A 144179-nucleotide genomic window follows, 5' to 3' on the forward strand; every position below is an offset into this window, starting at 1 on the left:
TTCAAAGATAATTTTTTTTTCCATGTACAGAGCTGTGTGAAGGCTTTTTTTCTATGCAGTGAAATTGGTGAAAAAAGCATTTACGCCATATTCTTGTTGGCTTGGATTTTAGGCTAACGCTCTGTACCCCAAATGAGAAGTTGTTCTCTGGGTTGGTAGGATCATGGTGATGCCACATTTTTTTTCTGGTGCTAATAACTTTTTCATACTTCAGTGTATGGAGCTGTAGGTGATGTAATTTTTGTGACTTTTGATGACGTTTGCAATGCTAGCATTTTTAGGATTGTACACCCTTTTGATAACTTTTTATTGTATTTTTAATACTTTTCAAAATGGCAAAAAAGTGCCATTTTCAACTTTGGGCACTATTTTCCATTTCGGGGTGAAAGTTCCTGAAAAATCAATATTACACTTTGATAGATTGGGCATTTTCAAACACAGTGATACCTAATGTGTTTATGATTTTTACTGTTTTTTTAATATTTATATGACTTCTAGGAAAAGGGTGTGATTAGAATTTTTAGGGTTTTTTATATAATTTTTTTTAACTTTGTACATTTTTTTTTACTATTTTTTAGACCCCCTGGGGTACGTTAACTCTAGGTTGTCTGATTGATTCTACCATAAACTGCCATACTACAGATTGGCAGTATATGGGGATTTTCCTCCCCATTCATTATTGCACATTGTAATGAATGGGTTAAATACAGACCGCATCGGGTCTTTGGAAGATTGCCACCCCCCCATGACGCCATGCCCATGCGCCACCACATTTTTGAGGCCACCTGCCTCAGCACCGATAACGTGTGTTACTGTTAAGTGTTTACTGCAATATGCAGCAAAGATTTCTCCATTCACTCTCCATTCACCCGCAGCCAACAGGTTACATAGTACTCATTGCAGAACAGGAAGTTCCAGCACACAGTGAGAGGGGATGTTCTCCTGCACAGTGTAACAGCCTGTGACTCTGCAGCATATAGGGACTCTGTTAGCCGTCCCAGTAGCACTTCGATCTCATTAGTAGGAAAGAGGCCATGGATAACAAATATAAGAACATTACTGCAGTCCAGGGACATGATTCTATGAATAAGTGTCCCTGGCTTTTTATGAATGATTTTGATGGTAGATTTCCTTTAATAGAGGGTGACAAGAGGGGGACGATATACCAGTTTTTAGGACAATATGGAGCAATATTGGTTTATTTTGACTCAGATCTGGATTAACTCTAATGTGATCTTATTGCAGACAAATTGAACAGACACTGCTGTGTTGTTTTTCCCTATAGATAATAATTGAATTCTGCAGGTCCAAGTTTATTGTCTAAGATACTTTTTTTCACTAGAAAAGATAGTCTGGGAATAGAGATGATAAAATCATCAAAAATTCACTCCGTAGAAGTTTCACCAAGTTTTAATATATTTGGTCCGAAACAACGTATCTCCAATTGTCCTAAGAAATTGGTATCTAAAACACATTTTCCATGAAAATCTCCTATTTCAAGTGGGAATAGGACCTCCTCTATCTTTTCCATCCTGGGCAGCCGGCTTCTGTATGGGGCATTGAATCCATAGCTGAGGGCTCAGCTATGGGACTGTGGGCTAGCTGCTAGACTGTGGGCTAGCTTCTAAAAAAAAAACGGGTTAGCACAAGGCCCTAAAACACATTCTTATCCCTACACATATATCTGAAACCAAACAAAAGTCAGAAAAGCAAGTAAAAGAAAAGATAAGCACATGATAATTATGAGATATGGAATTTTTTTATAAGCCTTAAAAAATAACTTGGTTGAGCTGTTAGTGTGAATGAACAGTTCCAGTGGAAAGATTGGGTTTATAAAGATGAGATTCAGACCTCTTTGCCTCAGATCTGGCATTTGCCTTGTCACATTCAGGACAAATACTGCATACATGACATTACTGTTATATTTGTGTGTGTATGTATGGGAAAATAAAGATTGCATCTGACAGCATGATTCTTCTTCGTGACTAGGGGAATAGAATATAAGCTTTCTATAGATTAAAAGAATAGTGTCCTTGTATGCAGCTGTCTCCTTGTCTTTTTTTTCCGGCCCTGACATTCTACACTCTGTACCTTTCACAGAATGGAAATGGTGTTATCTTGTCTTTTTTTAGTGAGTTTCTTTTTTTTTCTTACACAGCTATTGTTACCATCTTATTGTTATTTCTTATAGTTTACAATGCATAATCTGTGTCTCCAACTTTTTCCTAAATACAGAGAACACATGGGGGAAGGGATTTATTAGGAGATTTATCAATGTGCTATGCAATTTTTTTCTCAGTTTGTTTTTTTTTCTGGTTTATATGCAACAAATTTGATTTCATCAAAGTGCGATCAAAATTTCTGGGACACAAATATAGCCATAAAAAATTGCTCATTGATGGGGGTTTTAGCAACTGATTTGACTCATTTTGCTGCTTAATATGCAGATTTGTCTGTCACTTTTTGTGGAGAAGTCTCAATTTGCACTTATGTGACTTATTAGGTTTAAAAAAATCTTAAAATCTCTCAGCAAAGCGCCCTGCGGCCGCATTTCAGTAATTTTTTCTGATTTTTCGGGGATAGCGCTGCTGAGACAGGCATTTAGAAGGGGACTGTGTCGCATGCGATCAGATTTTGCATATCGGTGCTGGCTTTCTTGCAACAGAAATTAGGGGGGTGGGCCATCGGACGATCCGACAGATTCGAACTGAGTGCGGGATTTAACATTTAAATTGTGTCACAAGACAATGCACTTACATGCACCAGGAAGAAGAAGGTGAACTCCGGCAGACCTGAGCGGGGAAGTGACAAATGAGGGATATCGGGTGCACAATCTTAGTAAATAGTGGCGGAGTCCCTGATTGTCAGACAATGCACAGCAGGACCAGGTAAGTAAATGTGCCCCGATAAGTTGGATACGTAATAAGCAAAAATAATGATAAACTCCCCCATTATGTTCGCATGGGAGCATGTAAAAAAGATACTGTAAACTTGCACAACCCTGGGCAGCTCCACCCTGCCAGCCATTGTGTTAATGAGCATTACTCCCTAATTTAAAGTGACAAGCAGCACAGGGCAAAGGCTGAAAATTAATCTCTGAAAATTGTCTCAACACATGGGAATCCCCATTCCTGCTTTGAAGAAGCTTGGTGTGGAGTCAGCTAAAATACTTTCTTGCCCATTATAGTCTCTTTGTCAGTTATGAGTTAAGTATGTCTCCTTAACAGTACAGTTGACTATTGGCAAGCTTTTTGGTGAGTGATTTTGATATAATTTGCTTATCTCCATGCTTGTGTTTTACAGCTTCACAGAGGTTTTGGGATTATTTGCACATCTAAAATCTTCATAAGTATTTTTTTAGAACTACTTGCGTTTGCTTGTTTTTTTCTCTTCATTTATTTGTGCGACAAGGCACTTGCTCCCGCCCCTTGTCTGAAGGCAATAGTATGCTTATACTTGCTTGGCTATTGGCTATTTCAAGATTCTTTATCCGGACATTGACTTCAGTATTTTTAATTCTCTCTCTTCCTGGTGTTTGTGGTTTTTCTCTTATTTACAACTCCTGAGTATCATTTCCATCATCCAATAGCATTAGCAACCATTGGCGGTGTAACTAACTTACTACATTTTCTGTGTCACAACATATAATTTGGCAGTTGCAAGGCCATAATCTTGGATTTAAAGAAAATCTAAATCCAAAATCAAGACTGATAATCCAGGGAAACTTACTCATAGATCCAGGCACCATGACTGTTATATTCTTCTTATATTTGTTATCCATGACTTTCTTCATTTTAAAATCAACTTTTAAAATTATACTAACGAGTCTGAGGGGCTGGAGATCTTGGACTGAGCATATGGAAATTTGCTTTTGGGTAAGGATATAGAGGCCTGGAACCCTGCAGAATTTTTGTAGCTGACTGCAGCATTTCTGCTGCTTGTTTTGTTGTAGATTTTATTCAGCAGGAAAGCTGAAAGTTTCTTGAAGATTTTTCTGTTTGCTTATCAAAGGATGAAATACGCAATGCAAATCTATAGCTTAAATTGACTTGCTGCAGATTTAGTATCATAGTAAAGAAAACTGGAAAAAGGCACCAGTCCATCAAGTCCAACCTTTAAGAATTAAATAAATGTTTTATCCCCATAACCCGTGATATTTTTGCTCTCCAGAAAGGCATCCAGGCCTCTCTTGAACATGTACATAGAGTCCGCCATAACAACCTCCTGTGGCAGAGAGTTCCATAGTCTCACTGCTCTTACAGTAAAGAAGCTTGGTCTATGGCGGTGGTAGATTTAAGTTCTGCACAATTTCTGTTGTGTTTGTGTATGTTTGAAAGAGGTTTAGTATTATACTAAGTAAATAGTATTTAGTATTAACCCCTTAATGCTCTGCGCCGTAGCTCTACGGCGCAGAGGTATAAGGGATGTATGAAGAGGGCTCACGGGCTGAGTCCTCTTCATACAGAGGTGGGGGTTTTTGCATTTTGCACAAAACCCCCACCGCTAATAACCGCGGTCGGTGCTTGCACCGATCGCGGCTATTAACCCTCTAAACGCCGCCCGCAAAGTCGCGGGCGGCGTTTAAAAGACGGCGGCGCGAGGGCGCCGCCATCTTTTTTTCGATCGCCACGCCCCCCAACGTCATCGGGGGGCGGCGATCGGTTACCATGGTAGCCTCGGGTCTTCTCTTGACACGAGGCTACATGGTTTATGCAGGTTCGTTACAATGAGCCAGTGGCTCATTGTAATGTATGACCTGCAAAAACGCCATATATTGCAATACTGTAATATTGCAGTATATGGTAGGAGCGATCTGATCATCTAGGGTTAATGTACCCTAGATGGTCTAAAAAATAGTGAAAAAAAAAAGAAAAAAAAAAGTTTAAAAAATAAAAAAAATTAATAAAATATTAAAAGTTCAAATCACCCCCCTTTCCCTAGAACGGATATAAAACATAACAAACAGTAAAAATCACAGACATATTAGGTATCGCCGCGTCCCAAAATGCCCGATCTATCAAAATATAAAAACGGTTACGGCCGGCGGTGACCTCCGAGGCGGGAAATGGCGCCCAAATGTCCGAAATGCGACTTTTACACCTTTTTACATAACATAAAAAATGAAATAAAAAATGATCAAAATGTCGCACAGACCTCAAAATGGTAGCAATGAAAACGTCGCCTCATTTCGCAAAAAATGACCCCTCACACTTTTCCGTTTGCCAAAGTATGAAAAAGTTATTAGCGTCAGAAGATGGCAAAAATTTTTTTTTCTTTTTTGTACACATTCGTTTAATTTTTGAAAATGTATTAAAACACAATAAAACCTATATAAATTTGGTATCACCGCGATCGCACCGAACCAAAGAATAAAGTAGGCATGTTATTTGGAGCGAAGAATGAAAGTCGTAAAAACTGAGCCCACAAGAACGTGACTCACGTGCGTTTTTTTTTCAATTTTTCCACATTTGGAATTATTTTTCAGCTTCGCAGTACACGGCATGTTAAAATAAATAACATTACGGGAAAGTAAAATTTGTTACGCACAAAATAATCCCTCACACAGGTCTGTACACGTAAAAATGAAAAAGTTATGGATTTTTGAAGTTGGAGAGCGAGAAATTAGCCGAAAAACCCTCCGTCCTTAAGGGGTTAAGCAAAAATGTGGGAAAAGTTGTTGTGGTATTGGCATATCCATAAAAACATTTTAAAACTATTGTGTTCACAGCCTTTTTAGTTCCTGGACTTATACTGTAAAAACTTTTCTTCTAAAAGTTTGTAGAAATAAGTCACAGATTTTTGTGCAATGCCATTGTTGCGACTTAAAAAAAAAATCCCCCTTCAGACATGTTAGCCAAACAAGCATACACCCTAATTATCATTAACTAAAAACACAAATAAGACTGCATAACTAGGCAAAATATACTGAAAAACTTTCTAGAACACTAGAAAGAGTTAAGATAAATCTCCCACTATATCTTTTACATGTTTTATGGTTGCCCAATCATATTATGCCTATACCTGTGTTTCCTAGTTTTATTTGCTAAATTATATTTACAACATTTTTTTAACTAAAACCCTATACATTAATTAGATAAAATGAGGGATATACTATAATATAGATATTTATTTGTGTTTATTTCACTTTTTATGCATAAAAACATAAAGATACTGTATGGTAAATAGCTCAGTCATTGCAACAAGGTGAGTAGCTATAATTTAGCATTTTATTATTCAGCAGTAGAAAAACAAGTTTAGGGCAATTGTTAATGCATTTACATGGTTTGATACACGGCGTCTAACAGAGTTAACATATGCCCGGAGTTTTAGTTCTGACTATTGATATAATCAAATAGATTGATGACTGTATTAAAAGAATGGACAGTTTGTACCGTGTTAGTTCCCCTGGAAGAAAGGCCTTAAATGTTCAAGTTTTGCTTCCTGCTGAACAAATGACAGCAATCAGCAGCTTAGGGTCACGAGACGCATCTACTGCATACAAAGGTTTAGGATACTCTTTCACTGTAATTAATTAACATAGTCCTAAGTTATCCCTCATTAGGTGAATGCTAAAATCTTTACAGTAAGACAGACGTACATGAAATTACTAATATATGATGAGGGATATTTTTCCCATATGTCAAAGCAGCTTCCCGTTTCCAGTGTAATGTTTGACTGCATGTAAAACAATAAGAAAGATGTCACCGGTCATTATTAAAAGCTAATGAAAGATTTTTGAACTCTGCTACAAATAATTTACTAATTTCTTCTATACAAATAGTTCAGACATAATTATCAGTATACATACGGAATATAGTTCAGGGTCAGAATACAACTATTTCAAGAAAATGAAAAAATGTAGTATCTACATGAATGCAATAATCACAGTAGAAGAAGCCAAGCTCATTAATTCCTCATCAAAATCTTCAGAGATTAACGACAAACAGAGAGAATATAAAACAAAAGAAAATTCAACTGAATTTTATGTGGAGAGAATATTGTAACTAGAATTGTATTAGATATGTAAGTACAGGATATTTAAATTAGTTTTTAGAATATTAAATCGTGCTATTGTGCTGATGTGTCAGTGTAGGGGAGCAGGATATTAGGTAATTAGGTAAAAGTTCTGCACTAGAGATGAGCGAACATGCTCGTCCGAGCTTGATGCTCGGTCGAGCATTAGGGTACTCGAAACTGCTCGTTACTCGGACGAATACTTCGCCCGCTCGAGAAAATGGCAGCTCCCGCCGTTTTGCTTTTTGGCGGCCAGAAACAGAGCCAATCACAAGCCAGGAGACTCTGCACTCCACCCAGCATGACGTGGTACCCTTACACGTCGATAGCAGTGGTTGGCTGGCCAGATCAGGTGACCCTGGGATAGACTAGCCGCTGGCCGCGCTGCTCGGATCATTCTGTCTCTGGATGCCGCTAGGGAGAGAGCTGCTGCTGCTCAGGGAAAGCGTTAGGGTGTTCTATTAGCTTACTGTTAGGCAGGAGTGATTCTCAAAGAACCCAACAGCCCTTCTTAGGGCTACAATAACGTTCTACTTTTTTTATTTTAATTTGCATATTTTACCATTTTGTGAGGAATTAGCAGGGGGACTTGCTACCGTTGTGTTTAGCTCTTAGTGGCACACATATCCATAGCAAAGACCGAAGTGGGAAAATTCAGTAGGGGTTGGATTTCTATTAGGCAATAACTCAGTGTCATCTCATCTGGCATAGTACTGTGCTTCCTTTGATACTTGGCTAGAAAATAGCCATAGGAGAATACAAACAGCTTCTTGAAGCCTACAGTAGCGTTCTATATATTTGATTTCTGGTTGATCTGCTGGTGGCTGTAGTTTCTGCAGTGCATGTACTTGCCAATTCTGAGCAATTTGTAGTGAGACTTGCGACCGCTGTGTTCTGCGCTTAGTGGCGCACATATCCATAGCAAAGGCTGAAGTGGCAAAATTCAGTAGGGGTTGGATTTCTATTAGGCAATAACTCAGTGTCATCTCATCTGGCATAGTACTGTGCTTCCTTTGATACTTGGCTAGAAAATAGCCATAGGAGAATACAAACAGCTTCTTGAAGCCTACAGTAGCGTTCTATATATTTGATTTCTGGTTGATCTGCTGGTGGCTGTAGTTTCTGCAGTGCATGTACTTGCCAATTCTGAGCAATTTGTAGTGGGACTTGCGACCGCTGTGTTCTGCGCTTAGTGGCGCACATATCCATAGCAAAGGCCGAAGTGGCAAAATTCAGTAGGGGTTGGATTTCTATTAGGCAATAACTCAGTGTCATCTCATCCGGCATAGTACTGTGCTTCCTTTGATACTTGGCTAGAAAATAGCCATAGGAGAATACAAACAGCTTCTTGATCTTGAAGCCTACAGTAGCGTTCTATATATTTGATTTCTGGTTGATCTGCTGGTGGCTGTAGTTTCTGCAGTGCATGTACTTGCCAATTCTGAGCAATTTGTAGTGGGACTTGCGACCGCTGTGTTCTGCGCTTAGTGGCGCACATATCCATAGCAAAGGCCGAAGTGGCAAAATTCAGTAGGGGTTGGATTTCTATTAGGCAATAACTCAGTGTCATCTCATCCGGCATAGTACTGTGCTTCCTTTGATACTTGGCTAGAAAATAGCCATAGGAGAATACAAACAGCTTCTTGATCTTGAAGCCTACAGTAGCGTTCTATATATTTGATTTCTGGTTGATCTGCTGGTGGCTGTAGTTTCTGCAGTGCATGTACTTGCCAATTCTGAGCAATTTGTAGTGGGACTTGCGACCGCTGTGTTCTGCGCTTAGTGGCGCACATATCCATAGCAAAGGCCGAAGTGGCAAAATTCAGTAGGGGTTGGATTTCTATTAGGCAATAACTCAGTGTCATCTCATCTGGCATAGTACTGTGCTTCCTTTGATACTTGGCTAGAAAATAGCCATAGCAATAGGATAGCATTGTTTGGTTTTAAAAACTCAAAAAAAAACAAAAAACACAAAAAAAAAAAAAAAAACACAAAAAAAAACAAAAAAAAGTAAAAAAAAAAATAAAGTTATAACTCTCATTTTAAAAATGTTTAACCCAAGGGCTAGGGGTAGAGGACGAGGGCGGGGACGTGGGCGTCCAACTACTGCAGGGGTCAGAGGCCGTGGTCCTGGGCGGGGTGAGACACCACCTGCTGATGAGGGAGCAGGGGAACGCCGCAGAGCTACACTCCCTAGGTTCATGTCTGAAGTTACTGGGACTCGTGGTAGAGCACTGTTGAGGCCAGAACAGTGCGAACAGGTGATGTCGTGGATTGCTGACAATGCTTCGAGCAATTTGTCCACCACCAGTCAGTCTTCCACGCAGTCCACCCATGTCACCGAAATCGCCACTCCTCCAGCTCCTGCACCTCAGCCTCCTCCCCCCCAGTCTGCCCCCTCCCAGGAAAATTTGGCATTTGAACCGGCATACTCTGAGGAACTGTTTTCTGGACCCTTCCCACAGTCACAAACCACTTGTCCGGTTGCTGCTGAGCAATTTTCCGATGCCCAGGTTTTCCACCAGTCACAGTCTGTGGGTGATGATGACCTTCTTGACGTAGTGGAAGTGTGTAAAGAGGTGTCCGACGATGAGGAGACACGGTTGTCAGACAGTGGGGAAGTTGTTGTCAGGGCAGGAAGTCCGAGGGGGGAGCAGACTGAGGGATCGGAGGATGATGAGGTGACAGACCCAAGCTGGGTTGAGAGGCCGGGTGAACACAGTGCTTCTGAGACGGAGGAGAGTCCTCGACCTGAACAGGTTGGAAGAGGCAGTGGTGGGGCCAGACGGAGAGGCAGGGCCAGAGCTGGTGCATCAGCGCCACTGTCAACTAGTGAAGCTCCCGTGGTGAGGGCTCTTGCGGCGAGGGCTAGATCTTCAGAAGTGTGGAGGTTCTTTAAGGAAACACCGGATGACCGACGGACTGTGGTGTGCAACATTTGCCAAACCAGGCTCAGCAGGGGTTCCACCACTACTAGCTTAACTACCACCAGTATGCGCAGGCATATGAATGCTAAGCACCCCACTCAGTGGCAACAAGCCCGTTCACCTCCGGCCGTGCACACCACTGCTCCTTCCCCTGTGTCAGCTGCTAGTCAGCCCCCTGCCCAGGACCCTGGCACAAAAACCCCATCGTCGCCTCCACGATCCTCCACAGCATCCACCAGCGTTCAGCTCTCCATACCCCAGACGCTGGAGCGGAAACGCAAATATAGTGCAACCCACCCGCACGCCCAAGCCCTTAATGTGCACATCTCCAGATTGCTTAGCCTGGAGATGCTGCCCTATAGGCTAGTAGAGACCGAGGCCTTTCGCAACCTCATGGCGGCGGCCGCCCCTCGGTATTCGGTCCCCAGCCGCCACTACTTTTCCCGATGTGCCGTCCCAGCCCTGCACCAGCACGTGTCAGACAACATCATCCGTGCCCTGACCAACGCCGTTTCTGACAAGGTCCACCTGACCACGGACACGTGGACGAGTGCTGCCGGGCAGGGCCACTATATATCGCTGACGGCACATTGGGTTAACTTGGTGGAGGCTGGGACCGAGTCTGACCCTGGGGCTGCTCATATACTGCCGACGCCGAGGATTGCGGGGCCTACCTCGGTCCAGGTGTTTCAGGCCTACTATGCCTCCTCCTCCTCCCACCCCTCCTCCACCTCCTCCTCCGAACTACCATCCGTGGGCACGGCGCCATCAGTCGGTAGCTCTAGGCACAGCAGCAGTGCCGTCGCTAAGCGACAGCAGGCGGTGCTCAAACTGCTGAGCCTAGGCGACAAAAGGCACACCGCCCAAGAGCTATTACAGGGCATCACGGCGCAGACTGATCTGTGGCTGGCACCGCTGAACCTCAAGCCGGGAATGGTTGTGTGTGACAACGGCCGTAACCTGGTGGCGGCTCTGCAACTCGGCAGACTGACACATGTGCCATGCCTGGCCCATGTGTTAAATCTGATAGTGCAGCGTTTCCTCAAGACATACCCCAATCTGTCTGATTTGCTCACGAAGGTGCGCCGCATCTGTGCGCATTTCAGGAAGTCCAGCCCAGATGCTGCCACTCTCAGGGCAGCGCAGCGCCGCCTCCAACTGCCCGCTCACCGACTGTTGTGCGACGTGCCCACGAGGTGGAATTCAACACTGACCATGTTATCCAGAGTTTACCAGCAGCGCAGAGCGATTGTAGACTGCCAGATGTCAACTTCCACCAGAACTGGTAGTCAGGTCAGTCAGCTTCCTCAAGTCTACAATGAGGAGTGGACGTGGATGTCTGATATCTGTCAGGTGCTGAGTAACTTTGAGGAGTCAACACAGATGGTCAGTGGCGATGCCGCCATCATCAGCCTCACCATCCCGCTGCTTGGCCTGTTGAAAAACTCTCTGGTCAGCATGAAGTCGGAAGCTTTGCGCTCGTCACAAGAGACGGGGGAAGAATATTCCCTTGTTGATAGCCAAAGCACCCTGAGGTCTGTTTCTCAGCGCATATCGGAGGAGGTGGAGGTGGAGGAGGATGAGGAGGAAGAGGAGGAGAATGTTGGCGAGACACAAGAGGGGACCATTGTTGAGTCCTTCACTGTTCAGCGTGTATGGGCAGAAGAAGAGGAGTTGGAGGAGTTGGAGGAGGAGGAAATGGACAGTCAGGCCAGTGAGGGGAGTGAATTCTTACGCGTTGGTACTCTGGCGCATATGGCAGATTTCATGCTAGGCTGCCTATCCCGTGACCCTCGCGTTCAAAGAATTTATTCCAGCACCGATTACTGGGTGTTCACTCTCCTGGACCCACGGTACAAGCAAAATCTTCCCACTCTCATCCCTGGAGAGGAAAGGAGTGTGAGAATGCATGAATACCAGCAGGCCCTGGTGCACAAGCTGAAACAGTATTTCCCTTCTGACAGCGCTAGCGGCAGAGTGCGTAGTTCTGCGGGACAAGTAGCGAGGGAGAGTAGGCGAGCAGGCAGCTTGTCCAGCACTGGCAAGGGTATGCTTTACAAGGCTTTTGCCAGCTTTATGTCACCCCAGCAAGACACTGTCACCTGTCCCCAGTCTCGGCAGAGTAGGGCTGATCTTTACAGAAAGATGGTGAGGGAGTACGTAGCTGACCATACCATCGTCCTAAATGATCACACAGCTCCCTACAACTACTGGGTTTCAAAGCTGGACATGTGGCACGAACTGGCGCTGTACGCCTTGGAGGTTCTTGCCTGCCCTGCCGCTAGCGTCTTGTCCGAGCGGGTTTTCAGTGCAGCTGGTGGCATCATCACCGATAAGCGTACACGCCTGTCGACTGACAGCGCTGACAGGCTGACGCTTATTAAAATGAATAAAGGCTGGATTTCTCAGAATTTCCAATCTCCACCAGGTGAAGGAAGCTCAACCTGAATAATTGATCCACTCCTCCTCCTCCTCCTCATTTTCCTCCTTCTCCTCCTCTTTGTACAGTAAAGCAGAGGAAAATGGCTATTTTTTGACAGGGCCCACTGGCTCTTGCTATAGTACTTCATGCATTTAATTTTTCTGGAGGGCCACCTACCCGGTCCTCTGTTTGAAACAATTTTTGTGAGTGCCACATACAGGCACTCAATCTATTCCATTTTTCTGGAGGGCCACCTACCCGGTCCTCTGTTTTAAAAAATTTTTGGGACTGCCACATACAGGCACTCAATCTATTCCATTTTACTGCAGGGCCACCTACCTGCTCCTCTGGTTTGAACAATTTTTGGGACTGCCACATACAGGCACTCAATCTATTCCATTTTACTGGAGGGCCACCTACCTGCTCCTCTGGTTTGAAACATTTTTGGGACTGCCACATACAGGCACTCAATCTATTCCATTTTACTGCAGGGCCACCTACCTGCTCCTCTGGTTTGAACAATTTTTGGGACTGCCACATACAGGCACTCAATCTATTCCATTTTACTGGAGGGCCACCTACCTGCTCCTCTGGTTTGAAACATTTTTGGGACTGCCACATACAGGCACTCAATCTATTCCATTTTACTGCAGGGCCACCTACCTGCTCCTCTGGTTTGAACAATTTTTGGGACTGCCACATACAGGCACTCAATCTATTCCATTTTACTGGAGGGCCACCTACCTGCTCCTCTGGTTTGAAACATTTTTGGGACTGCCACATACAGGCACTCAATCTATTCCATTTTACTGCAGGGCCACCTACCTGCTCCTCTGGTTTGAACAATTTTTGGGACTGCCACATACAGGCACTCAATCTATTCCATTTTACTGCAGGGCCACCTACCTGCTCCTCTGGTTTGAACAATTTTTGGGACTGCCACATACAGGCACTCAATCTATTCCATTTTACTGCAGGGCCACCTACCTGCTCCTCTGGTTTGAACAATTTTTGGGACTGCCACATACAGGCACTCAATCTATTCCATTTTACTGCAGGGCCACCTACCTGCTCCTCTGGTTTGAACAATTTTTGGGACTGCCACATACAGGCACTCAATCTATTCCATTTTACTGCAGGGCCACCTACCTGCTCCTCTGGTTTGAACAATTTTTGGGACTGCCACATACAGGCACTCAATCTATTCCATTTTACTGGAGGGCCACCTACCTGCTCCTCTGGTTTGAAACATTTTTGGGACTGCCACATACAGGCACTCAATCTATCCCATTTTACTGGAGGGCCACCTACCTGCTCCTCTGGTTTGAAAAATGTTTGGGACTGCCACATACAGGCACTATCCAAATTAAATTGTCTCCATAGCAGCCTCCACACGTTGTCTCCATTGCTACCTCCAAAAGTCGTCCATATAGCTGCCTCCATACATCGTCCCTTTATCAAACGAGGTGTGTCAGGCAGAAATTTGGGTTGTTTTCATGGATTCCACATCAAAGTTGTTAACTTTGTCACCACCCTGCTGTGTAATCCCCAAAATATACTGGCAAACTTTTACCATTTAGGGATATTATTTCAGCGCTTCTTGCGCATCTGTTTACATTCCCCTCACCCGGCATATCCTAAACTTATAAGAACGCTACTACACTTGATCTTATACAAAAGGTTCTTAGAAGTGCTGTTTGGGGAGTAGCCTAGAGACAGGGGCTTGGATTGACGAAAGCTCGCCTGGCAGCGGAACGCCAGCTCCATGCGCATCATGCGCTTCTTGCGCATCTGTTTACATTCCCCTCACCCGCCATATCCCAAACTTATAAGAACGCTACTACACTTAACTTGGTGCAGGCTGGGACCGAGTCTGACCCTGGGGCTGGTCATATACTGCCGACGCAGAGAATTGCGGGGCCTACCTCGGTCCAGGTCTCAAAGGCCTACTATACCTCCTCCCACCCCTCCTCCACCTCCTCCTCCTCCGAATTACCATCCGTGGGCATGGCGCCATCAGTCGGTAGCTCTAGGCACAGCAGCAGTGCCGTCGCTAAGCGACAGCAGGCGGTGCTGAAACTGCTGAGCCTAGGCGATAAAAGGCACACCGCCCAAGAGCTATTACAGGGCATTCCACATCAAAGTTGTTAACTTTGTCGCCACCCTGCTGTGTAATCCCCAAAATATACTTGCAAACTTTTACCATTTAGGGATATTATTTCAGCGCTTCTTGCGCATCTGTTTACATTCCCCTCACCCGGCATATCCTAAACTTATAAGAACGCTACTACACTTGATCTTATACAAAAGGTTCTTAGAAGTGCTGTTTGGGGAGTAGCCTAGAGACAGGGGCTTGGATTGGCGAAAGCTCGCCTGGCAGCGGAGCGCCAGCTCCATGCCAAGATCCAACTAACATAGTTTTAACTGCAGCACCTTTAATCTACTACTAGTTCACTGCCTCCATACATGGTCCCCTTATCAAACGAGCTGTGTCAGGCAGAATTTTGGGTTGTTTTCATGGCTTCCATGTTAACTTTGTCGCCACCCTGCTGTGTAATCCACAAAATATACTGGCAAACTTTTATCATGTACCGATATTATTTGAGCGCTTCTTGCTCACCTCCTTTGGTTCCTCTCTGCCACCCATTGGTTTGAAGCCTGAGTCCATTTAGGGTATGTCGCCATGCCACTCTCTAGCCTGCTGCCGCTGCCTCTGCATGCCGTCCCCTATAGTGTCAGGGTCAATTATTGGATGTTTTAGATGCTATCTAGCTTCATTCTGTCACTCTGTCATGGCCATGCTGTTGCCCATAATTTTGGCATAATGGTGCGATTATGCAGCCTCAGAGGCATCCATGCATGCTGCCCCTGCTGTTTCCTGTCCATTTCCGTGGTGTTTCCATCCTTTTCTGAGGTTCCCAGGTGTTTGGCCAAGCTTCCCTGTGCAGAGCCTTGGTCCCCTTGAAAAATGCTCGAGTCTCCCATTGACTTCAATGGGGTTCGTTATTCGAGACGAGCACTCGAGCATCGGGAAAAGTTCGTCTCGAATAACGAGTACCCGAGCATTTTAGTGTTCGCTCATCTCTATTCTGCACCAATTTCCTGATATGTAAAGTGAAGCCTCCTGTCTTTTACCTCATCACTCAGATATTCCTATCCATACAATGGCCACAGATGGAGAGTCATGTGATCTTTATAGATCTATGAACAATCTCACCTCCTACCTTTTGATAGTGTTCATGAATATAAGATCTAATTCCGGGCAGAGTAATTGATCATGAACAGTTAGAGATCACATGACCCTCCATCTGCAGCCATTTTTTGGACAGGAATGTCTGGCAGATATGGTAAAAGACAAGAGGCTTCACATTACATATCAGGAAAGCAATACAGAACTTTTAATAGATCTATCTTGGTACACACATTACAAAATACAAAAAAAGGAAAAGTGGCCAACACCTTTAATTTATATAACTTGAAACTTGAAGCCAGATTTAAAGGTGTCTAATGCTGAACAATAAAAAATGCTAAGTTTATGCTCAACCTGAGTCACATGTAAGAGGGGAGCTTTAGTAATTTATTGTATTGAACACTCTGGGAAAAGACAGGCAATACTGACAGTGATCTATTATGCTAAAACCACTTCCCAAAAGTCCCTTCCTACTGTTCGACCAACTCTATAGCTGGTGGTAGATAACAAGAAGATCCCTGTATGTGCCAAAGTTTAAAACAAAGAGACAAAAAGTAGACAAGCAAACACATAAGAATAGCAAAACAACAAAGAAGGCAAATGCAGTACAAAATCACAAAGCAGAAGGGTAGTATAAATACAGACCAAATATCAAAATATCAGACTACAGAAATTAGAAAATCACAGTTTCAAGATAGAGAGCTTGCTGTACAGAGAATATAGCAAGCAGTGAACAAACTCTGAGCAAATTAGTAAAACAAAATAATATAATCAGCACATCCACAGCCGTACCCCACACACAGAGGATGACACCAGCACATATGTTAAAGTTATACTATAAATCTCATTTCTTGACTATATACTAAATAGTAGTAAGAAAACAGGAAATTTATTAATATCACTTAGAGATTGTTCAATTATAAAAACTATCAAGATAATTGTTGAGAAGGAAAGGGTCTTTAATGGAGAAGTGATCAGGATTAGTGCCTTCGAAAGAAACACCTGTAAATACAGCCCTGACCGAATTTTTTGACAAACAGATTAATATTATGAAAATATCCATTATTTATGGATGTTGATTATAATGGCAGGAGAGGCAAAATGAGCAGTGACCAGCTGAGTAAATAAATCACCAGGGGAATAGCAGTGCTTTTAGAGTTCCATCAGTCTTATAAATTGTCATCATTCCAGAAAAAGCTATTATAAGTGGTTACTTGGTTGTTAGGAGTACAGTAAATAATCACATCAGTCATACTAGCAATATACAAATATATTATGTACAACTATGCAGCCAGTGATATGATACAGTCAATGCTGACTACATTGAAGTACTTCATTCCAATAAAAAAAACCTTGCTGTTGATATAAAAAGGAGTGAAACACAATATGGAACTGCTCATTGCTTAACCCCGTAGGATCCAGCCCATTTGCACCTAAAGAACCCAGCCTGATTTTCAAATATGGTATGTGTCACTATATGCAGTTATAACTTTAGAACGCTTTTACTTATCTAGGTGATTTTTAGATTTATTTTTCATGACACGTTGTACTTCACTTTAATGGTGAAGTACCAATTTTGACTAAAATTTAAAAAAATTAAAAAAATTGGAAAAATGAGTGATTTTTTATTTCTAAACATTATTCTTATCACATAGTTAGCATAGTTAGCTCATCACATAGTCCAGATTTTAAAGAAAATTTTTCATTAGTTTATTTTAGAGGCCTATTCATATTTATAGGGGTTTTAAAAGATCTATTACAGTATATACTCGAGTATAAGCCGACCGAGACCCCTAATTTTACCACCAAAAATTGGGAAAAACTATTGGCTCGAGTATAAACCAAGGGTTGGAAATGCATTGGTCACAGCCCCCCCCCCCAGAATATAGCCAGCAAGCCCCCAGTAGTATATAGTCAGCCAGCTCCCAGTAGTATATAGCCAGCCTGCCCCATATAGTATACAGCCAGCCCCTGTAGTATACAGACAGCAAGCCCCATGTAGTATACAGCCAGCCAGCCCCCAGTAGTATACAACCACCCCCTAGTAGTATGCAGCCAGCCCCATGTAGTATACAGCCAGCCAGCCCCATGTAGTATACAGCCAGCCAGCCCCCAGTAGTATACAGCCTGCCAGCCCCCATGTAGTATACAGCCAGCCCCCCCAGCACTTAAAAAAAAATAAACCCATATACTCAACCTCCAATGTTGGAGCGGCTCCCCGATGTCGGCGTGGCTCCCCGATGTCCCCGATGACGGCGCGTCCCATCTTCTTTCTTCCCCGTGGCTCCTCTTCTTTCTTCTATCATGGACGCAGCCATGTTTTCTTCCAGCAGGCGCATACTATGACACAGCCACTGCTGACGTCATAGTATGCCCCGGCCAGGAAGATGACATGGCGGCGTCCATGACAGAAGGCAGAAAAAAGAAGACAGAAGACAGAGGAAAGAAGAGGGGCCGCAGGGAAGAAATAAGACGGGTTGCACCGACATCGGGGACATCGGGGAGCCACTTGGAGCATCAGGCTGCCGGAGGGTGAGCATATAAGTTTGTTTTTTTTTAATAGACTTGCAGGGCAGGATTAAAGAAGGGGCTCCTGGGGCTTGAGCCCTGGGGCCCCCACTACTTTAACTTTTTAAGGGGCCCCCACCAGTTTCCGACAGTCAGCGACTCAGCTCAGCCAGTGGCTGACCGCATCGTACATAGGGGTCTAGGATGTCAGCTGTGTCAGTGAGGCACAGCTACCATCACTGGGGGAGATTGCCAATGCACTGTTTTGGCGGCAGCAGGTTGTGATGGGACGCCGATGGTGAGTGATGACGTCAAGCTGTTGGCGTCCGATCCCTACATGCTGCCGCCAAAACAGTGCATCGGTGATCTCTCCCAGCGATGGCAGCTGTGTCTTCAGTTGTGGGCGGCTGCCTCAAGAGCAAGGAAGAGCCTGCAGCATTGTGGAATCACTGGAAAGGAAGGTGAGGTAAGTATGAAGTTTATTATTTTGCTGCCATTTTCTACACGAGACTGGCCACTAAATTCTACAGGGGTCTGGTGGCTGTATACCCCCAGAGGCTGGTGGCTGCACACTACAGGGGTCTGGTGGATGTATTCTACAGGGGGCTCGCTGGCTATATTCTACAAGGGGCTGCAGGCTATATACTACAGGGTCTGGCAGGCTATATACTGCAGGGGGCTGGCAGGCTATATAAAACAGGGGGCTGGCAGGCTATATACTTCCAAAAACATTGTTGGAAGGGCCCCCACCAATTTGCACCCAGGGGCCCCCACCACCATTAATCCGGCCCCACATTATGTGCCTATAGCAGAGCACAGAAGCGAAGAAGCGCCATCACGATTTTGGAGGGCAAATTTTGCTGAAACAAATCTCAGGCACTATGTAGCATTTTCTGAACCTGGAGAAGCCGCTAAAAAGTGACCCCATTTGAAAACTAAACCCCTCAAGGGGTATACTAACACTATTTTTGGGGTCGCTATACCGTATTGATTATATTTTATTAACTTTTTTTTATGAGGATGCAAAAAAGACATATTTACTTTTATTTATTGTTTAATGCTCTATGGCATAAATATCATGTTAATCATGTTCTATCAGTCAGTATAATTATGGTGATATCCCATTTATATATTATATTTTTTATGTGTAAATAATTTTACTTTACGAATGAGCTGTATTGGGGCCTATTTTTTGTGGGATTAATTGTACTTGAGGTAAAAGTGACTTTGTTATCACTTTTTATTGTGTTGTTGTTTGGTTGGATGCGAAAAAATCCAAATTTTTCACACCCCCAAATCCGGTGTGGTGTTGGTGGGATTGTGGAGGGGCAAGTCAGTCCAGAAGCCCTATTGATGCTGTGGTTATGTTTTGACAGTTTTGTGCAGGGCAAAATGCTTGTTCAGGTGTGGGAACTACTTGCTGACTTGGACATGCATTTTTGTGTGGGGCCAGCAAGGGGTTAACTTTTATTTTATACACCCTATAGCATTGATATCATGTTATTAATGTTCTGTGGGTCTGTACAATAACAGTGATATCCCATGTATATGGCTTTATGTTTGAATAATTTTGCAGAATAAAAATGCATTTGGAGTGAAAAATCCCTTGTTTACTCATCGTCATCATCTAAGAGGCACAATATTTGGATTTTTTTGTTTTATTAGGGCTTATGTTTTGCCAGATGACTTGTACTTTTTATTGAGATAATTTTGGAATAAATGTGACTTTTTCTGTGTTTTAGTTTGGTGGGATTCATAAAAATGTTATTTGTTGCCATGTTTTTTTTAACAATTGGGTTTAGTACTGATTTTATTTGTGCGGATGTGTGATGATTTTCCCTTTTTTCATATTTAGTAGTTTTATAATAAATTGGGCATTTAGGGCAGAGCATTTTGCTTCTCCAATAGTTCTAAAATAACAGGCGCAATCACATCCATGTAAAACTTTGTGGGGATTATTTTGGTCTACAAAACTTAAATGCATTCAAAAAATACAGAACAAACAAATCAAAGAAATTTGGTTGAATTGCAAAAGAAAATTTGATAGTTTAAACATATTTTTGTAACATATAATACTTTGAGAGCTACAGTAAACCTGGGCTGTATAGACAAGGTTTTATGAGCAGAACTACCGGTGACATTTCTAATTAAACAAACACAACTGGAACTTGCCTGTGACTTTACCTTGTTAAAGCTACTTCCTATAAGTGTCAATCCCTAGTGTCTTATTACAGCAACTACGGTTGGGTACTGATCCTTTACCTATTCTACAATATAGACCCCATTGTTGTATGTTTTGTCATTACAGTATATTCACCTTCTACTTATCATAGCTTCAGCTACTAATCAGTTTTAAGTTGGTATTTTTAAAACATGTCTTAAAGAAATGTATCAAAAAAAAAGTAGTAAACTGGATTTCACAATGCAACAAAGTTTTCTTGACTACACCAGTCAAATATTCAGATAGTAGGACCCCTCAAAACGTGATTGTAAGGTTAGATAAAGATATCGTACTGCAAAGAAAATAATTGTGTGTTTTATTAGAGAAATTATTTCACTGGTTACAGGTGAACTTTCTAATTAGAACATCAGGATTGATTCTTGTATTTGGCTTCACCTTGTTATAGCTCCCTTCTGCAAGTGTCAGTCCCCAGTGTCTCATTACACAGAGCACAGAAGCAGAGAAACACCAGGCCAGAGTTCCAAGCCCAGCAGGTAGCTGCCACCACAAGATAATACAAATAAATATTGCAGGATAGCAATAATTTTTTTTTACAAAGTTGTAATAGAAAAGAAGGAATGATATGTTTGTAAAAGTTAGTGATGACATAAATACAAATAATAATTGGGTCTAAAATAATCATAAGGAAAGCCAATAGTTAATATAAAAAACTTGGGCTATTAAATATATAATTGTAATGACTAAATTTTTTTTTTTTACTTTATATCCATAGTTTTACACATATTGCCTCATATATTATACTATGGCCCACATTTATTATGCAGTCTGGTCAGGAATTCTGGCATTAACTGCACATAAAAACATGTGTAAACTGGTTGCACATGTGTTTTTGATTTGTTTGCCCTAGTATTGTGTCGCGGGTGCACTGTGCATGCCACAACACAGTACGGTCGATGCACATTCACACCGGTTGCCACATTTATGTTAGCTGTCCAACATAAATTTGTCGCTACCCTTAAACTTAGTGCACCAGAAAAAAAATGGATTGACTGTTAAAAAGAAATATGGACTCCAGGGCTTGTCAGCACAGGGAGCAGAAGCAGCCATTGCAGCACTGAGATAAAGACAAGATAACTTTGTAACTTACATCACCCAGTGTCCAACAGTGATATTACAAAATCGACAGATGATAATAAGTGATAATAAAAAGACATTTTTTTCGATAAGTATCATAGTATCATAGTTTATACGGTTGAAAAAAGACATTTGTCCATCAAGTTCCACCAAGGAAGGGAAGGATTGGATAAGGAAGGGATTTAGGGGAAACAATTCTATATAAAATAACCATCAATCTTATTTAGGTGTAAAAAGGCATCCAGACCCTTCTTGAAGCTCTCCGCTGTCCCTGCTGTGACCAGCGCCTGAGGCAGGCTATTCCACAGATTGACCGTTCTCACAGTAAAAAAGCCCTGTCGCCTCCGGTGATTAAACCTTGGTTTCTCCAAACGGAGACAGTGCCCCCTCGTCTTTTGATTTGATTTAATCTGAAACAACTTAATCCATATTTTTTGTATGGACCATTCATATATTTAAATAAATTAATCATGTCCCCTCGTAGTCATCTCTTTTCCAGACTAAATAAATCTAGATGTTTTAATCTTTCCTCATAACTAAGACCCTCCATATCCCTTATCATTTTTGTTGCTCTACGTTGAACCCTCTCCAGCTCCAGGGCATCCTTTTTATGGACCGGTGCCCAGAACTGATTCACCTGCTTTTTTTTTTTTTTAAACCCACTATTTGTTAAGGCTACTAAACTGTCAAAGATATATATATATATATATATATATATATATATATATATATATATATATATACCTGCTACTTTAATGCACCTGCGCTAGTTATTGACATTGTCGCTTTGGTTACTGTCATAATCTGAAATATTCTGCTGTGATTTAGATCTTTTTGCTCAAAATTGACTACTCTTCTACATGTCAGCATGTCTTCTTGCTTGTTCCTTGTTGCTGAGTTCTTGTCATTTTTGTTTTGCATACATTTTTTCTCTTTTGTTGTCATTAAAGATTTCAGCATTTAACAGTGTGTACATTGCAATCTTTTCATTTTCAAGTGCATAAGGGCCAAATCCGTATCTTTAAAGTAAAATTAAGCATGATAAACCAGGGACACTTACTGATAGCTCCAGGCACAGTGACTGTTGTAATCTTCTTATATTTGTTATTCATGACGTTCTTTCTTTAAAATCAACTTTTGAAATTATGCTAATGAGACAGATTTGCTATACTCTCTTTGTTGTAACTACATAGGCTATTACTGTGATGGGGGAATTCCCCTCTCACTGTGTTCTCACTGGTGCTATGATTACAGGAAGTGCAGGGGGAGGGGGAGACTGAGACATGCTGCTGCTCAATGTAACACTAGTTTGTGAAGCCAGAACACAGACTGGCTAAGGTAGCCCTTCTGGCTTATTAGAATAATAATAAAGGCTGAGTTCTGAAGCCCATGGATAACAAATACAAGAAGATTACCAGAGTCAGTGAGGTTACATACTTATCTGGGCAATCATGTTTTTTGGCAATAACAAGTTTACACACTAGCACAAGTTTTTTGATTATTGGTGGTACCCATGCCATAACAATGCCATGTGTCTCATTGTCCATCTTGTGGCTTTCTGTTTGTATTTCTGTTATGTGCACTAATTCAGGAAAGAGGGTGTGTCTCATGCAGTTTTCACAGGGTAGACAGTAAGGTAGGGATAGAGGTTGTGGGAAGTGCAGGGCTCATACTTCTTCCCTGTCTCGACATCTGCAGTTTAAAATAAAATTACTACAAATAGTTGGAACTTCTTATAAACATTTTTAATTCAATTTAATTGTGGGATATATAAATTAATACATTAAGTTAAAAGGCTTTAGTCAAATTATGCTAAAAGGTCTTGCATAATTGCATTCACTAATATAAATATAATTTTTATAGTAACATTAGTTCTAAGAATTAGAAGAACATAGATATTGCCTTCCAAAAAAGCTGTTCATACCCCTTACCCTTTGGTTGCACATGTTACCATGTTTTGGATGTACCCAACCAATAATAGTTTACAAAATAACGAAAACTATATTGAAGTATCGTGTTCTCTCATGTTCTCTTCTATAAACTATACCAAATGTAGTGTTTTGTTTGTTTCTCTAGACTCAAACAGGTGCCATCAATTATAATGTACTTGTGATATAGATTTTTTTAGCTGTGTTTTTGATAGTATTGGTTCTCATCTCAGAGTGTATTTTATCACGAAGTAAATACAGCAGTATCACACAACACAGATCATCAATCATTCAACTTGGTTTAAAAAAGGTAATCATGCTTCAGATGACCCCTTTGTCAGAGACGGAGCTTTGTCATTACATTGAAGGAACTGCAACTAAACATCATGGTGCTTCTTTCTTATTAAGGTAGAGAAGGAAATAGAAGCAAAAAAAAACTGACCATGAGATATTTTTTTATTTGTTTTGAACGAATATTACTTCTAGTGATCTCTTGAATATAATTGACATAACTAATTCTGTTTCCTATACCCATTCAAAAATTAAAACAGCTAAAAATTAACATTAACACATTTTAATAGTCTAATCTATAATCTATACACCATTATAATAAAAAATAATGTGACCTATTTTGTAAAAATATTAATGATTTGTTTCTCTGCATTAAGCTGATCTATTCTCAGAATTGGGAGCCCTAACTGATCTTGATGATTTGGGCACATTTTCCTTTAGAGAAGGCATATAAAAATTCCCATCTCTGCTAGTTTTGGGGCTTTTTACTCTAGGCGCGGAGGAGAGCTGGGTGGTAGTGGGGCTCGCAGGGGATGTGAACACCCCAGCCCACCATATTTACTATAGTCTCCGCCAGAAAACCAGTGGAGACTATAGCTGAAATCTCTGTCAGGTAAAACTTGGTCTAAACAGATCTGACATAGAGGAGATCCCTTCTGGATCTACTTAAAGGGTTGGAAAGCCCCTGGAATACTCTCCCCAATGTGGCTACAGTTATGGCTTTTGGCAATTACACAGAGCCAATTGTTCCTATTTTTGTGCCCACGTTTACTCGGGGCTTAACAGATTTGTACTGTAATGTTGAAAAAAAAATTCTACAAGTGATAGAAATGGATCTGTTCCCCAGAATTGTTCCACTATAGACAGATCAAACATATTTTAAAGTAAGTTATCAGATATTTTGTGGGAGATGAGAATCCTGCATGCAAAATCATTTCAAATGGACTCTGAGACCAAGGAATCTTATACAGCTTTGAATGTATTCTCAGTTTAGTACTTTATTACTCTTTTTTCACTTAATTATTCTCCACTTAATATCAATGATTTTACAGTAATTTTCAATAAAGTATCAATTAAACAAAATAATCTCTTTAAGTCATATGTAATCATGTTAATGATAAATAGTTGGATTTATAAATAGATTAAATCTATTAGATCTATCAAAGTTAAATTAATGAAATCTTGTTATACCTCCGTTTCACAATGTCTTCATTTAAGATTAAACAGAAAAAAATATGAAGAAATTATCTTTCCTCTCACTGCAATTTTTTTTTATTTAACCAAAGTAACTTAAAATCAAGCAGTAATTTGAAAATGTAATTTGTGATCATAGTGAAAGTAATTGAAAATGAAAAGCCATGATTGTAGAATCAAATTACAATTAACAGGCGATTCCATGCAAAATTACTGCTTAAAGTTTTTTAATATAAGCAGGAATTTCTTCAAACAAGTTTTATGTTTAAGAGAACAACTTGTACCCATGTATCTTGAGTTTAATAATATGTTGTAATTTGGTGCAGAAACATTTTTTCATTTATTGAAGTCTAATTTGTTTATGTCTGTTGCATATTTACTTTGAAGTTGCCTGCAATAAGTAATAGCACAACTCTTGTTCCTGGGACGTGTCTTGCTTAATTTCTTTCCAATACATTCAGCTATGTCAGATAGCAGCAATACCTGATGCACTCCACAGATATATATATATAAATTTATAGATACATGTAAAATATGTGAACATATCGAATGTATCGATGACCAAGTAAAATGGATTACTTTGCACTTATAAATATGCTTTTTACCTATGGACCTTTTTATATATTTACTTATCCCTCCATATATTGATAGCAACAATTTCAAAATGTTTTTATATGAACTTTGATCAACCTTGGTTTTATGTATTTCCCATGTTAAGGTAACTCCTAAGACACTCTTAGTTTTATGTATTTTCCATTTTCACACATTTTACATATAATATATATATACAGGCAGTCCCCGGGTTACGTACAAGATAGGGTCCGGAGGTTTGTTCTTAAGTTGAATTTGTATGTAAGTCGAAACTGTATATTTTATAATTGTAGATCCAGACTAAACTCAAATTGTCACTGGGGCCAAATTATTTCCCAGTCTCTAGAAAGGGACCCTAGAGCCCTGAAACAGCTTGCCTAACTAAATAAAATTAATTCCATATAAGGCAACTATAAGAGGTGTGCACCCTAATTTCCTACCACATTTTTATCCTATAAAAGCACTGATCAGAAGTGGCGAGGCTACTGTATTCCGATAGAAGAGGAAGATGGCTGCACCTTGACTATTGAAAAACACTTCACTTAGAGTTGTGGCTGTTCATGCACAACCTAAGAAGGTGATATACGACAAAGAAGAAAAGCTAGTATGCATAGGCATGAAATACATGTAAACTTTATTGAAAAATCATTAAACAAATATCATGCATCAAAGAAGCCTTAAAAACAATTAAAAAGTGTGAGAACACACATGAAACAACAACAGGTGGATCAAGACAGTATAAGTTGATCCACCTTCTGCCACAAATATTTGAAAAGTCTACAGTCAATTCCCACAGATCAAAAAGGAATAATAGCTCCTATATAGCTGCCCTGGATGAAACAGGGACTCCTGCAGTAGTCCCTATACAAGTCACCAGAAGTATCTCTAAGGTTGAGGCAATAATAAGGTAAGCCAATGCACATGAATCACAACCTGGATATATGCGTGGAAAACAAAAGGGGGTGACAAAAACCAGGGAAAGGGGAAGATGAGGTCACCATATTATATGTGGCTGGAGGCACCCCACACGTTCCGTCGCAGTCATGTTTTGTAATCTCAGAAAAGAGATATACACGAATATTTCAAGTAATATGACAATGTTAGATACTTCCGGTACAGGATCTGCTATTTAAGTGCATTCATCCTTAGAAATACATGTCTACACCAATTCTTAAAGAAAGCAGATGGTGTGGCCTCTTAACACCGTCTAATCATCATATGAAAAGTAATGCACCCAAAATTCTGCAAATGTGTCATTTTTATAGCATAAATTGTGATCAGTGCCAGCTGTTAACTCTTAAAATGACTACGGGGTGTGAACACTGCTATTTACTCTATAATGGTAGCACCCATGGAGAGCAACACTCCTCTGGAAAATGGCACTACACTCCTCCTCCTCTTATTATTCTCCCTGTATTATTTGTATTGTCTTAAAAATAAAGAATTCGGTGTTAAACATCCCAAAATGTAAACAAAAGACACATTGGGGAGATGAATCAAAAGTGTCTGAAAATAGAACTGTTGTAGTTGCTCATGGCAACCAATTAGAGTTCAGCTTTAACTTTCCCACAGCAGTTTATAAAATGAAAGTTGAGCTCTGATTGGCTGCCATGAGAACTGTTTTGTTCCCAGACACTCATTTTCCCTATCTTATTACAAATATTCTTATGTTTATTTGTACTATTTATTCACGGATTGTTAAAAATGATTGATCATAGTAATCTCTGGTATGTACAGTGATACAATGTAGGAAGGCAGGATTTATATGTATAGATAGGATTCGTTTATGCATAGTAGGATTAGTATTTTCATTTAGGGTTACTTGAGTTATTTGGGCATTGACGTAATGCTTCCTTAGCAATCTTTTTCTCAATACCACGAATAATGATACATAATCTGTTTATAGACACTAGTATGATGGTTCTTGCAGTTGCTCTTAAACATGAAATATAATATTAATGGGTTTTCTTGGCAATGATAAGTGAGGCTTCTTAGATACATCTTCCATTAATGGAATGTGGGATTTGTATTTGATAAATAGGGTCTTTTGCGTTAGCAATGAGCTTTTGTGGATTTTAGGCACACATGCAGTAACTGCAGAACGCACATTGAAAACATTTTTCCATTCATCACATAAAGAATTAAAACTGTATTTTAGGATGTAACCAAAGGAGTATGTTTCCACTAGGCAAAACATTTTAACATAGCATGTACTGTATACAAGCAGGTACATTGCCTGGCTTTCACAGCTTAGATAAGGTTCTCTGTGGACAGTCTATTGTCAGCCATAAATTCCACAAAATTTCCAAGCCTGCTTATGTTTGACAGGAAAAAAAAACAAATATTAATAGTCCTGACCTTTTTAACATCCTTGGAGATATTAACTATGTCTTAGGTGAATCCAAGGGGACCTTGTAACTATCCTTAATGATATCTCTAAAACATAATGATAACTCTAAAAAGCTGAACTCTCTGTTATAGGGATTTAATAATTTCATTATGCCAGCTGTTTCTGCTGGCTACATGAAAAAAAATGTGTATGGTCTACAAGTATTGCGGTATCTGTATTAACGTTCAGCCCGGAGACCAAGTTCATTTTATGGATATGCGGATCAGAGTCTTTCCTCTTTCAGAGTGCTAAATATAAAAAATTGCTCAAGACGGCACTTGGGTTTAGTGTTGTAACCTAAAAGAGGCATATTCAGAATTTGACCATGTGGCAATCGGTATGACGGTTGTAAAAATATATATACAGGTACTGGAAATGTAGTCAAAACTGGATCTCAAATTGTATTGCATGTGTACAAAGACTTATGATATGTGATGAAAACCTATAGACAGAAATACATATATTGCAAGATGCAATTAATATACCAAACAGTTAAAATACATTCCATGTAACATAATCCAGTATATCTTTATCCAAACAATATGCATATATTAAAATATAAAAACACTAATTACATTTTATGTATAATTTATACATTAGAATTTGTCCAAAAAGAACATCTCAGTTTCATATAAGACAACGACCAGTAGATGACAAACTGATATAATCTTAAGATGATATATTTTTTAAATTTCTGACTATAGGTTTACATCATATATCAAAGGTCTTTGTAGACATGCTATACGTTTTGAGATACACTTTTTAGAAGAGTTACAGTGCCAAAGTACTAAATATAAAAATGTGGACCATGCATGTTTGAGTGCATTAAAATAAAGTCAACTTTAAAGGAAATCTACCATCAGGAATCTCTACTTTCTGAAGTAGTTTCCGATGGAAACTATTATCTCAATTTTTTATTCAGCCATTAGAGAAATAATGTTTTTTATTCATGCAATTTACTTGCAGAGGCATCTGGGGTTTGGAGTAGCCTCAGAGAGCTCCAGGGGTGAAGGCTACTCCACACCCTCCAATCATCTCTGCATGTCCGCCTACAACTTCGATGCTCCTCATTACTGGGTGTCTCCCTGGTAGCAGATGAGCTTTGTGCAGTAGCACCTGTTTCGCTGTCGGAGATGCGCCTGCTGCTTGAAAGTTCCACTGAGCAGAGCTCCAGACGCTGACAGACGATTGCAGCTACTTTGCATGTGCAGAAGCTACTTGGTGGAAGGCACATCTCCAGCAGGTGCAGGTGCAAGGTGCATCTCCGCCTGCTAAACAGGTGCTGCGAATAAATCAGAAACTCTTTAAATTGCAATATGGATCTATTTCCATAAATACATGTTTATGATACTGATACAATAAAAGAATAAATTAAAAAGTCTTCCAGTTGTCCATTGTGCTGGACTGTAAAATGTACAATAATCAAACAGACAATATATATTGTATACGGGATACACAAATGGCTTCAGTTCTTTAGTGCTGAAATGGAGAGGTGAAAATTGAGAGCAGGGGTTAGGTAAGCAAAAATCATAGCCTAAGACTGATATAATCTGCACTGGCTACTGGTATCATAGGAGATGGAATGATTTTCTTATGGCCATAAAAAGCTTACATGACACTCAGATAAGCTTGTTCCCAGCGAGTAAATATCAGAGTCAGCTGAGCAATTCCTTTCTGCAAAGATAGACAACAAATATGTGTGTGCCAGGATTACTGTAAAGGTTAATGTAAAGACTACAAACATATTAAGGGTTATATAACAGTCTGCAGAAATAACCAATGATCACATTTCTAAAGTATCTCTCTACGCTAGAATAGTAAAGTAATTTGCACCTGAAATGCAGTGTGTCCCATTAATTGACGGGTGGAGAGCATTTTAGGCAGTATTCTGACTTGTTCAAGAAGAAGGAATGGTTTTGGTAAAAGGGGCATGACGGAACAAGAAAATTGCCAGTGCGCCAAAAAAATTCAGTCTGTGCTCCATAATATTCAAAAACTAGATCAACTAATAGCAGGTGCAAAATACAGTCTTATACTACACCAGATTAATTATCCAGTGTCAGACACATTGATTTATATGGTGCAGCAGAGAACTGTCTATTTCTATTCTGCACTGGTCTAGACTGACATAAAGGGGCAAATTTGCTTAGAAAGTCGGAAACTGCACTAAAAGTGCTATTTCCGTGTATAATGCTGGTTGTGGCAATTCACTAAGATTGTGGGCCAGAAATCGTGAGTCTGTCGCTTTCCTTCAGTGGCCCGACAGAGTTCACTATCTTTTTTGTGGTGGAACTTTAACATACGGTGTGCAACACAATTAGTAAGTTAAACATGGCATCGAATCCGTTGGACAGACCGACGGCACACCAGCTACTCCGTGTCGCAAGGAGGCCAGCGCAGCTGCACCACGAAAGGCTTGCGTGTGACACAATAGCAGCGCACACACTTCATAAATACCTGCGCAAGCCATTTTAGCCTAGAAGAACATGCACAGTCCAACAAAAATGCGGCGCAAAACCCTTAGTAAATGTGCCCCAATATATCTCGCCCATTCTGTTTACTCATATAAATCAATGGCAGAGCAGTTATCAGAATGAAATCAATTGGGGGGAATTCATTAATGTTTTGCATGGTCAGACAGTGCAGTCCTCGACAACACTCTTCATTGATTCAACCGATTCAGCATTGTGATGATGAATCCACCTCAGTTTAAAACTGTTGAGTTCTACTTTTAGACCTGCCTTAAGCTGCTCTAAACTTTGGCCATGATTTTAGGTGCATGGACTACTTTCTGCCAGGTCATGCCTCTTTTCTGGAGGCCATGCCCTTTTTGAACAGTCATGTCCCTCTGTCTGACAAGTCAGAAAATAGAAAAATTGACTAAAAGCCTTCATAAATTTGTTTCTGAAGATGGTTTTGGCACAAAATATTCCAGAAGTCACATATAAATCAAGAGCAGAACAGTTGATGGATTCAGGGGAGGTCATTAATGTGTTACAGACCTCGACAACACTGTCTTTGGTGTGACTGATTCAGCATTGTGATGATGAATTCATCTCAGTTTAAACCTGTTGAGTTCTACTTTTAAACCTGCCTTAAGCTGCTCCAAATGTGTTTCTGAAAACGGGTTTGGGAACAAATTACTCAAAAAATTACACTAGCCATAGTGGCTTCTTGAATATCTTGTGTAAGATTATGTGTTGAATAGTTGATCAGAGTCCCAGATTTACCAATTTACCAACTGAACTTTATATGAAATGTGATCATGCATATAGTTTCTTGTAATTAGCTTACTACGTTTTTATTTACTTCCTATGATTCTTTACGAAACTGTAGATGTTTTCTTCTACATGTGTTAATATCTGACAATAACTCTGAATTTGGTTGTAGTAAAGAAACCCAAAGTTACAGTATTTGTTGTTTATCCCAATAATGACCAAGACCATAACAGGGTATCAAGAGTTGTTCCTGTTTTTCAAATGCACAAGATTTCGTTAAATCTAACAATTTCCTTAAATCCTTTAAAATGCATAGCATCGTCTTCCCAGCTAAAAGCCAAGATGTCTATTAGGTCTTGAATCACATCAATCGTTTACAAATCTACTATTGACATTTCACTGCTCACATCATACTCCCTCAGGGGGAGGGTTGTCAGTAAATTGTAATTAGTGGTTCACATTTAAATATGATGTAAGCTCAGATAGTTAGCAGTGAAGTAAGGTTATTTGAGGTTATCTAATTAATTTAGACAATGATGGTGCTTGTCTGCTTTTATTTTTATAGCTAAGCACATAATTTGTTAAGCTATAATACCTTTAAAAACCCTGAATAACATGGATTTTAAAGCTTTAGCCCCTTTAGGACCAGACACTTCAACATTTTTTCCACACGTTGCTTTGAGGGTTCCATCATTTTTTTTTTCCTGAGATTAAAAATTATTTTTCAAATATATGTTTATTTTTATTTTTTTCTTCAGTTGAACCTTTAAAATATATTTTTTTACATTGTAGTTTTTTTAAAATTAATTTTAAATGAATTCAAAAGAAAATAGGTTATTATATTATTATTAGATTATTAAATTATATTTCATATAACATATAACAATTTCATTTTGAATGGATGGATTTTTAAAAATATTTTACTTGCCTTTTGTTTGGTAATACATCTTTATATGTATAATTTACAGTGCCTAGTGAAAGTATTCGCCCCCCTTGAATTTTTCTACCTTTTGCAACATTTCAGGCTTCAGGATTATAAAATTGTAATTTTTTTGTTGAAGAATAAAATCAAGTGGGACACAATTGTATAGTTCAATGAAATGTATTGGATATTTTAAACTTTTGTGAAAAATAATAAACTGTAAAGAGGGCTGTGCAATATTATTAGGCCCCTTTACTTTTAGTGCAGCAAACTCACTCCAGAAGTTCATTGAGATCTCTGAATGATCTAATGTTGTCCCAAATGACTGATCATGATAAATATAATCCACCTGTGTCTAATCTAGTCTCCATATACATAAACCTGCTCTGTGATAGTCACAGAGGCCCATGATCACTCTGGATAAACTTCAGAGATCTACAGCTGAGGTGGAAGAGTCTCTAGGACAACAATCAGTCGTACACTGCACAAATCTTGCCTTTATGGAAGAGGCAAGAAGGCAAGGACTGGGAAGATGGATAAAATTTATGGGAAGATGGATGGAACCAAATACAGGACAATTTCCCAGGGAAGAATGGGCAAGAATTTCATTCTCTCAATGTGCAGCTGTAATCCTAGCAAAAGGTGGCACTACAAAGTATTAACTTAAGGGGGCTGAATAATATTGCACTTCCCACTTTTCAGTTTTTTTTTTTTTTACAAAAGTTTAAAATATTCAATAAATTTTGTTCCACATCACAATTGTGTCTTATTTGTTGTGATTCTTCACCGAAAAATTATAACTTTATGTGGCACATCTACTTACCCGGCCACTGGAAGTCTGCCCGATTTCCTGAATGTGTTGCTTCCCCGATCAGGTCCGCCGGAGTTCACCTTCTTCTTCCTGGTGTATGTATGTGCATGTTTTGTGACACAATTTTAACCCCTTACGGACGCAGGGTTTTTTCGCTCATTTCTCGCTCCCCACCTTCAAAAATCCATAACTTTTTCATTTTTACGTGTACAGACCTGTGTGAGGGCTTATTTTGTGCGTAACAAATTTTACTTTCCGGTAATGTTATTTATTTTAACATGCCATGTACTGCGAAGCTGAAAAAAAATTCCAAATGTGGAATGTGGGCTCAGTTTTTATGACTTTGAGTGTGCACTCGAAATAACAGCTCAGCTTTATTCTTTGGTTTGGTGCGATCGCGGTGATACCAAATTTATATAGCTTTTATTGTGTTTTAATACATTTTCAAAAATTAAACAAATGTGTACAAAAAAGAAAAAAAAAATTGCCATCTTCTGAAGCTAATAACTTTTTAATATTTTATTAACTTTTCTTTTTCTTTTTTTTTCACTATTTTTTAGACCATCTAGGGTACATTAACCCTAGATGGTCAGATCGTTCCTACCATATACTGCAATACTTCTGTATCGCAGTGTATGGCATTTCTGCACACTATACATTACAATAATCATTGTAATGGATATGCAGAAGCCATGTTTCCTCGGGTCAAACGAAGACCCGAGGCTACCATGGCAACCGATCGCCGCCCCCCGATGACATTCAGGAGCGCGGCGATCGTAACAAAGTGGTAAAGTTAAATCCCTTGCTCTGTCTGCATCAGTCGGATATTCCGCCTCCCCCCCCCCCGCCCCCATTTCTGTCACATGAAAGTCGGCACGATTGTGCCAAAATCCGATTACGGGCACCAAAATCCCCTTCTAAATTTCTGTCCCAGTGGCGCAATCCCCAAAAACATCGGAATATCCGTGGAAAGTGTGGCCGTGGGACCCTTAGTAAATAACCCCTATATCTTTATACTTAAAGTCTGAAATGTGGCAAAAGGTAGAAAAGTTCAAAGGGGTTGAATACTGGGTTTGTATTTGGGAGTAGAGCTTTCCAGCTGTGCTTGAATTGTGTTTCTAACACAATTCAAGTGCAACTTGTAAATATGGACTGAGCAGCATGATTTTTAATAACAAAACACACTTACCTCTTGCCAGCCCCCACACCCCTCAGCTACAGCAACAGATAACAGTGGCTGCAGCTCCACTGGATGATTTAGGTAACATGTTGTTCATTGAGGGAAATGTATCTTTATTTCTGCTACTTTAATTGTCTCATTTTTGCAAGTTTTGTTGTTTTTGCGACTTTTCCTCGACTTTTGCTGCAGTTTTTCAAGTATTCAATGGTCTGGTCTTCACTTTCTGCAGTATGCCTCATTTATCTTTATTCTGCAGATCATCTGTGTGATTTTTTACTTATGTATCACTTTTTTTGCTTATTTTTGCAACTTTTTAGCTGCAAATCTGAACCTGCAGGATTTTTTTTCATGGAACCTGCTTTAATATGTAAAGTGTAATTATTTCACATGCTTTAAATGTTTAAGATTTTCCACATAAACCTGTTGAGTAATAAAAGTTTGGACAATTTTTTTATTTTATTTTTGCATTTACATTTTATTGAAATTTATCTATTACTTCTAAGGGTGAGGTCACACTTGACATTAACACATGATTTTTGAAATGCATCACAACCGTTGTGAAGAGCAGATTTGCCTAGATGATTACATTGATTTGAAGATTGCATTTACAAAATGCAGGCACTAATGCAATGTTAACACACACCGCATGTTAACACTACTTTACTATGCATGTTAACATCTTGTTAATATATGTATTTTGTAAATGCCATGTTGACAGCAATGTCATTAGGCAAATTTCCTCTTCTCAGGTTTTGTGATGTGTTTGAGAATGTATGTGCTAGTGTCACGTGTGCCCGCAGCCTCATATGTCGTCATCTCCCTGGGGTGTGACTAGAGTGCTTAAAAATGCAGGTCACAGCCTCCAATCCAAAATTTACAGTAGTGTCCACTTCTTTACCTAACCCCACTCACATGGCTTGTATCTATGTGGATTCGAGACATTTGCAACAAAAAGTCTCAAAAACAGCCAAAACTTGCACCTGCAAGGGCAGATGAAACTAAACACGGATCACAAGAAAGAAGACATGATCATACATTACGTGCAAAAAGGACCTTCCAAATGTCTCAGTTATACACCAAAGAAAAAAAAAATAAGAATTTTGATAGGATTAGATTAGTAGTTACATCTAAACAGATACATATAAACATACACAGAATATTAAGCAAAACCCTTAGGAAGTACAATTTGTTACATAAAAAACAAGCCCCCATATGACACTGTAATGGCTTTTGTAAGGCCAGACGTGGTTGACTAAAAAGCCTAGTTATAATTGAGAAATAAAAATTGCATTCTATCATTACCAGTATTTTCTTTTGAATTAAATGGAGACATTCGAAAATGTACCATAAAAAACTGATGGAAGAATTAAAAAAGAAATCAGAATTGGAAGTTAATGCCCAAGCAAATAATGTTCATTAGACAATAGCTTGAAAATGATTGAAAATTAAAATAGAATTGTGTCTATGCTTTGCTATGTTATGCTACCAACAAAATAAATTCTTTTTGGGAGAGGTAAAGATTCACTGTTACCTCTTTTTCTTCTAGAAAGTCTTCCAGGGATTGAATTCTGCAGGGTAGAATCTCTTCTAACAGGTCTCCGATAACTCTTAATTAGGGTTAGCAGTTCTCTCCACTATGTATGTACCCCAGTTGGAGGTTAATCTTCCACTAGCTGCAGTGAATTAAAGGTCCTATCTCAGAAAGAAAAATGATAGAAAGTATATGGCAATCTTAGATATGAAGAATGGAAATCAACAGGAGTCGACACTGACTCTGTTCTGAACGTTTTGAGTGGTGCTTCTTATTTCAATTATGTGGACTGCTGAAACATTTCTAGGCAGCTTGTATATCACATAGAACAGAATTTAATATTGACTGTTTTAGAATTTATTTTTTTTAATATTTGACTTCAATAAATTATACATTTTTGTTTATTGCACATTTGATTTGTTTTCCTTTCAGTTTTATAGTGCAATGTTTCCTGTTTCAGATAAATGTACATGAATATGTTACTTAGTATATAAAAATGTTCAGTTTAATGTTTTATGCATAAGTGTTTTAATTGTTGTAAGGCTTCATACAAATTGAAGCAGTTGATAGTTTTATTTGTGTTTTTTTTGGGGGGGGGATTTTTTATTGAACTGAAATTACAAACTGTTTTACAATACTTATGATGAGAATACATAAGGCTTTTAAGAAAGAGTATTATTTATAAATGTGAATGTTGCTGATTCATACCAAGCATGGTATCAACAGTATTCAGGGAAATCCTTTCCTGCAGGACCAAGCAGCACCAGATCCCTATAAACAGTTTTTTTTTTTTTTAATTTTTAATTACATACAGAATAGAAAAATAACACATTTTGTAATAATGAGGTAATTGAGAAAAATCAAGTGTTTCTCAGATATATTATAACCTGTCTCCATCAGTTCTCCTTATGTGAAATTTGGTTTCCCATGGATATGACCATAAACTCATCCTAACTAAGGTCCTGTCAGGTCACATTCCCTAATGTGCATCTTCTGCCTAGGATGTGCACACCTGCTGCCAGGGCCCAACTGTAATTCCCGCTCTCTTATTGTTTTTTTTACTCCTGGTTGTGGAAGAGTTAGGTGTGTGTATGAGCAACAACCATGCTCCCCTCTGCTCCCGCGCTCAGTTGTAGTTTTGGCGGTCCTGGTTGCTGATGAAAGACAATCAGTAGCAGGAAGGCTTTCTGCTTTTTCTATACATTTTGACAGTCCCAGTGCCATATTCAAGTGCACATACCTGGAAACAGTTGTTGCGAGTATCTGTCCGGAGAGAAGCTGCAACAGAGAGGAGCCGCTGGGTGAGCACTACACAAACGCGGCAGGGCAGTTGTACTGAGAATGTGACGTGGAGGTAAGCCTCTCCTCCCTTATCATGGCCCTGTTACAATTGCAGCCCTGCAGCACCCCAAGGAGATGTACCTCCTGGAAAATTGGGTGATTACAATGCAATCAATGTGGCTTGTTGCCTGGGCCAGATTATATTGGCGCTATTGGAGCACCAGAGCCGGAACCCACAATCTGGATTATTTCTGGAGGCTACCGGCCTGGAGCTCTAATAGCACCAGTGATTATAGGGTGTGTGTGCGAGACCTTACCATGCAGTGCCCTTGTTCCTATACGCTACAGATTAATCTGCGCTGCATGCAGACTGACTTGTCCTCCCCCATATCTGAATATCTATCACTAATTGGCTAAGGTGGCTGCCATCCAAAACTTACCCAATAAGTGTTAGGTATGTTACATCACTGGTCAGTCTGCCCACTCCATGGCCCGAGTGAGGAGCTGACATATGGTAATCTGAAGTCAGAAGGAAGTGCTATGTGTATTATCCCCCTGTGCTTTGACATCACTGTGTCATAACCCCCCCCCCCCGTGCTGTGACATCACTGTTTATTAACCCTCCTTTGCAGTGACATCCCTGTGTATTAACACCGCTCCCAGTGACATCACTGTGTATTAACCCACCTGTGCTTTGAAATCACATTCATCAGGGGACCAAGTGAGATTAAAACATGGAGGGTTGCAAGCTGCACTATTTTTATTTATTGTTCTATTTGTATTTACTATTATCAGAGTCTTCGTGGTTTATGTGCATCCCAAACGACGCTCACAAATTCCCAGATTGACTGCTGAATAGGCAATTGACTAAATTAATGCACCTAGCTTTAGGTAGGTAGTATCTATGGGCATTAATATGCAATATTAGTGGCAATATTGTTCCTCCTGATTTGCGGTAAGGCACTGGTTGTGATCATTTACATTTCAGGTGCTCCGATGACGCCATAACGGGTGTTCTTGGCTTCCAAGTGCCAGTTCCAGCATTCTGTTGCCCCAAGTCAAGTGACAAGGACCCCTGCTGCTGATGATGATCAGCTGTGTACAGAAAGTACTCAAATGTAAAATAACTTAAAAAATCAATCAAGCAGTTTTTAAAATACGAAATGTGAAACCATAAGCTTCTATCATCCCTGTTTATTTTCAATTCACATAATATTCTTCATAGCCTAATGAAAGCAACTGTATCTTTGTAGATCATTTGTGTAATTAATATTAATTTTGTAGTAAATGTCAGGACATAGATGGAACACTTGCCAGGAGACAATTACTTTGTGAGATATTGCATAGTTATATTAATTATCTGGAATTTGGCATAGGCTATAAATTTCAAATAAGGCTTCCCAAATCTATATAGCCTTTAGGGATATTTAATGGCTTACTGAAACTACAGAGGGATAGTGAAAACTGTTTAAAATACACATTTCTTTTGCTAAGGAAACTTAAACTGATTAACTTTATCAGTGTGAATGAATTTGTACAGACATTATCATATAATCACAAATTCCACAAGAATATATTTAGTAAGCTGTAGAATGAATTGTTTATCACATTTCACATTTCACCAAAAAATCTGATAGCATTGGTTCTTAAAGAGAACCTGTCATGGCAATTTGGGTCACTAAATCACCCACAGGTCCTTATAGTCTGGTGGCTCAGTGTCCCAAATCACCTTTTACCAAGTCCAGATGTGCCCGCAATGAAAAAAAAAAATCTTTATACTTACCTAGAGATGAGTCAGCACATCAGAGTCATCTCTTGTGCTACCCTTGCTGTTGCAGTTCTTCAATGAAGCTGGATCACTACACACAGGCTTCATTGCACATGGGCCACAACTTTGGCGCATGCATAGTGAAGCCACCACGTAGTATGCCAGCTTCATTGCATGACTGCACATGCTGTGGAGCTCCGGACTGAGGTAAGTATAACGTTTTTTTTAAATTTTAATAGCAGCCACAAAGGGACTTCATTAAGGGCGATTTGGGACATTAAACCTCTGGTGCATCGGGACCTGTGGGTGGTTTTGTGTCACAAATCACCATTATGGGTCCTCTTCAATGGGACCTTTCATACACCAGTAGCAAAATAGAGTTGTTTACATTATTATATTTATATATTTATTTTTTTTGTAGGGTCCACAAAAAATATTAAAAAGCTCAAATGGTTGCTGTAGGTCTGTCAATGCTTCTGTTATCATTCCTTTCAATTGCACTAGTCTTCATATATTTCTAAAAATAGAATTGGTTAACAAAAAATATAATATCTATCTATGCATTTATCTCTCCCTGTCTGTCACTCACTATCACTGCCTGTCTCTGTCTCTCACTCAATCACCCTGCCTATCTCTGTCTCTCACTCCAACTCCCTGTTTGTCTCTCCGTTACTCACTCTCCCTGCCTGTCTCTCACTCATACTCCCTGTCGCTCAATCACACTCCACGTCTGTCCCAACTCACATTCCCTGTCTGTCTCTCAGTCACACTCCATGTATGTCTCTCTGTCACTCACTCTCGTTGTCTGTCTCCTTGTCACACACTCCCCCATCTGTCTCTCTGTCACACACTCCCCCGTCTGTCTCTCCATCACTCACTCTCCCTGTCTGTCTCTCTGTCACTCACTCTCCCTGCCTGTCTCTCACTGTCTGTTTCTCTGTCACTCAAACTTCCTGTCTGTCTCTGTCACCCACTTTCTATGCCTGTCACTCACTAACTCTCCCTGAGTGTCTTTTTGTCTCTATCCATCTTACCTCACCCATCTTATACTCATCTTATACTCATTGCCTATAGTATCCAAAAAAGCTCAGAGCTCATATTAATGACCTGTGGCAGAACAGCTCAACTTCTAACTGCCAAAGCAGCAGCAGACAATGGCTCATGTATATGGTGGGTAATAAGTGTATTTTAGAAAGTGCAGGGTGAAACTTGGCTCAAACCTATTATATGATGTTTCCGGAGTCACAGTGAGTAGCTGTGCAAAATTTGGTGATTGTAAACCAGACGGAAATACAGTTCCTTTAGCGGACATGCATACATACATACACACACATACAGTTAGCTTTATATATTAGATGGGCAAAAAGTATAACAGTGGCATCATTATGTAACATCATTATGTAACACACCATCGTTAGTTAACCTTAACTGGAGAGGACTCAGCAAAAAAGACAGGTGTTTTATACACAGCTCTGTGTTTACAGATTTTTAACCACAAGAGTTATTTCTGCAAAAATATGCCTTTTTTAATATGCTACAAGGTCATCGTCCCATTGGAAAAACATGCCCTTGATCCAATATGGTGGATTTCAAAATAGTAGCTATGTTATAGACACCGCCCAAAATAATACTTTGTATTATATTCCAAAATCTCATTTACTCTTTTGTTTTTAAAATAAATAATGTCCTAGGACTCATCATATAGTTACACTATAACTATTTCCAGGGCAACTTATCTATGATCACAGGGGGCTTTTCAGTTATCATTTACACTGAAAAACTGTAAAGACGATGATTAGTCTAATACACCTTTAAAAAAATTGCAATGTTTGGGCCTCCTGATGTATCCGGTCGCCGGATGTTATGGCGTACAAGAAGCAGCAGAAGCAGCAGCAGGAGCCCACAGAGTGGCACAATGATACAGTGTGGAGGTGGCAGACAATTCCAGTCCCTGGTAAGGTGATAGTAAGAGGCAGAAGGAGCAACTGGCAGCAGATGTGTGGCATCAGGTGGGTGGCAGCATCAGAATAGTGGCTGAGGCAGGAAGTTAGAATCCACACTCATTTCTCAACATTTGGGGGAGGCATCATGGCTGATCTAATCGGATGCAAAAGGCATTTGTGAGTTGAAATCCTGGCGATCAAAGGCTAATTCATTTTGACAAAGCAGGTTCTCCCCTGGATAATGATGGCCCCCACCACACTGAACAACCACCCTGATGCCACACTACTGGCCTGAGCAGGACAGCTTCTCTACTGCAAACTTCACACATCACACTGGCTGCACAGTAGTCCAGGGGATGCTCTACCTGGGGTGGTAAAGTGCTGTCCAAGTAGGCCACCACCTGCTGGTGCAGGGTCTGTTCCATGTTCGGCTGCTGATTGTGCCCATTAAGGACTTCAGACTTAAGCTGCTGCTAAAGGAGCTGCTACTCCCCCCCCTCTTTCCCCACAGCAGCCGTGGCAGTAGTACATGAGTGATCACTGCCAGGAATCTCTCGGTAAGACCTGACAGAGGATGGCCAACTTTCTCTTAAGTATTTCTCTATAGTATGCCAGTTTTTACTCCATCTCGGCAGCTGGAAAAAAGTCACCCATTTTTGACCGGTAACTAGGGTCCAAGAGGGTGGAGAGCCAAAAGTCATCCCTATGGTGGATGTTGATTATTGGGCTGTCACTAGTTAGTCAAAGCAGCATGCTGTGGGCCATCTGCGCAAGTGACTCTGAGGGACTTCCAGCCTCCATCTCCACTATATACTGCCACAGTGTTTCTGGGTCATCTGCCTTGTCTTCTACCTCCTCTGGATGCTTCTGCTCCTCCTCTCTTGTCTCCTGAGTGGAAAAACCACTGATCCAATGTCCTCCTCCTGTTCATCCCCACCGGACTCATATGGCCATAAGATGTAGCCTCCACTTCTCCAGTGCCCTGAACAGACAGATTTTGCAGCTTGAGTTCCAGGACATGAAGTAGTGTAATGACGTTATTCATATCGTAGTCCTGGCGGCTGACAAATAACGTGGCCTCTTCAAAGTGCCTGAGCAAACGACAGGTGTCACGCATGAGCTGTTACACAGGCGAGTACTTAGGTAGGCTTGCATCATTGAAATATCATTAATGGCTTTTCTCTGTTCATACAGGCGGTCTAACATATGGAGGCTGGAATTCCAACGGGTGGAAACATTGCATATCAGTCTATGTTGGGGTAGGCCGTTCTGACGCTGCAACTTAAGGAGGGTGTGCTTGGCTTTGTAAGAGTGGCTGAGGTGTGTGCACAGTTTCCTGGACATTGTTAGAATGTCTTGCAGATGGGAGGAAGACTTGAGGAACTTGTTGACAACCAGATAGAACACGTCGGCCATGAAGGGCGCATGGGGTATTCCTCCTCGGTGCAGCACAGACACCATGTTCCTCCCAATGTCTGTCAACATTGTTTCGATTTTCAGTTGTCGCAGAGAAAGCCACAGATTTAATTCTCGTTGCATAAATTTGAATGTGAATTTCCCCACTGTGGGACTAATAAAGGATTATCTTATCTTATAACGCGGAGCAGCTCCTCCCCTGTCTGACTTGGATCACACAGGCAAACCAGGTGTAGAACTGCATGACACCGGTGTGCCCTGCACATGTGTTATGATGGAGCAGCACTTAGACTTGTGGAGGCTGAGGCGGTGGTGGATAAGAAGGAGGTGGACACTGGCACAAGAGCATCAGTTTGACAACGTGGAGGAGAAAGCAGCATCTCTTGTTCTAATTGTTGGTGTGGCACATTCACCCAGTGGGCTGTAAAGGACATGTACTGGCCCTGACCGTAGTTACAGCTCATCACGTCTCCACTGCCGTACACCTTGGAAAAAAACCAATAAGCTCAAGCCCACCTTCGGTTCTACATATTTGTGAAGGGTTGGCAGTGCCTTTTTGGAAAAAAAATTGCGGCTTGGAACTCTCCACCTCGGTTCGGCACAAGCCATAAGTTTTTTGAATGGTGCAGAGTCCACGAAATGGAAAGGGAGGGACTGCAGTAGCAACAACTTGGACAAGAGCACGGTCAGCTTCTGCACCTTAGGATGGCTGGACGCATACAGTTGTCTCTTTGTAATTGCTGCGCTCAACAACTGCAGGTGCCATGCAAAGCGAGAAGCAGAAGCATCTCATTCGGCAGATGTGCTGGAGCCTTGACTGGCTGAAATGGCATGTGTGCCACTAGGTGCTGCTGCTGTTGCTGCGGCGGCAGGATGGAGCTCCAAATCTGTTCTACGTTTCTCCCAGGCCATTGGATGGTGACGCTGCATGTGTTGACGCAAGGCCATGGTGCTAACGTTAGCTCCACGGTCACACTTCACTTTCTACATATACACGCGCTTGGCTCCTCTGGTGTTCTAACAAAAAACTGCCACACCGCCGAGGCGGTGATTTTATTGCCAACACTCTGCACTGGGTGACTACTAATGCCGCTGCCTTGCTGACCCCTGTACCACTGCTTACTTGGACCTCCGAAGCGGGGGTTTGTACCCCATCCTCGCACTGCTGTCATCCTGCTGACTCATGGCCACAGTAGTGACTTGCTGCCTACTCCGCTGCCTGACGCGCAAGCTGACACTTTCTTCGCCCAACAATGATGAATCCCTTGCTACACTCAGCTCCCAAGTGCGATCGGCTACTTCATCATCAATTTGGGTTTTCCAGTCACTGCTATTCTCCTCAACGGTGTCAGTATGCACAGCCTGCCTACCGCACGAAGCAGCAGATGTCTGCTGCACCTCTTCACTGCCAAGCAGTGTGTCCTCAAACACTTTGTCCTCGCTGTTTAGTGTCGCTGAGCCCAGACCACCTAGTAGCTTTATGGCTGAGGAAAAAGAACAGGACAGAGGCTGGTTGAGGACAGGTGAGGGCCACCGACCTGCTCCTGGGCCATGCCAACTAATTGTTGTATCTGACGAACCCACAAACTCTTGGCTGGGGTTGTCAGATGCTATATATGAGGAATTGGGTGACATAGTTAACCAATCAACAACCTTTGGGTTTTTGATCAACACAGTGCCGTTAGATGCCAATGGCAGTTCTCGTCTCACAGAGTACCCCCTGCTGCAACATCCACTTACTGTGCTGCGACCTCTGCCTGCTCCACCTGCCACCTTTCTGTCTGATATGGTGGTTAATCAACTACATGGATTTGACACATATTATTTGCTTTCAACTTTAGCAACACAAAAGTATGGAAATTTGCATTATTCAGATACCCCACAACAGACACCCTGTAATTGGAGCGAAAATCAGTCTATAAACTACATGGATTTGACACATATTTCTTGCTCTCTTCCTGTACATGTAAACCCTGGAATTGGAGCAGAAATCGCTACAGCACAGTACATTCGAAGCAACTGGACGCTATAGACAGCACATGCAGTGTAAAATGCCAATATTGCAAATGGCTGACATTTTTTTAGGGCTGTGACATCACATAAGCCTGCCGGTCGTTGATTGGCTTACAGCTATGTAGATGTCATTAAGGTTGTTCCATTCTCATTCCCAGAGTTCTCTTCCCCACGTTGTTCTTGCGGCCATTTAGCTAATAAAGCAGGGGGTGGGGGTTCAGATTCGTGGAGACTCAAATTTTCTGTGAAATTTGGACCGAATTTCACTTTTTTAGTATCGATTTGCCCTTCTCTTTTTGTAACAAATGTAGCAAATAGAGAACATTTAACACAAGGAAAAAGTGAAATTGATGAACTATTAAGTAGCAGCTGGAATGACCCTGTTTGTATTTATTTCAGGGCTTTTATGCCATAAAACTGGAATAAACCTCTGAAAACGATTCCTCATTGGATGTTTTCCCTCATTGTAAATACTCAAGATTGCTACTGCATTAACAGCAGGAAGAGATCTTTGAATATGAAAATTCAATATTTTAGGTACTGTATTTTGAACACTTAATATTTTTATTATGCAATTTTTTTTTATTATATTAGCGTACCACTTTAATTCACAATCTCTTTATGACTTCCGCACTGGTCAAACCACAGAGACTAAGTCATCTATTGCAGATATTATCGTGAACTTGTGATTCTTATATTTTTTTCTGCTTCATTTTGTGACATTCAAAGTGTGATACACTTGTATTAGTAATGGCACTTTAAGCCCTAGACGATGCAAAGAAACAGATGTGTGCCACAGACTGTCATCGTCATTGAAAAACACTTTGAAAGGCCTATTGAAGGAGATAGGAGATAGCATCAAACGCTTCTAGGTATTTTATGTTAACGCAGAAATGTTGTTGGCTATTAAATTTAAATCAGTGGCCCTTATGCTGTGTGCGGCTATGTACAAAGGATTGGGTAAGATCCGAATGTATGTTTCTTTTCATTCTCTTTTTACGTTGGCAAATTTTAGTATACAGGTGTTAATAACTAAAACATGTCAAAGGCATATATATATATATATATATATATATATATATATATATATATATATATTTATATATATTCATATATATATATATATATATATATATATATATATATAGACATTATATTATATCATTGCATACTTTAATATCATCTTTTTTATAATATTCTATTTGCAGCTTCACTCCAGTATTACCAATTACCATTCAAGGGGTATTCCAGGAATGAGCATAATTCAAATATAAGTGGATCCTTAAAATATAAGCTAATATGTAATTGGTTGTTATTTAAAATATTGCTCCCCTTAGCATAAAAGTGCTGTGGACATACAATGTAATTAAGAATTAAAATGCTACTAGCCCTTTAATCAGCCCATTGATTTCCTCATCGCCGAGGTGGCCGCTGGTCACATGTCCATATCACATGTCCTGCACCTGCCTTGGCTGTATTTGGTTGGTTGCAGTGCATTCAGTATGGCCAGTGTTGTGGTGATGTGCTGAGATGGCAGTTACACATGGTAACAGCAATAAAGTCTGTTAGATTATCACTGGGAGCAAGCATAAGAAGGAGGAGTTACTTATGACTAAACGATCATGGGACTTGTAGCTAACTCTGCATACTTTAGAGAAGCGATAAAATTTTGTGAATCATAAAATCAAACTTATTTAAACTCAATTTTTTGTGACTAATGACATTGAGATGTGTTATATTCATTTATTTCTAGGTTTTTTCAGACGTTCATATTCCCGGAATACCTCTTTAATGATAATTTTAGATCTAGTAATAATAAACATGAAAAATGTATTGCGCTGTTATATACAGTTATTACACCGGTGCCATACATTAATATAAAATGTTATATTAAGATGCATATTCAGTTCACAATGTAATGTCAAAAAGATAACAAGTTCTCCAATGTACAAAGTTCTGATGAACAAATTGAACAAACAACAAATATTTGTCGTTATATAAATCCATTGGGGAATATTTACCAGGACTTCTGCACCAGGCCATTGACTAGCACTTCCAATTTCCTGGAGTGGGCCAGCACAGAAAAAAACATTTGTTTAATTATTAAAGGTTGGACATGATTGTCTTTATCCAGCCTTATATACACTCACCGGCCACTTTATTAGGTACACCATGCTAGTAACGGGTTGGACCCCCTTTTGCCCTCAGAACTGCCTCAATTCTTCGTGGAATAGATTCAACAAGGTGCTGGAAGCATTCCTCAGAGATTTTGGTCCATATTGACATGATGGCATCACACAGTAGCCGCAGATTTGTCGGCTGCACATCCATGATGCCAATCTCCCGTTCCACCACATCCCAAAGATGCTCTATTGGATTGAGATCTGGTGGCTGTGGAGGCCATTTCAGTACAGTGAACTCATTGTCATGTTCAAGAAACCAGTCTGAGATGATTCCAGCTTTATGACATGGCGCATTATCCTGCGGAAAGTAGCCATCAGATGTTGGGTACATTGTGGTCATAAAGGGATGGACATGGTCAGCAACAATACTCATGTAGGCTGTGGCATTGCAACGATGCTCAATTGGTACTAAGGGGCCCAAAGAGTTCCAAGAAAATATTCCCCACACCATGACACCACCACCACCAGCCTGAACCGTTGATACAAGGCAGGATGGATCCATGCTTTCATGTTGTTGACGCCAAATTCTGATCCTACCGTCCGAATGTCACAGCAGAAATCGAGAATCATCAGGCAACGTTTTTCCAATCTTCTACTGTCCAATTACGATGAGCTTGTGCAAATTGTAGCCTCAGTTTCCTGTTCTTAGCTGAAAGGAGTGGCACCCGGTGTCACTATCAGCTCGAATCAGTCTGCCCATTCTCCTCTGACCTCTGGCATCAACAAGGCATTTCCGCCCACAGAACTGCCGCTCACTGGATGTTTTTTCTTTTTCGGACCATTCTCTGTACACCCTAGAGATCGTTGTGCGTGAAAATCCCAGTAGATCAGCAGTTTCTGAAATACACAGACCAGCCCTTCTGGCACCAACAACCATGCCACGTTCAAAGGCACTCAAATCACCTTTCTTCCCCATACTGTGTGATTGGCTGATTAGAAATTGGCTGATTAGAAATTAAGTGTTAACGAGCAGTTGGACAGGTGTACCTAATAAAGTGGCCGGTGAGTGTACTTTGATACATTTAGTGTTTTGAAGTCATGGAACCTGTCACTACGACTATACATTTCTTAGTTCCAGTTTTCTGAAGAAAAGAATGGCACAGCAGGCATCATATCTAGCCACAAGAAATTCTAACATTAGTATGAACAGAGCTGATTGCAATGGATACTGCACTGTACTACTACTGTATACTACTGTATTATTATACATTAAGCAGACCCTGTATGGGAAGCACTCTACAACTGTATTGGTCATACTAAGTTTGTGATGACAACAAACTTTTGAATGACAACAATCTTTGCAAAAAAAACTTTGTAGTATGAACACTTATATATGTTATCAGTGGAAAGTACTGTATTTTTAGGACTATAAGACACTTCTTACTATAGGAAACACCCCAGATTTAGGCTTCCAAAAAAAGGAAAAATATATTTTACACCAATTAAAATATCCCTGTTGGTCACACTAAAGCACAGCACACACAGCTCTGCTTCATCCATACATTTACACACACAGCACTGCATCATCCATGGTTACACACACAGCTCTGCATCATCCATACAGTTACATACACAGCCCTGCTTTATCCATACAGTTAAACACTCAGCTCTGCATCATCCATCCAGATACACACTCAGCTCTGCATCATCAATAGTTACACACTCTGCTCTGCATCATCCAAAGTTACACACTCAGCTCTGCATCATCCATGCAGATACACACACAGCTCAGCTATACACACAGGAACCCCCCCACACACACACACATACTTCCCCCATTCCCCTTCGTCTTACTCTGCCCCAGCGCAGCATGGCAGTATCAGACCTGTGGTGATGTAAGAAGCATGTGAGGAGGGTCTGGCAGTGCTGGATCATCCTGACCTTCGGACTATAAGATGCAGACACTTTTTAACAAGATTTTTCTTGCTAAAAAGTGAGTCTTATAGTCCAAAAAATATGGTACTTCTTTTTTACAGATGGACAGATAATGGAACACATCATTTTCCAAGTCTGTTATGTGTAAAAGTATCCTTTAAATACACAGACACCCATTGACTTGTTAAATCAAATGGCATATCAGCAATAATATACTGATAAACGTTATCTAATTAACATACACAACAGACGACAGTGAGTGAATGCTGAGAATTTCCCATGCATTAGTTGTTGATGCTTTCAGATCCTTATAATCCTTCTGCCATGAAGTCAGTTCACTTTCCTAGAGTATAATGGTGCTATAACATACTTCCTTGCTGCCAATGGATAAAAAGCAGACTAAAGTTAAAATTTAACACCCCTTCTTCTGCTATTTGCATGAAACTTGCAGAAAAGTTTCCGGCACTATAAAAAGAAATAATTGTACTTTGTTCACTGTAGAATTTGCTGAATACATATTTTATTAACATTATACCTTGTTTTCATCCTGGCTTGCAGACGCTGGGGACAGACTAAATTGCAGTCACACCTACAATGCCTATGATAATAAAGTCAGGAATAACTATTCCACTTTAATCATAAGATAATTATGAGTAATAGCTCCTTGAGGTAATGATAGTGCAAAAACATGTCTAGCTTTAATTGTTTTAGTGATGTTGATTGATGACTGGATGTTATATTCCAGGACATAATGGTCGGTGTGAGATATGGTTTGATATGATGGTTCGTGTTCATGATTATGGTGAAGTATACTCTACATACTGTATGACACTAATGTGAGCATTGTTTTATACAATGCATTTACTAAGAATAACACGACAGCTCTTTGGCTCTGTGCAGTGTCCAGCCCATAAGCTCATGTGATTGTAGTCCAGCGAGCAACCAGATAAACTCCCAAAAAACCTAGTACAACTCTTTGTAATTCTTTTTTTGCAACCTGATTGACTTCTATAGGACCATCTGAGCCACAAATACGAATAGGAACATGCTTAGAGTTTTTCCTCACAGCCATTAGGCTGAGACACGGTGCTGAGGAATCCTTGGCAATGGGCATGAGTCTATAGCAGTGGTGGCAAACCTATGGCACAGGTGCCAGAGGTGGCACTCGGTTCCCTCTCTTTGGGCACCCATGCCATCACCCCACTGCAGACTCCGCCAGACAGGACTCAAGGCCTCTTGCAGTCCAGGAAGCCCAGGACCCTAGAAGGAGGCTACAATGATAACCAAAGCTTTTTCTTGCTCTTTCTACTCCTCAGGTGCCCATACAATTTAAACAAGTGACAGAGCAGGAAGTAATTAGTTACTGTTTAAATTGTCGCATCGGCAATATGTGGGTTTTTGTATGTAGTTTGGGCACTCGGTGTCTAAAAGGTTTGCCATCACTGGTCTATAGCAATATATGGAGCTTTGAGACAGCAGCAAAAGAAAAAGTCTTAGCAGCTGTGAAAATGTTTGTGTACGGAAGGTTAAACTTGAATAAAGCTTTACTCTAACAGAAAGACAAAGGTTTGCATTACAAGGCTTACAAGAATAAATTGATACTAAGCTAAAAAAGAAAACATAAAGGAACACGGTATAATGGTTATGGTTTCCGTAGGATTATTGATGGCTGTACGAACAGGATATTGAAAATTCATGCAGTGCTGCAAAAAGTGATATATGGGGACTCCCATAGTTCAAGTACACTCTTCAAAAGTCCAGTTTACATGGACAAAGATCTCCTAAAGAAACTTAGTTTTTCTCAATTTTACAAATTCACAAAACAGCCCATACTTTGTAAGTTTTCACATTTACACAAAGCCCATGTGGTGCAGGATGCAGTTTGGTTTGCCCACCAGTTATGTAACACAACTGTTACTGAGACCTGGGAGTTACAAAATTTTGTAAACTATATAAGCAAACTATTTAAGCTAAGGGGTATTTTATGAATATGTATGACTGATACAAATAACTATGATGCTATAAATAAATGAATATAAAAAACTCAATGTTATTAGTTTCAAAATTGAGCTTAAATAGTTTGATTTTATGGTTCACAAAATTTTGATGCCTCTTTAACCCCATAGCGCAATAAGACGTACCCTTACGTCTTACTGCGCATGGGGGAGTATGAAGAGGGCTCACAGGCTGAGCCCTCTTCATACTCACCGGGCATTTGCTTCATAATGAAGCAAACGCCCATTGCTAACACCCGCGATCGGTGCTTGCACCGATCGCGCGTGTTAACCCTTTGATTGCCGCCGGCAAAGCTGCTGGCGGCATTAAAGAGCCGGCGGCGCGTGGGCGCCGCCATCTTGGCTCCGATCGTCACTCCCCGTGACGTCACCGGGGAGCGGCGATCCGTTGCCATGACAGCCTGGGATCACACAAAGATCCCAGGCTGTCATGATCGAGGCTATCTATTATAATGTGCGATCTGCACATTGTAATAGATGGTATGCAAAATCCCCATATACTGCCATACTGTGGTATGGCAGTATATGGTAGGATCAATCAGACAACCTAGGGTTAAAGTACCCTAGGGAGTCTGTAAAATAGTAAAAAAAATAAATAAAAAAAAGTAAAAAAAAAAAAATTATATTAAAAAAACATAAAAATTCAAATCACCCCCCTTTCCCTAGAACTGATATAAATATAAATAAACAGTAAAAATCATAAACACAATAGGTATCGCCGCGTCCGAAAATGCCCGATCTATCAAAATATAATAACCGTTTTTACTGCGTTTAACCCCGTAGCGGAAAATAGCGCCCGAAGTCGCAAATGGCATTTTTTTGCCATTTTGAAAAATAGAAAAAATTCTATAAAAAGTGATCAAAATGTCGAACAGTCCTAAAAATAGAAGCATTGAAAACGTCATCAGAAGTCGCAAAAAATGACACCACCCACAGCTCTGTACACCAAAGTATGAAAAAGTTATTAGCGCAAGAACACGGCAAAATGAAGAATTTTTTTTCTGTGCAGGAGGTTTTAATTTTTGTAAATGTATGAAAACATTATAAAACCTACACAAATTTGGTATCCTCGTGATCGTATTGACCCAATGAATGAAATAGACATGTCATTTGGGGTGCACAGTGAAAGCTGTAAAAACCAAGCCCACAAGAAATGGCGCAAATGTGTTTTTTCATCATTTTCACTGCATTTAGAATTTTTTTCCTGCTTCCCAGTACACGGCATGGAATATTTAATACCATCACTACGAAGTGCAATTTGTTACGCAGAAAATAAGCCATCACACAGCTCTGTACATGGAAAAATAAAAAAGTTATAGATTTTTGAAGGTGGGGAGTGAAAAATAAAAACGCAAAAACGAAAAAGGGCCTGGTCCTTAAGGGGTTAAAGTATGTGGAGTTATCATCAAGATGGCTGCCACTTGAACCAACAAGTCCTATGATCCTTTAGTAATAAGTAACTCCTCCTACCTCTTATGCTCTGATGATGTAACAGACTGTTCTGCTCTGTTACTATAGTAGTGATATGTGTAACTGCCACCAATGCACATTACCTCACTGAGATGGATCTTAGTACAACCAACCGACTACAGCCATACATAGTGGTTATCACATGACCTGCCCAGGTAGGACATGTGATGTGGACATGACCAGCCGCCATCTTCTGTCCTGTGTCTCCTCCGCACAGAGAAAATCAATGGCCTGATTAAAGGGCCAGTAGCATTTTAATTTGTCATTACCGTGTATGTCCACAGCATTTTCTGCTAAGGGAGCTAAATTTTAAATAACAACTAATTACATATTAGCTTATATTTTAAGGACCAATTTCTATATGAATCATCCTAGAATACCGCTTAAAGTTCTATTCCATACATTTATTTTTAGCATTATGGGTTTTTTGTATCAGACGTTCATATCTCTTTAACAATCATCTGTCATCACATGTGCATAACTGGTGGAATACACTGAACCTGATCACCAGTGCTGAGACTAAATCATATACTACATGGGCTTTGTACATATGTGAAAACATGCAATCTATGGGCTGTTTGGTGCACTATGGCAGTTGTTAAAAGGATTTCAGTAATGAAATCGAATCCATCTAAACAATGTCCCTGGAAATAAAGAAGCGCTTGTGGAGAGTATATATACTTCACCGGGATACCCATATTTCAGTGTGTCATATGAATTTTTAAGGGTTTAGAACTAATTTGTTGCAGGTCTATCACTTGTATTTCTTTATACTATTTCCACACCAATATTATGAAATCTTCACAGAAAAAGCATCTATGCATTTAATGGATCACAGAACTAGATTATTTTGATTATTGATGAGAGCAAATATTCAAGAAGATTCTACATTATCTTCTCAGGTTTTACTGATTTCAGAGTTTTATAAAAAACAAAGGCACAGTTCAGACATTGTTCTTCTTAATCTGTTGCACAAGTATCTCTTTTAAACGATGTGAATATTAAGTAGTGCTGAACAGGGATGAAGCTACTTTAGGTGATTGACATTCCTTGATGGATTAAGGTTTTCTTGATGAAATGACATATATGCACTACGAGGTAAGGTACATATTAAAATGAAAACGTATTTTATTCTATTTTTGGGAAAGAATTCCCTAATTGAGATGTTATTAACATGCTATGCTTGACAATGATTTGAATATAGGTGAGACTTAATTTACTAACAACCTGGAGCTGCAAAATGAGTCATTTAAAAGAATCAATTAATTCTTAGATCTTTCAATAAAGTTTCCTAATGTACAAAAAAAAATAGAAACTATATGCAAATTACAGTGCAAAAAGAAGTAATATAAAAATCATAGAGAATTGTACGAGGGATTCCAATGGATGTTTATAACTGATCTCATGATATTGAGAAATCCTTGTTCCTATAAAAAACAGTAATCCTGGTTACAATGGATAACTTTGACAAAGTAATGTTGACTCGCGAACAAGTGGAAATAGGCAGATCATGCCTTGAGGCAGGCTGCAATAACTAACCAGGAGTTGGCATCAAAGTATTTGATGTAAAACTAACCCTACTCATTAAGACAGGAGTTCAGCTGTACACCTTTCCAGGATGAACTATTAAAAATAGTGGAATGGGAAGAGTGGAAGAGTACATATTTCAGTGAGTTTTAGCAGATACAAAGAAATTGCTCCTAGGAACATCATGAGAAGTCAAAGTGGTATCTACAACTTTACAAGGAACTTTTTATTGAATGCACAAGAGCCTTATAGATTTTATCTTTAAAAAATCACTAGCAGAGGTGAAAGTATTGCTGAACATTCCAAAACACCAAGAAATTAAGAACTCTGGACAATAAAATAAACTAATAATTAATTAAAAAAAATAAGAATGTGAAAGCAAAAAAAAAATCCAACATTATATCATTATTGCAGGCTGCTTACAGTATACAATCTGCAGATGAGGTATTTGATGTAAATACAATGCTATGAAAATGAATATCATAAATGTCTTTGAATAATTTATAATAAAATGTTATAGTGCACTGTTAAATACAAATTGTAGTAAGAAATATGTCCACCTTTAGTAGATATGAGATTTTCAATGCGTTTTGGCATGGATCCTACCAAGTTTCTGCATAAATTCTTCAATTCTTCATCATGGACCACACTTGTATGGCACAGTTTATCATGTGTTCTTTGGTTGTATAGTCCACTTTGCCAAGATGTCGCTTTGCAATGCTCCCTAAATTTCTTATTGGATTTAAGTCTGGTGAATTGCCAGGCCAGTCCAGCATTTTTACTTTATTTTCTTCCAGGCATTTCTTCACACATTTGGATGCATGAATGGCACAATAAAATGTCTATGTATTTGAAAGAATTCATCATACCATCCATAGGAAATAAGCTCCCTGTACTATCAGAAAAGTCGCAAAAAAAATGTTTTTGAGGGTGTTTAACAGTTTTTATAATATGATCAGCTCACAATGGTTCATATTTGCTTCTTCTAACAACACTTGCTCTGTGCCCTTGAACAAAAAAAATGGGTTTTATCAATGAAAATTACCTTTTTCCACTGGCTAGTTGTCCAAGTTTTATATTTTTTTGCCCATACGAGTTGGTCTGCCTTAATTGAAGATGTCAGAAGTTGTTTCTTTACTGGCTTTGTTGCCTTCTGACCAATTTACAGAAGCCTGTGCCTTACAGTCAAATTGATAATATCAATACAAGCAGCGAACAAGTCTCTTTGGAAATATTTACTTGTTTTTCTTGCAATAATTTTAGTATTTAGCGTTTTATCAGTTCTTGGTGTTGTTTTCCTTTTCCTTCCATATATCCATTTTAGTTTTGGAGAAAACGATCCAGTTTCTTTGTGTGTGCGAATTATTCTTGAACTGGTAGATTTTCAAATACCAATGGTGGAACTGATTTCTTACAGTCAGAATTTTTACAGGCAGAATCACTCTGAGAAAAAGTACACCAAGCCACTCCTCACAGAAACTAGCTCTCAACTGAAGGTGAAGGGGCCGCTAGCCAGTGAAACCGAATTTTGTTAACTCACACCTGTTCAAAGCAGTTAAAACTGGTTTGAATCACTAGCAACAAATTTACAATTTTAGTTAAAAATATTTTGTCCAAATTTGCACAGCACTGTATATAAATCCTAGAACTATAAACATATCCCTAACGGTGCATGTTTGGGAATTTGTGTCAATGCCCCTCCATGCTAAGCAGCAATTTGAAGTGAGCTCATTAAGATTCTTACTGGTAATAGGTAAAATTATTTCACCACTATTTTCCCCATGAATAGCCACTAACTTTTCAATAATCTATACGCAAATCAATAGCACAGTTGATTGTAAGGAACTACCATTCACTCTGAAATCTTTACTGATTTATCTTGGTCTCCAAAATTTAACTCTCAGCTTACCAGTATCAAATTATAGCTACTATGGTGAGAAAAGCTCAGGAGGGTTATGCAAGATAAACATAGGTACTGATTAGAATGGTGCTACATCTAATAGTATGGATTCAACCTCTTTCTCAATGCTTTATTCATATCAATACTACTCATTCATTCTAATAGAATGTTTACATTTGGGTTCAGGATTTGGGATTGCCTTCGTGACCTGGACATATTGCTGGATCGGCAGGCAAACAGCCAATCTTGCAAATTCATGTTCCCAGCACCTGAAAGTTGAGTCTGCTCATTTCTACTTCTCTATAATGCCTTTTAAGGTGGTACTGCTTATGAGTGAGTAACTTTTAATAGCTTTGTATTTGTATTCAAACATATTGCAATTTCTCTTGAAATCCAGAAGAAATCTAGGGCAGCCTTACTCTGCCATCTCACTGCTGCTTCTTTTTATCATGGCCAGCATTATTGTTTTTCATGCTACTCGCCCACCTCCAATTTGTTTCAATCATATTCAGGGTTAAACATCACTTATATATAATTTGTGTCAATTATGCATAATTTAATAACATATTTTTGTTTCTAAAAAAAGAACATTATAGAAAATGTATCAATGTAACATGGTTAGTGCTGAAATATAAATAAGTGTCAGAACTTGTAGGTCAGTCTTAAGCCATTATGAAGCATACCTTTTGAAATTTGTATTAAGTAAATCACATTTTGAAAATCCCATTTCTTAAGCAAATAGTAGCATAAGCGTTATTGACTTAACTTAATCATGAAATGCAAGCATTCATCATGTGTAATTGTTTCTCAAGCAACAAAATAGAAACAGAAATATGTTCCATTTGACTATCAAATATTTTTTTACATAATATGAAGAAACTCTGTCTCAAGATAATATTTACTTTTATATACACATCTCTTTTATTAGATTAAAAAATTGTACCACGTGAAATTGGAGCATAAATTATCACACATATTGGTATTTCTGCTTACCTCATTCAAAAACTTAACAGAAATACATGCAATCTAATGTGTAATGGATTGAAGTAAAAGTCATCTGCTGCTTAATTCAAGTCTTGGGGTTCCTCATGAAGACGGATCTAGAGGATGCTAAATGATGTGGAAAAACTCAAGGCATGACTGTTTCAACTTTTTGCTGATAAACCATACAAATGTGAAACATTTGATGAATTTAGTTAGATTGATGACTTGAAGAGTCTACTAACCTTATTTAAGAGAATGAGGCAGAAGTGCTCCAGATCCACCTGACTGACTGTGCCCGATTTGGTATATAGATATGGCATGTTAAAAAACAGTATGTGTGTGACAGCATCATTTTGCAATATTTTGTCGTGAGCTATATGTGTTCATGTGTGCAATCATATTACCTAATTAACTTTGATTTAAGGGAACATGTCAACTACTCTTACCTTACTAAACTAGCCACACCATCATGTATATCATAGTCATGTGAATATGAGAAGAAATCAGTCTTCTTTTGCCATAGAGACAGGTTCAGATTCTTGGTCACAATTTTTTGGGTGTTGTGTGTGAACTTAAAAACCTAGCGGCTCTCCTTACCTGGCTTTTTTGAAAACCAAATAAGTGCCAAGAGAACCAAATAGGAGTCCAATGTTGTGTCACAGTAAAGAAATGGGTTCAAGTACTAATCTCGTCCACAACCGGTCCCTGACTGATTTCCTAGTTTGTGTAAGTCACACAGGACAACTAGAAGGTAATCCCTACTCTAGCAAAGTATTTAGAAAAGATGACAAATGAATATAGAGGGACAGACAGACAAAAGATTGGTCTATCGGTCAATGGGATAGTCATGTCAAACTAAGATGGAGGCGAGGTATAGATTTTCAAAAGAGTGGTCAATAGAGATGGGCAAATTTATTCTAATGAAGTGGAATTTGTTTAGAGTTTCAGGAAAACTTTGGTTCTGCACTAATCCGAAGTCACAGTGATTCAAGGGAACAAATTTTTTATCCCCCTTTATTAGCAAAATGGTCGTGAGCACAACGTGTTACATGGGGCAGAGAACTCTGGGAAGAAGAAAGGAACACCCAAGATCACATGTGCAGACATGTAAGCCAATCAGTGACAGGCAGACTTATGTGATGTTACAGCCCTATTGCATGTGCTGTCTCTAGTGTCTAGCTGATTGTACTCAGTAGCTGATGGAGTGATTTTTGCTCAAAGTCCAGGCTGTCCTTTTTGGGGGATCTGTATACCCAAAATTTCTAAATTTTTTTGTTGCTAAAGTTAATATAAAAAAATCTGTGTCAAATCAACATAGTTGCTGGAGTGATTTTTGCTCAAAGTCTAAGGTCATTGTGCCACTCTCTGGCCTCATGCTACTGCTGCCGGCCACCTACACACACTGTGATTGTGCCACTCTCAGACCTCCTGCTGCTGCTTCTGCCACCACCTCCACTCTTTGTCATTGTGCCACTCTGTGGCCTACCATGTTGCTGCCACCTCCAGAATTTGTCATTGTGCCACTCTCAGACCTCCTGCTGCTGTTGCCACCATCTCCCCACTCTGTCATTGTCCACACCGTGGCCTACCATGTTGCTGCCACCTCCAGAATTTGTCATTGTTCCACTCTATCACCTCATGCCGCTGCCGCCACCTCCAAACTCTAACATTGTGCCGCACTGTGGCCTATCATGTTGCTGCCACCACCAGAATTTGTCATTCTGCCACTCTCTGACCTCATGCTACTGCTGCCACCTCCACACTCTGCCATTTGTCACACTGTGGCCCACCATGTTGCTGCCACCTCCAGAATTTGTCATTGTGCCACTCTCTGACCTCATGCTACTGCTGCCACCTCCACACTCTGTCATTGTGCCACTCTGTGGCCTATGATGTTGCTGCCACCTCCATAATTTGTCATTGTGCCACTCTGCGGCCTACTCATGCTAATGCCAACTGACCACTGTCTCCCTGGAACACCCTGTGATTTCCATAATGCTGTTTTCACCCTCCACACTTTAACGTTGCCACTATGTTTGGTTTTCCCCTTCACTTTATCTGTCAGAAGGAATGAAAAGCTTCAGGATTGATATCCAGTAGCAGTAGTGGAAATAGAGCACAGAGGACATGCAAATATCCTCTGTGCAAATATCCTGGTCATCTCTGTTTTGGATCAACTCCTGTTTGTTTTTGGCTTTGGTAATACTGATGGATTATTGACCGATTGAAAGCGGACACCGATGGATGAAAAGAAGGGCAAAATGATCAGTGACATCAATGCAAAATTACTGCCGACACCCTCTCCACTCTTTTTGGGGGTTTCTACATGTATCAGCATTTAACAGAACAGATTATGTTGTAATCTATGGAATAATCTGATGTCAGGGTAAAAAGAGTGCACTCTTTGATGTTATTGTGGGATCTTGGCCTACAACACCCTACAGGCTCTCTGCAGCCAGGAAATACCTGTTATTTTAACGCGATTCATAATGATTCAATTCGGGTCGAATATAATTTTGTCGGAAAATTCTGCGGACTTGTCAGATCAAATTTCTGAACAATTCGCCCATCTCTAGTGGTCAATAAACATAGGAAAAGTCAGAAATTGCAGAAATAGCAATAGAAAAACAGAAGGACATCAAGTGAGACTAGTAAGCCCAGCAACCTATAATAAGAACTATATGTATATACTAGTCTATAATGATCTTTAGGTGGGTTTGTGTTCAAGGTCTATGTTATGACCCCTTAAATGAATGAAAGCACAGCTGTGATTGGTTGACATTAAATATTGCCATAGTAGCCAATACCAGTAGAGCTTTCCTTTTACTTGAACAGTTTAAGGAATTAACACTAATCTCTGAATGGTTGAAATGTTATTCAAAAACACCTTTTTTCACATGGTTTGAATAATATCTATGGTTTACTGTATAATCTATGATCACAATAAGTACACTATACATTTCCAGTATCAGTTCCCAGTATTATATGACTAGCCCTGGTGTATACTAAATACTTTGGAAACACATTTTTTTATTTCCACGGAGTATTATAATACCCAATATAGGAATAGGAAGCAATGCATATTTAGGGCCAGTAACAGTCCTCAGCAGAATGAGATAACAGTCTTAAAACCAGCCCTTGGGCAAATGACGAATCCCTTGCCATCCCAAGCTCCAAAACTTTAATGATTTGTTGCCTTAATATCAATAGGAAACAGATTTTGATTGTTGATAAGTACCAGAATGCTTCCTTATGATTTTTTACACCTATTAGTAGATGCAAAATATGTGACATTATAGTTTTACCCAGTGAATTGGATATAAGGTAGTGAACTTTTTTTTATTACTTTCCTACCATAATTCCAAAGCTGCCATACTTTAAGCTTATCAAAACCATAATGTTGAGTGGAAAAAATTTTGGGTGGAAATAATAAAACTTTATATTATAAATGTGCTACGTAGCCGCAGGTTTCTTGTTCTGAACATCTGAATTGTCAAGTTGTATTTAGCAGCATATTTATTTTTCATGTTTGGACACCAGAGTAAGTTCAAATCTTAGGCTTTGATGAAAAACAGCAGATGCTGACTGAGTGCAGGTCATTGTCCTGGAAGAAGCAATGGTCCTCAGAGAAGTGTTCTTTCATTTACACGGCAGCTGTTATAGCAATAGTTTCCTCTAGAAAACAACTGTGTACAATATTCATGAGGCAGAAACTGATCTAAAGCTTCAAAGGCAAAATAAAGAAATTATACTCAAGAAAGTGTGTTTTGTATTTAGTGGTAGGATAATTCTGTGCAAAATACAATAAATACAGTAAAGTTAATTAACTTGTTGGTTATGGCTGAGTTCTTAACACATTATTGTTTACAATATGAAATATATTAAGACTCATGATTCACCATAAAGTAGTGTGGTATGAGGGGTTTTTTTGGAATTATATGGTCTCCTCTGTTTGATCAAAATGCATTTTTCTTGTAACAAAACCCTTAGGCCTCTCAATGTTCTTAGTTGATCTATATTAAATGGTAAGTAGTCATTCTTGTCACTTAATTGGGATTTGTAAGAAGATCCTTAAAGGGCATCTACCACCAGGATAATGGAATGTGAACCAAGCACACATATATGGTGGTGTGTGCCCAGTGGCGTAACTAGGAGAGGCTGGGCCCCATAGCAGATTTCTGCATGGGGCCCCCCCTTCCCCCCAAAAAAAATAGACATATGTAGGCTGCATTCACATAAACGTGTACACGCCAGGCTAGAGCCTGGCAGGCACACATCAGACGCGCTGGGGAGGTGATCGCGGCTCACCCCTCCCCTCTCCATAGAGTATAGAGCCGCATGGTCATTCTTATGGCCACAGATCTCTGTTGCGGCCACGGCTCGAAACAGTGAGTACTCGTTGTGCTCACTGTACCGAGCCGAGGCACTATAGTCGCCTATGAGGGATGTATATCCGTCAGCAAATTGCAGCCAGATATACGTCCCCCATACGTTCTTGTGAATTGCCCCTACACAGACATATTTCTACAATTACACAAATTTATACACACCTTTATATACTTATATACACACACATAAAGTTCTACACGTGTATAGTTGCACCCATATACATACAAGTATACACACACATTTGTGCACTAATACAGAGTGTATACAAACACAGTATATACACTGACCATATATACACATGCAGTATAAAAAGAGCAAATACACACATACTGCATATACATACAGAATATACACACATACAACAAATACACACACATTCAGTATATACAGCATATACATACATACTATATGCACAGCATATACAAAAACACACATACATATACATATATTTATATATATATACACACAATAAATACAGCATTTGCATCTATGCATATATACACGCTATATACATATATACAATATACACAGTATATACATATATACAATATACACAGTATATACATATATACAATATACACAGTATATACATATATACAATATACACAGTATATACATATATACAATATACACAGTATATACATATATACAATATACACAGTATATACATATATACAATATACACAGTATGTACATATATACAATATACACAGTATGTACATATATACAATATACACAGTATGTACATATATACAATATACACAGTATACACATATATACAATATACACAGTATACACATATATACAATATACACAGTATGTACATATATACAATATACACAGTATACACATATATACCATATACACAGTATGTACATATATACCATATACACAGTATATACATATATACAATATACACAGTATACACATATATACAAAATACACAGTATGTACATATATACAATATACACAGTATACACAAATATACAATATACACAATATACACAGTATATATATATATATATATATATATATATATATATATATACACACAATATACACAGTATACACAAATATACAATGTATACACAGTATATATATATATATATATATATATATATATATATATATATATACACACAATATACACAGTATATACACAATATACAGAGTATATACATATATACAATATACACAGTATATACATAAATACAATATACACAGTATATACATATATATATATATATATACAATATACACAGTATATGCATATATACAATATACACAGTATATACATATATACAATATACACAGTATATACATATATATATATACAATATACACAGTATATACATATATATTTATACAATATACATATACAGACCGATAAATACATATGTATTTACTTACCTTTTAGGATGTGTAGGTGACCACCCGGCCGTGGCGTCAGGCGGTTGTTCCGGCGGGTGTTCGGGCAGGAGGGGGGGGGTTATGGTTGTGCGCTCGGGCGGGGGAGGGGGTGCGTTCGCCGGGCGGGAAGGAGAGGGCGATGCGTTCGCTGGGGCGGGAGGGAGAGGGCGATGCGTTCGCTGGGGCGGGAGGGAGAGGGCGATGCGTTCGCTGGGGCGGGAGGGAGAGGGCGATGCGTTGGCTGGAGCGGGAAGGAGAGAGGGGTGCGTTCGCTGGGGCGGGGGGCGTGGTCATCAACTGTGCCTCGCTATGAAGGGGGTAGGCGGGCCGCGGTTACCTGTGCCGGCGGACGGGGAAGGGACTGGGCGATCCAGGAGTGGAGGGTGGGCCAGGAGAGAGGTGGGCGGTAGCCGGAACACAGAGGGAGGGGCCCGGGGACACGATGTGCCAGGCACCTGGCAGTGCACTGCCGGACCACTTGGCAAAGCACTGACCACAGGGTCCGTGCATCCCCGGGCCCCTGAACCTCATGGGCCCCGTAGCAGCTGCTACGGCTGCTACGGCGGTAGTTACGCCACTGTGTGTGCCCACTCTGACAGCATCTGTTCTTCTTTTAACTTCTTAAGCACATGTTGTTCCAAAAAAAAATTATGCAAACAAGCTTGGGGAGGTCCAGACTCCATTGACATCTATAGAGCCTGGAGCCCTTCGGGCTCATTTGCATAATGTTTAAAACCTTTTTTTTTCATAACAATGAGGGCTGAAAGAGCTTAAAGAAGAGCAGACCCTGCCAGAGGGGGGACACACCAGTATGTCAGTGTGCTTGGTATACAATTCTTGATTCTCGTAGTAGATTTCCTTTAAGGGCTTTCGCTTACATCTTGTATGGTTGTTGGAGGCAATTTTGTAAGAACATACTTAGCAAAGCCACTTTGTACAATACATTTTTTGCATCAAAGTAAAAACAATGAAGGATAATATCTTCCACTACAAGAGGGATTTGCATTTTCTTCCTACCTCATATATGAGACACAATAATTATTTACTTTTTACTTCTTTTATGAATTATGTGTCTGTTCCCAGGTTGTAGCTAGGGCACAAGCTGACCTACTACACATTCCACTTCATGCCCTTTCCAGGTCCAAATGGTGGATGGCTTAAGAGTAAAAATAATCACAATTCCTTGCCATTCCCAAGCCCTAATTCCAAAGACCTTCCCCAATATCACCTAATAGGGGTTATTTATCATTGGTTTTACTGGCCTTCTGGGGTAAAAAAGTCTAAAAGTAGTTGCGTTGAGGTTTTTGGGACTTTTCACTGCTTAAATGTATCACAGGACTATTTACACCTCTTCATTAATCTGGTGTAAACATAGAACTACTGCTCATGCAACACTGTGCAATGCCAGATTCAAGACTTGAGACTTTTGCAAAAAGTCTCATAAAAGTCTCATAGTTACCCCATTCCTCTGCTGGTCTATGTGCTGGGACTTTTTGTGCATTTGAAGACATTTTTGATGACTTTCTGAAAAAAAATCCCAAACAGAAAATAGACCATAAGAACATTTATTAAAGGGCCAAAACCACTTTAATGAATGTAATGGGCAGCATTGCTCCAAAAATAGACATAGAAATGTCCCAAGTAGCTGGTCTAATGATAATTAATTATACAAAGGAGTTAAATGTATCATAATGTCTCACTATATGTTACTCATTTATGATATATGGGACCATTGTGTATAGACAATGGCTATTCACATGACTTTCTATTATGAAATACAACATTACAATCTGCTGTAAAGGAAATTGAAATAATATTTTTCTATAATAAATTAAAATAGATGCCCTGTTCTGTCTTGATGAGATGCTTACATTTTTATTAGTTAATTTAAAAATATTGTGTTTAATGATGCATATATTCATATTATTCAAACTCAGTATGATGGATCATTTACTATTAAATAACATATTTTATTACCCATTACTACCTAATGAAAGTTATAACAACAAATTATGCACTGACCTTCTGTATAAAAGTTGATAACTGCAGCTGACCTGCTTAGATCAAACAGATTTTCTAGGACTTAACTGTTGACAGCCTATCTTGAGGACAGTATATCAATATTTTATCATATGTCTCTAGCTAAGGTCACTAAGGTGCAATACTTACCTTGTGTATGTCTATGCTAACAATGGAGATGATGCTTTCTACATCAATGTTTTTTGTACAGGATACCAGTGGTCATCTCCCTATAAAGCCACATTTACATGAACGTATGCCGGGCAGGCATACGTTTGGCATGGTGGAGCCGAGGATGGGTGACCCCTCCACTCTCCACAGAGATGCACGGTGTATGGCCGTTGAAACGGGGAAAGATAGGACGTGTCTTATCTTTTCTCTGTGTACGGAGCGGTATCATATCACTCCATGCGCCATTGTCATCTATGGGGTACGTATGTTTAGCCACATCTTGCAGCCGTATATATGTCCACCGTATGTTTGTGTAAATGCAGCCTAAGTCTTATGTAGTTGAGCCATCCTTACTGTAAATTAAGACCATCATCAAGGGGTGGTCTACTTTCATACATTTCTCTGCTTTTTAGAAGTATTTCACAGTGTCCATTTGAATCAGATTGTTTCCTGTAAAATTCAGGAAATATCAGTTCCATCTAAGAGAAAGAGAAATGTTGTATAGGGCTGCTCTTCAATTTCACCCAGAGATAAGGATCTTGAACTATTTCAGTATTCCCTTAGAAAGTAGAGGGAATAAATGTAAGAGTTTTCTAAATAAACAACCCTTTTAATTTCTGGAATACCCCATTACCAGTATACATATTATTTATCATAGAAAAGCCACTTTAAAGAAATTCTATGATCTTCTAGCATCACCATCTAGCCTTTCTTTCGGAGATACGAGGGGCACAAAAAAGAAATATTCATGAAAGAACTGCAGAAGTATTACTCTGTAAATGATGCCTTGTAAATGTCTTCAAATACATTACTCTGTATATCTATTGCAGTTATCAGGATTGAAATTTATACACAGTAGTCTGTCTATTCAAAGATATTTGCCTTTCATTCTATGTATTTAATTGTAGCAATACCTAATAATGGATTCATATTATTGCAGCTCCCTGGAGAGGGCATAGTAGGCAATATATTCTGTGTTTTCCCTTAGGCAAGTGAAAAGCTCTGGTGGAAATTATTACCACATTTTTTTTTAGCTTTGCAGTAATTTTTCATATCACATGCACAGTGAAATTTATTGTTTCCTTTGATTCCCTGTCGGCGTCTATCATTTGGCTTTTTATACCTTTACCAGCTCACTAAAGCATAAATAAAGATGCACAGTAAAAAATAATATTTTGGAATATTAGTTTGATAAGGCAACCTACATATATTTCAACAAAGACTGTTGTAACCTGCTGTTTCTTTCTGCTGGATTTCATTCGAATTTTATTTTCTTTAAGTGCATACTGGAAGGTAAGAAAACAAGTGTAAAAAATATAGCTCTTGTTATTTTGTGAAAAATTGTGAAATCTAAACTGAAAAAACATCCTGGGGACCTACAGATTTTTAATACGATATGGTTGTATAATTAATTCTTAATGATTAATTAGTTGTGGGGAAATAGAAAAATGGGCAGAACTTCATACCCGGTTGCACCTTGATTAGTTGTTTGGTCTTTATTAGCATTGAGCTGGTAACAGATAATAAAAATCTTTATTTATATAGTGGCATCACATTCCATAGCACTTTAGAGAATAATGTGGATCGGGACATATACAAATAAAATAAGACAGTACAGAGTAAACATAGTCATATGGGACAATAGGAGTGAAAGCGATGTACACAAGATCTTACCATCTATTAGGATGAGGGTATGACAAAAGGGGTATAAGGGCTTATATAATAGTTCAGCCATTCTTTATAAGTAAACAAAATGATTTACCAAAAAAAATGCTGCGGCTTGAACCCTTCATCAGCTGCCATCTTGTAAATTAAGTCTAAGGAAAATGGGACTAAAGAAAAACTTGTAGCTTGGAATCTGGAATTCGTAAATCACATGCAGATTGAAGAGCATGGCCTGGACAATAGACTGAGAAGGGAGAGTTAGTGAGGTGTAGCATTGTACAAATGTTTGTGGATTAGGGTGATTAGTTTAAGCTGTATTCGAAAGGAGAAAGGCAACTAGTGCAGTGACTGCCACAGACTACTGTGTAGTATACGACTGTGCAGTATACAAACTGAAAGAAAACTTTGGTTGTTGCCTTAAGAATATATTGTAGAGGAGAGAGTTTACCAAGTGGAAGACCAAATAGAAGGGAGTTACAGTAGTCTACATGAGCTACAATTAGAGTTTTGAATTGTAAGCAAACGCAGATTCTAGAAATATTTTTGAGAGGCATGCAGAAAGAGCATGCAAGTGAATATACAGTGCAAAAGAACTGGTACAACAACAAGTAAGCTGTGCAATACAATATATGTGCAATATATACCTGCAGAAATGGCTGTGCTGATCAGTGTTCATCCCAACATGTATTCTGCTTCACACCTTGCTCAAGGGGTCAAGAAACATTGAGAAAGATGTGTGCAGGGCAGCAGGGCCTTTTTTGAAGGGCTTTGCGCAGCAATTTTATTTAAGAAGTGTCTGAGCCACTATTAGGGGCACATGCAACCTTTTTATGGCGCAGCTGCGCTGGCCTCCATGCGACACAAATTAGGGGACGTGCTGCCAGTCTGTCCGACTGATTCAGACCAAGCACCGTATTTAACTTGCAAATTGTGTTGTATGCTCTATGTTTAAAGTGAACCACAAAAAAGATGGTGAACTCTGTTGGGAAAGCAACAGATTCATGATTTCTGGCGCATGATCTTAGTGCATCGCTGCATCGTGCAAACTTCCAAATAATGTCCACAGCAAAAATTTGTAAATCAGCTCACCTAGAATGCAGATTAATTCCCCGACGGCATGATCCAGCACGGTCTCTCCAGCTTCTTTTGGAGTATGATACTGATACAAACGAATACAGACCAGCTCCAGGATCAGGCATCCATAAAATCTTCAATGTTTATTTAGAATTTCAGATAAAAGCTTTACATCCGAACAGGAGTCCAAGTACAAGTCAAGAAATATCGCCTACGCGTTTCGAATAGATACACTATTCTTAATCATGGCTAAGTTTACTTACAACAATCATGGTCTTTACGTGGTGGTGGAGCCCGTCCCACAACCGGAAATGATCTCACAATCAGAGTCAGCTGTGGAGGGGGCTCGGCACCGTAAACATTTTAAACATTTTTAAACATAACTTTTTACATTTAGCAATTATTAAAACATACACATAATTAGTCATAATACTAAAAACATAGAGGACCCATTGCATAAACAAAGAGGTAAGTATATATATATACTATATGTATCAATACTGGCATATCACGTCCACTCTTTTATTTAACCCTTTCGGAATTCTAGTATCTAAGGAAAATATCCAAAACGTCTCTGTTAGGATCAGTGGATCCTCTAGACCACCGCGGGAGATGTAACTAGCCAACACCCGGAACCGGAGCCTAGCGGTACCTGGTATTCACCAGAGCCCGCCGCAAAGCGGGTTGGACTTGCTGCGGCAGGATACCACTAGGTCGTTCCCAGTTGTGACTAGCCCACGGTGGCAGAGATGCAACGTCAGGTCCAAGTCCAGGGTCAGCAACAGGAGGTCCAGGCTGTTGGGAACGGGAACACAGGCACACGGAACACAACAACACGGAGGTGTTAGCTTTCTCTAAGGCTATGAGGCACAAAGATCCGGCAGGGGACACAGGAAGAGGCAGGATTCTTAAAGGTGAGGGTCAGCCAGTGCACCAATTAGCGGTGCACTGGCCCTTTAAATTTTCGGCAGGAGCCGCGCACGTCCCCGCCTCCTAGGCAGTCCGGGGAAGAGCAGGAGCCGGGAGAGGTGAGTGCAGAGACTGGCCTGCAGCGGGGGCAAACGGGGGTGCACGGATGCGCCCGCGATCCGAGACAGGGATCGCGGGAGCACCCGTGACAGTCTCCCGGTTATATAATTTACGTTTATGGTCACTTTGAGGTCAAGGATGATTTTTCCAATAATGATTTATGTGAACAGGTTCACATTACTGCTTTACGTCAATTGGCAGCGGAATCATGCAGTGATGTGTGCGTGGACAGGAATAAGTCTTTCAAAATGTATAACCCTCATTTTTATCCTGTACAGTCACGTCCTGATATCCTTGATGTTTTCCAGGATAGGGTTGAACAGGATTTAGTGAAATTGAATAAGTCTATCTCTGATGAAAATAGTACCTCTTTTGGGAATATGACTGCCCCCCTCAAGAAAGCCTTATATCAATTAAAAAATAACAAGGACCTGGTTATTCGCCAGGCTGATAAGGGGGGAGCAGTGGTACTCCTAAATGCAGGTCTTTACAGAGAACAAAATTTGAACATTTTATTGCAGGGGGCTACATATAGAGAATTGAAGAATGATCCTACGGATGTTTTCTTAAAATGTTTGAAAACTTTGGTGGCACAGGGTGTTACAATGGGGGCTATAAACATAATATCTCATCTCTGAATATCTCATAGTAAATAACCCAGTTGTCCCTATTTTCCACTCCCTTCCTAAATTACTATAGTAGCCGGTATAGGGTCTCTCTCAGAAAGACTCAGCGAATGGGTGGATCACCACCTACAACCCATGGTAAAAGTACTTCCCGGTTACCTCCGTGATTCTAAGCATGTGGTATCATTGCTTGATGGTTTCACATGGAAAAATTCTTTTTGTTGGCTTACATGTGACGTTATTGCTTTGTATCCATCCCTGACCCATGATATTGCCATTGATTCCCTAAGGTATTTTTTAATAAGATACAGTAACTATGATCCTAGTGTCAAAGAATTTATCGTTTGGCTATGGAATTTCTTCTGTCCAAGAATTATTTTTCTTTTGATAGTAGATTTTTTGTTCAGAAGTGCGGGGCGGCTATGTTGGGGGGGGGGGGGAAATGTTCACCCTCCCTAGCCATTATCTATATGGCTTTTTGGGAAGAAAAGTTTTTGTTTTCTGATGACAATCCCTTCCTCTCCCATATCAGGTGGTATGGTCATTATATCGACGACCTGCTTCTGATATGGGAGGGGATGGAAATACAGGCTTTGGATTTTGTTAAATACATAAACAATAACGATATGAACTTAAAATTTTCGTCAGGTTTTAATTTACATACCATCAATTTTTTGGATATCACTTTAAACAGTGACCAATCAGTTTTTGTTACTCCATTTATAAAACCTACAGCGGTCAACTCCATTTTAGAAGCCACATCCTGCCATGCTCCCCATACCATTAAAAACATACCAGTGGGAGAATTTATCAGACTAAAAAGAAATTGTACTAATCCTGAAACATATAGGGAAGGGAATAGGAGAATATGTGAAAATTTAAGAAAGAGAAAATATCCATCTTGGAGTAATATCCCCAGGAAAGATCGTAGTGAATCACATAACAACCCTATCACCTTTTCTACAGCATTTAGTACACAATACCATGAGATAGTTAAAATTGTTTTAAAAACATTTACCATTATTGTCCTGCGATGATGTCATTGCGGGTCATTTGCATAATAATGTGAGGTTTGTATCCAGAAAAGCACCCACACTTGGGAGTATTCTATCTCCAAGTTTGTTCAGTGCTTCGGACAATAGAAAGGATACATGGTGTGAAGGAAACCGCAACGTTCCGGACCCCTGGAGGGTACGTAAGGTCACTCAGTTATCCTTTTACAGACACTCCCAGAACGCACGGGCTCTGAGAGGCGCAGGAAGTGATTTAAAGTTGTCCACACAACTTCCGAATATGGCACAACCCTAAATCAAATCCCTGAATGGCTATAAGATCCCTCTCACTAGCCGCAGTGAGACAGAATATTATCAGCCTTATGCTGCCACCAGTTCTCCTTTAATATAAGCCCGGTCCGTAACGGGATTATATTGGGTGAGGAACCAACCCGGTAGCATGTATATAAGCGAGAAACCCGGACGTAAGATTCGTGATCGAGATAAAAGAGCAACACAGATTAGATTTTTTATTTAATTGCCTTAAGGGCACACTAGACAATACAGTACACACAATAGATATATACAGTAAACAGAGTACAAATTACACGGGTAGCACCACAAGTCTAAGCAGTTTAGTTAGTTAGTTAGTTACCTTTGTGTGTGGCCTAATGGGGATGGATAGTCCACACTTTTAGATCCTCCCTGCGCTTAGTTGATGTTAGTTTTCCAACAGGACAAAGACACCGGCCCCTTCAAGGGCGCCCGATTATATCAGGTGTGGACACACCTCTGCCCATCCCAAGGGGGGTCAATGGTCCCTCCTACCTGATATTACATCCAGAGCCCTGGAGAAGCCACAGCTACCCCATGGGAAGGTCCTGGGGTCATGGTTCTGGTATCATTGGATCCGGGTGAATCCCAGGATCGCATTGATACCAAACCTGACCCATTTGCTATGGTCCTATCCAGAGATATTGATATCTCTGGATCTGAGTATCCTAGAGCAATGAACAATGGGTTGTTATGATTTATGGAGAATAACTGATCCAAAAATGTATTTGGTGTTCTGGTGAGACGGACCATAACTTCATAACTGTCTCTATACAACCTGGTGATGTGAAAGTTTTAATGGCTCTTTGTTTGCGACTGGGGAGGCGAGGGGGGATGAGGCCTGCAGTCGGTTTGTCTGTATAGGTCTTTGAAGCCCAGCCACATGCTGGTTTTGTCAACAAAATGGCTCAATTAGGTTAATTTATGGTGGTGAATTACCAGCAGGCCTCCCCTCCCCCTGGTCACCCTGGTCACATCATCACACCTCCCCCCTATAGAGGGCGCTAAGGGGTAATACCTTTGTGTTTCCCCATGCGCCCACTCACTACCTCTCTATGCCTGAGAGATACCCATCTTCAGCATCACGTCAGCCACCCAGCTGTGGCGCTGTTGCACCTCAGGAGGGACCCGGTATGCTGAAAACTGGGATGGGGTTTGGTCCCCGGGGTCCATGTGATGGACTGCCAACGGGTTCCTCCCAGGTTGGTTGCTGAGCAACTCCCGGAAGGGGTGAAGGGTTGCCTGCAGCTGGGACCTTTGGTCCGCCCGGAGCTGCTGGCAAGCCTCTACATCCGCAATGGGTTCCTCTGCCCAAACTGGACAGAGTACCATTGCATGTGGGTCACTGGGCCATACCTCTGGTGTACCCTGCTGAATTGTCCTCTGGTACAGTCGCCCTTGGTCCCAGGCCCGCTGGGAGTCGGAGTCCAAGGGAGACTCTACCCCCTGCTTCTCCTTAATTTTCAGGCAAGCGTCAGCATCTACCGCTGCCGGAAACTCCTGGCTGGACGTGGCAAGAATTGGTGCAACTGCCCCATCTACTGCTGGTTTCCCAGGATCGATCTCCTGGCCTCTGTCTGACTTGGCAGCCAATTGGTCGGAAGGGAGGAAGGCAGTGGACCCCCAAAGGGCCTCGACGCTACGCCTGCACGTCGCCGCGGCGATGGTCGCCGTGACCGCAGGTAGTGTCTGCTTCCTCTCAGCTTCCAACCCAGTCTCCAAGGCAGACAGACTGACCTGGTGCTGTGACATTCCAGTTGGGGATGGGCCATGTAGCGAGTCCTTGCCGTGAAGACCTACCTCTCCCGACACTTTCCCGTCCTCGCTGACAGGCCCTCCCTCCTGAGACCACTGGCTCGACGTGGTGAGAGTAGAAGAAACCCCCACGCCTTCTGCCAGTTCCTCCGGATCTGTCTCCTGGCCTCCATCTGACCTGGCAGCCACTTGATCAGAAGGGAGGAAGTCGGCGAGTCCCCGAGGGGCTTGAACGCTCCAGCTGCGCGGCCCAGCGGCGATGGTCGCTGTGACCGCAGGTAGCGTCCACTTCCTCTCCACCTCTGACCCAGTCGCCAAGGCAGACGGACAGGCCCGGTCCGGAGACAGTCCGGTTGGGGATAAGCTCTGCACAGAGTCCTTACCTGGGCACTTCACTAGTCCCGGTATTTTCCCGTCCTCCCCTGCAAACTTTTTCCCCGCAGCTGTTAGCCCCCTGTCTCTCCCTACTCTAGGAGTGTCAGAGGACAACAGGTAACCAGAGGCTGACAGGCCACTCCCTATAGTAGCCTGACCCTCTGCTTCGATGGTCCCCTCCCCCAAGGGCAAAGTGGGACCCATGACCCTACCCACCCCCACATTCCTGGCAGTAGGTAGGTCACACACATCAGTATTATCATTGACAATATCAACATCAGAGTCATAACAATCAATCTCAACAGTTACAGCGGCCGGCTGCATATTGCTGTCTGAGCGATCAGTCCCTGATGATTCTGGGGTCACATACTGTGACACTAGTCGGCCCAAGTCTGTTCCCAGCAGAACACTCAAAGGAAGGTCAGGTGACACGCCCACCTCCCTCATGCCCCTCCCCGCACCCCAGTCCAAATACACCTTGGCAATGGGCAGTGCTGGTTCTGTTCCTCCAATTCCAGAAACCGTGAGTGTTTTCCCAGGTATCAAATCCTGTGGGGACACCAGTTCAGGCCGTACGAGGGTCAACCCAGCACCAGTGTCTCTCAGTCCCATGGCCCTAGCCTGGCCTATGGTGACGGGCTGCAAATTATCAGGGGACCTCCCACCACCCCCACCCACAAACAAAACAGGAGATGGTGTCAGGGACGGTCCTGGGCCTCTCTGGCGCTGTGGACACATGGCCTTGAAGTGTCCTGGTTGTCTGCAGAAATGACACAGATGGTTTTCGCCCACTGATGTGAAGAGGGGAGCATGGGCAGGTGCCCCCTTGGGTGCAGGGGCAGGGGTAACAGGGATGGTGTTCGTCTTACCCCCTCTCCAGCCAGCAGGTCTCCTGGTCTCCAGCGTCCGGTTGTTGCTGTATTCATCTGCCAGGCCAGCTGTTTCCAAAGCATCTTTGGGTTTCTGGTCACGAAGGTGCTGCTGTAATTCCTCCGGGCAATTCCACAAAAACTGCTCGATGGCGATTAGCTGCTTCAGCTGCTGGAAGGTGGTAAGTCCCAGTCCTGAGGTCCACTGGTCCACTGCTCGGAGAAGAGCCCTCATGTGATCAGTCCAGCTGTCAGCAGACCCCCGCTGCAAACTCCGGAGCTTCTTCCGGTAAGTCTCAGGGGTCAGGTTGTACTGACGGACCAGAGCCTGCTTGATATCCTCATAGGTCAGGGTGGTCTCACTGGACAAATAGCCAAATATCTCCAGGGCCTTCCCTCTGAGACGAGGGGTAAGGTACCGAACCCACTGGTCCGCAGGCACATGGTACTGTTGGCACGTTTTTTCAAAAGCCAGCAAAAAAGTGTCCAAGTCAGTACCTTTATCCAAAAGGGGAAAGTCCTCAGTTCGCAGCTTTGGGACATGGCTCTCTGGCAACACTGGACTAGCAGGAGCAGGCTGTTGTAGCTGGAGCATCTGCAGTTGGTGTTCACGCTCCCGTTGCCTTTCTGCAGCTTGTGCTCGCTCTCGTCGCTCTGCAGCAGCCATGAGGGTCTCATATGCAGCATGGTTCCCCGCCTGTAAACTGGACAAGGCAGCTTGCAAGATGGCCGCCGAGCCCATCAGACCATGTGGGTGGGCGGGCAGTGGGCGGTCCAATGTGGGACTGACCACTGGCGACTGGCTCCTTGGGGAGTCTGGGCAGAGCTCCCCCTCGCCTTGAACAATAGCGCCCCCCACCTCCTCCTGGTCCAACTGCGGTACTGCATCGTCCTCTGTAATGTCCACAGCACTGGCAGCATTCTTCCTGCCTTTGTTCCTACCGGCCATTATCACAGCTGTTGGTAACTAACAAAGAACTGCAACTTGATGTACCTCACACCTTACTGTAATTGCACTCTGCTTGTGTCTAGTGCTGAATTGGTCTTAAGATCCCAACACAAACGCTGCTGTTGGCAATCTTTAGTATTTGAGAGTATGGATTACACAATCAAACACTATTATCTCGATTATCCCACCGCTTGCCACCAATGTGAAGGAAACCGCAACGTTCCGGACCCCTGGAGGGTACGTAAGGTCACTCAGTTATCCTTTTACAGACACTCCCAGAACGCACGGGCTCTGAGAGGCGCAGGAAGTGATTTAAAGTTGTCCACACAACTTCCGGATATGGCACAACCCTAAATCAAATCCCTGAATGGCTATAAGATCCCTCTCACTAGCCGCAGTGAGACAGAATATTATCAGCCTTATGCTGCCACCAGTTCTCCTTTAATATAAGCCCGGTCCGTAACGGGATTATATTGGGTGAGGAACCAACCCGGTAGCATGTATATAAGCGAGAAACCCGGACGTAAGATTCGTGATCGAGATAAAAGAGCAACACAGATTAGATTTTTTATTTAATTGCCTTAAGGGCACACTAGACAATACAGTACACACAATAGATATATACAGTAAACAGAGTACAAATTACACGGGTAGCACCACAAGTCTAAGCAGTTTAGTTAGTTAGTTAGTTACCTTTGTGTGTGGCCTAATGGGGATGGATAGTCCACACTTTTAGATCCTCCCTGCGCTTAGTTGATGTTAGTTTTCCCCCAGGACAAAGACACCGGCCCCTTCAAGGGCGCCCGATTATATCAGGTGTGGACACACCTCTGCCCATCCCAAGGGGGGTCAATGGTCCCTCCTACCTGATATTACATCCAGAGCCCTGGAGAAGCCACAGCTACCCCATGGGAAGGTCCTGGGGTCATGGTTCTGGTATCATTGGATCCGGGTGAATCCCAGGATCGCATTGATACCAAACCTGACCCATTTGCTATGGTCCTATCCAGAGATATTGATATCTCTGGATCTGAGTATCCTAGAGCAATGAACAATGGGTTGTTATGATTTATGGAGAATAACTGATCCAAAAATGTATTTGGTGTTCTGGTGAGACGGACCATAACTTCATAACTGTCTCTATACAACCTGGTGATGTGAAAGTTTTAATGGCTCTTTGTTTGCGACTGGGGAGGCGAGGGGGGATGAGGCCTGCAGTCGGTTTGTCTGTATAGGTCTTTGAAGCCCAGCCACATGCTGGTTTTGTCAACAAAATGGCTCAATTAGGTTAATTTATGGTGGTGAATTACCAGCAGGCCTCCCCTCCCCCTGGTCACCCTGGTCACATCATCACACATGGCTTTCTACAACTGGATTTTTTAGATGTGGCCATACCAAATGTATTTGTTGTAATTTTTTCGTCTCTATCTAAAAATTTCATTTCAACTAGTACAGGTAAACAGTTTAAGATTGGCAATTTTATCAATTGCAATACTACTTTTGTTGTATATCTTATCACGTGTAGTGCTTGCCAAGTCCAGTATCTGGGTTGTACCAGTGGACCTCTTAAGGTACGCGTTCCTAGCCACCTTTCAGACGCTAGGAATAAGGATGCGGTTAATATTTCAATGGCATCCCGTCATTTTCAAGTAAAACACGGTGGCAATTGTAGTACTTTTCAGTGCATGGCCATAGAAAAAGCGTTGAGACTGATTCGCCGTGGTGACCATAAACGTAAATTATATAACCGGGAGACGTTTTGGATATTTTCCTTAGACACTAGAGTCCCGAAAGGGTTAAATAAAAGAGTGGATGTGATATGCCAGTATTGATACATATAGTATATATATACTTACCTCTTTGTTTATGCATTGGGTCCTCTATGTTTTTAGTATTATGACTTGTGTATGTTTTAATAATTGCTAAATGTAAAAAGTTATGTTTAAAAATGTTTAAAATGTTTACAATGCCGAGCCCCCTCCACAGCTGATTCTGATTGTGAGATCATTTCCGGTTGTGGGACGGGCTCCGCCACCACATAAAGACCATGATTGTTGTAAGTAAACTTATCCATGATTAAGAATAGTGTATCTATTCGAAACGCGTAGGCGATATTTCTTGACTTGTACTTGGACTCCTGTTCGGATGTAAAGCTTTTATCTGAAATTCTAAATAAACATTGAAGATTTTATGGATACCTGATCCTGGAGCTAGTCCATATTCGTTTGTATCTATACTTTAAAACTCTCTATAAGCTGCCTTTGGTCTCACATGGGTTGAACACCTATTCCATGCACTTTGAGTTGTGTTCTTACCTTATTATTTCCTTTTGCCACATTGTCCATGTGTCTTTTTTGTAGATCATAACATCACCTATTTTTTTAAGTATGTTTGTATTTTAATAAAACTGAATAATGTATTGATTTTATGGTATTTCCCTCTTTTTCTTATTTTGGGAGTATGTGAGTAGAGTGGTCATGCTACTACTGTTTATGTAGGCGCTTATTCAAGGATACATTAGAATTACACTTTGTAGGTATTGCTATTTCTACTAGTTTTTTTGCTACCTTGTACAGAACATATACATTGCTGAGCAGCAACAAGATATAAGAGACAAAGATGCATACCTATTCAGCTGAAGTATGGCAAGCAACATATACAATAGCAGCAATTTTATTTGGATGAATCATAAATAATTACACTGTCTATTCTCAAGACAATGCTGGGAGAATCCACACAATTCAGTTTATTTGACCAGTTGGTGAGAATCTTAAAGGAAATCTACCATTTCCAAACATACCTCGAGAATGCTGTAGCTACACTGATGCAGAAACATATCTTGTTTATTCCATGAACGGAGTGGTTTTGCTGAAAAACAATTATAAAATTATGTTAATGAGGCTCTATCACTCTTGTGGCTGCTTCGGTGCTCTTCTCACCCTAATTATGGACTGCTCCAACCTTGTCCTGCACAGCATAAGCTGAGAATATGTGTTGTCCCTGCCAGGCAGAAGCAATCAATCGCTGCACCATTCCCCAGCTGCTATGTATGAGTCATCCAGCTCAGGTTGATTAGTCCTGGCTGGACAGTTCATAATGCATAAAAACAAATGGTAGATTTCCATTGATGGTGTTTGTGTTCTACTGCACAAAATATTTTACAAAAAATTGGGACAAATTAGGAAAAGGGTTTTGCTTCAACAAAATTTCTAACAAGGTTGTGAACGAGTTTGATGGCTGATTTCCAAGGCCTCAATGATTTTTTTCTTAATTTATAATTTCAATTTTTTTTGTTTTTAGAAAAATAAGCAAAAGCATAATTGAACTAAATGCAAATATTTGAAGGGGTATAACATTTTTCAAGGTACAATTTAAAAATGACTTTATTAGAAATTGAATATGTTTCTGCCATATTGACAAATATGTTAAGAAATAAATAATTAAAACACCATTTGGCACATTTTTCATGCTTATTTGATCTAAATACTCTGGTTTCTATTCTTTTTTGTATGTAGCCTGTGAAAAAATGCCATTTACTACTGGAATATTGTTTGAGTCAATAAAATAGCTTCAATTTCATCTGTCTGTGGCATTATGTCTAAAATAAATTGGTAAAACAAGTAAACATTTTCAGTTTTATTTCTTCAGACCTTGCTACCCAAATGAAAGAACCTCCACTATGTACAGTAATATAATTGTACAGCACAAAGCACTGTGTTCCCAGAGTGCCGTAATGTGCTGTGTGTCTTATTGACTTGCAGATCTAAGAGTTTAAAAAGGGTCAGGCAGAACAAATAACAAGTAAAAGAGAAGTAGAACAATGAACTATAAACCAAAGCACCTAAACATTCTATTCAAAGACAAATGATGCTAAATACATCATTTATTTGAGCACTATGTTAATAGCAAGTTTTAACCAAATGTGATTAAATAAAATTCCTATAAAATGTAAAATATATATTTTTTCAATGTAGCCTATTGATCTATTTCATAATACACATGTTAGTAATCTGTGGACTTGTTAGCAATTGTAGATATACAATGATAAGTACTATGAGCATTTGTAAACTCTTGATTCCTATTATTTTATATCTGGACATGATTACTGTATGCGCTGACTAGTAAATGGCTCATGAAGCTTTAAGTACTGTTTATTTATTTGCTTTCCACAGCATGGACAGTCTATTGTGCAACCACTTTCACAGTGTTTAGTGTTTTTTAATAGATTGTAAGCTCTTTTAAGTAAAATGTACTCTCATTTTGCTTGGGCAGTTTGGAAATGATTGCTCTGCTATGTCTGATTTTGTTTGTAACTTAACCATATGAATTGTAATAAGCTGTGCAAGACATACATTTAGGAACCTATTAAATAACTGTATTGTAAGTAAAAAAATATTTATATTGATAGGAATTAAATTTTCCATCAAGAAACCAAATCAACTTTGGGAGTGGGGAATTATATGATATGATACAATCTGATACAACTTTATTGATCCTTGGAGGGAAATTCTTTTCTACAAGGTGTCCAGGCATATAAGTCACAGTACTGCTAAGAGATAGGCTTACGTGTTAGACTGCATTCACACAAACGTATGGAGGACGTATATATACGACCTCAAATTTTCAGCCTGATATACCTCCCCCATAGTTGTCTATGATGCCGGGTTTGGTACAGTGAGCACATGTCTAGGTTGCCATGTGCCAACTACCATCAGTGCATCGTTTCTATCCTTCTGTTGTTGACCCACTGTCAGTTGAGTTTGGGTGTGCTGCGGTCTGCCTTGGCGGAGAGGTCCTCTGTACATTTAGGCTCTTTGATAGCTCCCGGAGCTGGTTGTAGTGCTCTAATGCATTCTGATGCGGCTGGGTAAAAGTAAAATGTGATTGATGCTGAGGGTTGACATGGGGTGTACTTGTATTCCGCTCCTTCAATTGTGCCAGATGCCGGTGCTCTAAGCAGTTTGTTTTGGGCATTGTAATGCACCTAGTAGGGTACTCTGATGCTGTCTGAAGCTAATGCTCCCTGCTTATGATGGGACACTGGGGGCCAAATGTGTACCTGTAAGGCTCAAATGAGGATGGTGCTAAAGGATATCGGCACTCCTCACATGCACCTTCACAGCTTGGGTGAGTTTTTGTTGCCAGGGAAAGTAGACACAATACCGGCAATACCGCCTCTCTGTCAAACCACACATGGTAGGAAATGTAGGCTGGCTGGGCTTTGAGGTTCCATGCAGATCCAAGTGTCTGGTGCAGGCCACGGTACAGCTACAATTACTCTGATATATCACCAAGCCCAGGAAGTTCGCCTGGTGGATCACTAAAAAGACTAGTAAAAACTAGGGAAAATAGGGGGGCAAGTGGGAAATAGGGGGAAAATTATATCCTTAGGATGCCAATACAGTTTATAGCATTGAAAAAGCAGGGAGCAATACATTTCTTGCTTGACCACTCAGAGTAGAGCTATGTATTAGGGGGGCCCAGACATAAATTTGTTGGAGTTTTGTTAATACAAAATCCACCAATTCACCTTTGCCTGTACATTATTTTTTCTAAAGATGTTTTTAAGGCTCACGTAAACTGCCTTTTTAAGTGGAAATCTTCTACTTATTTCACAACAAATTTGTGGCTCAAAAAACTGTATCACAGACGGCATGTGGAAATATAGACAATCAATTATGTATATGAATAAGGCACTTATAATGCATGTATGTTGCATGTATGTAAGTGTGGATCCATTAACAGTGAGGCTCAGAAGTTCAGCATTTTCTATAGATTTTAATATGCCTTAACACAACATACAAAAAGTATTCTAACCCACTGAATCAATCTATTACCCAGGCCAGACTTTACCAGAAGTTTCTACAGATCTTCACAAGTGTCTTGTTAGCGTCAACTCTTGTCCCGTCTAGCTTAATATTCACACATATAACTGACAAGTGAGCCATAGAGAACAAGAAGTATTATTTGTTAATATTCAAGTCAGATGTAATACTGAGATATTGTTTATAAACATAAAAAATGATACAATACCAACATAGTAAAATCTAGAAATTATATTATTTATCTCTTTACAACTTTAAGTGTTAAAACTCTCCAAGACTTTGCTGAGTTCTTTATTTTATGTGACATAGGCCATAATGTTTGAGATTTTCATAGAGCAAATAGAAGTCAAAATATGGATATTGCCCTATAAAAAAGATTTGAACCAAGAAATCAGCATTGCATGGATGGATGTAAGAACCGTGTTGACATCCAATATATTTAATACGTTTTCATTTAAATAAAAAGGAATCTTGAAAGATACCTTGCTTTATTTTATATCTTTGACACAGGCAGTACGGTAAATTAATTAGCTGTATTTCCATTGTTTCCAGTACAGTTTATTGGTTTTATTACATATTTTATAAATGGGTTCCCTCAGGGGGGTTTCTAACCATAGAATGGAAATTGATATATTACAGCAATTCATCATTTGCTATTGTCGTCAGATCCATATAGGTAAATAGTTTATACAGGTGATTATACATACAACTCATTTACATGTGGGTAGAATGGTGGCTTATTGCTTAGGGCTTTTTCCTTATGGCACTAGGATCCTTTTTTATTTCTAGAATGGAAAACATCAGCATAATGAAGTTTCTTCTCAATCATTTATGTGTTTCCTTTAGCATTCTAAGAACTAAATGCTGTATGAACTAGTCAAGGCAACACATGGACATGGGTAATCAGCATTACAGTAGGAATCACAGCTGGGGTAAACCTGAAGCGAAAATTGACATTGTGGCAAAGATTTATTATTAGTGAGGACTAGTGTGCAAAGTGTGCCAAATTATTGAAGATCGGTGCTTGGACTTCAATAATCTGGTGCACCACGCATGTGCCAATAGCGCTTAAAATGAGTACACCAGTTTTTTTCTGTTGCACTTAATGGGCGTGCACCATAATTAAGTCAGATTTCCGACACAAATGTGGTGTCGAAAGTGACTCGGGATGCCTTTTTAGGTGCAGATTTTTGTGTTTTGGTGGACACAATGCAGCCGCGACACAAAACTGGTCCAAACACTACATGAATGTACATGTGTAAGCATCATACAGGTTACGTTTACAGGAAGGCAACTAGTAAGTTGTTTTTCCTGAGATCGGTGGTACTTAGTACTCTTATGTATGGGGCTTGTGCATGGGGTCCGTGTCTGTCTGCTCAGGACCAATGTAAATGCAGGAAGATTATTAAAAAAGTCGAAGGCATAATTGTTGTGAAAATGAAGTATTGGGAAGACAGGCTGCGTCGTTGCGTGTTCAAAAAAGTGGTTAGGATAATGACAGATCTTTCACACCCTTTATATAATCAACTGGAAGGGCAACGAAGCAGTTTTAGTGGCAGACTAAAAGAAATCAGGTGTAGGACTGATAGATATAAAAAATAATTTCTGCCGAGTGCTATCCATCTATCCAACATGAATAAGAGGGCTTAGATAGCATTAATTAGCGAATAATTTCTGGGTTTTTAGATTAGTCTATTATGAGTTTTTTTTTTATTATGTATATTTTAGTATTTTTATTATATTTTATAAACCGGATTGTTATCTGTTATTTGTTGTATGTCCATGGTATTTGAAATGTATTGAAATTGTGTTTTACAGCCTTTTGTGACAACTCTCTTTTCCTCCGTTGGGAGATAATAAATTGTTAATTATTATTATTATTATTATTATTATTATTATTATTATTATTATTATTATTTTGCACTTGTATTTATGTGTAAGCAGTTTTCACATAGATTTATGTGCAAAGTGCCCAAGAAAACTAGTGCAGCCAGTTTAATAAATCTAGGTGTCTTGAAAACATGTTTTGCAAGTCTGCACTGTCTTAGGGTCTGCTTCTCACACATGCCCAAATTAGTAATATACTCAACATAAGTAGTACTAGTAATCAAATAAAACCACTATTCCAATGCTATATACACGCACCGGCCACTTTATTAGGTACACCATGCTAATAACGGGTTGGACCCCCTTTTGCCTTCAGAACTGCCTCAATTCTTCGTGGCATAGATTCAACAAGGTGCTGGAAGCATTCCTCAGAGATTTTGGTCCATATTGACATGATGGCATCACACAGTTGCCGCAGATTTGTCGGCTGCACATCCATGATGCGAATCTCCCGTTCCACCACATCCCAAAGATGCTCTATTGGATGGAGATCTGGTGACTGTGGGGGCCATTTGAGTACAGTGAACTCATTGTCATGTTCAAGAAACCAGTCTGAGATGATTCCAGCTTTATGACATGTCGCATTATCCTGCTGAAAGTAGCCATCAGATGTTGGGTACATTGTGGTCATAAAGGGATGGACATGGTCAGCAAATATACTCAGGTTGGCTGTGGCGTTGCAACGGTGCTCAATTGGTACCAAGGGGCCTAAAGAGTGCCAAGAAAATATTCCCCACACCATGACACCACCACCACCAGCCTGAACCGTTGATACAAGGCAGGATGGATCCATGCTTTCATGTTGTTGACGCCAAATTCTGACCCTACCATCTGAATGTCGCAGCAGAAATCAAGACTCATCAGACCAGGCAACGTTTTTCCAATCTTCTACTGTCCAATTTCGATGAGCTTGTGCAAATTGTAGCCTCAGTTTCCTGTTCTTAGATGAAAGGAGTGGCAGCCGGTGTGGTCTTCTGCTGCTGTAGCCCATGTGCCTCAAAGTTCGACGTAATGTGCATTCAGAGATGCTCTTCTGCCTACCTTGGTTGTAACGGGTGGCGATTTAAGTCACTGTTGCTTTTCTATCAGCTCGAACCAGTCTGCCCATTCTCCTCTGACCTCTGGCATCAACAAGGCATTTCCGCCCACAGAACTGACACTCACTGGATGTTTTTTCTTTTTCGGACCATTCTCTGTAAACCCTAGAGATGGTTGTGCGTGAAAATCCCAGTAGATCAGCAGTTTCTGAAATACTCAGACCAGCCATTCTGGCACCAACAACCATGCCATGTTCAAAAGCACTCAAATCAAATTTCTTCCCCATACTGATGCTCGGTTTGAACAGCAGGAGATTGTCTTGACCATGTCTACATGCCTAAATGCACTGAGTTGCCGCCATGTGATTGGCTGATCAGAAATTAAGTGTTAACGAGCAGTTGGACAGGTGTACCTAATAAAGTGGCCAGTGAGTGTATTACCCCCATACTGTTATTGAATAAAATAAAAAAAGAAATGGCTCAACAACACAACACAGGGTCAAAGTTTTCACACACTAAAGAAAGCCAGGCAGTGACTTTGGCATTGATCAGACACAGGAAAAAATGGCATTTAGCAAATGACCGGTGACATATTTCCTTCTTTGTGTACATAATTACATACCAGCTTTTTCCAGAGTTATCCTTGCAGAATTTTTGGCATGGATAAATGTATGAATCAAAATTTAAAATGAGGGAGAAATGGCTCAAAGTGCAAGTCTAGAAGACTGAAAAAGTCAATAAAAATATTTATGTGACAAGCTGCTACATCTCCAACAGGGAGTCCAGATCTCCGATACAGAACCCCAGCTGCACATTTAAGTGCTGGAAGTAGACAATGCAAAGAGCTGTAGGACCATTCTCTTTCCATTTCTCAGACTTGGGATATGTTCTCACCACAGCAGAATCACTTATTCTTTACCCACTTTGTGTTATCAGCATCTGACAATAGCACGGATGTTAGTTTTATCTGCACCATGGATCTTTTCCTCTTCAAGCGGCAATTGTAGGATACCAATGATACAAAGCTAATAAATGCATAAGTGATTCTGCTATGCTGTGAATGGATTCCAAGTCTGCGCAAGGTGGAAGGAGAATGGTCATACATGAAGAGGAAAAGATCCATGGTGCAGATAAACTAACATCCATGTATGGTATCTGTTCATCTTCATCCAACTATTGTCAGATGCTGATAACACAAAGTGGATAAAGAATGAGTGATTCTGCTGTGGTGAGAACATACCCCATGTGTGTGAGAAATGGAAAGAGAATGGTCCTACAATTCTTTTCATTGTCTACTTCCAGCACGTAAAAGTGCAGTTGGGGTTCTGTGACTCCTGCCTGGAGAGGTAGGAATCTAGAAGGGATGTAAAAATCAAAAATGATTGTTCTATAAGTACTAGACACTTTAATCTTAAAAGTATGTAAAGATCACTTCATGCTTACTTTCATAAATGTTTATTTACTACTATATGGTTTTATCTCCCCAATCTCCTTACCCTTCATTAAAAAACGTTGCGTAGCAAAGTCAAAATTGATGCTATCAGGCATTACATTTGTGGGCTGTAATGAATACTAATTTCTTTTGTAGTTATATTTAAAGGCGGCTACTGATGTTGCTGTGTTAGAAGAGTGGTTCATATACTAAAATTGGTTAAAAGTTAGACTAGGCAGCATTATACTGCTTAGTGGCTCAGTGATGGATGATGTTGATATACCTGTTGGCTATGAGGCTGGCTCAACTAGCTTTGCTTATTCAGCTCTGCCACTTTTCTGTCCTTAACACTTTGGGGCTTATTTACTAAGGGTCCCCGGACACACTTTTGTCGGACTTTCCAACATTTTCGGGTTTTGTGCGGCTGTGGATTTTGTCACACGTGATCGGATTTTTGCTCAGCTGCACTGGCTTTTGTGCAACAGAAATGGGGGGGAGGGGACGTGCCGACTGATTCGGACTGAGCATGGGATTTAATGTTCAAATTGTGTCACAAGTTCAAGCACTTACATGCACAAGGAAGAAGAAGGTGAACTCTGTCAGACTTGAGCAGGGAAGCGACACATGCAGGATATCGGGCGCACGATCTTAGTGAATTATTGGCCGACAATGCACTTTCTGTGAACTCCAAGGAACGGGTAAATGTGCCCCTTTGTGTAAAGCATTATACACACTTCATGGGTTAAAATATGGTTTGATTCTGGTGCATAGTGCTTCTTACGTCTCTTGGTAGATTAGTGCATTATTCATAGTACTAGTTTTGAGCACATTGTGAAGTTTAGGATGAAGTCACCAAACACTATTTTTGAATCTTGATCCTTAGACATTTACAGAATATTGAATCAAGGTTCCAATTTCTTCAAACAGAAGTGTTATGCTGGTAATAATTTATTTTGTTCTTCTCACCTTAGATGATAATTTTATGTCTGTCTGTAGCACTGCCTGCCAGGCTCCAGATTTGATAATTGACCATGATCAATTCATTTGGCCTACCTTTCAGCCATGCAAAAAATCATGCTGCGTTCAGGCATCAATCCTGTACTTTCCACTGACATGGCTGAACTACTTATTCAGACCTAATCCATTTCTTATCTTGATTACTGGCTGTAGTCTATTAAAAATTGTTGTTCCATTTTAATCTTTCATGAACACTGTGGCCAGGTTGATCCCTCTGTCTCATGAAATTATTATCAATGCAATTACATGAAATATTAAAATGTTCTTTATTTTTTGTCATTACTGTAATATATGTGTACTTGTTGGTTTTTCATTTATCCCTCTGTAGTATAGCTCCCCAAGGCTTCTAACTTGACAGATGGCCCATAGATGATATACTTTATGGCTCACCTTCAGTAGTTTTTTTTCCATTTCAAATTTTAGAACTAATGCCTTTTAAACATTCATCTTTAATGTGGTATCTACATTGTTATTTGTACTTAAAGGGGTTGGCCACATTACATCAAGTTTTTAGTAATAAGTGGGGGCTGGGGCAAGATAAAATACCAATATACATCTATTAATAATGCTCCATCACTTTCCTATAATGTAAAATTGAGCTCCATGGTTCAGAAACTTCTTTTACCTCATTAACTTCCATAATATCTCTGTCTATAAGATGGCTAGAGATAAAGGGTCATGTGATCTCTATTAGGGTTCAGCAGACCGGATTCTGTTCAGCAGACCGGATTCTGGTCTGTGCCGAACTTTGCCAGCACTGATCATGGATTTTACAGTGGGTGTGGTTCGGGTATGGGTTTGGCTCCCTGAATAGAAATCAGTCAAAACCCAATTTCAAACTTTCCATTACCCTTCCAGGACCTTATGATAGCATTCATGTATACAAGCTTAAAGGGAACCTGTCACCACATTCTCACAAATACAGCTAGTGGCAGATTATCATAGAGCCCTATTAACTGACATCCTTATTTTAGCTAATTTTTTCCCTTACATCCCCATAAATCAATTTTATCTTATATTAACTGGCATCAGAGGGGGCTTGTCTTGCTTGACAAGCCCCTCCTATCTACATCTCCCCGGGGTGATGTCATTAAAGGTCCTTTACAATGTCTACCTCATGTATGTATCTGATGGCATATTGAGGCATGCTGTGATTTCCTGTGATCAGATACATACATGGGGTAGATTTCTCACATGTAACATGACCCTAGATGACATCAGCTGGATCACATGTAATGAAGTGGCCAATGATGTAACAGAGCTCTCTCTCTATGTTCCACAAAGCAGTATGATCTATACAAGCAAAACCTGTTGACAAGGAACAAGGAGGCAGGGCAGGGCAATGCAGTAACCATTAAATATGCCTTGGAAAGGAACCTTTAAGGGAAAAGAGCAATGCTTTTCAATCATAGTTTTCTTTGGTCATGGACAGAGATCACATCCATCTCCCTCTTCGGCCATTTTATGGAATGACAGGTGATGAGGTAAAATACATTTTTGATGCTGGGTGCTTCACTTTACATTTCAAGAAAGCAGAGTAGAACTATTAATATGTATTTTGGTAAATTACCTAACTTATTAATGTGACATTAATAAACTGCATTTGTTCAAAAATTATATAACATTTGCAAGAATTATTCTTCGTCATGATACCCCTGAGGAAGTCACACGGCTGAGCGACGTAAAGCGTGGGGCACTCTTTTCTTTTATACCTGGTGATATGCTTTTCTTATTCATTTGTATTCTATGATGTTTGACCCCTAGTGTTACTGTGACATTTAATCTATTGTGGTCTCTGGGAGGTTGTGATAGCTTTATATAGGGTCCGCACAGTTACATTCTTATATACATTTAATCATTTTTGGCCAGATTAGGGCTAGACCAGCCTACAGGATTAGGGTGGCTCAAATGTATCTTAAATTTCTAACATGTTTGAACATGTTTTTATCTTTGTCTTTGTTTTATAATTTCAATAAAGTAATTTTTGTATTTTTGAAATGTATTAGTTTTCTATTATTCAGGCATTTCCAGATCTTTCTTTCTGCTGTTTGTAATGTTTTTTGGATGTGTGGCCTCTGTAGTCACTTCAGGTTATATGGATTTATAATTATACACAAAATATTTGACCAGTAAATTCCCTTTGAAGCTGGCGAAGCATCATTAATCCTTTCTTAGTATAGACATAACAGGAGGCACATTTCTTTAATACAGATATTACAGTTAATGTCAGATCACAGATTAAATGTAACTGTATTTTTAAGCCAACATAAATTTTAGCTTAAGGATCGTACAGCTAGAAAAATACAAATCTTAGCCGACCCAGCATTACAGCTTAACATATCAGCCCACACCTCTCCTGCTGTTTTAATGTGCTAAGACGTGATCAATCTCCCCACTGGGTGGCAGGCTCCAGTCTCAAAAGAAATGCATTGAGAGACTGTATTAAGTGGAACCTACAATTGGGAATATTATATAATCCTTTGTTCTTGACCTTTGGCTTTCACCAAATATTTCAGTCAATTAAGCAAGGAGCAATAACCAATTTAGCTGTAACGTACATTACTGTTAAATTGCACCTATCATTTTCCAATTACAAGATTCATTGAGCAATAACTAAACAATAATGGTAATTCTTGCCACTGGCCTTGACTTTTGGAAGCTGCTGGGGATTGTAAGTCATGATGTTCTTAGTGCATGGATCATTTCATATCGATAGCAAAACTTTAATGTGACATAGAATGATTGTGCTTATGTTTATAGAATTTTCATAAAATTGATGTCTAAAAATTGATACAATTTTAGTTTGTATGCTCTTTAAAGTGAACCTGTCGTGGAAAGTAACCCACCCAAAATAAATACTTCATTAAACACTTTTAAAAAAGCATTGTCCTATCCTTAAATGGTTCGTTTCCATGGCTGCAGTGTTAAGAAATCCATTTGTAAAATTATGCAACTCACCTGATGTGAGTCCAATGTCACGACTTGAGTGCAATGAAGTCCTGCATATTCATGAGTTACTGACATTGCCCTTCTTCTTTGCTCCTGATTGACAGGCTATGATATTCTGCTGTATTGAGAGCAGTCATCATTGGGCACTTAAAGTCATGTGACCAGAATGACTACATCTGTGTCTAGCCCATGTATGTATCTGATCACATGAAATCACACAATGCCTCCATGGAGTATGGGGAAAAGTAGAAATCCATGGTGGATGGGGAGTAGTAGAAGTCCATGGAGGCTGCTGTGATTTCATGTGATTAGATATTTGCATAGTGTACAGTTTGCTAGTGTTAGGATGCTAAAGGACCTATGGTGATGTCACTTTGGTCCCATGACATGCTGATATGAGGCATCAGGAAGAACAAGGATCATCTGATGTCATGGAATATAATATAAAGTTAATTTATGTCGATGTAAAGGAAATAATTTTTGTGTTTTGCACATACAATTATATTATTATTATTATTAATAATACATAAAGCCATGTGGTGTATAAGATTTATAAACATTTGCTTTGGACACTTTTAGTAAAAGTAGATATGAATCCATGTGCCAAATTCATAGTCAAGAAAAATAATAAAACTGCAGTACAGAATACATATTGTAGTGAAAACATAATGGATTTTTAGCTATTGTTTAAAATATAACAAATTTAAGAGAAGCTTATAAAAAAATAAGAAAACCTAACTCACACATGTCTTGTGAAGTTCTCTTCATTCTAGGATTACTACTACTTCTCTGTTGGACCTATCCTGGTCAATCATTAGCCTCTTCCAGAAATCTATTCTTATGTTCTCATTAAGGCCAGTGACTGGACAAGTAGACACATCAATAATAATGAACTGCCAAAACTGGAATTAATGAACCTTTGTAAGATGGCAAAGAAATAATTATAATTTAATTGCAATGCAGGCTCTGGGAATAGACAGGTGACACAGACAGTGGGTCCCAATGCTAAACTCACTTTCAAGCTGTCCCTTCTTATTGCCCCACCCGCCTTAGGCAGTGGATAGACAAGTAAACCATGTGCCCTCCCTGTGCCAAAGTGCAAAACATGGAGACAAATAGTCTCCAGAGTCACAAGAAAGAGTCACAAAGTCACAAAATCCCAAAACAATAGGATAATCATAATGTAGAAAATAGAATACCATAAAACACAATATAAATACACCAGGAACTTGATGTAAACTGAGAACAATATAGCAAGCAGTGAACAAACTGTGAGCAGATGATTTATGTGAAACTACAGTTCTGACCAAAGAGATGAATGTAGCAGAGCTCTGTCAGGCATACTGGGTGGGGAGTTGGTGAATTAGAGCAGAGCTGCAGAGTAATGGGTGTGGTGCGATTCAAACATCACACCAAGAAAACATAGAACACTGTTCACACTAAGAATATAAGAGCTATAATACAATCATACAATCAGTGCATCCACAGTTGTTTTCCACGGACAGAGGATGACGCTGGCACAGGAATAATCTGATTTATATACAGGGAAGGTTTTTTTTTTTTGGAGAGGTTTTACTATCTTTCTAAGTACCCAACTTAATAGTAAGTTATATCATAGCAACAAGAGAAAGGAGAACAATACTCAAAATAATACAGATAGAAAGACAGATGTTATGCAAAAGAAATACATTTTATTTAATGAAATCACATATAGAGGTAAAAGCAATTAAAATTCCCAAAACCAGGGAAGAACAATTGATCCCCCAGTTACCAGCCCCAATATAAGATACAACAAAAGCGTGACTAAGGATAATCCACAGGTATAGAGCATAGATGTAAAGTGCTTGACAAACAGTGCTAAATAGAGGTAAATGAAGTCACATTACCACAGGTAGAGTGCCGGGCTGGAGAAACCGGGGGGTCACGCGATGATCCCCTGAGGAAGCCCGTCTGACGAGCGATACGCATGGGGCACCTGTGACCCCACGGTTTCTCCAGTCCGGCACTCTATCTGTGGTAATGTGACTTCATTTACCTCTATTTACTCTATACCTGTGGATTATCCTTAGTCACGCTTTTGTTGTATCTTATATTGGGGCTGGTAACTGGGGGATCAATTGTTCTTCCCTGGTTTTGGGAATTTTAATTGCTTTTACCTCTATATGTGATTTCATTAAATAAAATTTATTTCTTTTGCATAACATCTGTCTTTCTATCTGTATTATTTTGATTCATGGTTTCAGATGTTGTTAGCATTATTCTCCTAGGACCCATTTCCTTGGTGAGTTCAGGAGAACAATACTCAATGCAGCATGCCAATGATTGTAGAATTAATGGCACTTATACATGGGGTTGTTGCCCAGCTTTGTCTCCACTGTGTCTTTGTTTTTCTTCCATTTTGTTTCCGTTATATATCTGTTTTGTCTCTGTGTCCTCAAAAAAACCTGCAGGTATAAGGTTGAAAACATCACTCCTGGTCTTTCAGCATTATCAGTAAAAAAAGGTGCGTTTCATCAGTTTTCCTTACAGACCCATTGCCTTCCGTGATCTGCATTAGTGAAAAAACTTGATATGTTTATAAATTTATAATGTTTTATTTTTTTTTTCACAGACAAAGGATCAGTAAAAATACAAGCCATTGTGAAAACACCCATAGAAATTAATAGCTTTGTGAGGCATCCGTGAAAATCACTGAACCACCGACGTGAAAAACATCAATGTGAAAGAGCCCTAAAAGTTATGTGTTGTAATGAATGAGTGGGGGAAAAAGCCAAATGACTTACTTAATGACTTGCCTTTATCGGCCAAATAAGTGCCTATTGCAAATCATTTATACAAACTATGTTAGACTATTAGTAGATCGCAACACCAAAGAGAAATTTTATTTAATTTCTATTTCTTTACATGTAGAATCTGCCATATCCTGGTCTGCACTTCCTACCGAATATCTCACAGTTGGCAAGCAGGGCAGCCCAATGAATGAAAAGCAGACAGACTGAAAGAACAATTACATTCTTGTTTTCCGTAGAAGCAATGGTAAGAGTTACTTATGTTAATATAATGCATGAACTTTTGAACTTTGACCAATAAAAAGTAATTTTCCCAAGATACTGTAAATGACAAAGGTGCATATGTCTTTACGGAAAGAAGCCCGGTTATCTTCAATAATTCAGATAAATGCTGCCAAGTGTAAAAAACTCTTGTTCAATTTTTGTTATAACATATCTTGCAGAAGTTGTTGAAACAGGCTCAATATTCTCATCCAATAAAGCCTGCAGGTATGCTGTTTATAAAGCCGCTGACGGCACATCTCAGAGCAGACTGTTTCAAGTAGTGGATCTAATTCACTACTTGTTTTATTACCACAATAGTCATCCCTCTTGACAGAGAATGCACAAATACAACATTTACATGTGCCTGAGATAAAATAGTGACTGATATGTCACCCTTGCCTGACTTTCTTTTAGCCAGAGTAGCCAGTATTTAATTTATGGGGCATCTTTGAGGAGTGCTGTTTGTGGTCACTTTCCTTTGACTAAAAAGTATCAATGTAAGTAAAGGCTTCCCAATACTAGATGTATATTTACTGAAAAGTCCTTGGTTAGGTAATCTGCACTAGATGCAAGTTACCTTTGCATAGCAAATCCACAGGATAATATTGTAGCATTGTATTGTATGGCATTAATGGCAATCCCATTCACACAATGCAGAATAAAATCCACAATTCAGACTCCACTTTGTTGTGGATTTATCATCATCAGCCAATAAATAACAAGTCACTTATTCCGCTGGATCAAAGGTTGAGCCCACCAATTGTGGCAGGACTGTACGGGGATTCTCATAAGAATTGGCTTGCTCCTAATGCTAGGGCAGTGATGGCGGACCAAGTGCTCAAACTGCAAACCAAAGCCGACATTTCTAATGCAAGATGCCAACACAGCAATTTAGCGCAATAATAGCGCCACAATACCACTATACAAGAGACAAATAACATCATGACGCCACCATTACAACCACATTAAAAGCATAATTCTGGTAATAAAGACCACTAAAGAACGGCCAACATTACCAATAATATCACTATACTAGAAGCAAATAAAGTGATGAATAATGTATTACTGCCATTCAGTGAGGAATATTACCACCATATACTGATTAACATACCCCCATACTGTGACAGTAGTCCAGAGTAGAGGAAGGGACTGGGGGACTATAAGTTAGCCTGTGTGAGACACTGAAGGGGTTAACTGTGGATGGGCGGTATGTTTCCCCTAGGTTTTGCTTCTATGCAAGGCCTTAGTGCTGAGGTGGGTTTGTCCAGCACCTTGGACACAGGTGATGGGAACAGCCTAATTAGCCTGGATAAAATGACTCAGCAGAGTTGAGTGGGTTGTCTCTCTGTGGAAGGAGGCTGAGAGGACACAGCTCTGACCTGTGGGTCTGGAGCAGCCACGCGATCTTTTGTTTAGTGTGAGCTAGTGGACTATTGTGTATAGTTAGCACCCTGACGGGTAGGTTTTCTTTTGTTTATTCAAATACCTGAATGTAAAGGCTGGTTTTATTTTGCTGCAATAAACGCAGGCGAGACCTGTTTGGACTGTACCCTGGTGTCCCTGTCTTGAACTGCATCCCAGCACCCCGCTACCACGGTCTCTACTGGGCCAAATCCCCACATATGGTGCTTCGGATTGCGGGCAGTTCAAAAAGACATACACCTGGAAGGCTTGATACATCCTGCAACATTGCATGGCCTGGCTGAAAGCATCAGGCAAATTGCAGGATACAGCCAAGATGAAGGACTTTATTAAATACCTGCAAGAGGAGGCCAGAGCTAATCGGCAGCAGCAGCAGGAAGAGTCCCAGGCTAATCGGCAGCTGCAGCAAGCCATGCTCCAGCAGCAGGAGGAGAGGTCCCGTCAGCAGCAAGCCATGTTCCAGCTGCAGGAGGAGAGGTCCCGCCAGCAGCAGGAAGAATCCCGAGCCATGTTCCAGCTGAGGATGGAGAAGTTTTCTGGCATGATGGCAGCACCGCAAGCGACGACTACTGAGGGGTCCCATACTGGTCTGCAAGGGTACCCGGTTGTCCAGCATTCCGCACGGGCTGCAGTACAAAAGGCCTTACAAAAAATGGCGACGACCGATGACGTGGAGGCGTATCTCACTGTGTTCTAGCGAGTAGCTGAGCGAGAGGAGTTACCGGCTGAGCAGTGGGCAGATGTCCTGGCACCGTTCCTGACCGGCGAGTCGCAGAAGGCTTACTACGACCTGAGTGAAACGGAGGCCCGTAAGTACCCCCAGCTAAAGGCGGAGATTCTGGCTCGTCTTGGGGTCACCGTTCAAGTTCGCTCCAGCCGGGTCCACCAGTGGGCTTACTCAGAAAAATTACCCCCACGCTCCCAAATGCATGACCTGATCCATCTTGTCCGGAAGTGGCTACAACCAGAGGACTGCACCCCAGCACAGATGGTAGAGAGAGTGGTCCTCGACAAGTTCACCCGTTCTCTGCCCTCTCGGCTCCAGCGGTGGGTTGGACAGGCCGGTCCCACAAAAGCTGAGGAGCTTGTGTCCCTTGTAGAGAGGTATCGGGCTACAGAGGACCTTCTACTTACCTCTCCCACACGAAGCAGTGCCAGTGACAGGGTCACCAAACCAGCTGGTAAGACTGCTACTGCGGAAAAGGGGAGACATGTCAGGTTGGGAGGGGGTTCATTGGGGGGCGTGGATACCCAGAAACCCAGTGAGGCTCGTGACAGAGGTCATGGCCGTATCCAGTGCTGGCGGTGCCATGAAATGGGCCATATTGCTGCCAACTGTCCACTGTCAGTGGAGCCAATGGACTGCAACCAGACCCGGCGAGTGTCACTGTTTGCCCGGCCAGTTCTGGCGGCAGAGTCAGTCACGGGTGCAGAACCCCAAGTATGCATGGTCACAATCGGTGGTCACACAGTGGAAGCCTTGCTAGACTCAGGGAGTCTGGTCACCCTGGTGCGGGGAACTTTGGTTGATCCTGGACTATACAGTGGGCGGAGAGTGGGAGTGTTGTGTATACATGGGGACACTCGCGAATATCCCACTGCTGTCATCAACCTACATACCCCTTGTGGTACTGTTACCCATGAAGTGGGGGTGGTGGGGACCCTTTTTCATGAGGCTATTATCGGCAGAGACTTACCGGTATTTTGGGACCTCTGGAGACGAAGACCCACCTCAGGTGCTGTTGCAGATAATGGACATCAGGTATGTCCGGCCTTGGCCCCTGAACCCTTTGAGGCCGATGTACACACACCAGCAGTAGGGGTGACCCCATGTGATGAATTCTCTCCCCTAGAGGTCCTAGCTGGTGAGGTCGAGGGCCACGAGGAGGTGGCCGACATGCTGGACCTTGAGATTTCCCGTGACAATTTTGGGGCTGCACAGCTACAGGACCCTACCTTGGTTAAAGCACGGGAGAATGTCAAGGTGATAAATGGGGTACTCCAAATACCAGGGGCTGATAAAATATACCCCCGAATGGTGATTATTGGGGAACTGTTGTACAGGGTCGACCAGATACGGGGTGAGGAGGTTGAGCAACTTGTAATACCCCAATCTCACCGTAGGCTGGTGCTAGAGTTGGCACACAAACATGTGCTGGGAGGGCACTTAGGTGCTGAGAAGACCCGAGAGAGGATCCTGCAGCGATTTTTCTGGCCCGGGGTATGGGAGGAGGTAAACCGGTATTGTAGCTCCTGCCCTGAGTGCCAACTTACTGCCCCGGTCTCCCACTTCAGGAGTCCTTTGGTCCCGCTACCGATCATAGAAGTGCCCTTTGAACGGATTGCAATGGATCTGGTTGGCCCCATAGTCAAATCCTCCAGGGGGCACCAATACATCCTAGTTATCCTGGACTACGCTACGCGGTATCCCGAGGCGATTCCATTAAGGAACACCTCCTCCAAAAATATTGCTAGGGAGCTGTTCCAGGTGTTCTCACGCACAGGCCTCCCCAAGGAAATCTTGACTGACCAGGGTACCCCATTCATGTCTAGGGTAATGAAGGAGATGTGCAAGTTACTACAGGTAAAACAGCTCCGCACCTCTGTGTATCATCCTCAGACAGATGGCCTGGTCGAGAGGTTTAATAAGACCTTGAAGGGGATGCTTAAGAGGGTGGTCAGCAAAGATGGGAAGGACTGGGATTGTTTGTTGCCCTATTTGATGTTTGCCATACGTGAAGTTCCCCAGTCCTCCACGGGTTTCTCACCCTTTGAGCTGTTATATGGCCGTTCCCCACGTGGGCTTTTGGATGTAGCCAAGGAGACCTGGGAGCAGGAGAGTACCCCCCACCGTAGTGTGATAGAACACGTCTCCCTTATGCAGGACCGCATAGCGGCGGTAATGCCCCTTGTAAAGGAACACATGACAAGGGCACAAGAGGCCCAGTCTAGGGTCTACAATAGGTCAGCCAGACTCAGGACCTTTAACCCAGGCGACAGAGTGCTAGTTCTGGTGCCCACCGTGGAGAGCAAGTTCTTGGCCAAATGGCAAGGGCCATATGAGGTCATGGAGAGAGTGGGGAAGGTAACCTACAGGGTATCTCAGCCGGGGAGGAGGAAACCCGAACAGATATACCACGTGAACCTCCTAAAGCCATGGAGGGAAAGAGAGTCCCTGATGGCCATGGGAGTAGAGAAGGCATCTGTCTCCAAGAAGGGGACACCGGAGGTAGGTGTACCCGATGCCAAGGTGCCTGAAGTACGGATCTCGGAGTCCCTCTCCAGGGCCCAGATTCAGGAAGCGAAGGAGTTTGTGCTCCGAAATATGGATGTGTTCTCTAAGTTACCGGGACGTACTTCAGTCATCAAGCATGACATCATAACCGAACCCCACATCCGGGTACACCAAAAACCTTACCGGGTCCCTGAAGCGCGCCGGCTTGCCATAGCCGAAGAAGTCAGGCAGATGTTAGACCTGGGGGTTATCGAGGAGTCTAAAAGTGACTGGTCGAGTCCTATTGTGTTGATTCCCAAACCTGATGGTTCCCTACGGTTCTGCAATGATTTTAGGAAGTTGAACGAGGTGTCCAAATTTGATTCCTATCCCATGCCCAGGGTTGACGAGTTGATAGAACGACTTGGACAGGCTAGGTTCTTCTCCACCCTTGACCTGACGAAAGGGTATTGGCAGGTACCCCTGACTGACAGGGCTAAAGAGAAGACCGCTTTTGTTACCCCTGATGGGCTTTTTCAGTACGTGGTACTCCCCTTTGGGCTACATGGGGCTCCCGCCACATTCCAGAGGTTAATGGATCTCGTGCTAAAACCTCACCGGAGTTATGCCTCGGCCTACTTAGATGACATTATAGTCTATAGTAACGACTGGGAGAGTCATCTAGCCAAAGTACAAGCAGTGGTAGACTCCCTGAGGGCAGCAGGGCTGACAGCGAACCCCCAAAAGTGTGCACTGGGTCTGGAAGAGGCCCGTTACCTGGGGTACCGTATTGGGCGAGGGGTCATCAAACCCCAAGTAAATAAAGTAGAGGCGATCCAGCAGTGGCCACGACCTTTGAGCAAGAAGCAAGTGAGGGCTTTTCTGGGCATAGTGGGCTATTATCGCCGATTTATCCCCGATTTTGCGACAATAGCGGCACCTCTGACTGACCTGACTAAGGGTAGCAGGGCGGTGATGGTAAAGTGGAGTGAAGAGGCTGAGGGGGCGTTTCAGCGACTTAAGACGGTTTTGTGTGAGGGACCGATACTGATCACCCCTAACTTCACCAAGACCTTTATTGTGCAGACTGACGCTTCTGACGTGGGCTTGGGGGCTGTCCTGTCCCAAGTAGTGGAGGGTGAGGAACATCCTGTAACATTCCTGAGCCGCAAGCTCACACCTCCTGAAAAGAACTATAGTATAGTTGAGAGGGAGTGCTTGGCGATCAAATGGGCTCTGGAATCCCTGAGGTATTATTTGGTAGGGCGGCAGTTTACACTGGTGACCGATCACTCTCCCCTAACCTGGATGAGTCAGGCCAAGGAGAGGAACGCCAGGGTCACAAGGTGGTTCCTAATGCTCCAGAATTTTAAATTCACGGTGGAACATCGAGCAGGAAAATTGCATGGGAATGCCGATGCCCTGTCCCGTACCCACTGTCTGATGGCCAAAAGTGTTCGTCCCCACAGGGTCAAACAGAGGGGGAGGGTATGTGAGACACTGAAGGGGTTAACTGTGGATGGGCGGTATGTTTCCCCTAGGTTTTGCTACTATGCAAGGCCTTAGTGCTGAGGTGGGTTTGTCCAGCACCTTGGACACAGGTGATGGGAACAGCCTAATTAGCCTGGATAAAATGACTCAGCAGAGTTGAGTGGGTTGTCTCTCTGTGGAAGGAGGCTGAGAGGACACAGCTCTGACCTGTGGGTCTGGAGCAGCCACGCGATCTTTTGTTTAGTGTGAGCTAGTGGACTATTGTGTATAGTTAGCACCCTGACGGGTAGGTTTTCTTTTGTTTATTCAAATACCTGAATGTAAAGGCTGGTTTTATTTTGCTGCAATAAACGCAGGCGAGACCTGTTTGGACTGTACCCTGGTGTCCCTGTCTTGAACTGCATCCCAGCACCCCGCTACCACGGTCTCTACTGGGCCAAATCCCCACACCTGCTTATGAACCAGATATTGCCATCTTAACCCCTTTCTGTTTTTGCATTTCCATTTTTCACTCCCCACCTTCAAATATCTAACTTTTATCTTTTATCTAACCCTTTAATTATGTAAAGAGCTTTGTGAGGGTCTGTTTTCTGCATAATGCAGTGAAATTGGTGAAAAAATGCTTTTGTGCCATTTTTTTGTGGCCTTGGATTTTACAGCTTTCACTGTGCGCCCCAAATGACATATTTCATATATTCTTTGGGTGGGTGCAATCACGGTGATACTAAACTTATATAGGTTTTATAATATATTAATACATTTATAAAAATGAAATCTCCTATACAGAAAAAAAAAATTATTTTGCCATTTTTGGCTCTAACTTTTTCATGCTTCAGTGTACGGAGCTGTGTGTAGTGTAATTATTTCCAAGATGACCTGATGTTTTTTATGCTACCATTTTGAGGACCACACAAACTTTTGATCACTTTTTTATTACATGTTTCATAATGGCTAAAAAGTGGTATTTTGCTCATTTGGCGCTATTTTCCGTTATAGGGTTAAGGTTTGGGGAATCCAATTTGGCAGGGGGTCTGCAGGGCAAAGTGGTGGTTGTTGTGGGGTGGAAGGTGTGGGCACAGGTGGATTTGGGATCACATGTATGACAGCTGTCTGTGGCCACATACATACTTGCCTCATCACATGCACCGTGCAGCCAGTGATGCGGCATAGCCACATTGTGCAAGCGCTGCCTGCTTTGAAGCTATGCTGGCTTCATGGGCCGCCTGATGCAAGTGTTGAGCGACAGAGAAGTATATATGTGTCAACAGACAGCTGTCAGGTGGGGCGATTTGGGACACTAAATCACAGTTATCTATAGTTGGTTTAGTGTCCCAAAGCCACCTGACAGAACCTCTTTAGGCGTTCACAGCTCTAACACTGAACTGCTGATGTGAAAACCACACACAGCAGCCCCAGCAGCTCCTGACCTCTTATTGTCTTCTGATGCTGTAGGCTTTGTTCTATGGACTCTCACTCCTCCTTCTGTTGTACTTGTCTTCCCGGGCTGAGGAGGAGGAGGGGCCGGCACTGATCTGCTGCTATTGTCTCACTAAGGCAAAAATAGTGAGAGCAGAGCCGATCAGCTTCAGGCTGAAATGGACAGATCCTGGCTGGAGCTACAATGATTAACTTTGATAAGACTGGGGAGATGGTAAGTGTGCCTGTATAGAGGGCTCTGCATGCTCTCTCTGGCACGCATGCCATAGGTTCGCCACCACTGTGCTAGGGTATTGAGAGCCAATCCACAATGCGCACAAATACCCTTTAGGTCTTTGTATAAGAGACTTTAAAAAATATTACTCAGTTTAAATGATAACATTTCTAAATTTGCTGCAAACATCTCAATAGTGCAGGTGATAGAGGTAAATGTTTAATCCATTTGATGACAAGTATTTTTCAGTTTTACAGAAACCCATCTGGGAAGGGGAGGGGGCTGAGATAATTAACTGCACTCATCTACCCCTGTTCTCCGCCGTACTGCCCCTGGCTCACTGTTTATATTGCAGGTGGCCTGAATGTGTGAAAGTAACCACTGCCATCACTGAGTTGTTCCTTCTATTAGACTTCTTGCACACAAATAAAAAATTGGAACTTAGCCGGCACCAGAAACTGCAGATGTCAGCTGTATATTACAGCTAACACCTGCCACTGATATTCCTCTGATTGCGGGTGTTAATCCCTTATACACCACGGTCACACTTGACCGCGGCAAGTAAGGGGCATCTACAGTGTTTTGGACCGCCACGACGGCACTTACTGGAGTCCACTGCTCCGATGGCAGCCCTGGGATCTGCCATTGCCCCGTGGCTGTGCAATATATTCCAAGACCATGCTCAGTGTATTACATAACATAGTGCAATACATCTATATGAGAGCATCACTTTTTCAAACTAAAAATAATTTTTACTAAAAATTATTAATTAAATAAAGTATTAGGCCCCAACATTCCCATTACATATCTAATAAAGTACAAAAACCACAAAAAAACCCACATATTTGGTATCACCTCATACTTAACAATCTGTACAATAATTCAGCAACCTTATTGAGCTCGCTTGGTGAATGCTGTAAAAAAACAGAAAAACTTGCCAAAAAAGTACATTTTTCATAAAGTACCTCCACAAAAATGTTCTTAAAAGTGATCAAAAAAAGTTATGTGCGCCAAATTGTACCAGCTCAAGATTGAAAAATATATAAAACACTATATAAAAAGATAAATAAAAATTTTATAGCCTCTACAAATGCAAATCTGCTCTGAATGGCGCAACTTCCCTTCAATGCCATACTGTGTGCTCATACAGCACATGGGGTATTGATATACTTTGTGGAGGACTTTGATATTTTATCCACTAAGAATGTGTGAATTTTTTTAAAAATAGATTCATAACTTATGTATAATTTACGGAGCCTTACTATAATTTAGGCGTCTCAAAAAGGCTTGAAATCTGAGCAGGTCACTCAAAAGAATGACTTAGCATTTTTATGAAAATGTGAAAAATCGCACCTAAAGTTCTGAGCCACACAACATCCTACAAAAAGAGAGGATGCATAAAAAAGCATATCAGCATAAAGCAGACATTCAGTAAATGTTAGTTATCAAGTTATTCTGCTGTATTTTGAATTTCGAAAATCGAGAATTTTTTCTAATTTTTGGCAAATATGTCTTTATTTCATAAACACTTACATGAATTACAATGGGTCTCAAGAAAACATTCTCAAAATCGCCCGGAAATGTTAAAGCGTTCCAAAGTTATAACCACCTATAGCAGTGATGGCGAACCTTTTAGTGGCCGAGTGCCCAAACTTCAACCCAAAACCCCTTATTTATCGTGAGGTGCCAACCAAAAATTAAAGCAGTAACTTATTGCTCTCTGTTCAATAACTTTCAATCATATTGGCCTCCTGAGGACAGCAACACAGTAGAAAGATGGAAAATTTCCAGAGTCTCCCTGTACAGAAAAGATTGTGGGGCCAGCAGGAGGTCCTCCAAAGATAATTCGGCCCTGTTTACTCATTCTCCCTCTTCCTACAGTCCCAAGTAGCGAAGTAAGTATCAAAATATGACTGAAAGCAGCATCTTTTAAGTTGCTTGGAACTGCACAAAGATTCTTTGAGTCCTGCCTGGTGTGCTGGGGTGATGGCCCGGGTGCCCACAGAAAAGGCTCTGGGTGCCCGAAATATCCCATGTCCGACGAACGGCCGAGGCACTGCGCATACGCAACTCACTCTCCCTGCTGCAGCCGTAGTATCGCGAGACCTGGGATTTCGTCACATCACATGGTCTCGCGCTTTCTAGTATCCAGCTCACTCTCCTATGCCTGCCTGTGCCTTGTAGGGACGCAGGAGCGCACAATTTTTAAATTAGTTTATGTTTTCTCCTATTGGTGGACTCTTATATATAAGCCTCACCCAGTATAATCTCAGACACTCCTCTTGATAAAGCTACTTGCGAAACACGTGTCGGGGTGTACAGCGTGTGCCTGTCTGACTGGTATAGGTAATTATGTTTCAGTGCTAACTCCATATGAGGTACTATGTGTCCCCTTATTGGTTGGGATTTCTGTGTAAGGCTCTGAGTGTTATTTTGTCCTGTATACCGGATTTGATTCTCCCAATTGGCTTATGATTGCGTGTTTACTTTGGCACTCTCTGTTTTTATACTTTTATTGCTACTTTTGTATTGCCGTTTATGTGCTTATTCAATAAAAACTATCTGTCTGGCATTTATCTGATTCAGTCTTTTTAGAATATTCAACACTTTGGTTGTACTATATGTAAATCGCAGGGGGTTCATGTGATAGAGACTTCACGCCCACACCCCTCGCTTTATGTTTATTTTGGTCTTTGTCACTGACCTATAGTGACACATGTCAGATTTAAATAAAATGGGCCATGTCAGGAGGGTGAAAAGTGGCTTCAGTGGCGAGGGGTTACAGATTACAGTTGCAGTACTGCCATATATAAAGATGACCTGTTTTGGATTAGAAATTGCAGGTACATTTTGAGACTCCTCTTCAATACTGAAAATAAACTTTTGCTGTCTGACTCCTTAATCGATAGCAATTGTGTTCATGTTTTTTCAAGTCTTTGACTGTGAACTCTGTTTTATGGGCAGTTGCACGGGTGTGGATACAATCTTTTACAGATCTAGTTGGTTGCAGCCTGTGTATGAGGCCCATCTGGTTTCTGTGCAACCTTTGCTACTGCAGATGGTTTCTCTGGCATAAAGTCTATGTTCTCTATCTGCTTTGCTTGTTTCTCTGCTGCATTATTAACGCAGACAGTCTCCATCAATTTAGTCATAGTCGGATCTCTGAGTGCATCTTTGTATGACTTGCATTTGGTTTTCTTATGCTGTATATCTGCACATTTCAGTAAGATATGTAAACCGTGGATTATGTTCATGGGTGCTTTCTGTTTTCTCTATAAACCTAAAATGCTGCCTATATAGTGTTTATAGACAAAATGCCACATTAGGAAACCGATAAGCTCAAAAACACAAATCTCTGCTCCTGTTCATCTTGATCCCGATGCTGTCTGTTGCTATGCTTGACATGCCGGGATCACCTAGAAAAGAAAGTTATAATTAGCAGATCAGAGTGCAGGGAACAAGATTTTCAGTGCTCCGGGCTACTAATTATGCATGCTCTCGCCACCTCCCTCTCCCATGTTGGGAGCATGGGAGAGCAAGCTGATGTTACGCAAGAGACGTGAATTCACGCCTCTCAAGTGATGTCACTGCCCTCTCCCAGCTTAAGAGATGAGGGTATGGGGGTGTGGATAATCTTGTCTCTGTGCTCCTAATTATAACTTCCCGGCGTGTCAAGATTAGCAACAGACAGGGCCGGGATCAAGGTGAGGAGGAGCTGAAGTTTTTGAGGTGGTTTGTATTTTTTAAACATATATTAACCCTAGAATGCATGACATCACAAATTTACACTTTTACATAATGGGGCCTTTTAGGTCCACGTGAAAATCATATGTAGAAACTCATATTAAATAACTTTTACAAATTTATTTAAAAATGCCAAAATAAGATATGACTAATGCACAACATTTTACTTACAATTTTTTGTAGAAAACACCAAAAAACAAATGTTTTTAAAAAAATTTCAAATAAAGATATGGAAAACACTCAAAGATGGATAAATCTGTACAGGGCCGAGGTATAGAGGAAAGACTTGCTCCTATTCTTCATGATCGATTACACCTGTTTTTGGCTCACGGTAACTGGAGGAAATAACTGAAGACTTAACGGAGATACAAACTGGACCTGATACATAGGCTTATTTAAGATTGAGGACAAGCAGATTACCCCTATGGTAGGAAGCTTTTTCATGTAATTTTTCTATATAAATTGTAGATAATGACACTTACTCCCCAGAATAAAGGCTAGATTTTAAACTGTATAGCCAAATCAGACATCTATCATGTCACTGCGGCTAACATTAGTCTCTCCAAATCATTTTCAGTCTTGTGAATGTTTAATCCTGTGACATTTAAATACAGAGTGAGATAGGTAGTATGACAAGAACTATTCTAGAGGAAAGCGTTGGATGTCAGTATGAGAAAGTCAGTGTGATTTACAGTATTGAACAAATCATCCTCATTAACACCTAAATCATTTTTTAAAGATAACATGGGAATAAAAAAATAGATTCTATCTTCTCTGAATTACAAGGAAATGCTCATAAAATTACAATAATGGGGGCAAGCAAAGAGAAAAGAATGTTAAAATTAATCTTTTGTGAAATTGGAATCCTGTAGACAGTGATTAGAACGTCTCAAATAATGACGATAAACTTCTACAATAAGATGTAGCAGATATTGTCATTCACACAAACTCATTGTTCGGTGTATGTGGAATCATACTGCTGAGCTTGTTAGTTTGTCTTGAGAAGTAAGATCTAAACGCACTTCTTTTCTGACCTTCAGTGAGCAAAATGACAGTGTCAGCAATTGAAGGAATTCTAGAGCTTTCTTACATATTAGGGGTCAATAATAATGGTCATAACACTTCAGCTTCCCTGGGAATTTCAGCTTTTGTTTAGTTTTCAATAAAAGGACATTTAAAGCCTCTAACAGAAATGTTTATTGCAAAAAAACATTACAGATGAGATTGTTTCTATGTGTGAGCCCCATGAAATGATTTGTGAATGACATGTGGTCAAAAGTATCATACCTACTGAAAAAATCCATAGCTTGAAACAGGATTTTGAAGAGGATGCAAAATGTAGCACTTGGGTTAATGATTAATATGCCACACAACGGCAAATCAAGAGAATACATATAAAGTTTTATTTTCTATTGGAAGAAGTTATTTTAAGGGGAAATGGTTCAAATTCTAAAGGAGCATTTACTACAAAGGGCAACATTATGTGGTTAACCTCTATGAGGGCAGGACCAGTAAAATAAAAATGTTAATTTATTACAAAAGTTGGATTTGGGCATAAAAATGATGAGCGAGAGTCAACTTCACATCAGTAAATTTAATTGCAACCTCCTTTAAGACCAAGCAATTTATCACTGTGTGGTCACTGAATGGTGGTCAGGGTGTAAATACAGTGGTAGCAGCCATAGCAGCTGCTATGGGGTCTGCCATGTTAGGGGGACCTGACATTCAACCTGACACACTAAAGAATGGAAGATGTACACCATTATATAAATCTTATGCTGCACATTGTACAGCATAACATGTATATAACAGTGCACATCTTCCACGGTACACAGCAGGAATTGGAAGATAAGATAAGAAATGTTGGGGGAGAGTAAGGGGACAGCAGAACAACAGGACTAGGGAGCTCTCATCTCTAATTGCTGCTGTCTACTTCCCCCATGTGGCCAGCAGCTAATGTGGACTGATCTGTAAGTGTATACATGTATATGTAAGTTCATAAATGTGTGGGCATGAGTGTATAAATGTGTTTATGTGTGTAATAGTGTATAAATGTGTGAGTATAAACATATATATTTTTCTGAGAAGGTAGGGGGACAGTGGTAACAGGTTAGAGGCAGCATGTTAGAAACATATAGTGAGGGTGTGGTAATTAATAGCACTGTCTATTGTATAAGTGCTGCCTGTTGTCCTTCTAGAAGATGTTTTAGCACTGGTTGGTTAAAAAATAGCATGCTATGCAATTACTGCATCCGTAGCAGCCATGGATCTCTTTATTTATTGCAGGATGATGGGATTCCCGCAGATGTGGATTTCCTGTAGGTCGTTGAGTCTAATGTGCCCTTTACTGCTTTTATAACAAGGAAAGTCTAAGGATGGTAAATGGATTTTAAAGTTAAATTTAAGACCATGCTCATTGAAATTGAAATCTTGTAACAACTGCTAAAAATTGCTTGATGTTCAATGTAGCGAGCCGACAAAGGTTTGCCATATGAATCTAGCGGGGTTTCCTCTGTCAACTTAAGTTAAAATTATGTTTCCATCAGCCAAGGAACAAATTAGCATAACTGGGGGCACAAGAACTACCCTTTTCTGTGCCCTTAAAAAAACGTGGGTCTTTTCCTGAATTCGAGTTGTTGTAAGAAAAATGGTCATGCACTTTGTATTGTGTGCCCCTACTCATCACCCTACTTATGTGGCGTGTATTCGTATAGGGTTTCTACATCAAATGCTCACAATGTAGCTGGATTGGGGGAACTGAGATACCTTCCAATCATCCAAGGAGTTCAGTTGTGTCCTTTGTGTAAGAAGGCAAGGAGCTGACAAGTGGTGCCAGTATTTCATTTATGTAGACCACTGAAACAATGGGTCTACCCTTACTAAAGTAAGCAGCTCCTAGTGCCGAAAATGTGGATGACAGGTCCTCTTTAAGGGATTTTCAAGATTGCATAACACTAGAGATGAGCGAGCACTAAAATGCTCGGGTACTCGTTATTCGAGACGAACTTTTCCCGATGCTCGAGTGCTCGTTTCGAGTAACGAGCCCCATTGAAGTCAATGGGAGACTCGAGCATTTTTCAAGGGGACCAAGGCTCTGCACAGGGAAGCTTGGCCAAACACCTGGGAACCTCAGAAAAGGATGGAAACACCACGGAAATGGACAGGAAACAGCAGGGGCAGCATGCATGGATGCCTCTGAGGCTGCTTAAATGCACCATTATGCCAAAATTATGGGCAACAGCATGGCCATGACAGAGTGACAGAATGAAGCTAGATAGCATCTAAAACATCCAATAAATGACCCTGACACTATAGGGGACGGCATGCAGAGGCAGCGGCAGCAGCAGAAGGCTAGAGAGTGGCATGGCGACATACCCTAAATGGACTCAGGCTTCAAACCAATGGGTAGCAGAGAGGAACCAAAGGAGGTGAGCAAGAAGCGCTCAAATAATATTGGTACATGATAAAAGTTTGCCAGTATATTTTGTGGATTACACAGCAGGGTGGCGACAAAGTTAACATGGAAGCCATGAAAACAATCCAAAATTCTGCCTGACACAGCTCGTTTGATAAGGGGACCATGTATGGAGGCAGTGAACTAGTAGTAGATTAAAGGTGCTGCAGTTAAAACTATGTTAGTTGGTTCTTGGCATGGAGCTGGCGCTCCGCTGCCAGGCGAGCTTTCGCCAATCCAAGCCCCTGTCTCTAGGCTACTCCCCAAACAGCACTTCTAAGAACCTTTCGGATAAGATCAAGTGTAGTAGCGTTCTTATAAGTTTGGGATATGGCGGGTGAGGGGAATGTAAACATCTGCGCAAGAAGCGCTGAAATAATATCCGTAAATGAAAAAAGTTTTCCAGTATATTTTGTGGCTTACACAGCAGGGTGGCGACAAAGTTAACAAGTTTGATGTGGAATGCCCTGCAATAGCTCTTGGGCGGTGTGCCTTTTATCACCTAGGCTCAGCAGTTTGAGCACCGCCTGCTGTCGCTTAGCAACGGCACTGCTGCTGTGCCTAGAGCTACCGACTGATGGCGCCATGCCCACGGATGGTAATTCGGAGGAGGAGGAGGTGGAGGAGGGGTGGGAGGATTTGGAGGTATAGTAGGCCTTTGAGACCTGGACCGAGGTAGGCCCCGCAATCCTCTGCGTCGGCAGTATATGACCAGCCCCAGGGTCAGACTCGGTCCCAGCCTGCACCAAGTTAAGTGTAGTAGCGTTCTTATAAGTTTGGGATATGGCGGGTGAGGGGAATGTAAACAGATGCGCAAGAAGCGCATGATGCGCATGGAGCTGGCGCTCCGCTGCCAGGCGAGCTTTCGCCAATCCAAGCCCCTGTCTCTAGGCTACTCCCCAAACAGCACTTCTAAGAACCTTTTGTATAAGATCAAGTGTAGTAGCGTTCTTATAAGTTTAGGATATGGCGGGTGAGGGGAATGTAAACAGATGCGCAAGAAGCGCTGAAATAATATCCGTAAATGGTAAAAGTTTGCCAGTGTATTTTGTGGATAACACAGCAGGGTGGCGACAAAGTTAACAACTTTGATGTGGAATCCATGAAAACAACCCAAATTTCGGCCTGACAAACCTCGTTTGATAAAGGGACGATGTATGGAGGCAGCTATATGGACGACTTTTGGAGGTAGCAATGGAGACAACGTGTGGAGGCTGCTATGGAGACAATTCAATTTGGATAGTGCCTGTATGTGGCAGTCCAAAAAATTTTTCAAACCAGAGGAGCAGGTAGGTGGCCCTCCAGAAAAATGGAATAGATTGAGTGCCTGTATGTGGCAGTCCAAAAAATTTTTCAAACCAGAGGAGCAGGTAGGTGGCCCTCCAGAAAAATGGAATAGATTGAGTGCCTGTATGTGGCAGTCCAAAAAATTTTTCAAACCAGAGGAGCAGGTAGGTGGCCCTCCAGAAAAATGGAATAGATTGAGTGCCTGTATGTGGCAGTCCAAAAAAGTTTTTAAACCAGAGGAGCAGGTAGGTGGCCCTCCAGAAAAATGGAATAGATTGAGTGCCTGTATGTGGCAGTCCAAAAAAGTTTTTAAACCAGAGGAGCAGGTAGGTGGCCCTCCAGAAAAATGGAATAGATTGAGTGCCTGTATGTGGCAGTCCCAAAAAAGTGTTTAAAACAGAGGACCGGAATGGTGCCCCTCCAGAAAAATTGAATAGATTGAGTGCCTGTATGTGGCACTCCCAAAAATTGTTTAAAACAGAGGACCGTGTCGGTGGCCCTCCAGAAAAATTAAATGCATAAAGTACTATACCTAGAGCCAGTGGGCCCTGTCAAAAAACAGCCAGTTTCCTCTGCTTTACTGTAGAAAGAGGAGGAGAAGGAGGAAAATGAGGAGGAGGAGGAGTGGATAAATTATTCAGGTTGAGCTTCCTTCACCTGCTGGAGATTTGAAATTAGGAGAAATCCATGCTTTATTCATCTTGATAAGCGTCAGCCTGTCAGCGCTGTCAGTCGACAGGCGTGTACGCTTATCGGTGATGATGCCACCAGCTGCACTGAAAACCCGCTCTGACAAGACGCTAGCGGCAGGGCAGGCAAGAACCTCCAAGGCGTAGAGCGCCAGTTCGTGCCACATGTCCAGCTTTGAAACCCAGTAGTTGTAGGGAGCTGTGTGATCATTTAGGACGATGGTATGGTCAGCTACGTACTCCCTCACCATCTTTCTGTAAAGATCAGCCCTACTCTGCCGAGACTGGGGACAGGTGACAGTGTCTTGCTGGGGTGACATAAAGCTGGCAAAAGCCTTGTAAAGCGTACCCTTGCCAGTGCTGGACAAGCTGCCTGCTCGCCTACTCTCCCTCGCTACTTGTCCCGCAGAACTACGCACTCTGCCGCTAGCGCTGTCAGAAGGGAAATACTGTTTCAGCTTGTGCACCAGGGCCTGCTGGTATTCATGCATTCTCACACTCCTTTCCTCTCCAGGGATGAGAGTGGAAAGATTTTGCTTGTACCGTGGGTCCAGGAGAGTGAACACCCAGTAATCGGTGCTGGAATAAATTCTTTGAACGCGAGGGTCACGGGATAGGCAGCCTAGCATGAAATCTGCCATATGCGCCAGAGTACCAACGTGTAAGAATTCACTCCCCTCACTGGCCTGACTGTCCATTTCCTCCTCCTCCAACTCCTCCAACTCCTCTTCTTCTGCCCATACACGCTCAACAGTGTAGGACTCAACAATGGTCCCCTCTTGTGTCTCGCCAACATTCTCCTCCTCTTCCTCCTCATCCTCCTCCACCTCCAGCTCCTCCGATATGCGCTGAGAAACAGACCTAAGGGTGCTTTGGCTATCAACAAGGGAATCTTCTTCCCCTGTCTCTTGTGAGGAGCGCAAAGCTTCCGACTTCATGCTGACCAGAGAGTTTTTCAACAGGCCAAGCAGCGGGATGGTGAGGCTGATGATGGCGGCATCGCCACTGACCATCTGTGTTGACTCCTCAAAGTTACTCAGCACCTGACAGATATCAGACATCCACGTCCACTCCTCATTGTAGACTTGAGGAAGCTGACTGACCTGACTACCAGTTCTGGTGGAAGTTGACATCTGGCAGTCTACAATCGCTCGGCGCTGCTGGTAAACTCTGGATAACATGGTCAGTGTTGAATTCCACCTCGTGGGCACGTCGCACAACAGTCGGTGAGCGGGCAGTTGGAGGCGGCGCTGCGCTGCCCTGAGAGTGGCAGCATCTGTGCTGGACTTCCTGAAATGCGCACAGATGCGGCGCACCTTCGTGAGCAAATCAGACAGATTGGGGTATGTCTTGAGGAAACGCTGAACTATCAGATTTAACACATGGGCCAGGCATGGCACATGTGTCAGTCTGCCGAGTTGCAGAGCCGCCACCAGGTTACGGCCGTTGTCACACACAACCATGCCTGGCTTCAGGTTCAGCGGTGCCAGCCACAGATCAGTCTGCGCCGTGATGCCCTGTAATAGTTCTTGGGCGGTGTGCCTTTTATCGCCTAGGCTCAGCAGTTTGAGCACCGCCTGCTGTCGCTTAGCGACGGCACTGCTGCTGTGCCTAGAGCTACCGACTGATGGCGCCATGCCCACGGATGGTCGTTCGGAGGAGGAGGTGGAGGAGGGGTGGGAGGAGGAGGAGGCATAGTAGGCCTCAAACACCTGGACCGAGGTAGGCCCCGCAATCCTCGGCGTCGGCAGTATATGACCAGCCGCAGGGTCACACTCGGTCCCAGCCTCCACCAAGTTAACCCAATGTGCCGTCAGAGATATATAGTGGCCCTGCCCGGCAGCACTCGTCCACGTGTCCGTGGTCAGGTGGACCTTGTCAGAAACGGCGTTGGTCAGGGCACGGATTATGTTGTCTGACACGTGCTGGTGCAGGGCTGGGACGGCACATCGGGAAAAGTAGTGGCGGCTGGGGACCGAATACCGAGGGGCGGCCGCCGCCATGAGGCTGCGAAAGGCCTCGGTCTCTACTAGCCTATAGGGCAGCATCTCCAGGCTTAGCAATCTGGAAATGTGCACATTAAGGGCTTGGGCGTGCGGGTGGGTTGCACTATATTTGCGTTTCCGCTCCAGCGTCTGGGGTATGGAGAGCTGAACGCTGGTGGATGCTGTGGAGGATCGTGGAGGTGACGATGGGGTTTTTGTGGCAGGGTCCTGGGCAGGGGGCTGACTATCAGCTGACACAGGGGAAGGAGCAGTGGTGTGCACGGCCGGAGGTGAACGCGCTTGTTGCCACTGAGTGGGGTGTTTAGCATTCATATGCCTGCGCATACTGGTGGTAGTTAAGCTAGTAGTGGTGGAACCCCTGCTGATCCTGGTTTGGCAAATGTGGCACACCACAGTCCGTCGGTCATCCGGTGTTTCCTTAAAGAACCTCCAGACTTCTGAAAATCTAGCCCTCGCCGCAGGAGCCCTCGCCACGGGAGCTTCACTAGTTGACACATTTGGCGCTGATGCACCAGCTCTGGCCCTGCCTCTCCGTCTGGCCCCACCACTGCCTCTTCCAACCTGTTCTGGTCGAGGACTCTCCTCCGTCTCAGAAGCACTGTGTTCACCCGGCCTCTCAACCCAGCTTGGGTCTGTCACCTCATCATCCTCCGATCCCTCAGTCTGCTCCCCCCTCGGACTTCCTGCCCTGACAACAACTTCCCCACTGTCTGACAACCGTGTCTCCTCATCGTCGGACACCTCTTTACACACTTCTTCCACTACGTCAACAAGGTCATCATCACCCACAGACTGCGACTGGTGGAAAACCTGGGCATCGGAAAATTGCTCATCAGCAACCGGACAAGTGGTTTGTGACTGTGGGAAGGGTCCAGAAAACAGTTCCTCAGAGTATGCCGGTTCAAATGGCAAATTTTGCTGGGAGGGGGCAGACTGGGGGGGAGGAGGCTGAGGTGCAGGAGCTGGAGGAGTGCCGATTTCGGTGACATGGGTGGACTGCGTGGAAGACTGACTGGTGGACAAATTGCTCGAAGCATTGTCGGCAATCCACGACATCACCTGTTCGCACTGTTCTGGCCTCAACAGTGCTCTACCACGAGTCCCAGTAACTTCAGACATGAACCTAGGGAGTGTAGCTCTGCGGCGTTCCCCTGCTCCCTCATAAGCAGGTGGTGTCTCACCCCGCCCAGGACCACGGCCTCTGACCCCTGCAGTAGTTGGACGCCCACGTCCCCGCCCTCGTCCTCTACCCCTAGCCCTCGGGTTAAACATTTTGAAAATGAGAGTTATAACTTGTATTTTTTTTTAACTTTTTTTTTTTTTTTTTTGTGTTTTTTAGTTTTTAAAACCAAACGATGCTATCCTATTGCTATGGCTATTTTCTAGCCAAGTATTACAGCACACTACTATGCCAGATGAGATGACGCTGAGTTATGAAAAAAATAAACGTAAAATAAAAAAGGAAATGGCAGACTGTGCCTAGTTGAAATACAACCCCGGGCCCTAATAAATTTTCCCACTTCGGTCTTTGCGATGGATATGAGCGTCACTAAAACACAGTGGTCGCAAGTCTGACTCCAAATTGCTCCCAATTTGATAGTAGATGCACTGCAGCAAGTACAGCCACCAGCAGATCAACCAGAAATCAAATATATATAACGCTACTGTAGGCGTAATTAAGACGTTTGTATTCTCCTATGGCTATTTTCTAGCCAAGTATTACAGCACACTACTATGCCAGATGAGATGACGCTGAGTTATGAAAAAAATAAACGTAAAATAAAAAGAAACTGGCAGACTGTGCCTAATTGAAATACAACCCCGGGCCCTAATAAATTTTCCCACTTCGGTCTTTGCGATGGATATGTGCGTCACTAAAACACAGTGGTCGCAAGTCTGACTCCAAATTGCTCCCAATTTGATAGTAGATGCACTGCAGCAAGTACAGCCACCAGCAGATCAACCAGAAATCAAATATATATAACGCTACTGTAGGCGTAATTAAGACGTTTGTATTCTCCTATGGCTATTTTCTAGCCAAGTATTACAGCACACTACTATGCCAGATGAGATGACGCTGAGTTATGAAAAAAATAAACGTAAAATAAAAAGAAACTGGCAGACTGTGCCTAATTGAAATACAACCCCGGGCCCTAATAAATTTTCCCACTTCGGTCTTTGCGATGGATATGTGCGTCACTAAAACACAGTGGTCGCAAGTCTGACTCCAAATTGCTCCCAATTTGATAGTAGATGCACTGCAGCAAGTACAGCCACCAGCAGATCAACCAGAAATCAAATATATATAACGCTACTGTAGTCGTAATTAAGACGTTTGTATTCTCCTATGGCTATTTTCTAGCCAAGTATTACAGCACACTACTATGCCAGATGAGATGACGCTGAGTTATGAAAAAAATAAACGTAAAATAAAAAGAAACTGGCAGACTGTGCCTAATTGAAATACAACCCCGGGCCCTAATAAATTTTCCCACTTCGGTCTTTGCGATGGATATGTGCGTCACTAAAACACAGTGGTCGCAAGTCTGACTCCAAATTGCTCCCAATTTGATAGTAGATGCACTGCAGCAAGTACAGCCACCAGCAGATCAACCAGAAATCAAATATATATAACGCTACTGCAGGCGTAATTAAGACGTTTGTATTCTCCTATGGCTATTTTCTAGCCAAGTATTACAGCACACTACTATGCCAGATGAGATGACGCTGAGTTATGAAAAAAATAAACGTAAAATAAAAAGAAACTGGCAGACTGTGCCTAATTCTACTCAAACCCCTAATAAATTTTCCCACTTTGGTGTTTGAGGTGGATATGTGTGTCACTAAGAGCTAAACACAACGGTAGCAAGTCCCCCTGCTAATTCCTCACAATATGGTACTAGCTGCAAATAAAAAAAAAAAAAAATTATAACGTTATTGTAGCCCTAAGAAGGGCTGTTGGGTTCTTTAAGAATCACTCCTGCCTAACAGTAAGCTAATAGAACACCCTAACGCTTTCCCTGAGCAGCAGCAGCTCTCTCCCTAGCGGCATCCAGACAGAGAATGATCCGAGCAGCGCGGGCAGCGGCTAGTCTATCCCAGGGTCACCTGATCTGGCCAGCCAACCACTGCTATCTACGTGTAAGGGTACCACGTTATGCTGGGTGGAGTGCAGAGTCTCCTGGCTTGTGATTGGCTCTGTTTCTGGCCGCCAAAAAGCAAAACGGCGGGAGCTGCCATTTTCTCGAGCGGGCGAAATACTCGTCCGAGCAACGAGCAGTTACGAGTACGCTAATGCTCGATCGAGCATCAAGCTCGGACGAGTATGTTCGCTCATCTCTACATAACACCAATTTTAACCCCTTTAGTATTATGTTTGTTCCTTTTTCTAGTGACAGGAAGGCTGAGATTTCCTCACACCAAAAGTTTATTTTTTTTGTAGTTCAGTATTTTTTTAATTCCTCAAGTACTAGTTGGGAAAAATGTCTATACTTGATATAGAAATTTATATACTTTTCTTATAATTAATTTAATTAACTAGTTAATTGAATGCTATTTAATTTCTTCTATTCACTGAGTGGTAGGAGCTAAAACAGTAATAAAACTGAGTAAAATTCTAACGTGTTAAAAATTATCTAAATTGGGTTAACATAATTAGGGGATTGAAAATTGACAAATTTTTCTTTCATGAGAAAACCCCTATAATCAACATTCTTATAATCTTATATAGGATAGTAGGTCAGTAGAGATAGCTAGTACCCTAGGAACTGTTTTATATTCTTATACCAATTAAAATACCACATTTGTTTGTAGGAATGAAAGAAAGACCTTTACTAAGGATGACCATTTCAATGTCTGTGTACATATACGTAAAGATAATTTTATGATAAGGGATTTTTGATGCATCTCCTGGGGTTCTGGCTCCGAAGGGGGTACATGTACCTTGAGTTAATAAAAGAAAAAGAAGAGGGAGACTTTGTAGCATTATCTTAAGTTTCAGTGTCAGTAAACAGGTCAGTTTTAATTATACTATAGTAGTTTTCCAGGTAAGAATAGACTTTTTTGTCCCAAAAGTCACATAAGTTTCTGTTCATGTTTGCCTTCTGTTAATTAGTATTGGCAGACCGCCTCCACAGAGTTGTACAATATGGGGTAGGTGTGTTCCTCCAAAAGTGCATGTTTGTGTGCCAATGGTGATCCCCCGGCTGCCTTACACACAGCCTGAACCACATTGGCATTGAGCATGTGCCTCCCATGCGCCATTACTCCAGAAGTGACATATGTGGGGTTGGAGCATGATGTGTCCATTGACTGCTGTGTGCATTGTAGGGCATAGCCACCAATGGCATGCCCTCCTTCTTTGCCGCAAAGTGCTATTTGCATCAAGGTGGATTATGAGCATCATGGTCTATTTCTGACATGGGAAACAATGCTTTACACCTACTTATATCCAAACCAAAAGTGACATCATAGGTAAAAAAAATAATTGTGTTTTAACAGAGTTAAATTGTTTTTAATGAGTTGTTATTTGAGTGATCAGACACTCACCCAGATGCCTAACTTTAACTCTGACACATAATGTAGTTACACCTTTTAAGTCATTTTGTTATTAAAAAATCTATGTTTTTGAGGACTAGAATCTTTTGAAAAATCTGTCAAACCTACAGAAAAGCAAATCTTAGCAAAGCAACTGCCTTTTGTTAAAGTTTTAAGTCCTAGCCCTTTATTCAAAAGAAAAAAAACTTACAAGCCATAGCATCAAATTGCTTCAGTAATGAGGACAGCTTGGTCAGTTTGGCAGTGACTATTTACTGCAGAACGGAAAGTCTACAGATGTGCTCTAGTATCTATACTTAGAACCATCAACACATGCAAATCTTAAAGGTTATCTCTGACAGAAGAAAGATATAAATCACAAGTCAGCTTGGACAGGGGCTTGGAAAAAAATGGAGGGAATATAACTTGAAAATTAAGTCAGTAGATGAATCAGAGATTGAGGCGGAGATCAGAAGTAGATAATTATTCAGGGTCATTTGCAATTAAGAAACAGCATTCAAAAACGAAGCAGAAACAACAAGCAGGTCTGGATCACAAGTTCCGAGCCAGTATCTTTCCAGTTTAGGGCGCTTTTCACAGCCTCATTTTTTTTTTTGGTTGTATGCTACTGTACTTGTACGGCCATGCATCCATCCATTTAACTGGATGTATTGCCCACTGTATCGTACACAGGAAAGCCATAGAGCTTGCTCTACCTTTCCCCACAAATATGGCCATACTGCACGTCACCCTCTCTCCACCATGCGACTGTCTGCTTGCCAAGAATGTGGCCTGGGTGAGCATACGTTTGTTTGAAAGAGGCCTAAGAAGCAGAGTATTGTTAGAAACTGTACAGTAGTATATCTGCACTTTATGCGCTCTGTACCCAGTGTGGGAGGTGTCAACAGATAGCGACAACATTATTTCCATTAAACATACACACATCATATGACAAAGGCTGTAAAGAATAGAGACTCAATGCAATTAATAAATCCATTTTTGTAACTAACAAGTGGGTCACTTATATCACTTTCCAAATACTATATAATAAGATGACAAATCCTCTGCTTTCTCTCATACCTGTAGAGAGCAGTTGCATTTAGCCCTGGAACCTGAGGAGACAGTGATATAGATGAGAAACAGTGATATAGAGGACCAATGTTGGGAGGCAAGGGCCTGTTACACATTTGACACTGGAGCCTAGGGTCTACAAGTTACACCTATGACCTTATGTACTCTATGTATACTCCATGTAAATACTACCTGTATTCCTTCTATCACCACATAGGCATGGCATCCATTGTGATCCTTTCCATGAATTCTGCCAACATTGAAATAACAATAATTGTTGGACACAACATCTCCCTGATCTGCATACACTGAAATCTAAGTAAGCTGCTCGATTTCTTTAATTCTATATTTGGAAAATGTACTGAACTTTTATAATCTGACTTTCAAACTGTTTAATTAGTGAAGTCTGTTATAATGAAAACCATGGGAAGAAATCCATCCACACTTCAAAATGTCATCGCGTTTTAAAATTACTCTCTGCTTAGCTGGTATCAATCACTTGATGGTACAGGAAATTCAGGTCTTTCTTTTGCTTTCTCTACCCAGTATTGTCATGATAAATTTAACCCATAAGTGCGTACAATGGGAAAAAAAAACACTGATCGTCAGAATACATTTATAATATGCAGGGAAAGACAATTTATTTCTATAGACAATTTTGAATTACAAAGAAAGTCAGTGAAACAGCGTAAAATACAGAAGAAGAAGAATAATAAAAATATTGATGTGTGTTTTCTATCCCCCCTACTGTGTGTTAGTCATCGCAATTCACAAGATCCATTATCATTGCATATTATCTGCCTGTAATGTGATATATTTTCAGGGAATCTACTGTGCCGCTTTTAAAGAAGCTATTTAGGAGATATGCTTCACCTGACTTAACATTTATCTATTTTGTATAAGGCAAACAAATGTGTTTTAAACGTTAAAAATAAATTGGAGGTTGTGTATGAGTTTTGTGTCAGCGGAATGGTTATGAATGCAGTGTTCATTCAGCTCTTGTTTGATTTTGGATGCTGTATGTTGGTCCTTCCATTTTCAATAATTTTATAGCCTGAGGATTTATCAGCCTGGGAATGAATACAGATATAAGTTGACCTTCTGCTTCTCAGGTGACACTTCCAAAACAGGAAAGTGACAACAATAGAATACCCAGATATTGCTTTTTAAAGGTACTAATAAACTTGTTTAGAGATGGTGCCTTTTATTTATGAAGTCTGACTTTATACCAATAAAAATGACATGCTGCCAGTTTTTTGGCAAAATTATTTTTTAATTATTATCATTTTAGTATTTTATACCGTACATTTCTCCTCTGTGATGTATGTCACATTTAGCATCATATGAGAATTTCTCTGTTATAGATATATTGTACTATGACTTAGTATTTAGAAAACATTGCATTGCACTTTCCTTTACATCAGGTTTTATCCCATTTTCATCACATTTTTGAAATATATCAATGCAGCATTTATTTTCTTTAGAGGCTTTTACCTCATGTGTTTTAAATGCTGGGAGCAGGACACTACCTAATATTACCTAATAAATATTACCTAATATATATATATATATATATATATATATATATATTTGTAAGCTGCTTTTTTGATATATAAAGTAAAGCCTCCTTTTTATTTATCTCATCGGTCAGACTTTCCTGGAGGTGTCACTTGCATCATGGATATATATATATATATATATATATATATATATATATATATATATACTAGTGCAAAGGTGCGAGGCATGTCCATCCTGCACTGGCCAAATCCACAGTTGGGGAAGATAAGCTTCATGCCCACTTGGTGTAGGTGTGGTGTAAAGGGGACAATAATCACAATTCCTGGCCATGCACCAATAATTATGACTATTATAAAGTCTAAAGGCTTGCATGAAAGAAAACTAAAATCCCAACTTGTGTTTGCACTGACTTTATATGCAGTGATTATCTGAACATAAACCAAAAGGAGGAAACAGCTAGACAAACATGGAAAACCGAAATGGTGATACAGCTTACTCCCCTGACACACTTAGGCTCTCACGACTAAAGGTACCATTAAAACCTATGAAAGTTAGCACTCTATAGAATCTAATGGAGATAAATTATATGTTAGTGGTTCACTCCCTCAAAAACATTACTTCAATTTGTTGAAAAAAAAAGCATTACCTTTTTGTACTCTCACTAAAGACGTAAACAGCGAACCATTGTATCCCATAATTATTTAATAGAGAACATTTCCGACAGTAAACAGAATAATGCAAGCCGGAGAAAATTATATGTTCCCAACTCAGTAGATAAATGCTACTCCTCTCCGTAACAGACTCTTACAATAAAACGTTCAGCAATAATTCAGCATTGATTTATTTTAACTTCCTATAGAAAGGAAATTTCTTAAAAGTTACTGTACAAGACTTATTAAAAACCTTGCTTCCAAGATTCCGTCTACAGGAGCGAGACATCCGAGCACTCCTTAAAGTATATAATTAACAGCACTATCTTGATCATCCCGAAGAGAAAGAATTATGATTTGTAATTAGAAAATATAATAGTTTTAGGAATTGTTTTATTGTAGTGTAGACAGTACATCTAATAAGAATGTTTTCATACAATAGCTGTGTACTTTGAGATAATGTTCTAATTAACCTAATTGCAGCCAATATATTGAGCTTAGAGTTGAGATCCAGACTTCCATGGCAACTAGCAGGAGAGCTGTGTGGGACTGTGCATTGCTTTCCCAGTATAGTTAAAAAAAATAGCTCTTTATTACAGGAAATAGTGAGGTAAATCCTCTTAACAAGATAAAGCTTGACTCAAGAAAGAGGTTTGTCCCCTTGCACTTGCTGATAATGTAGAAATTAAGCAATGATGCTTCAATTTAATTAGCATAAGCCATCATAATAATGCACCCCAGAAGTGTTTGTCTTCCCCTCGCAGTGCACAACTCCTCTGTGTTAAGGATTTACAGTAAACCATTGAATATTAAATGCATGGTTTTTATAGGAACACATCCTATAAAACCGAGTGATGGCATAAAATAATCCATCTCAACATTTTAAAGATTTGATCGCGGGTAATATTAAATTATTCAGAGGAAAAATAATCTGAGCCGCTATAAATGTTTATGAGCAATCTACACCATGCAAAGTGATTTAATAAAATGTGAAGCCCTGTACAAAATGCATTTTATTGATAGAAAAACTCCAGGAGAAAAAAAAAAAACTCCAAAGAAAATCTTCCACACTGGTTGTGGAGAATGTATCAGGCGGTCTATTAATAGGCGATAATGTAATTTTATTTGTGAATATGAATATCTGTGTTAAAACAATAGACGCTCTACTTATCTGTAGACTGTTAATGCCAAAAACTACTAGTTATGTAAAAGATTGAAATCTTTATTTCTCCAATTCTTTATTTATGTCAACTGCAAATAGATGCAAATTTTCCACAATCTTGATCCAAAAATGATCTGATTCGCTGCAAATATAAGTCGGAATCCCTGATTACTATTGGACTTGAACCTGCATTGTATCTCGCCCCGATCCTACCTGTCAGTGAGCTCACTTGCATGCTGACATTAGGCACAACCGCTTACTGAAGAGATTCTATGGCAGCGCTGTCAGTTATCCTCTAAGTCAGAACAGCCTTTTCACACATCAGGCAGCACTTCACACAGAACATTTCTTTTAGCTATGTGAAAGAAAGGCTTTCTACCAATTACTTTCAAGCTTTTCCCTGACTCAGCATTCTGCACATAGGTGTCTAGTGTGAAAGGAAGAAAATCAAGTAATCTGGAAACAAAGAAGCTGTTATTAATAGTAATTAGATTTTTTAAATTATTCATCTATTTATTCAATTCAATATTTATTAACTTAATAAGTTCATTTATGAAAGGTCAAAACATTTTACAGACTTTTCCCCCATTATACAATTCACATAATCTCTCTCTATATCTATCTATCTATCTATCTATCTGTGTATCTATCTATCTATCTATCTATCTATCTATCTATCTATATATATATATATAGAATAAGAAAAAATGGCAGCACTCCGAGATTCAATGTGGTCAAAAACGTACTATTTTATTCCAGCGTGCCATGCTGGAATAAAATAGTACGTTTTTGACCACATTGAATCTCGGAGTGCTGCCATTTTTTCTTATTCTATACGTTGGATGAACTGTGATCCCGGTTCTGGGAGCGTGCACCTGAGTAATATTTTTCTTTTTTTTTTTTTTTTCTATATTCTTTTTTTTATATATATATATATATATATATATATATATATATATATATATATAGTATTTTTCGGACTATAAAGCGCACAAAAAATCCTTTGATTTTCTCAGAAATCAAAGGTGCGCCTTATAGTCCAGTGCGCCTAACATATGACCCCAACTTACAGACAACAGCTGCCTTGAACTGTGAACAGGTCTGCCACCTGCTGGTCATTCATCCTTATAATCAGGTGCCCCTTATAATCCGGTGCGCCTTACATATAAACCTAGATGTTTAGCAGGCATTTATGAATGGTGCGTGTTATAGTCCAAAAAATACATACACACATATACACTCACCGGCCACTTTATTAGGTACACCATGCTAGTAATGGGTTGGACCCCCTTTTGCCTTTAGAACTGCCTCAATTCTTCGTGGCATAGCTTCAACAAGGTGCTGGAAGTATTCCTCAGAGATTTTGGTCCATATTGACATGATGGCATCACACAGTTGCCACAGATTTGTCGGCTGCACATCCATGATGCGAATCTCCCATTCCACCACATCCCAAAGATGCTCTATTGGATTGAGATCTGCTGACTGTGGAGGCCATTTGAGTACAGTGAACTCATTGTCATGTTCAAGAAACCAGTCTGAGATGATTCCAGCTTTATGACATGGCGTAATGCCATGCTGAAAGTAGCCATCAGATGTTGGGTACATTGTGGTCATAAACGGATGGACATGGTCAGCAACAATACTCAGGTAGGTTGTGGCGTTGCAACGATGCTCAATTGGTACCAAGGGGCCCAAAGAGTGCCAAGAAAATATTCCCCACACCATGACACCACCACCACCAGCCTGAACCGTTGATACAAGGCAGGATGGATCCATGCTTTCATGTTGTTGACGCCAAATTCTGACCCTACCATCCGAATGTCGCAGCAGAAATCGAGACTCATCAGACCAGGAAACGTTTTTCCAATCTTCTACTGTCCAATTTCGATGAGCTTGTGCAAATTGTACCTCAGTTTCCTGTTCTTAGCTGAAAGGAGTGGCACCCGGTGTGGTCTTCTGCTGCTGTAGCCCATCTGCCTCAAAGTTCGACGTACTGTGCGTTCAGAGATGCTCTTCTGCCTACCTTGGTTGTAACGGGTGGCAATTTGAGTCACTGTTGCCTTTCTATCAGCTCGAACCAGTCTGCCCATTCTCCTCTGACCTCTGGCATCAACAAGGCATTTCCGCCCACAGAATTGGCGCTCACTGGATGTTTTTTCTTTTTCGGACCATTCTCTGTAAACCCTAGAGATGGTTGTGCGTGAAAATCCCAGTAGATCAGCAGTTTCTGAAATACTCAGACCAGCCCTTCTGGCACCAACAACCATGCCACGTTCAAAGGCACTCAAATCACCTTTCTTCCCCATACTGATGCTCGGTTTGAACTGCAGGAGATTGTCTTGACCATGTCTACATGCCTAAATGCACTGAGTTGCCGCCATGTGATTGGCTGATTAGAAATTAAGTGTTAACGAGCCGAGCAGTTGGACAGGTGTACCTAATAAAGTGGCCGGTGAGTGTATATATATATATATATATATATATATATATTATATATATTTGTTTAACCCTTTAAGATGCTGCCTATTTGGACCTTGAGTTTTTTTGCCTACACCTCTTACAAACAGATGGAACAGATTTAGGCATTGCAAAGTTGCAAAGGTACCGGTCAAGGTCAGGGCAGGGAGGATTTATGTTTAGTCCTTAATCCAGGTAATAGGTAAGGGTAAGTGATGTTTGTGTATAATCAATAGGCAATAAGGGACAGCAGGCAGAAAAGGGGAAGACAGTTATGTGTCAAATAGAAATAAAGATTTAACGATTTTTTTATCGAAATTTGATGAACTCAGTATTCTATTGTGCTCCTGTATACTGATATTTGGTACTACAGTTATGTGTCAGCCCCTAACAAGCAAAGAACCTTTGCTTAGGCCTCATCAAATGTGAAAAGCTTTGTTAAAGGGAATCTATCAGCAGTTTTGACCATACAAAGCTGCAGGCAGCAGTCACAAAACCCTAACAGAAATGTGAATTGGGCCTAAATTAGTACAAACTACTTGTAGAAATTGTCAGCAGTTGCTGTCTTACTATAGTCTAACTGTCAGTACTATCATATCAATACTATCATTAGTTTTTAAGGGCTCACAAGCTGATACATAAAATAAATTGATAAATAATCAATTGATTTCTAGCTTTTGCTTCTATATCAGTGATAGCCAATCTTTTGAGCTTGGTGTGTCAAATAAAATCACAAGCATAAATCACATGGTGTGTCTATAATTTTAGTCGGGTTTCCTGACGATTTCCGTGTTGCGCCGCATTTAACAGGGGTTTTTGGTGCACGCGATCGGATATTGCCGCAATCATGTCGACTTTCATGCAACAAAAATCAAGGGAGGTGGCCTTTGGACAACCCGAAGGATTCGGGCTACGCACAGGATTTAAAATTAAAATTGTGTTGCAAGACACGCACTTACAAGCACCAGTAAGAAAAAGGTGAACTCCAGCAGACCTCAGCGAGGAAGCGACACATGCAGGAAACCGGGATGTTGGTGAATCGAGCCGGACTTCATCTTCGTCTGACCGTCCGGATCAGGGCTCTCGACAGGACTGGGTAAGTAAATGTGCCCCAATGACTTCAGTGCGGGTGGGAGCACTGGCTTCTTTATCTTCACTGATAGAGTGAAGAAGTTTGCTGTCCCCAGTGCATGCTCAGCAGAAGAGTTCCAATGGCTCTGGATGCTAATGCTGACAGGCAATGAAGACAGAGCAGACAGTGTCAGCATCCAGAAGCAGGTCAACTCTCCTGCTGAGAGTGCAATGTGAACTGTGCCTATTTTACCTCCATTAATGAAGGGCACTTTGCTGTGTTTCAGCATTAGTGTTGCCCCATCTTCGGATGCTATCAGTTTGCTATGTGTCAGCAAAAACATCTCAGCATGTCCCTTCTGACAGGTGTGTAATAGGTTAACTATCACTAGTCTATATGATTGACCTTATAACCGCATTAAATGCTAAACTGCCATCACTATATCTCCCTTCCTGTTCCATGTTCCTCATATCTGTATATTTGCACATTTATGTCCTGATACAAATGTTTTGATGCCATTGTTAATGTAAAATCAATGATAGAACTATAGAAACAAGATTACAGCTAATGAGAACATGCATCAAATTACACATTAGAGAATGATTGGATTCATATTTCTCTTAGCTGCTCATAAGGTTGAAATGTAACCCCACGTTTTATAATGATGTCTTAGCTCTATTGTAATATGTGTGTTTTATCACTGGCGTCTCATGGGGGATATACACTGAAATATGCACACTTGTCCATTCGTTTTTAAATGTTATGCTCTTTTTAACCAATATAATTGTATCTTCTGGGAAAAGCTACAATCTACTTTATTCATATTGATTAGGGCTCAAATAATTATTAAGGAGTCCTTTAAATATTCCTATTATTGCTATTTTATGATTAATTAACTCATCAATAAATGCATTAAGGCAACCGTCAAGTATATTGCCATAATACTGAATATTTATGTCAATGTGCTACCAATATAAGGGCTGTAAACCCCAAAAGACAAAATCTGTAAACCCTATCTATAAGTATTTAGCAGAACAGTAGTTTAATATTGAATGTAAAGAAACACACTTAGCAGTCAATATTGGATACCGCATTACAGGGAATGAGAAACAGTATCTCGCTTAGCATGTATTTCTGACAAACCAAAGATGTAGACTCTAAGGCCCGTTCCACACTGACATGCTGAGTTCACTCCCGCGGTGCAGCGTTCGGGCCGTGCGTTCCCGGCAGCATGCGTTGCGAGTGTGATGCGAGTTCATCGCATCACACTCGCAAGTGTGGAACGGGCCTAAGTGCTACCACAAAGAGGTCGAATACTGGATACTAGAGTCTGTTTTATTCTGACAAATATACAGAATATATATTACAGGAAACATAATATACAGAAGTGCTGGTGGAGACTCATAAACCCCTTCAGAACCAGGCCTTTTTTTTATGTTTCCGTTTTTTACTTCCCACATTACATAAACCATGACCATGTTTTTTCCATGGCCTGAATAAGGGCTTATTATCTATTGTACAATTGATGTAAGATAATGGCTTGATAGGTACTATTTTGGTGTTCATCCAATTTTTTTTTATCACTTTCTATTACATTTATTATTTATTTGCAGGAAGGAAGTATTGAATTAAGGTTTTGAAATTGTTTTTGAGTTTTATATTTTATTCCCTTCGCAGTAGGTGTATAAAATCATAATATCTTTTAGCAAAGGTCGCTACGGACGTGGTAATACCCATTTTGGGTTTTTTTTTCTTTATTCAATTTTTTTACTTTATTTAGTTCCCTATGGTGAATAGGGCGATTTTTGGGGTGTTTCTTAGTACTTCTGTACAGCAATGTATTGTATCTGTCAGTGTTTCAGACCTCCAGCTACCACAGCAATCCCTTGATGATGTTGTTTGGGCCTGGGGGAGTGACAGAGGAAACCCTGTCTCTCTTCTTAGCTGCCACTTAAAAAGTTTGATCACAGCAGCTACGGGTTAAACAGCCAGGTTGGTTGCAGCAGAGACCAGGCTGTGTATATCAGTGTCAACCCGATCATCAGGAGAAGATAGATCGTCCTAATGCGGCAATGACCTGCTAGTTAGGATGATCTATCTCTTCCTATATATATCTTTTGGTATCTAAAATTGACATACAGTGAAATACAGTATCAACTAGACTACAAGAAGAGTATATATATATATATATTATATATATATACATGTTTATATATTTTTTCCATTCTAGTAAAATGTAGCTTCTATATTAAAGACCTTGTTCATGATGAATACTTTTGTTATCATAACATTAACCTAGGTAAAAGCCTTCTTCTTTCATGCAACATAAGAGTGAAAAAAAAGATTGCAGCTTTCAGATACATGAGCAAATGATACACATATTGTTAGGGAATACTAGGCACAATTGTGCATCTAGCTGCTTTTTTATGTTTTTTTCTTTAATACAAACTATTTTTCTTGAATGACAATACAAAACGAAATAATTCTCTATGAATGGCATTTACAAATACTATTGTGACAAAAGAGTCGTACTTAACTGTACTTCTCCTGTTGTCGCGTCTGCCACAGTTGTCAGAACAGCAATAAACGCATTGTTTAACATTTGACACGATAAATACTAATGGAGAGTATCAGGCATTTACTTATATTCATGTCACTATGAATACTACTTACATCACATTACACCCACAACAGTGAGGAGCAGCAGACAATAATATTCCAGTTCAGAATACTGCATTACAAGCGCGTGTTACAAGACATGCCGAATATTTAAAGTTTGCTTATGATACAGTTTATCTAAGACTTTAGAAGTAACTGTCAGTAATGGCATCTTATCCCTGCCGTTACAGATTCTCTCTAACTCGAGTGCTTAATTATTTATGGAGTTTATTAAAAAGCATACAGTACTAACTACTTTCATATTTTCACTCTTGGTCTGGCTTTATAGAGTTATAATGCAGAGTGGAAATAAAAAGAAGCTTTTAGAAACTGGAAGAAAGTGCTTATTATGTGTTTGCAGTCATTGTGTTCTGCTAGAAGGATTAACAAATCAATAAAATTGTTCCTTCACTTTCCTTAAAGGGAAAACACATTAATAACTTGCATTATTTTTGCTATCTCTATTAAAGTTATGTCAGCTCTCTGAAGGTTGGATGTAATGCACCATGATGTCTCATAGATGTCATTGGAAGTAAACCAATTGCTTTATATAAACATAAACAGATTGCCGAGTTTAATTTTCTCTTTTTTTGTTGTTGTAATAGGGTGGGGGATTTCATGCTGTGGGTGCACATCGCATGGTTCAAATATTGTATGTTTTAGAAATATAACTGCTGATGCATCATTCAAGTGGAAATCACAGGCGGTCCCCTACTTAAGAAAACCCGATTTACAGACGACCCCTAGTTAAAGATGAACTTCTCTGCCCACTGTGACCTCTGGTGAATCTCTCTGGATGGTTTACTATAGTCCCAGACTGCAATAATCAGCTGTAAGGTGTCTGTAATGAAGCTTTATTGATAATCCTCGGTCCCATTAGAGCAAAAATTTTGAAACTACAATCGTCACTTGAGCAAAAAAGAAAAAAAAAATTGTCTGGATCTACAATTATAAAATATACAGTTTCAAGTTACATACAAATTCAATTTAAGAACAAACCTATGGAACCTATCTTGTACATAACCCTGGGACTGCCTGTAATTGTTAAACCAAAATTAGTGGTTTTGCGCAACCTTATCCTTACGTGAATAACAAACGTGTGTCTTCTGTGATGTACCTAGCCCCCAGAATCAGAAGCAGAACTAACACTGTAGCAGCAATAATGTCTGATATAGGGCCTATGGCACGAGAAGAACTGTGCTTTTTGGACTGGCACAAAATAATAGTATCTGCCTTCAGCTCAGCAGCTCATATAGCCTTTCAATAGTGACATATTTTGCCTATTCTGCTTAACAATATTACGTTAAAGGAGTTGTCTACTTTAAAGAGAACCCGTCAGGCAAAATAACCCCCCTGAACTAAATATATTTTCATAAACTGCCATTAAAGAGCATTGCCTCTATCCCTTCATTGTCCCTCTACATGCCTGTAAACCTAAGCAATGAGGCCCTAAAGCTTTATGCAAATGACCTGTGAAATGTCCAATGAGTCATTATCATATTCAAGCTGCCCAGCTTATTCATGAGTGGGAGGCACAGACACTCCCCCCAGTGCATGACTGACAGCCTGTATAATGATGTGAGGCTGTATAATGATGTGCTTCCTGGTGCTGCCGGCCACACCTCCTCTTAGCCTGTGTGTGTATGTGAAAGATACAACAGCTCCAGGCAGCCATGTTATAGAAGAACATGTCAGATTCATGTGTAGCTGATGTCTGTGTCTCTGTGTATTAGGAGGATGCAGCATGTCAGCAGATGCAGCACACACACTAGCAATGCTTTACTATACATTACACACAGACATGAGCAGGGGGAGGAGAGGGGAGGGGCAACAGGGGTGACATCACTGCCTCTGACCATGTGACCAGCCTCATTTACATAATAAAGAAAAGATGATTTTGCAATGATTAATGTATGAATTGACTAGATAAAGGTTGTGATTGGATCCTTGTGAGCTGCTCCAACAGGTAGTAGTGACAGGACTAGTGACACAGACCTGATGATAGGTGTCCTTTAAGCACATTACAGCAAATTATTAATATTGTTTGTGTGATGAAATGATATTCAATTTTCCACAATACTTTCTGTATCAATGTTTCAGGGTTTACTAGATTTCTGCTTGTTGTCATCTTGCTGTCAAGCAACAGGAAGCTTCATTGTTCATATACACCGGTCCATGGTCATGTGATGTCACACAGGTGCACAGCTCGTTACCATCACACAGCCAGCTTAGATTACTCTGTGTGTTATAATGAGCCGTGAACCTGTGTGTCATCACATGACCATGGACTGGTGTTTATCTACTGGAAGTAAATGAAGCAGCTTCCTGTTGCATAATAGCAAGATGACAGCAACCAAAGATCTAAAAACATATAAAGATATTGGAAAATTTTATACATTTTCATCACACAAACAATATCAATTATTTGCTATAATGTGCTTAAAGTGGACAACCCCTTTAAGTACATTCTGAGGTCTAAAGTCGAGGGAAAATCGAAAAAGACTAGGCCGTACCAAAAGCATTTAGACCACAATAATGAGAAGGGTAGAAGATATAAAGCTGTACTGATTGTTGAAGCCCGGTATAATCTAGTTTGACAGATATAGAGGAGTTTTGACTCCAGAGGTGAGCAACAGGAGTAGTTGATCTGATATTGTAATTTCAGTACTGTTCTTTATTGTGGTCAAGGGTCTGTCTTTTATGAGGTTGGTAAAAGCAAAATTTTGCATTTGTACTACTTTTTTAATTTACAGTTGAATGGAGGCATATTTTTCCATATATCATCGTATAAAAATGATTTGCATATTTATTTCCCAGAATTCCAAGCAGGGCATGCAGGCCTTTAAGACTCTCTATGCCTGTGAAGGTGGAGCCTGAGTTCATCTACACACAGTTAAGATTAGGCTTTCTGTGCTGCCATAGCATTGCTGTTAATTACTATATCTGAGGACTACCGTATTTTTCGAACAATAAGGCGCACAAAAAATCCTTTGATTTTCTCAGAAATCAAAGGTGTGCCTTATAGTCCAGTGTGCCTTATATATGAACCATACTTACAGACAACAGCTGCCTTGAACTGTGCACAGGTCTGCCACCTGCTGGTCATTCATCCTTAGAATCAGGAGCGCCTTATAATCCGGTGCGCCATATATATATGAACCTAGACGTTTTAGCAGGAGTTTATTGATGGTGCGCCTTATAATCCGGTGCGCCTTATAGTCAGAAAAATACAGTACCTTAAATGAAGGCATCTCCCAACACCTGTCTTTCAAGAAAATTTGGGAAATGACTTAGGATAATAGCCACATTCCCATACATCAGTTGCATCAGTTTTTACCCTCAAATCAGCACAAATGGTAGTAAAACAGATGCAAAGATGCTGATTTGAGGTAACAAAGATAAGTATGGCAACTGATGTTTGTAAATGCTCCCATATGTATAAAGTGCTATTTCTGGAAAATATGCTAATATTTCCAAGATAAGATAAAGAAAACCATGCCTCTTTCGGCTACCTTGTAGGGCAGCTCCCTTGACATCAAGTAGGACCTTCAGGCACACAAGCGTGTATGATAAATATAATAAATATGCCCCATTGTCTGTTTCTTCAAAGAAAGGTAACTTCTTTCTTTTTGCCTAGAGCTCATGTTGGTTACTCCCATAACAGCTTGATAAAAAAGTATAGAAACTTGACAATGCCAGAGGAGAGGTTTCCAAATATTTAGAATTTTATTTTCTTAAACTTATTTCCTAGTTCAGTGACCATGCCCACAGATAAGGCAATGTGGTTATGCTGACAACATTTTTCCTTTTCCATAAAACAGACCTTGATCTAAAATGTAATATTGGCATTATTAATGTTAAGAAATTTTTTAGCAAAAATTGGAGGCGAACTACAAACTGAGAATTCATTTTGAAATACTTGTCAAGTAAAAATAGACCTAGAGAGTAAATGAGAATTGACAGTTGCCTGCCCCAAAGAGCTGACATTCAATGAATTTTAATTACAGCATACTTAGCCTCCAATAACAATGCGCCTGGCATTTTACCCAGCCGATCATGTGTATTATGTACATTATTCTACTAGTATTCTCTCTCAGTTTATTCTTGTATACTTAGTTACTGTATCCATGCTTCTTTTACTTTCCTTTACAACATATTTTTAGCACACTTATTTCAGGCTCCTCAAATGATCTGTTATAGTGTGTAATCCAAACCTTGCCGCTTGACTAAGTTGTTTTTACATTATGCTTAAGCTTGCAAGCTCCGGTTCTCTATTGTAACCTCTGTAGCCCGACTCCAAATATTAATAGAACATGGTAAATGCTATGTATGTCCCTGTGAGATGCATTGATTTCTGCTTCGCAAGGCAAGACAGGAATACCTCGACCACTGTGGCACTGGTAATGGTTAATTTCTGGAATCTGCAGGGTAAATCTTAGGTTAACATACTGGGTTTATTTTTAGTTTCATGAACAGATGGTATGTCATCCTGTAGAAAATATGTATATTGTACAGTATATTAATATTAGATATGTCTCCGAGATACTTATGTTCTTGTCTTCTATAAATAAGAATTGATTTCAGACAAACTCCTCTGTAGTTTTTTTTCCTTCAGCACATTCAGATTTAGACTGCGTAGGAAATGCAGATTTAAATACAATAATTGACTGTTGTTGCTCACTTAAATAGACGGCACAATTTTCTTTGTGTTGTGTTTCCCTTTAAATTCATATTTTCGTAAATTACAGCTCAGCGCGAAACGTGGGTATTATGTATACATTTATGGAAGGGAATGCAAACTATATCTAAAAGCAATCAGCATACTTAATCAAGCTAAGTACAAATACACAATGATAAATACACAGCTGCTGTTCTGAATACTAGCTTAGTTTAAATAGGTCAGGATTGCTGAATCTTAATTCTTTCTATGCTTTCTGCTAAATATGTCAGTTATGAAACTCAGATTAGTGTTTTCTGAATCATGCAATCAAACCTGCCCTTATTATGGCTAATGCGTTCATCTTAGATGACGGTGTACTCTAGATTTCATCCCTATAATCCAAGTCTATCACATTTTATTAATTTTCCGCTCCCTTTTGTCTCTGGTAAAAGAAAAGCATTTGATTTAACAGGATAGAAAAATGTTCTGTGCAATCACTCTCTAAGGTCTTTGTTCACCTGTGTCTAAATCTGGCTTTTCTGCCACTTATTTTAATGTTAAGAGGCAGAATGAAGCATGAAAGGCTGAGGAGGAAGAGACAGGAATGAGGATCAGAAAAGCATTACTCCGAGGTTATTATTTATGCACAGAGAGACAAACATATTAGTTCGCCATTACAACCAAGACAGAACAAAACTAGAAATTATACATCACATCATAGGCTCCTTTCCTAAAAAAGTAGAAAGTTTTGGTTAGATTAAATATTTAGCTTGTAGGTTCTCTGAGGGTGCATGTTGGTGATATATACATGTTGGTCTATAACCCTGGTGGTGTTAGAACCTATACTGTACAAATCTACTGTAGGAACGAACTGTCAGAGTATCTTAGGGAAGAGTCAGTGGACCTAGCCGACACCCGGGACCAGAGTGTAAGTGGCACCTGGTCTTCACTAGAGCCCGCCGCAAAGCGGGATGGTCTTGCTGCGGCGGGGTGCCACCAGGTCGTTCCTCGTGTGCGACTAGGCGCACGGTGGCAGCCAAGGTAGTACGGAGATGCAGGACAAAGTCCGAGCCTGGGGTGACAGCAGGAGAACAGCTTGGGAGGAAATGCTAGAACTCACAGCATGAACAAAGGAGCTGGCACACGGTACAGACAGGAATGGATGGCTGGAGCACAGCAGGCACAGGAAACACAATACTGTTATCTCAAGAACATGGAGGAACACTGGAAACACAGGAACACTGGAGGGCTTTCACTTAGCAGGAAATGATGCTAAAGATCCGGCGAGGAAGGAAGGGAGGTGCCTGATTATAAGAGCTGTGCCGGACTAACCAGCACCAATTAGGAGGACGCTGGCCCTTTAAGTCCAGTAGGGCGCGTCCCGGCTCTCTAGGGCACGCGCACGGCCTAGTCGGTCGGAAAGTAGGAGTGTGGAGAGGTGAGTCTGGGCCGGTGGGCACCGCACTACATGGGACGCACGGGTGTGCCCACGATCCACGACTAGGATCGCGGGTGCAGCCGTGACTCTGGGGACTGTCTGTACTTTATTGTGACCATAATTTATATAATGGCACACAAGATTTTCAATCTGTGAAAACTTATTGGCACTTTGTATACCTGCACGCAACGTTAGGGCAAAAACAGGAGTCTTACACTGTTCCTTATTGTTATTAGTATTTCTTAACAAATATTACCTAGAATATACTATATTGTATGTAATAAATGGTAAAGATGAAATATTTAATTCTTGGAAAAGGCTACTGTGTTCCATTTTTTTTGGTTCCCTTTTTTATTATCCACCTTATAAAAGCAAGTTTTTTGTTTTTCATTTACATAACCATATGACTACAAGATAACAGTGGAATAAATTGTACTTCCTAGTGTCACCATTTAAAATACCATACAAGGTACTGCAAAACTGTAAAGAAAAATAACAATTATGGTGGAATTGACAAAAAATGAAGTTGCACCATGTTCCTAAGGGCTTTGCTTATACGACTTTCATTGTGGAGTTTAAATGTCACCTCCCATTTTATTCTTTAGGTCAGTTTGATTACAGAAATAACAAATTTATATTGTTTTGTATTGTCTTAATACCTTTAAATAAAATTAAAAAACTAGCAATAAATTTCTTAGTTTCGAAATATTCTGACATTTGTTACCTTTTCATAACTTCTTGTACAGAGAAGTTATGGGACAAGCAGGCTTTTTAAGTGATCCTTTTATGGAAACAGCACAACCCATAGATCACATTTTATTAATAAGTAGCAAAACAGCAAGAAGGTGCAATTATGATATTTGGCATATACCATATGGGATAATTAATTTTATATGTAAATTGAGCATTTTGAGGACTTGAGGATACCTTATATGTTTGATTAATTTAATGAGGTTACTATATTTTTAGGAGGCTTATAACTTTAGGTGTAAGTTTAAAGATTTTCACAACAATCATCAAAGCCTATTTTGGAGGGACCAATTTAGTTAGAAGCTACTTTATAAGTTCTGTATAATAGAAACCCCCACAAATGACACAAATTTTTTATCCTATGAGTGTTTCATGCATGTGAAAACTAAATCAAAGTAAAATTACAGAAATGTAATTTTATATAACAATATATTCATTCGACACTAAAATTTGCACCTTCACAATGAGTTAAAAAACAAAATTAATTTTACAATGTTTAGTACAATTCCTCCTGAGTATGCCAATACCCATTGGGGCTCATTTACTAAGGACCCGATTCGCATTTTCCCGGCGTGTTACCCGAATATTTCCGATTTGCGCCGATTTCCTCTGAATTGCCCTGGGATTTTGGCGCATGGACGCGACGGAAATCGGGGGGCGTGGCTGAACGAAAACCTGACGGAGTCGGAAAAACCACCGCATTTTTTTAAAAAAAATCTGTTGCGGAGCTTGCACTTACCTTCACTCAGCCCGGCTCGGCGAACTCCAGCGCGTTCCGATACTTTTCAGCGCAGCAGCGCCACCTGGTGGACGGCGGAGGAACTACCTTAATGAATCCCGGCCGGACCCGAATCCAGCACAGAGAACGCGCTGCTGGATCGCGGACGGACCGGGTAAGTAAATCTGCCCCATTGTGTCACTGTACAATGCTGTACAGGCATGGGGGGTCACTTGGAAGGGGAAGAACGTTGTTTAGTTTTGGGAAGACAAATATGGCTGAAAAAGTTTTTGAGTGTCAAAATGCATTGAGAGAGCCCCAGTGGTACCAAAACAGAGGAGAACAACTGACACCATTCTGGAAAGTACACCCTTTAAGAATTTAGCAAGGCGTAATATGTCTATTTGCCTCAACATGTGTTTGATTCAATTAGGCCCCGTAAAGGAAAAAGGGGAAAAATTTCCCCAAAAAATAACCTTTACCCCTAATCTTTGTAAACCACAAGGAGATAAAATATGAAACAACCCTCAAAAATGTGTGAAACTATTTCTTCTCAGTGTAGAATCGCTCACATGTGCGTATAAAATGACACCATTCGGGAAAGTACACTCCATGGTGAATTTAGCAAGGTGTAATATGTTTATTTGCCCCTACAGGTGTTTGATTCAATTAGGCCACATAAAGGAAAAATGTGAATTTTCCCAAAAAAGTCAGGTTTTTTTAATTCATGTCTGGGTAAATGTTACTTTTTGATCACATTTTATCCTTTTTTTTAGGAGGTTGGATGTGAAAATATCGTCATTTTTTGCAGCTTTTTAAAAAAATTTTTTTACTGTGCTCACCATACGGGTTCAGTAACAAATTTATTTTTTTCTACGGGTTGTTACGGACCCATTATGTAGTGTTTTGTGATGATTTTCAATTTTTTTTTATGGGACATTAGGGAATATTTATTCATTTATTTTATTATTTTTTATTTACACTTTTTGTAAAACTTTTTTTTACTGTTTTACTTTGTCCCAGGGTGGGACATGAACAAGTCAATTGATCAATTGCTCAATGCTCAATGTAATATACTGCAATGCTTATGTATTGCAGCATATTACATTGTCAGCCTATGCATTTTGCATAGGCTGACAGCTGCACTGTTTTAGATCATGCTGAAAGCACAAGCTCACAGGCATCTACTGCCGGAAGCACTGGGGACCTTCAAAGAACAGAGGCAGTCGGCACCTTCGTACCTTGCACAGAGGATACTGACTCCCCGGGTGAGTACCCGGCTCTACTCCATAGACGCCGCAGTCACTATGACCGCAGTGTTTATGGGGTTAAACAACAGGGATCACGAGTATGGCAATCACATACTGTCACATACAGCGGATCTCCCACCGCCCCCGGGCTCAGTATCAGCGCTGAGACTGATACTGAGCGGATTTCCCAATGTACAATAAAAAATGTCGTTTTATTTACATTTGTTCTATTTTACTGAAGAAAAACTAGAAGAGAAAAAGTTGCTCTTTTCAATGGTGCCATTTTGGTGCATTTTTATGATTTGATTTGATGAAAAATGTACATTTTTAGGGTATTTTTTACCATGTTCACTGAGCAGGTCCATTTATGATAAAGATTTATTGTACAGATGCGGCAACAACAAATATGTGTTTTTTTGTGATTAGGTGTTGTTTTGTTTGTATTTTATTGGATGCGCATAGGGAATGGTGTGTTTGGGGGACTTTCACTTTATTTAATTATTTAATTTATTTATTTAACCTTTATTTGTTGTTTTAAAACTTTTTTTTTATTGACAGATTGGCTTCTGTGATTATCTTCTGATCACTTGTTCCAGCTCATATAGATGTACAGCTCATATAGATGTACAGACTTATTGCACTGTGCTATGTAACACACAGCATGCAGGGAAGAATGCGCAGCCCCGGGGCACTGGGTAGACCCCAGGGCTACCAGCGGAGGACCGTATCGCCCCCCTTTTAGTTGTGCGGGATAGGGTCCCATCCACTTCAGAAGTTCATTGCATGACCGTGGCCTGTAACGGGTAAATGCCCTTGATCGGAAGAATCGTGTTACAGCAGGGTGTCAGCTGTAACGTAAGTAACTGGCACTTACCTTGTGCTGAAATAGTACGGCGTGCGTCAGTAAATACCTTCCCACCTCACCATACTATTAGAGCGCATGTTGGGGAGTGGTTAAAGCCTTCTTTAAATAAAAATTAACCCTAAATAAAAATTAGGGCATAAGAAGTTAAAAGAAGAGAGGATCCCAATAGTCGGTTGGGGGCAAACACCAGCATGTAAATGTGCTTGGCTTACAATCCTTGATACTGTTGTTAAATTTCCTTCAAAATGTATGTAATTTTGAACTTATAAAGCTGTATAAAAGATGTGTCCGTGCTATTGTATGGTACACTCTGCATAAATAATTAGAAACTTATATCCGGTTATCTGGATGTAATGGCGGGTTCTTATAAGCAAATGCTACTTATCAGTAAAGATTGGGGCCAAGTATCTGAAGCCCTTCCTCACTGAGCCAAATGTAGTTATGCAGGGTGAACTAGAATCAATAAATATAATAAATGATCAGCCTCTCAGGCCCTGAACTTACAGAGTTTCTCACAGTCCTGTGGTTTGGACTACTGAAGTAGTCCAAAGCTGTAGAGATATCAATCGAACATACAAATTCAATGGCGCTGGTCAATCATCTTGTGTGTATAGTGGGTATAGTGGTTTCCCAAATATTCCCTGAAAAAAGAGGTAATGGGACAGCTTGGACATGGATGGCCCAGTGTCTTCTTGACTTAGCATATGTGTGTACTATATTTGTGTGTACTATATCATTCATAGGCAGTAAATAACCTCAGGCTAATTATAAAAATGTAAGCGCTATTAACTCATTTTACGCATTATGCAAACCGGAACTGATACAATAGCAGCCAATCAGCAATTAGCTTATATCTTTTTAGCACAAATTACTTAATGAAAATAAATGTCTTCTGTTCTATAGCTTAAGTGTAGATTTGCATATTTGTACAGTATAACTAAATCAACTCTAAGTTAATGAATTTATACAAAGAACCCAAAGGACAAGCAATAAAGATGAAGTGAAGAACTATCTACCCCAAGATATTACAGCTATGTGAATTTGTCTAAATAGAAAACTATATAATGACAAGTGTGAAGATGCACATGGGAACAGGAAAGACTGGAGGTAGAACACACCGGAATAAGCTGAAAGCAAAATGAAAGAGAATGCAAATACTTTTATTGTTTATGGTGAATATCATTCTTCAGTGACAACACATCTAATTTGCCAGAACTAAATTAATGTCTCAGATATGAAGCAAATATGATGTAATTTCAGATTTTTCTTCTAAACTAAGAAGGATTTTCTTTTCTGCTTTCTGCTACAAAACCGATTCCCAGGAGTATTACAGGCTGTGTATAGGTTTAATGGCAAAAGACTTTTATGTTTTAATGAATTAATAGTGATAAACCACCCCTTCACCTTTCACTAGAATGTCAAACTTTCTTGTTTATTCTTTTATACTTACATCATATACTTTCATGCCTTCAACTCAATTTAAAAAAAATAAAAAATTTGCTACCAACCCCATGATGCCTCAACAAAGCATTACATGACCACCAGAGGCAGTAATAAATTTGCCAGCTGTGGGTCCACAGCTATCCCCCCATCTTTATTCTCCTGCAAATGCTGGGATGTCAGAAGTATACAGTCAGGAAGGCTGAGTTGTGAGCTTTATTATAACTATGTGAAGAGTTTCTGCATAAACATAGATTTATAAGTTTTCAATACAGAATGAAAGGTAAAATCTTTAGCAACTCTGCATGTAGCCTAAAATTAACATACCCTAAGTGTTCAGTTATTTTTGTATTCTAGTAGATTACAATATCTAGAGGTTCCTACCTTCTGCTGTAACTTGATTCAGGCTGCAGCTGTATAGAGACAGACACAAGGTAGAACCGGGACAAGAAAGCAAAAAGTTATTCAGGCACTTCAGTGGTGTTGTCTAGCCTTCTCTTCCCTATGATTAGAAAGCAAAGAAGGTCTACACAAGTCTTTAAAAATTATTCACATGGTAGCACAAAGCTAAATGTTTGCTTAAAATGAAGAAAACAACAAGCATTGGCTGGTAATATCATTTCATATTGGATGGCACCACACATGTTCACCCACCATGTGCCTAACCACTTTCCATTTTCAGGTATCACCCAGATAAGGCTAAATTTAACTCTCACAATCCTTCCATTTTCCGATAGCAGAGTTCCAAAAAAAAAAGAAAAATAAATAAAAAATCAATCCAAAGAAATAAAATGTTCTCTATTAGTTAATACTCAGAGGCAGCCGAAGAAACAGAAAGCTGCAGAAAACAGGTTAACAGAGAACATTTTCTGGGGGATTATTTCTGCAATTTACTTAATAACAAAGCTAAACATTCAAAGAGCAGCTTACTTTTGTCTAAAAATACAGAGTTAAATCTGTAAACATGATGGGGAATAGCAGCAGAACAAAATGCTTGGTTGTAAGAAGTACAGAAATGTTGCTGTTATTGCTACATTAAAGCAATCAGATTTTATCCAAGTTACTCTGAAATTATATTAAAAACCTCTCCAGTGATTTCTTTTTTTTTGTCACAAATGTAACTTCTCAAAGAAGTAGCTTTTCATCCTAATTCACCGTAATCACAATTTTTTCTGTCTCCGTGTTTTTCTGCACACACATATATATGAATATAAAAAAAAAAATATATATATTTATGTATGTATATGTGTATATGTATACTTATACTTATATATATATATATATATATATATATATACACATGGAACCCTGCTGTGGATCGATCACATATCACAGTATTAACCATCTATTCCAATAAAAAAGTTTCCACCTTTTAAGGTATGGGAATTACAATGTACAAAATGTATAAGATTCATCGGCTTCCCTGTGGCATTATACTTTAACTTGAAACCACACTCGATCCTTAGTGCCACAGGTCATACTGAACTAAGATGCATGTCGATGGCATAAAGTTTCAATCAATTAATTTTGCCATTTTGATAGTAAATTGTGTTACATTGACAATATATTACTGACATGTGTGCAATAATTGCCCATATAGTGGTGCCTCATGGAATAAGCATATGCTATATAGCTATCTACCTTTGCTAACACTGGCTATTAACGACCAGGTCAAGGTGGCTCACATTTCACATTTTCTGCATGTACTATACAAGTCCCTGAAGAATCTGCTTTCTTCAATGTAAGGTTATTTTTTTTTTTCATAGTATAAAATATTCTCTTTGAATCCAGATGTCTAGTTCGAGGTCAGGTATGATATATTTAAATGCCTGAAAGTCAAGGTCTACCTTCTACCATGTATTTTGTTAAGTATAATAAATAAAATATTTTAGAGCATCGGTAGCTCATTTTTACATCTATAGCTGTGAGTTCTCTGAAAATGCCTTCCTTTAGCTGCTATTGAATGAGCTAAGGTGGTAACTGCATACTGTATGTCCAGCTATATGAAGCATATGCTTCCCAACTTTAAATAGTTAGATAATGGATTTGGGTGATATATCACAAAATGAGTACTAGATACTGTAGCTTATTTATTGTGCATCAGTATCAACAGGCAAGGCTGGAAAAATATTTTGGAGCAGGTAGTACCTGAAGTCAATGACAAGTCCAGTTGTGAGAAAGTACTAGAAGCTCCTAGAAGCCTAATTCTCTATGTGTTTCTGTGAGTCATCTGAAGAACGAGAGAGATGGTTTCAAGCTGTAAAGAGAAGAAAAGGAGGAAAGAAAAAGGACAGGAAGAAAGGAGGACAGAATGATGACACCAGGATGATACCAGAAAGACCACCACCCAGAGGCTTCAGAACAAAAGGTCATCTTGTTGAGCATTGTCTCGTTTCGTACAGGATCCAATAAGGAGAGGTATAAATTTAACTTTGTATACCAGGGACAAAGGCTGGACTACCAAGTGTATTGTATTAAGTTAAACTGGTTATTGTTTGTTGTAGATATAGGAGAAAGGAATGCCTGTTATTTCCTATAGTATTCCATGTAATTTTCTTTTTATATAAATTATCATTAACCCATAACTTTGTTGTGATCATTTCTTTGCTACATAATCCCAGAACCTCAAAGAATATGTATAAAAATATTCTCACATTAGTTTTTATTTTATTCACTATTGGGTCAGTGTTATCACAGAGATAGCAAATTAATCATTGAGAGCTATGTGCAGCAGATAGGTTTGTTATTGTGGCTTCACTGGCACTAGGATCAATGGCAGAGCTGTCCCCTTGATATACTACCTGCTGTTGAGAAGAAATGCTGCATGCAGTACAAGATGCTTGTTACCCAGATGAACAAAATTATTTGAAAAGGATACACACCAGAAGAAAAATATCCAACACCCGACATTCTCCAAACCAGAAGACCTTGCAATGGTTAGTGGAACCAAATGCTATTTTTTTTTTATTAAGACTATGGTGCACATTTATCATTAGTCTTAATAGCTTTTTGGCAGTAAAATAGTTAAAAAAAAGTCTCTTGACATGAAATATTAGATCTAGAAGTAGGTGTCCATCTGCATGGTGGGATATCACATTTAATATAGGAACTCATAAAAACTGTGTGCAGGCATTTTGTTGTTAGTGAATTAGTGGTAAGAACATACACTACACTACATGTACTATTGACATGGAATTCTCACCAGATTTTGGTAACAATCCATCCAATCCCCATTCCCCAAAAAATCAAGTCATATATGTCCATAAATTATGTGTAGTAATGAGAAATGACACTGGAAAAATATTGAATGTACGAAGAACAAGAGGTCCCAAAAGCCAAGGAAAGTCATGACACCAGCTGAAATCTATCAGTTAGAAAGAAATCCTGCCACATATGGAAAATTAGTATCAGCTGGCTTAAAGGAAATCTACCACCAAAAACAAGCATGGATAAACCAGGGGCACTTACTTATAGATCCAGGCACTATGACTGTGGTAATCTTCTTATATTTGTTATCCATGCCCTTCTGCCTTCTAATATCAACTTTTAAAATTATGCTAGTGAGCCTGAAAGGTTACGAGTAGGTTCCCAGCAACCCTCCATGATGCAGCTTTAAAGACTGTTAGAAAATCTCACCCTTCCCCACTTCTACAGCTCGGCACTGCCACTTCCTCTGCCTAAAGTAATCTCAGAGGACAGGGGAGGGGGGGTGCCTCTTGTAGGCTTCTGTAACAGCCTATAAATCTGCAGCATGTCTCTGGGAACCACCCCATAGTTCTGTTGTCCGTCAATAGTGTGCACTGATACATAGATCATAAACTTCTGTTGTTCGCCAATAGCATGCACTGCTATGTACATCACAAAAGTTTTGTTCTCTGTCAATTACATGCACTGATATGTAATCTAGTTCGATTGTCCGTTAATACCACACTTTATACGTAGAACATAAAAGTGTTGTTGTTTTTTTATAGCATGCACTGGTAGATCATAAAAGTTATGTTGTATGTCAATAGCTTACTTTGAAATGCAGATCATAAAAGTTCTGTTGTTTGTCAATAGTACATGCTGAGAAGTAGATCATAAAAGTTATGTTGTTTGTCAATAGCTTACACTTAAACACATATCATAAAAGTTCTGTTATAGTCTGTCTGTAAAAAGTCTGCACTGCTACATAGATCATGAAAGCGCTGTGGCCCGCCAATGGCGCTCACTGGAATGTGGATGCTAAAAGTTGTTGTCAGTAAACAGTGTCCAGTAATACCTTGAACATAAAAGTGTTGTCACTGTATAGTTTGGTAATGCAGTCTAATCACTGTGACATCATTTTTAAATATATTTTTCCCATGGTGGGCAGGGCAACTGCCCTGTTGTTACCACCATGTTTTAGCTGTCTAGCTCTTACTAGGCCCATTTGACAGCCTTTTTTAGGTGTTAAAATTTGGTTTACAACTGATTTCAATGGGGTTTGTGTTTGCTTCAAAGTTCAACCCCAATTCTGGAAAGTGAATTGAGTTTTGTCATGAAATTTGGACAAGCCAGTAAAACCCAAATTTTGAACAACCCGCTCATCTCTACTTCTAAGTGATCTTGGAAACTCTGTCAAGGGGTTGACCACTTTTTAATAAATCTGTTCCATCTGCATGTACATGCACCTATACTTTTTCCTCCCTAGAGAGCTTCAGCCTTTCTGGATATCTGAATATATACAGAACTTCCTGTTTCTCATGCCTTCAGTTTGTCCTATAGGTGTCACGCACTGTGCCTCTTTCTCTCACAGTCTGTCTTCCTGGCAGACTCAGGGAGAGGGGAGGAGGGAGAGCAGGATAAGTCATAATTAGAGATGAGCGAGTATACTCGTCCGAGCTTGATGCTCGTTCGAGTATTAAGGTACTCGAAACGGCTAGTTGCTCGGACGAGTATTTCCCCTGCTCGAGATCGAGCATTTAATTAAAAAAACACAGTGAAGAACAGTGAAGAATAGAATAAAAATAGTGAACACAGTGAACACAGGATCATTTAAGTTAAAAACACAGTGAAGAACACAGTGAAGAATAGATTACAGATGTTCGGCACATCTGCTTACCTGTCGGAAGATATGCGCGGAACGGCAGCAGGGAGACATCAAGCAGCAGGGAGACATCAAGCAGCAGGGAGACATCAAGCAGCAGGGAGACAGACATCGGGCAGCACCACGGGGGACACAGACATCGGGCAGCAGCCCGGGGGACACAGACATCGGGCAGCAGCCCGGGGGACACAGACATCGGGCAGCAGCCCGGGGGACACAGACATCGGGCAGCACCCCGGGGGGACACAGACATCGGGCAGCAGCCCGGGGGACACAGACATCGGGCAGCAGCCCGGGGGACACAGACATCGGGCAGCAGCCCCGGGGACACAGACATCGGGCAGCAGCCCGGGGGACACAGACATCGGGCAGCAGCCCGGGGGACACAGACATCGGGCAGCAGCCCGGGGGACACAGACATCGGGCAGCAGCCCGGGGGACACAGACATCGGGCAGCAGCCCGGGGGACACAGACATCGGGCAGCAGCCCGGGGGACACAGACATCGGGCAGCACCACGGGGGACACAGACATCGGGCAGCACCACGGGGGACACAGACATCGGGCAGCAGCCCGGGGGACACAGACATCGGGCAGCAGCCCGGGGGACACAGACATCGGGCAGCAGCCCGGGGGACACAGACATCGGGCAGCAGCCCGGGGCACACAGACATCGGACAGCAGCCCGGGGGACACAGACATCGGGCAGCACGGGGGACACAGACATCGGGCAGCAGCCCGGGGGAAACACAGACATCGGGCAGCAGCCCGGGGGAAACACAGACATCGGGCAGCACGGGGGACACAGACATCGGGCAGCACGGGGGACACAGAAATCGGGCAGCACGGGGGACACAGACATCGGGCAGCACGGGGGACACAGACATCGGGCAGCACGGGGGACACAGACATTTGCCAGCACGGGGGACACAGACATCGGGCAGCACGGGGGAGACTTCAGTGGAAGAAGAGGAGCGGATCCCGGGACAGCGTATCACCCCGACAAGTAAGCAGATGTGCAGAACATCTGTAATCTATTCTTCACTGCGTTTTTCACTTAAATCATCCTGTTTTCACTGTTTTTATTCTATTCTTCACTGTTCTTCACATCTGTTAACTTGTCGGGAGATAATATACGCACGGAACAGTGAAGAATAGATTGCAGATGTTTGCATACATCTGCTAACTTATCAGAAGACATTCTTTTTCAGTTAATTAACACATTTTATTCCCGAACCATGGTCCCTTTGAAAAATGCTCGGGTCTCCCATTGACTTCAATGGGGCTCGTTATTCGAGATGAGCACTCGAGCATCTGGAAAAGTTCGTCTCGAATAACGAGTACCCGAGCATTTTAGTGCTCGCTCATCTCTAGTCATAATCTCATTCTGCAGGTCCCCTCTATTCATCAGTGCATAGACATGTGAACAAAGATCTAAAAAGAGTTTGCAGACAGCAATAAAGTAAGTAGCAGGACTACTGAATCACTTACTGAACTTTCAGGGATTATTATTAAGGCAGTAAACGCACATGGGCAACTTATGTAAAAGAGTGGCCAACCCTTTTAACTGCATGTGGCAAAAAACATACTCCTGTGCACCTGTACTCTAAAACCCACTAGCAAGATGCATCCACAATTTCAAAACTTTCAAACATAATCTGATACCCACCTGTTTAAAATTGCCTACAACATTCAATTATCCGCTACAAGGCTCCCTTGCCTAGTGTTCCCATCTATCCTAGCATATAGTTTGTGAACATTGGTCAGGATCCTCCTTCCATTTGTAACATTTCAGTGTAATTTAGTATCTTTTGTATTTTTTGATTTGTTATAATCTCTACCCTTTCATTCTTGCTTTTCCAATTTTATTCTCTTCTTACAACGAATCCATATCTTTTTTATTTTCCATGTACAGAGATATATGTGATCTTATTATCTGCCAGACAAACTGTATTTATCCTCCTACCACTTGTTTCCTGAACACTATAGTTTGTGTATTTGTACTTGCATTGCTCATATATTAATTTAATGTTTGTGAATTCCTTCCCTACCCTGGAATTATTGGTGCTTTATAAGTAAACAATATTATTAATGATAAAAAATAATAATCATAAATTCTAGTGACACCTTTTAATATTTTGTTAATTGTTCAGGGAAGTATGGAAAAAATCCAAATGTGGTAGAATTGCCAAAAATCATGCTTTTGCCATAGTCCTACACGCTTTGTTTGTACATCTTTTCCTTTGTGTTAAAAACAACACTTTGGGGCACATTTACAAAGAAGTTGGTGAACTCTATTTGGCCAGTGCAGGGAAGAGACAGATTCATGATTTCTGGCGCATGTTCCTAATGAATCTGGCGCACCAAGCATTATACAGAGACAGAGCACTTAAGTGCAATTTCCCACATTCTTAGTAAATGTGCCTCATTCTCTTTATTTAGTGGGTTGGTACAATAATGGATATACCAAATTTCTAAAGGATTTATTATGTTTTAATTCTAAAAAAAAAATCTCAGTTTTGCCATATTCTGATGCGAAAAACTTTATCATATGGAGCTGTGTAAGATGGACATTTTCATTCATACCCTTTTGGGGACTATGCAACCCTGTGACAAATTTTTTATTTTTTTTGCAAAATGGCAGAAAAGGCAAATCGGACCATTGGGTGGCGTTTTCCGTAACAGGGTTCACCGCAGGGAATAATAATTTTTATATTTTTTTATAATATTAAACTTTCTTTTTTAATAATTTCAGCCTTACTAGGATGATTACTGTAGTTTTAGAATTTGTTTATTTTGTATTTTTTTATTATTTCAGCCTGACTACTTTAACCCCAAGGGGTCAGATCACTCATACAATATAATGAAACAACTTTATTCCAGTATATTTTATATATTCTAGGCAAACGGCTTCTATATTTCAGTGTGTCTAAGACAGACTGATATATAGATATGGTAATGAAATCTATGGGAACCCATAACAGGCTCCCAGCTGCTGTCAATACATCAATTGGTGCCCTCTTATGGGGGGGGGGAGCTGAATGGAATTGAAAGATGTGCCCAGATAAACCCCTTTTATGTGCCGCTGTCATGTTTATGGCTAACAGCATCAACTGTGGTAGATACCAGCAGGTGTCAGCTGTGTAATATAGCGGACAATGTATGGAGATGGCTCATCCCGTGAGCCTTCTTCTTATGGCCCTTACTGCTGTACCATGTTTATACAGCAGTATACAGCAG

This window comes from Engystomops pustulosus, chromosome 3 (genome assembly GCF_040894005.1).
Source record: "Engystomops pustulosus chromosome 3, aEngPut4.maternal, whole genome shotgun sequence".
Lineage (NCBI taxonomy): Eukaryota > Metazoa > Chordata > Amphibia > Anura > Leptodactylidae > Engystomops > Engystomops pustulosus.